The sequence below is a fragment of the Tenrec ecaudatus genome, unplaced genomic scaffold, assembly GCF_050624435.1.
Source record: "Tenrec ecaudatus isolate mTenEca1 unplaced genomic scaffold, mTenEca1.hap1 Scaffold_1484, whole genome shotgun sequence".
In the NCBI taxonomy this organism is placed as follows: Eukaryota; Metazoa; Chordata; class Mammalia; order Afrosoricida; family Tenrecidae; genus Tenrec; species Tenrec ecaudatus.
This window is the reverse complement of record NW_027457970.1, coordinates 5726-149904: the sequence shown is the minus strand read 5'-3', so window position 1 is coordinate 149904 and position 144179 is coordinate 5726. Positions and strand designations below refer to the sequence as shown.

The window sequence follows — 144179 nt, the reverse complement described above, 5'->3', positions numbered from 1 at the left end:
TTTACTTTACTGAGATATTTATTGTTGGCTTTATTAGGTAGGGTTTTGTTGAGATATTTTTACATTTATGTTCATAAGGGATATTGCTGTATTATTTTCTTTCCTGGCTATGTTTCTGTCTGATTTGGGTATAATGATTTTACAAGTTTCATAAAATGAATTTGGGGACTTTCCATTTTTATTATGTCCTACAATGGTTTGAATAAAATTGGTGTCAACTCTTCTTTGAATGTATTGGGAGTTTTTAATTGCATGACTCGTTTCTCTTTTCAATATGTATGTTTACTTTTCCTGCTTCAGTGTGTTCGTGTATGATAGATGGTGGTGTTGTTGCTGTTATTGGAAGGTGCTGTGGAGTTATTCCAACTCAGTGTTCCTATGGACAATAGAGCAAAACCCTGCCCCATACTGTGCAGTCCTCACTATTGTTCTTATCTTTGAGCCCAGTGATGCAGCTACTGTGTCAATCCATCTTGTTGAAGGTCTTCCTCGGTTCTAAAACCCGGTACTTTTATCATGCGTGGGACACGTCTCCAAGGTCTGTCTCCCTGGACAACATGTCCAAAGTACATTAAACCAAGTCTCGTCATTTTCTGCTACAGAGCCTTCTGGATGCACTTTTTCTAAGACAATTTTTGTTTTCAGTTCCTCTTTTTAAGTAACTTATTTTTTCTCAATTGCTGTCAGGATTCCTGTCATTTGTAACTTTCATCATGATATGTCATGATTATTTTATTTCAGTCAGCCCTGCTTTTGGTTTGTTTAGCTTCATGAGTACATTTTTTACCATGTCATGATATATTAAGGAAGTTTCCTTCTCTCTGCTCTTTTGATTGTTTTGTTTGTTTCTTCCTGTTTTTTTGTCCAATCACACATAATGTACTTGATGTTGTCCCACAGAATTCTGTGATTTTCTCTAGATTTTCTTGTCTATTTTAAAAATTATTCCTTTACCAAATTAGGTTGAGAGATTTTCTTTAATCTCACTGATGAACTCTCTCTGATTCAATTCTAGTCCATTTGCTCTTTTTTAAAATTAAAAGATCATACTACTGGGGACTCAGTTTATTGTGCCAACCTGGCCGATAAACACATGTGGGGTTAATTGAAGGGCAGAGGGATAAATGGCTCAGTGAGCCTCACCTTTCTAGTTCTCGGGTCTCTTGCTTTGTGGTCACACCAGGGTGCAACTGCTTTCGCAGTTCCCTGCTACAGCCAGCTTGCAAGACAGACTTCCTGCAAGACATCCCCAGGGAGAAGCCACATGAACGTACCCCGATGCAGCCCTGGGTGCTGGAGCACCCACGTGGAGACCCCTGCCAGCGCTGAGATGCTTACATATTCATTGACTCAGCTTTCCTCTGCAGTCGACATCATTGTGTCTGTTTTGTGAGATGGAGCAGGACTTTGTGGACTGTTATTGGACTAATGGGTTAATGTTGGACTTGTGGGCTTGGGCAGCACTGGGTTGGGATATTTTCTTGATGCGCACTTAACCTTTACATACAACTCTCTCTTATACACAAGTTGCTGTAGATTTACTTCTCCAAAGTACCTAGACTAATAAAGGGGCTCTTAGAGCTCTTATAACAATCAATACATCAATTGTATCAAGCATATTTGTACATATGTTGCCAAGATTATTTTCTAAACATTTACTTTCTATTTGAGCCCTTACTATTAGACCCCAGGGACTCTCAAGGGGCAGGATTGTACTAGGAGGCCAAGAGGTGCAGTCCTTATGCCCTTGTGATGATACTGGCCTTGCTGTGCCCCAGGGTCAGTTAGCCCCTAGGGCAAGGCAGGGCATGAAGTGAGACCAGTGTTAAGAGCTCCGCTGGTGTAGGCAGTCCCCAAAGGAGAGAGGGCCACCGTTGATCCCAACCCTAGCGAGGTGATCTCCTGGCTGTCTTTTCAGGCAAGTGGGGGAGATATGTCAGTTACGTGGGCGCTGACAGAAAATGAACCACCCATGTGATGGACATGGGGCTTAGAGGAGCCAGCAGAGAGCAGGCTGCCACGGTCAGGCCTTATCAGGGGTTTAGAGGCCAGGGTCAAAATATCAGTCCCTCTTTTTCCCCTCCCTCCCCACCCCACCTTGACCCCTTGATAAATTATAAATTATTATTATTTTCATATCTTAACCAACCACTCTCTCCCGTCACCCTTGGTTTCTGTTGATCGTCCCCCTGGGGTGGGGGTGTGGTTATGTGTCAATCATTGGAGTCACCTTTCTCCTGCCCTCCTGGTATCACTACTTCCATTGTTATTTCTTGATTCAGTGTGTGTCGAGCTCTTATCTGTATCTGTGTACATGTTCTGGTCTAGCCCGCAGTGAAAGGCAGGACTGGAGTCATGGTAGTGGGGGGTGAGGAACCTCAAGGAACCAGAGGAATATTGTATATTTCATTGGTGTTATACTGCATCCTAGTTGACTCATCCCTTGTGACCCTTTTGCAAGGAGATGTTCCATTATCTACAGATGGATTTGGGGGGGGGGTGTGTGGGGTGTGTGTGTGTGTGTGTTTTGGGTCTTCTGATGCCTGTTACCTGATCCCATGTCATGATCACACAGGCTGGTGTGCTTCTTCCATGTGGGTTTGTTTATCAGCTAGACAGCTGCTTGTTTAACCTCAAGCCTTTCAGATCCCAGATGCTATATCTTTTGATAGACGAGGTACCATCAGCTTTCTTTTTTTTTTTAATATTAGCATGGTGTGTTTTATTTTTGCAGTACTTTCACATATCCTGCTCCAATTAGTGATACTTATTTTCCCCAGAGATAAAGAAAACAAGGGAATGGGTTATTAAGCTAAACTGAAATAAGGTATGAATAGCAAACTAGTAAATGTACAAGTAATTTTCTCACATAACACTTGATCACTAGAGTATGAATAGCAGCTTCTCCAACTCTGACACCAAGCGATTACATTTAATGCGATGGAAAGTTAATGTCCAAGCCTGGGTGAGCAGCATCTGACACTTGTCAGAGCCAGTCTTAGTTTTCTGTTGTTGTTGTGGTCGGGTGCTGTCGAACCAGCTCCACCTCACAGTGACCCTCTAGACAAGAGAGCACACCCCATCCAGTCCTGAACCATCCCCAGTATCGCTCTATTTTTGCATCATTGTTGCAGGCAATCCATCAGCTTTCTTTACCACATTTGCTTGTGCACCCATTTTGTCTTCACCGATCATGCCAGGAGGGTGAGCATCACAACATGCCAGGTTCTTAGAACAAAGTATTCTTGTATTGAAGGCAGGCCCTGAGCAGAGACCTAAAGTCCATCTACTACATCAATGTCTTGCCATATATGATGTACATAGACCAATACCTCTATTTTTATGAATTAATGTATTTACATAGGTACACACTTATGCTTATACTTCTATCTATAGCTTTGCTTCCTAGATCTTTCCTGTTTCTTTTTACCTTTCTTCTACCTCACCATCACACTCACCCTTCTTCCACCTTAGTAGTTCTTCTCAGCTAAATTGCTGTTACCCCAACACCACCAGGATCTCTTTATGTCCTCCTCATTGTTGATTTTAATTCCTTAGTTATTCCCCTGTCTTTGGCGTTGTTTGCTTACCACTCCCTTCCCCTGCCTCCTTCTACTCACAAAGTCCTTTGCTCTTCTAATGTGTTATCTGTTTCTCTCATCTTAGTATTAATCTTCTGAATTTCTCTTTGCTGTGGTGTACGGTTTCTAGTTTCAATTGATGTGTTATTTTAGTGCTTTCCTGAATTACTCTAAAGTGTGTGTGTGTGTGTGTGTGTGTGTGTTCAGTTTTTCTTTAGCTTCGCAATCTTTCCTTTCTCCCGGTTCATTGATAGTATAAAAGTATAATTTTTAATAGTTTATCAGGTAATTTCAATGCCTTTTCTTCCTGAAAAAAGGTCTTCTAGCTCTATATTGGTCATGTGCTTCAGCTGTTCTGTCTTGTTTCTTCATATAAACTTAAATTGCCTTTGCCACTGAGATGTTGTAGTATTAGTGTTTTTGTGTTTAATTGATCTTAGTATCTTGAGACTGCAGACACTCCACCTATCTACTGGTTGTTGTAAAGGATAATTTGAGAATGTGTGTGGTACTGTTTGTTGTTATTATAGCACAGTTAGCAATGGTTTGTTTGGTGGTCTCACTTACGTAAAGATGATCAGGTGGTACAGGAGTATGTAGTGTCTGTCACTGTATAGGTATGACTACAGGCATAGAGGTGGCTCGGCCTGCGATTGCTGTCCACTGTCAGGTAGAACAGGAAGGGACAAAAAAAATTGCCAACGAAGAAATAATTTTTGAAAAAGAAACCAGCAAGAGACAGCGGACAAACAAGAGCAAGTGAAAGGAATTTAATAACTAGAAGTGTGTGTGTGTGTGTGTGTGTGTGTGTGTGTCAAAAACCAAGGTAGAGAAAAATAAAAGAGAAGCTAATCAAAACATAAAAAAGGAAAGGAAGGGAACTGGAAAAGTAAATTAAAATGGAAAGAATAGAAGTAGAAGCAGAAATAAAGAAGAAAGCAGAGTGCAGAAGTGATTAAAATAAATAAAAGGAAGTGAAGGAAAAGGAAAAACAAAGAGAAAACTTGGGGTGAGGACCTTTTTGTATAGGTCACAGCCTCTAGGGGGTTGAATATTGATTCCAGATGGAGCTTGGCAGGCCTATCTGTTTTCTGTGGTCCACGCACCTGATCCAGTAGGGTGTTTTTACAGCTTAGGTGATAGCTGAGGGGAATCTTTCTGGTAGAGAAGCAGCTGGGTCAGAATGGCTAATCATGGGGGAACTTTCCACGTGTCCAAGAGCAGCGAGGGATCCAGCATTGTATTTTTTGCTAGTGCTATGAGGAGAATCTCAAGCATTTCTGGGCATGGGGGTGATAATCCATCTCTAGGCATGGGGATGTTAAACCATGAGGGCATAGCTTTGTCTTCAAGCAGAAATGGACTTACAAGGATATCTCTGTCTGGTGTATGGGTGAAGGTAGGGGCTGGCAATTGTGATATCAGGAGGGTGTGGGAAACAAGTGAGGATCCTTTCTTAGTGCCAGCTACCAATGTGCCAGGCTTCTGTCTGGATGGAATGCGTCAGGCTAGCTGACAATTCACCTGTCTGTTCTTGCACCACTTTTGTTTCCCTTCATCTTCTAGTTAGTTTTCAGTCCACTTTTCTATAATTTTTTCTGAAGCTCAAGGTTCCAAGATTACCTAGTTTTACTAGATCTCTTGTGTCTTTGTTGTAAGTTGTGTGTATAGTTATTCATTATACCTGATGTCCTTAATACATAAGTTCTTCTTTTTAAAAAAAAAATATATACTAGTTACACTCCTGGAAAATTCAGGGTTTATTAAAGTTGGGCAAAAAACCACTTCCGTGTTTACAAGTTTCTTATTGAATTTAATTTAAACTATACAATTCATTTAAGTAATTCTGATTAAAATACCAATAGCTTTAACAAAATTTGAATAAAGCAATAAATATAGTAAAGTTAACTTAATTCCCTATTAACTACTTGTTACTGTTGAGTTGATTATGATCTATCACTGTTGGAATTTTAAAATAAGCTATTAGTTTGTTTTTTATTGATGTAAAATATAATCCAAGAGGTTATTTTCCAATAATTTCTTTTCTGTGTCCCTTTTTTCCCTCAGCATTTTTTACCTCGTTGGAAGTGTGAACAGTTAATCAGACAAGGAATTCTGGAACATGTGCTGTCATAGCTTCACATTTAGACAGAGTCCAGCTCTTGGAGACATCTGTACATCTTTCCATCTACCTGACACCACTGTTTAATTGTTAAAATTACAGGCATTCTTTATGTAAAACCAGAATTACTTGACTACATAGTTTTAGTGCTCATTTCTAAGAATTTATTAGAATCCTAAGAATTCTCATCCTTGCAGTAATCTCTATCCATATATATAACATTTTATATTAGTGGTTTGTTAATTACCTTTGAGTCTTTTTCCTCTTTTCCCCCCAAACACAGTTGCATTTGGCTGTACAAGAAGAAGGCAGACCCTCATGGGTCTTACATTCGGCAGGGATGCTGTAGCATTCCTGGTGAAGCCAAGAAGCCCAAGATTCTTGAATATTTATTAATGTTTCACACAAGCAAGTTACGATGATGTGTAAGACCTCTTGCTATATTTAATGTGTAACCACAATTGTTTATCATCTGATTTGCGAAGGCAGACAGTAATGGCTAGCCTGGCACATGACTATCAATAAACTTGTGCATCAGCAACAACTAAATGCCATAAGCAAGGTAGCTTAAAACAAAGGGAAGTTTATTCTCGGTTCTGGAGGCCAGAATTCTGAAGGCAAGTGTTGACAGCACCTTGTTCTCTCTCTGAAATAAGGGAGGTCCGTATATCGTTTTTCTCAGCTTTTGGGAACTGCCAGCAATTCTTAGAGTTGCTTAGCTTGTAGTCAATCATTCATTATCTATTTACTTGTGTTTTTGGATTCAAATGCCTTTTAAAGATACCAATCACCATTTTGAAATAACAGTGAAAGCAAATAATAATTTATAAGTGTATGTATATATATAGGTAGATATGAGTTGAACCGGTGGTCTGTGGGAGTATACCTGTGTGGCAGGGACTATTTTGATATACTTATTTGTACTGTAAATATGTCAATATGTCCACGTATGTGATAGAGCATACAGGGTACAAAGTTATGAAAACTTATTCATGTCCAAAAACACCTTCAAGTTCTGAGGCACTGGACTGGAAGGGTAAAGACCATAGTTTGGAGACTGTCTAGGTCAATTGGTGTAACAGTCTTTAAACCAAATGTTTTGCATTTTATTTGGATGAGTAGCAGTTACAGGGAGTCTTATAAGCTTGCGTGGTGACCAGTTAAGTTCCAACTGTTAGTCTCTTTCCATTTGGAAAACAGTTGAAATCAAAGACCCAAACAATTAGGTTAAAGAACTATTGGACCACATGAACTCCTACCTCCTGAGGGGTACCAACTCCCACAATCAAACGGGTCCAGTTGTGTAATTGAGGGGTAAAATTAAAGAGACAACAGACAAAATAAAGTATACAATTGCTCACCTTCAGGACGGCCATGATCTCAACAGCCAGGTCCACACACAGAGAGAAAATGTATCATATTTCTAATCATGCTGTATATACATTTTGAGGACATTCAAGCCCCCTAGTGACAGGTAACCATATGCGTAACAGGAAGGGGCTGTACAATAGGTTTATGCGTGACAGAAAGGGGACGAGCTAGGAATACACACACAATAGGAAGGGGGAAACACTGGGGATACACCTGTGACAAGATACCCGCTAAGCAGCTGACCTCCAAGTGTACAGTCATTTACCATGTGTCATAATAAGGTTGTGACAACCTGGGGAAAACCTTTCTGTATCCCACAACCTCTCTAACCTTAAGACGAGGAGAACTGGAAGGTTCCTGGCTACCACTCTAGTAAAAATCGAAGATCCTGAACAGAGTAGGAGAGAAAAGACCAGCTTCACTGGTCTGATAAAGACAGGTAGAGAATCCCCTCTCCACCTAAGACTATAACCCTTAAACATCCGTCAAACCTGAAAATGAACCTATTCCCAGAGATCATTTTTATGCCATACTGGACAGACCTGTAAAATAGTAACACTTGTGAGGACTCATGAGAACAAAGTATACTGACAATCATATGAGAAGAAATGTTGCTAAAAGCCAAGTTCAGAAGGCAGGAAGAGGGTGAAATGGGAACCCAAAAAGGATGTTTAAGGGATTACAACTAATGTCACAAAAGAAACAAATTAAGAATTGTTGAATGCGAAACTAATTCTGTAAACAGGTACAATGATGAAGTGTTCTTTAATTAAATAAAAACTTAGTATTAGATTGTTGTTGCTGTGCATGTTGGGTGCTGTTTAAGATTTTCAACTCAGCAACCCCATAAGTGTTTGTTGGGGCTGTAGTTTTGGTCATCTCTACTATATTTTAAATTATGAAATGATGAAATGTTAAGTAAGTGAGTAAAGCTTTTCCAAAAAGTCATGTGGAAATAGAACTAAAAGATAATCAAGAAGGACTTCTGCCAAGATTAAATAGACACCGAGAGATTGAGACAGAGTCACAGAACAGAGGCAGGGTTCAGACAAAAATGAGTGAAAGAGAAAGATTTTATTGAGGGAAAAGAACTCCCAGATGGATTCCGCAACCCAACAAGAATAGGTTAAGGAAGTCGCGCATGGTGCTAGGGTGGCAGGATATATACATATTATATGAGCTTAAAGGCATATGGGCCGGTAAGGGGAAGGGAGGTTCTTTGTACTGCGGCTGCAAGTTTCGGAGCAGGAGATGACCTGTCCATAAATCATCTTGTTCTCAGCAAACTTGCTTCCTGGCACGCTGGGGGGGAGTCTGTGTTCTGCCCGGGGGTAAGCTTTGTGACATGCTGGAGGCAGCTGCTTTGAAGTTCAGCAGGTCATTTGTCTTCTTGAGAGGCTGGTGCAAGGGGCTGCCTGGTCCGGACCTGGCCCAAACAGACACACTACCAAGATCCTGTACAAGAAATATGTGAAAGACCAAATAAAACACGAATGAAAATCCAGGGACCCTCAGTTTTAGAGGAGAGGATAGAGAGATTATTTGAATGCTGACTACAAGAAGCTGAATAAAATCTAAATATGAAGACACGAGACTAGTAAATTCTCAACTGACATTACAGCACATCCATTATGAAATTTGTGTTTAATGTGAAGTCATCACTATAATCAACATTGGAAGATTTTCTTCTTGTACCCATTGCTGTTGAACATTATGAAGTTTTGTGAACAGGGTTTGATCAGAACAATGAGCTGACAACTGCCCCATATCAATAGCTGGCAGCCCAGGTGCCCAGCCCTCCCCCTCCCCCCACCCATTTACCATAGGTGTTCTACCTACAGGTGGGGGCCACTTTTTGACTAATGATAGTGGCCAACATCTTCTAAATCTGTTCTCAACTGCACTCCGCAGTGAACAGAGAATTATAGTCATTCCCGTTCTGTGTCACACCCATAAGGAGACAGGTGCTTAGCACCTAACAACATATAATCACCAATTAAGTACAAATAGTACCATTACAGTACACTGAAAAATTCAATTTCATTTCACCCAAAGAAACAATTCACCAAAATAAAGATCTAGAAGCCCTTTCTAAGGAAGAAATGTCATGGGAACTTCCTAATAGTTAATAATTGGGCATTTTACATAGAGAATATTGCAAGGCAAACAAAACTTTGGGAAAATTCAGGGACGACTACAATAACAAAATTAATGAAACATTAGAAATTATACCAACACAGCAAATTAAAATCCAAAAGATTACAGAAGTAGGTAGCATTGAAGGTAAGTCAATGAAATGTAATCAAGAAGAAACATTCATCAAGAGAAGACAAAGCTCATTAAGCTGATCATTTTTAGGTGCTATTTAGTTGGTTCCTCATAGCAACCCAGTGTACAAAAGAGCAAAATACTACCATCCTGTGCCTCTTCACAATTAGGTTTGAACTTGTAACCATTTTATCAGTCCATTGTGAGAATCTTTTTTACTACCCTATTTTAACAAGTCTGATGTCCAACATCTTGAGACAATATGTTCAAAGTATGTGAAATGAAATCTTGTCATCTTTATCATTAAGGATCATTCTAGCTGTATTTGTTCTAGAATACTTGTTCTGCCTGTCCCTGGTCTTCTCACTGTTCTTCATCAATACCATGATTCAAATGTATCCATTCTTCTCTGGTCTTAATGCCCAAATGCCACACTCTCTTGGGTCAGACAGGTCTCAGTCTCAAAGTGACTCCCTTGCTCTTCAACACTAAAATGTCTTGTGCAGCAGATTTGCCCAGTGCAATACTGTTTGTTTTCTTGACTGCTCCTTCCATGGGCATTGCTTGTCAATCCAAGCAGAATGACATTTTAGATAATATTAGTCTTTACCATAATGTTGACTACTGATTATAAGGGTTTTGGTTTCCTTTGCATTGAGTTGTATTCCATACTGAAGATTGCAACCCTTGATCTTCATCAGCAAGTGTTTCAGGTCCTCACCTGTAGCAGTTGAGGTGTCATCTGTATATTGTAAGTTGTTAATAAACACTCTCTCCAATCCTGGGCCTGTCTTCATATGTTCTTAGATTATTATTTCACCATATATTTTGATTAAATATGGCGAAAGAAAGCAGCTCTGACATGAATATTAGTTGCTTTTAAACAGCCCCATATTGTTCTATTCCAATGAATGCCTCAAATACCACTTGGTTTGTACAGGGATGATCAAGGGTTGAGGAATTCCCATTTTTCCAAATGTGATCAATAGTTATGATCTATGTACCCTGTTACCTTTACAACGCAAGTAGCAACAGTTGTTATCTTTGTTCAGCCAAGATCCATCTCATATAATCAATGATAAATCCTTTGTTCCACATCCTCTCCTGAATCTGACTTGAATTTCTGGCAGCACTCTGTTGATTGTAACCATTGATGAATTTTTTTCAGCAAAAGTTTATTTAACAGATATTAATATAAGAAGTTTGATAACTTCTGCAGTCTGTTGTGTCACCTTTCTTTGATGTAGGCACAGATTTTCAGTTGGCCTTGTAACCTTGTGCCAAATTTCTTAGGCATAGACGAGCCTGTATATTACTTCGCTGAAGAAACATTTCCATTGACCAATTGCAGGAACTTTATTTTTTGCGAATGCCTTTGATAGGGCTTGGACTTCTTCCTTCAATACCATTGGTTTTTGATCAGAAGTTACCTCTTAAAATAGCTGAATGTACTTTTCAGTACAGTGAGTGTTCTTCCCATCATCTTTGGGTACTTCCTGCTTTGTTCAATATTTTGCCCATAGGAATCCTTAATGTTTAACTCAAGGCTTGGATTTTTTTTTTCAGTCCTTCAGCATGAGATATGTTGAGTGTGTTCTTCCTTTTTGGTTTTCTAACTTCAAGTCTGCATATTTGATACTTTGTCTCATTAATCTGCCCTTTGTGATTTTCTGTGAACTTCATTTCTTAAATTTATTACAGTTGATCTATGATCAACTGCAAGTTTTAGGGTCTCTTCTGATATCTGCTTTATTTTCTTTTTATTGGCATATTGCTTTCTTATTATATAACCTTGTCATTTATTTCATCCCACAGCATATCAGTTGTCATCAGTGTTGTTAATATTTAATGCTGTTCTTGATGTGTCTATAAAATTGAGGTGGGATATATGCAAGGTCATATTGGGGCTTTTGTGGGCATGTTTTAATTTTCAACATCAACCTGAACTTTTTTGTGAGGAATTGATGTTCTGTTTCACAGTCAGCCTTTTGGCTGCTATTACTGAGCTTCTCTGTCATCTCTTCCCATGGAGGTAGTCAGTATGAGACCTATCTATACATTCTGTATGCTGTCTATCCAAGTACACATTATGTTGTTGAAAAAGGTATTGCATTTAAGTCCATCTCAGCAAATTCTATCATGCAATCAGCATCTTTTGTTTCTCTGAAGCCATAGTTTCAAACTATTGTCCCTCTTTGTTCCAGCTCTCATTCCAATTATCAATAATGCATCTTGATTATATTTGTGATCAGTTCAGACTGAAGTTGGTAGAATTCAATTTCTTTATTCTTAAATTAGAATAATAGTCATACTAATTGGGCTTCCTTGTAGGTATATAGATATTTTCATATTACAGAAAGCATTGTACTTTAAGTTTTGAAATTCTCTTTAATCCACATTCACACAATTCAATAGTTCAGTCATATCAAGAAGAATTGTACAATCATTACCACAATTTCAGAATATTTTCTCTATACCCCCCCACTCCCATGGTTAAATCATCTTTAAATTGAGTTGTGTAATCACCTTGAGTCCTAGTACTCACTCCCCCTCCCACCTTCATTGTTTACTCCCGAAATAGCCTCACCCTCCCCAATCCCTGCTCACCCACCCCTATATCTCCTAGAAACCCTTTCATCAGTTAACTATATTTATCCACTCCTGTGCTTCAACTGGTAAATCCAACAGAAATAATAACAAAAAATAAAATGATATGGATAAGACAATAATATATAAAGACAAATAAAAAGCACCACCATCATTTTTTTTTCCTAACACACCACCATCAATATTTTAAAGGCCAGGGAAGAAGTTTTTATCATGGAGTAAGCAAGAGATCCTTACACCTAGAACAAATTCAGGATGGATCTAGAAGGTCAACTGATCAAATCCCAAGTTTGATCCAGCATAATCAGGATGACAATGATTTTTGTTTGGTAGTAAGTGTTTCAGACCTTTGCCTGTAACTAGAGATCTGCCAGTGGCTTAATTTGTCTTGATATTCTGCAGATGGATTTTGGGCTCCCACTGTCCTCCATAGCCTTCCACAAATTGGGTGTTCATAATTTTAGGTCTGATATTACTTCTTTCATCATATTTGAGTTTATTGTCATCTTTGACTCATACGAGCTGGTTTTCTTCCATGTTGGCTTAGTGGACTCCTTACTTAGATGGTTTTTATTTGAATACACACCTTAAAACCACAAACACGATTCCACTTGAGAGCCAGGCACCATCTGCTTTCTCACCACAATGCGTAAGACACTCTTCAGTGATCTTTTCATGTGAGTGAGTATTGAGCAGGGCCATGTTTTCAGAACTGACTATTCTTGGGCTGGAGCTAGAGTTCATTTGGGGCCCATAATCTAGCTGCTTCTCCCGGGGATATTCATGACTCAGGTTTACTGTGGTGGTTGTGTGTTAGTCCAGGTAGAGAGATCCAGGGAGACACTCGTGTATAAAAAAGAACTTTATATAAAAGAGCAACTATATATTGAGAAAACATCCCTGCCCAGTCCAGATCAAGTCCATAAGTCTGATATTAGTCCATATGTCCAATACCAGTCTATAAATTCCTCTTCAGACTCAAGCAACACATGCAATGATGTTGAATGAGGAAAATCACAGGCCAGTGGGTGAAAAATCCGGATCCAGTGGTGGTGGAAGCATCTGAGCGATGTCATGGGTCTCCATATGACTCCTCCATCTCCAGGGCCCTGGCTCCATCGGTGTAGCTCAAAGTGGCTTGTCAACAGGAATGTCTCACAGGGAGACAAACAGAGTGAATCAGATACAGAAAACCTTAAGAGTAGAAACAACATTGTCAGAGATGGTGCCAGAAGATGAGCCTTCAGTCCAGAAGACACTCAGTATGACTCCAGGAGAACTGCCTTCACAAAGTAGAGTCTATTGTGATGTGGGTGGAATACACCCTACATGAGTAAAGCCTTCAGGACCTTCATTTACTGATGGGACATGACTCAAAAGGAGAAGAGATAGCTGAAAACACCAATTACTATATATGCTTGAGTGTAAGCCACGTTTTTTGTTTTTTAATTTTAACAATTTATTAGGGGCTCATACAATTCTTATCACAGTTCATACGTATACATAAATCAATTGTATAAAGCACATCTGTACAGTCTTTGCCCTAATCATTTTTTCTCCTCTTTTCTTTTTTTACATTTTATTAGGGACTCATACAACTCTTATCACCATCCATACATATACATACATCAATTGTATAAAGCACATCCATACATTCCCTGCCCCAATCATTCTCAAGGCATTTGCTCTCCACTTAAGCCCCTTGCATCAGGTCCTCTTTTTTTCCCCCTCCCTCCCCTTTCTCCCGTCCCTCATGTGCCCTTGGTAATTTATACATCGTTATGTTGTCATATCTTGCCCTATCCGGAGTCTCCCTTCCCCCCTTCTCTGCTGTCCCTCTCCCAGGGAAGAGGTCACATGTGGATCCTTGTAATCAGTTCCCCCTTTCCAACCCACTCACCCTCCACTCTCCCAGCATCGTCCCTCACACCCTTGGTCCTGAAGGTATCATCCACCCTGGATTCCCTGTACCTCCAGCCCTCATATGTACCAGTGTACAGCCTCTGTCCTATCCAGGCCTGCAAGGTAGAATTCGGATCATGGTAGTTGGGGTGAGGAAGCATCTAGGATCTGGGGGAAAGCTGTGTTCTTCATCGGTACTACCTCACACCCTAATTAACCCATCTCCTCGCCTAAACGCCTCTATGAGGGGATCTCCATTGGCCGACACTTGGGCCTTGGGTCTCCACTCTGCACTTCCCCCTTCATTTAATATGGTATATATATACATATACATATACACATATATACACATACATACACACACTTATATCGTTGTTTGTTTTTTTTTTTGCATGATGACTTATACCTGGTCCCTTGGCACCTCGTGATCGCACTGGCCGGTGTGCTTCTTCCATGTGGGTAAGCCACGTTTTTCAGCACATTTTAATGTAATTTTTGTGGTAAAATTAGGTGCTTCGGCAGATATTCAGGTCATATACTTGAGTATATACAGTAATGGAACTTAGAATGTAGGGATTTAGGAAAATTGAGAGTTGTAAAAAATGAAATGGAAGACAGCAATAGATATTCGTGGTGTTAGTGAACCAAAATGGACTAGCATTGGCCATTCTGAATCTAAATGTAGCTTGCTGAGAATGATAGATTCAAGAGTAATAGTGTTTCTTGCATTGTCAAAAAGGACATTTCAAGATCTAGAGTATAATGCTGTCTGCGATGCAAAATCTATCCTCATATATGGAAATCCAAACAATTGTGATTATTCAAATTTACATACCAACCATTCAAGCTAGTGATACAGAAATTGAAAATTTCTACCTATGTACCTATGTCTCCATTCTGTAATTTATCAAACATGGGAATACTGCATAGTTTAAAATCATGAAAGGTGTTAGTCAGGTTTATACTGTCTTACCATACTTACTCAATCTGTATGATTAGCTCAATTATATAAAGAATGTGACACCAGAATTGGAGGAAGGCATATTAACAAACTGCAATATGCGGATGACACAACCTTGCTTGCTGAAAATGAAGAGAAATGGAAGCACTTGCTGATGAAGGTCAAGGATTGCAGCCTTCAGTATGGGTTACTACTCTATAAGGTAAACCAAAATACAACTGGACCAGTAGGTAACAGCATGATAAATGGAGAAAAGGTTGAAGTTGTCAAGGATTTTGTCTTGATTGGATCCACAATCAATGCTCATGGATGCAGCAGTCAAAGAAATCAGAAGACATGTATTTGGGTAACTGAATATTTTGAGTACCAAGTTGCGCCTGACCATGCCGTGGCATTTTTTTTCTTTTTTTACATTTTATTAGGGACTCATACAACTCTTATCACCATCCATACATATACATACATCAATTGTATAAAGCACATCCATACATTCCCTGCCCCAATCATTCTCAAGGCATTTGCTCTCCACTTAAGCCCCTTGCATCAGGTCCTCTTGTTTTTTCCCCACTCCCTCCCCTTTCTCCCCTCCCTCATGTGCCCTTGGTAATTTATACATCGTTATGTTGTCATATCTTGCCCTGTCAGGAGTCTCCCTTCCCCCCTTCTCTGCTGTCCCTCTCCCAGGGAAGAGGTCACATGTGGATCCTTGTAATCAGTTCCCCCTTTCCAACCCACTCACCCTCCACTCTCCCAGCATCGTCCCTCACACCCTTGGTTCTGAAGGTATCATCCACCCTGGATTCCCTGTGCCTCCAGCCCTCATATGTACCAGTGTACAGCCTCTGTCCTATCCAGGCCTGCAAGGTAGAATTCGGATCATGGTAGTTGGGGTGAGGAAGCATCTAGGATCTGGGGGAAAGCTGTGTTCTTCATCGGTACTACCTCACACCCTAATTAACCCATCTCCTCGCCTAAACGCCTCTATGAGGGGATCTCCATTGGCCGACACTTGGGCCTTGGGTCTCCACTCTGCACTTCCCCCTTCATTTAATATGGTATATATATACATATATACACATACATATACACATATATACACATACATACACACACTTACATCTTTTTTTTGCATGATGCCTTATACCTGGTCCCTTGGCACCTCGTGATCACACTGGCCGGTGTGCTTCTTCCATGTGGGCTTTTTTGCTTCTGAGCTAGATGGCCGCTTGTTCACCAAGCCTTTAAGACCTCAGACACTATCTCTTTTAATAGCTGGGCACCATCAGCTTTCTTCACCACATTTAGTTATGCACCCATTTGTCTTCAGCGATCCTATCATGGAGGTGTGCAATCAATGATATGATTTTTTGTTCTTTGATGCCTGGTAACTGACCCCTTTGGAACCCCTCGATCACACAGGCTGGTGTGTTCTTCCATGTGGACTTTGTTGCTTCTGAGCTAGATGGCCACTTGTTTATCTTCAAGCCTTTAAGACCCCAGTCACTACCTCTTTTGATAGCCGGGCACCATCAGCTTTCTTCACCACATTTACTAGTTCACCCACTTTGACTTCAGCCGTTGTGTCGGGAGAGTGAGCATCATAGAATTCCAATTTAATAAAAGAAGGTATTCATGCATTGAGGGAGTGTTTGAGTAGAGGCCCAAGGTCCTTCCGCCACCTTAATACTTGACTTATAAATATAGACACATAGATCTATTTCCCCATCCTCCTATATATATTTGCATGTACATGTATTTATCTAGACCTCCATGAATGCCCTTTGACTCCTAGCTCTTTCCTCCATCTCCCTTGACTTTCCTCCTGCCCTACTACCATGCTTCGTCGCCACCTGGGCTAGAGTATACCTCTTCTCTAAGCAACCTTACCCTTGATCATTTCCCACCAGGCCTGCCACTCCCCCTTCTCTACCATTTGGGGTCCCATGTTTTTCCCTTCTCCCTGGGTTTGTTAACACCACTTCCTTATACCCCTCCACCCCCCCACCCCAAGTCCCCCCGAAACTGTCGGTCCCGTTGTTTTTCCTCCAGATAGTTCATCCAGCCTGTCCTATTCAGACAGACCTGTGGAGACACTAACATGCACGAAAACAAGACAGAGGAAAACAAAGCAACAGTATACAACCAGGCAACAAAACAACAAAAACAAACCACTGACAAAGAACAGAACAAAACAGTTCACAAGAGAAAAACTTGTAGTTAGTTCAGGGATCGTTTGCTGGCCCTTAGGAGCGTCTTCCAGTCCAGTCTTTTGGGGGCCATGGCATTTTTAATCATCTCATTCACATGTAAAAATTGGACATTGATTAAGGAAGATCAATGTAGAATCGATGTATTTGAATTATGGTGCTTGTGAAAAATATTGGAAGTAATTGGACTGCCAAAAAACAACAACAAATCTGTCTTGGAAGAAGTACAGCCGGAATGCTCCTTAGATACAAGGATGGCAAGATGTTGGACATTGGACAGGTTTTCAGGAGAGACCAGTCCCTGAAAGAATGCTTGTTACAGAAAAGGCACAGCAAAAAAGATGGATTGACATGACTGAAATCATAGGCTCAAAGAGAAAACGTGTGTAAGGATGACACAAGAAACAAGCACTGTTTCCTTATGTTGTCGATAGGGTCACCGAGTCTGAACTGACTGGGTGGCACCTAACAAAACAAGATTGAATATATGCCATCAGTTATATCTATTTTTTATGTTCAAATAAATCTTTATTTTTTTAAATCATTTTATTGGGGGCTCATACAACTCTTATCACAATCCATAGCACATCAATTGTGTCAAGCACATTTGTACATTCGTTGCCCACATCATTCTCAAAACATTTGCTCTCCACTTAAGCCCTTGGCATCAGCTCCTCATTCCCCCCCCCCACCCGTCGCTGCCCTCTCTCTCATTAACCCTTGGCAATGTATTATTTTGTAATATCTTGCACTGTCCAACATCGCCCTCCACCAACTTTTCTGTTGTCCATTCCCCAGGGAGGAGGTTATATATACATCCTTGTAATCGGTTTCCCCTCCCCCCCCCTCCTTCCACCCTCCTGGTATCCCCACTCTCACCACTGGTCCTGAAGGGATCATCTGTCCTGGATTCCCTGTTTTTCCAGTTCCTATCTGTACCAGTGTACATCCTCTCATCTAGCCAGATTTGTAAATTAGAATTGGGATCATGATAGTGGTGGGGAAGGAAGCATTAAAAAACTAGAAGAAAGTTGTAAGTTTCATTGTTGCTACAATGCACCCTGATTGGCTGTCTCGCCCCACCCCCCAACCCTTCTGTAAGGGGATGTCCAGTTGTCTACAGATGAGTCTCTCTTGGTTCCCTAATCTGCACCCCCCTCGTTCACAATGATAATATTTTTTGTTCTTTGATGGCTCCTACCTCATCCCTTTGACACCTCATAATCCCACAGGCTGGTGTGCTTCTTCCATGTGGGCTTTGTTGCTCCTCAGCTAGATGGTCGCTTGTTTACCTTGAGTCTTTAAGACCTTAGACACTATATCTTTTGCCACCATCAGTTTTCTTCACCACATTTGCTTATGCACTCATTTGTCTTCATTGATTGTGTTGGGAAGGTGAGCATCATGGAATGCCAGTTTAATAGAACACAGTGTTGCATTGAGGCAGTACTTGAATGGAGGCCCAATGTCTATCTACTACCTTAATACTAAACTTTGAGGGCCCCCCAGTCCCTTCAAACCTTGTGGATCTGTGCCTACTTATCTTTATGATGCGCCTCCTGCGACCCAGCAGTGTTGAATTTCCCTCTTACTAGCTCTCCTGGGTTGATTTCTGTGGAGTCCCTCTGGTATGTGTTACTCAGTCACCATCTTCCCTCCAAGATAGTTTTTTTAAAAAACATTTTATTAGGGGCTCATACATCCAAGATAGTTTTTATTGATTGTGTTATTAAACTTTTTTTGGTCTTCATTGCCTTTTTTCTTGACATTTTTTTTCTTTGAGAGTGGTGTATTGAAGTCTTCTGTTCTTACTGTCGATGTGTCTTGGTCCTTTTTCAATTCTATGAGGATCTGATGTATTTCAAAGGTATTTCATTGAGTGCATAGATGACTATTAAAGTTATGGTTTTCTGAGCTATTTTTCCCTTTATCAGTATGTAGTATTCAATCTTTTCTCGTTATGTTGTTTACCTTGAAGTTTATCTTCTTGGAGATTAATATTGTTACCCCTGCTGAGTTTTGTTGCTGTTTGCTGGGTATGCTTTTGTTCCACCTCTGATTTTTAATTTCTTCAAGTCTCTGTTTGTGAGGTGTTTTTCTTGTAGGCAGCATATTGATGGGGCTTGCTTTCTTATCCATTCAGCTTCTCTCTGTCTCTGTACTGGTGTATTTAGTACATTAACATTCAGTGAAATTATTGACATGTATGTGTATTTGTTTCCACCATTTTGGTTTATATATGCGTGTGTTGTGTGTTTGGATGTGTATTGTGTTCAGTTTCTTTGTTCTTCCTGTGTCGTTCCCTTGCTCTGGGTGTTGTTCCGTGTGTGCTGGTTTTTGTGAGGAATTGTCTTGAATGTTGGTTTCAGGTTTGTGTGTTGTTGCTGTTGGTTTTTTTGGCCACAGTACTTCATTGAGTATTTTTTGTAATGGTGGTCTTGCTTTTGGCTTTTCTTGTCTTGAAATAATTGTATTATACCACCATATTTAGTTGCTGAACCTTTGTGTGTAATTGATCTTTTTCTCTAGGTGCTTTTAGATTGTTTGTTGTTTCCGTTCTGATGTTTGACATCTTGACTACAATATGCCGTGGAGTTTGCCTTTTAGAATCTCTCCTGGCTGGGGTTCTTTTGGCTTCCTAAATAATCGTCTTTTTCTCTTTTAGACATTGAGCAAAGTTCTTTGGCTGGCGCTCTTGGACTATTCTCTGTGTGGATGTAACTTTGTTTGTTTCTTCCTCTTCTGGAATTCCTACAAGATGCAGGTTGTTCCTCTTAATGGTGTCCCACATTATTATCAAGCTTTTCTCAGTCTCTTTTGCATTTTTTGGTTATTTGTCCTTCCTTTAGATTGGAATCTATAGATTTGTCTTTCAGTTCACTAATTTGGGTTTCTATCTCTTCAATTCTGTATCTCTATTTTTTTTACAGCCTCCCGCTTTTCCTTTATAGCAGGGGTGTCAATCTGGCCCTGTCGGCCGCATGTAGCCCCTGAGGAGCTTTTTTTGTGGCCTGCGATGCTCCGAAATAAAATGAAAATAGAAAAAAAATTGTTATGAAGAAAATAGCACCTAGGGGAGATCGAGGCAATACCGTACACACAATTCCCTCATTAACCCTTTATCTGAAGATGAGTATACATGTGGCCCAGTGCTTTTTGGGGAGCCTGTGGATGTGTATAAATGCACTGACCTAGTTCCAGTGATGATTGGAAGCGATCTGTCTGCCACTCTCAGTGTCACATAATGTAAAGAGATCCCAATAGTGAAAAGGTGAAAAATAGCACTCTGGGTTGTGCTGTTATGATCATACCTAGCAGCAGTGCTAGTGACCATTTTTAGAGGGAAGCCATTACAATTGTGCATCACGTTTGTCAGCTGCCCAAATCTTGGTGTTTTTTATTAGTTACCTTGTTATATTTTCCGGTCACAACATAAGACGTAGTGAAAACTAGTAGAAGGAAAGCACTGTCAAGTTAAGGGTAAAACAATAATTTTAGTTTTATAAATACATTAAATAAAATAAATATTTAAATAAAAGCTATTATAGTATTTTAATTATCCTATCCATATTCCTGAATCCTCACTTCAAAATAGAAATTGAACAAAATTTGTAAATGTGATGTGGCCCATGTGAATCTTGCCTGTTGCACCAAATGGCCCGCTTTTTAATTGAGTTTGACACCCCTGCTTTGTAATTCTGCTATTTATTGTAGTGTTTGATTTTTGTGTTTCTGTTTGTTTCTCTAATGAGGTTATAGCTTTTCTATTGTTTTATTTTTCCTTTCAGACTTCTTTCAGCTGTTGCATGAGCACAAACATCATTCTTTACATTCTTTTTCTGGGAAATCCATAACTTGTACAGTTTCAGGTATTACATTTAAGTCTGATTGCTATTTGGTTATTTGTTTATGTTTCTCTTGTTTTGTGTGTGTGTGTGTGTGTGTGTGACTAATATCTTCTGTTGTTTCCTTGTCATCTTGGAGTCTATTGGGAGTGTTATGTAGGCGATGTTATTTGGAACTGGTTAACTCTATTAGGTGGTGCAGTAGAGGGCTAATGGATAGTTTGTATTAAGTGTCTGAGGGAGGTTGCTAATTTATGTGTTAAGGGAGTCATATGAAATTTGGGGAGGAAATGTTATGAGTGTTGGGAGAGTGAAAGAAGCAGTAGGTTAAAAAAGAGGGTGGAGGATCAGGTAGTGTTATATAGTAGGTTAAAGGAAGGGGTATTTGGCCCTGAAATGCCTCATTTGCAACGATGGATCAATGGGTACTAGTATTTGAGAGCAAAAACAATTTTAAATATTGTGATAGTAGTATTAGTCTTTGGTTTTATGAGTCTGAAAATGTAAGAAAAATTTTGATGATCAGTACAGTGAAACTAAAAGACAGGTTAATGATGTTATGAAGTAAAACTTTGGATATTTAGACTAAAGAAAGGAAAATGAAAGAAAAGGGGTAAGAGATGACAGTTTTAATAATAGTAATAGGAAAAATCATACTAGCATAAGATGCAGGAGAGCTGTTAATATATGTTTGTCTGGGACACTAAGCTTCACACAGAGCTTAGTCTCTGTTGTGGGTGCGAACTAGTAGGTAGATGGGGTGTTAGGGGTCTAGGAAATAAACCAATGAGATCGGAAGGAAAAAACATAAAGTAATATATCATACAAATGATATATATAAACTCCCTTATATAAATTCCTTGCCTGGGCTTGTAAAACCTGTTCTGCCTGCCAAACCTGCTCCAGCTTCTTGTTTTGTGATGCAAATACTTAGTCAATGAGTCAGGTGTATGCAATCCAGGTATGTGTAACAAGTAATATGAAAATAAATCCTCAGAGTGGCCCAATTATTTAAGGTACCAGGCCTTTGGGGTGTCTTCCGATCAGGGGTTGTGCTGAGTGGTACCTCAGGAGGGGGCTGGAGCTCTTGGTGTTAATCACTTAACACCTGCTTTCAGCTGCCCTGTTCTCAGCCCTGTGAGGCTCAGTAAGCTGTGAAGTACCCACTACTAGGAGTGAGTCCTAGATGGGGGATCTCCACTGGCAGTCTTCTGGTCTTGGCAGGAAGCCAAAGAAATTTATATTTTTATTTTCCCTGGTCCCAGTCTGGTCACTTCGAATTATGATCCTTTTGCTCCATCACACCCCACTGGCACGTACCCCCCACCCCCTCAGCTAGCTTCCCAATTCAAAGACCCGGGAATCTCCCCTCAGGCGGCCGAGGAGATGCCCTAAGCGGTTCTAATTGGCTGGTGTTTCTGCTCTCTCGTTGTACTCTATTTGTGTCTACCTATCTTTATGGTGACAATCCTGTGGTCTGGAAGTGCTATCCCTTTCAGTAACTCTTTTGCGCTGTTCTCTGCAGTGTGTGCTGCTTGGTCATCCTCCTCCTCCCAGCTGCCCCTCAATCCCCTCTCAGGTGCTGCTTATCTCCTCTTGCTGCTCTCATTGTCTTTCTTATTTGAAAGTTCATATCCCCTAGGAGGAGTCATCAGGCTGTAACCTGTTTGATAGGTGGGACTAGTGCTACAGTTTCCCACAGGGTCACGTTGACATAACATCTAACTGCCACAACAGCTAAAGGCAAACTGCTTGTGCTGCTCCTTTAAAACTGGAATTGAGAAAAACACATTTGCCCAATTAGTAGCTGCTATCAGATACTAGAAGAGATATTAATCTACTCAAGCAATAAAACCATTTCTGGGACAGCAGCTGCAATTGGAGTCACCACCTGGATAAGTTTCCAGGCACCCCCTGCCATTCTCAAAGATCCATCTGTTTTTTGCACTGACCAAATTGACAGGGACAGAAGAGGCATTTTCTGCCTGCAATATGGGAATTAACAGAAGACCTTGTGAGAACAGGTTAGTAAGCAGGTCAACCTTGAAGCTAGGCCCTAATGAATGTCCTCACACAGCAGTGCTGCTGGAGATAAATCTGACAGCATACTGATCCAGAGACAAAAGCTGAGATTGCAATTTAAAGAGCCTCAAGGGTGGTCTAAATAACTAATTAGAAAGCTAATTGTACATCTGTGGAGTGGCAAACTCCTCCCCTTTAAAACTGTCTTTTAGAAACTAGGAGTCTTCCCCTAGACAATGAATGACCCTTCTTAATTTGTGAAAGGGGCCCCCACTACATTCCGGGAGCAAAGCATATTTTATCTATGCTTAAGGTATCCTTTTCACCATGCCAGAAGGACTCACATACTTTCTTTGGAAATGATTCTATCTATGCTTTAATAAAATTGTTGCCCAGCCTGTGTGATCACAAGGTGTAGATGGGATCAGAAAGTGTTAGGGAGCTAGAGGCAGAAACCTCTACCTCTACCTGCCAAGGCCTCCCTCCACCCTTACAGACTGTGGGAAGCTGCTCCAGGCTGGATGGCATGAATAAATTCAGGCAGTTGAGACGAAGCCAGTACTCTCGGGAGGACCTCAATCTAGGCCAGGTGAGCTTAATTGAGTCAATGGAGTCAACCAGTACTGTCAACCACGCCTCCCAGTGGAGGGCCCTGAAAAGTCAGAATTGCAAGGAGATGACAAGCAATTCTCCAGGTCTCCAGACCCCATATGCTAATTGCCATACATTCCTCACTACCCCTGTAAAAACCCTCGCCCCCAGCTGCTGAATGGGACTTCCCTGACCTGTCCGCCTAGGTCACGAAACCTCGGCAGGGAGCCGCAGGAGCCGCCCTACTGCCCCACCTAATAAAGCTATTTCTGTTTCTGCTTTCCTTGTCCTGTCAGTTATGTCTGTCTTCCTCCCTGTACCTCAGTTTCACCTTTACACTTCTATCCTTTATAAAAATTCACTTGGATCACAAACCAGGCTTCGGTGTGAATTCATTCTCATGGGAAGCCAATGACCCAGGTATTTCCACCTGAGGAATCTAACAGTATCAGACATCAGGAGACCCCAAACCATCATATGATGTGAATGAAGGGAGTCGGATGGAGACTCAAAGCCCATCTGTAGACAATTGGACATCCCTCACAGGAGGGACAAGTCAGCCAGAGTGCAGTACAGCACCAACGAGACACACATTTCTTTAGTTCTTTAGTGCTTCCCGCACCCCACCCCACCCACCTATCATGACCCCACTTCTACTTTACAAATCCCAGTTCTAGCTTACAAATCTAGCTAGACCAGATGGTACAGATAAGAGCTCTTGTCACACGGGATCCAGGACAGATAAACACATCAGGAACAGTAATGGGAGTAGCAATACTATCAGCGTAGGCCACTTAGGGGGAATGTAGGGGGAGAAGGGGGAGAAACAGAGAATTGATTACAATGATGATGTAGACATAACCCCCACACCCTGAGGGGGACAAACAACAGCAATGTGGGTGAAGGGAGACAGAAGATGGTGTAAGATAGGAAAACGATAATAATTTATCAAGGGTCTTGAGGGTGGGAGGGTGGGTGAGGGAGGGAAAAAAGGAGCTGATATCAAGGGCTCAAGTAGAAAGAAAATGTTTTGAAAATGATGATGGCAACATATGTACAAATATGCTTGACTCCACTGATGTATGGATTGTTATAAAAGAGATGTAAGAGCCCCTAATAAAGTGATTAAAAAACCCCACACTAAAAACTGGCTTAACCGCTGCTGGTGCTTGTGTGTGTGTAAGCACAGCTTATACCTGGACCCTTACAAACCACATAGGTCTAGAGTTTGCTAGTCCCCCCATAGACAACAGCTCAGTTCGGAAGTAATGGTCTCCAGCCCTATATTCTTCAATTCCTTGATGGTGCAATCTTTGCACCCTGATCTTTGCAATCCCTCCAGGAAAACATAATTGCGTTGGCTTTACCATTTTCCTAAGTAGAGGTAGCTTTACTAGCTTCCACTCCTGCCCCTGCCATAGTAGTCCATGTTCTAGAGTCAGGTAGCCATATGGGGTACTGGCAGTCAGTGAGTCTGTCTATTCCATTTATGTGTTCTAGAACAGGGAAATTACTATAGGATAGGTTTGGGCTCATACTGGATCCCCTGTGAGATCAACCTGAGCTAAGACTCCATTATAACTTGACCTTTATATGCTCCTAGTCTGATTGTGGGACCTTAAAATTTAGGGTCACTTAGATTAATGTCAGTTTGGAGCCAATGTCCAGTAACCATCCCCAACGTCTGATTATTTCCGTTCTCCAATGAGAAAGGCGCAGTTTCCACTGGGCAGGCCTGGGAGAAAGGCTAACTATGCATTTTTTTATTAGTGTAGTGGGTGCCTTCCTCAAAGGGACCTGGCTTCCCCGTAAATGAAGGGTTTGTGAACTGGCTCAATTTTTGGGAATTGATCGAGCATTTGCGACTCTATATCTGGCTATTTGAATTAGACTGCTATCCAACTGGCCTAGAATTTTTCAACTTGTACAGCTCAATGATAGATTTGGTAGGTTTCTCATTTATTTCACTCCTAGGGACACTCTGCTTAGGTATCCAATGCCATACAAATCAGGCTATTCTGTTACTACTTTGACTCTGCTAACCATTTGGCAACCACACCCACCTTGTCTCTGTTAAATGCTACTGCTTACCGCCTACTACCATGGGACCCAATCAGCCATGTTATGTGCAAACGTCTTAATTAGGGTATTTTCCACTGTCAAAACTGGCTCAAAATAAAATATCAATCACAGCAGTCTTTAGAGATACTTATGATCCCTTCAGAAATTTGTTTCCCACTGAGAGAAAAGGTGTGTCCTCAGTGCATTCCATTTGTGAGTCTATGGGTCTGCCCTGAAACACGCCCATTCCCTTAATGCTCTAAAGTATACCAAGCTAGGTCTGGTACTTCAACTTAACTTGCTCTAAGCCACTGCAGAAGCTTTGCTTCAGTAAACCAAACAGATAAACTATTAGATTCTGTCCTAACGTCTGGTGCTGAAACACTGACTGAAGGATCAGTGCTTAGTTGGTCCACGTCAACACATTCAGACTGATGCAACCGTTTGCTCCTTGCATCATCATCTCACTCCCGCACACATTCCTCGGGTCTCTGCCTGTACATACTAGAAAATGCTAGCAGTCCTTTAAGAGGATAGCACAGCTCTTTCTGGATCAATATTTGGAGGTCACCTTTGGGATTACTGAGACAAGTTTAGAGGCAGTGTCGAAGCAGGCATGAGTGTCGAAGGTGTTTCCCAGCAAGTGTCAGCATTATCTTGCAAGGCATCTGCTGCAGGGAATGCTCCAGATACAACTCGAGGTTCCCTATCAGCAGGGAAAGTTGGGCTAAGCTCAAGTGCAGGTGGAGGGGACAATGGCTTTACTAATGACGGATTAAACTCTTCAGATGTGAGTGGTAGTGTTGTTGGCTGAAGTAACTCAATGGCATGTCAAGGATCCATGTTCTGATATTTCTGAGAATAATCTTTCCATGTGTCCCTATGATGGTTCGATTTTATATCAGTTTGATGCATCTGTGTGAAAGTATGGGTAGAGTTCAATCTCAATAAGGCCCTCTCCTTGGAGGAGGTGCCCAATTTAGAGAGATGCCATGGACAACTTTCCTTCCCTCTCCCTCCATCCTGCTTACCTTGATTCTGCATCTCTAGGATTCATGGCCGAGCCGGCCTGCTGATCATAGGAGCTGCAGTGCCCTGCCCTCTTCCTGCTGACCTTACATCCAGATGCTCTTGCCCCTACTGGCCTGTGATTTTCCCGATTCCTGCTTTGCCTTTGCTTCATTGGCTGGAAGCTGGGTGAGTCTAAAGGGGACTTCATCTAGCATCTGACCCATGGACTTGAGTTGAACTGGGCTGGGCTTCCTGATGTAAATTTATTTTTGCTATAAAGTTATTTGAGTGTAGTTTGATTTATTTCTCTAGAAAACTCAGCGTAGCACAGTCCTCTCCACCGTAACTTCCAGGTTCCCATTTAGTCCCAATCCATGCTCTCCTGTTAACATCAGAAATCATTCTAAGTAGAGGGTTCAGTTAGTGTTGTAATTCAGCCACTCTTTTTTTTTTAGATTTAGCACTTTTTAAAAAAACATTTTATTAGGGGTTCATACAACTCTTATCACAACCCATACATATACATACATCAATTGTATAAAGCACATCTATACATTATTTGCCCTAATCATTTTCAAAGCATTTGCTCTCCACTTAAGCCCTCTGCATCAGGTCCTCTTTTTCCCCCCCTCCATCCCCGCTCCTCCCTCCCTCATGAGCCCTTGATAATTTATAGATTGTTATTTTGTCATATCTTGCCCTATCCAGAGTCTACCGCCCCCCCCCTTCTCTGCCGTCCATCTCCCAGGGAGGAGGTCACATGTGGATCCTTGTAATCAGTTCCCCCTTTCCAACCCACTCACCCTCCACTCTCCCAGCATTGGCCCTCACACCCCTGGTCCTGAAGGTATCATCCACCCTGGATTCCCTGTGCCTCCAGCTTCCATATGCACCAGTGTACAACCTCTGCCTTATCCAGTCCTGCAAGGTAGAATTCGGATCAGGGTAGGTGGCGGGAGGAAGCATCCAGGATCTGGGGGAAAGCTATGTTCTTCATCGGTACTACATCGCACCCTGACTGACCCATCTCCTCTCCTAAACCCCTCTATGAGGGGATCTCCAGTGGCCGACAAATTGGCTTTGGGTCTCCACTCTGCACTTCCCCCTTCATTCACTATGGTGTGTGTGTGTGTGTGTGTGTGTGTGTGTGTGTGTGTGTGTGTATATATATATATATATATATATATATATATATATATATATATATATATATATATATATATATATATATATATTGCATGATGCCTTATACCTGGTCCCTTTGGCACCTCGTGATTGCACAGGCTGGTGTGCTTCATCCATGTGGCCTTTATTGCTTCTGAGCTAGATGGCCGCTTGTTCACCTTCAAGCCTTTAAGACCCCAGACACTATCTCTTTCGATAGTCGGGCACCATCAGCTTTCTTCGCCACATTTGCTTATGCACCTGTTTGTCTTCGGTGATTGTATCATGGAGGTGTGCAGCCAATGATATGATTTTTTGTTCTTTGATATCTGTTCCCTTCGGGACCATGCAATCACACCGGCTGGTGTGTTCTTCCATGTGGGCTTTGTTGTTTCTGAGCTAGATGGCCGCTTGTATATCTTCAAGCCTTTAAGACCCCAGACACTATCTCTTTTGATAGCCGGACACCATCAGCTTTCTTCACATTTACTTGTTCACCCGCTTTGGCTTCAGCAGTTGTGTCGGGAGGGTGAGCATCACAGAGTGCCAATTTAATAAAAGAAAGTATTCATGCATTGAGTGAGTGCTACTATCTACTTTTTTGCGACACTTCGCTGTAGTACCTTTATCTTCAGTGATCATTTCATGAAGGTGAGTACTGAGCAGGCCCATGATAATTCTTTTTAAGTGTGAGCCCCCAAACCATTCCTGAATCTATGCTTTTTAAAAAATTTGCTAACTTAGGAGTTAATACAAATGTCACATTATTCCATAGTTCAATCACATCAAACAGAATTGTAAAATTGCTGCCACAATCAGTCTCCACACATACATTTCCCTCCTAGACTACTTGACATCATCTCCCTCTTACTTCCCCCGACCCTCTTTATCCTCGCCCCCCCACAAACTATTGTTATATTTTCTTTCTCAAAGTCTCTGGGTCTCATTTACTAAAAAGCAGAAACAAATAACAGCTTCAAGAAAGTGACACCCATGGTGCTGCACCCCTGAGACACACCTTAATATACCCAAGCACATGCAACACACAGTAGAGGGGCTGTCACAAGATTTCCAGAATAATAGATATCTTAACCTAGCATAAAGGGGGTTGATGTAACATGACCTTATTTTTCCACCAACCATCAGTACACCACTCTTGGTACAGCTGTTTTCTGCTTCCTCAGGCACCATGTATTTCCAGCTTAAGTCCTCATGTTACAAGTGTGTCTGAGGTAGAGTCTATTTCACCCAGTGGGATTCCCATATGGGGCTCACTGATGTAGCCTCTGGAGCATGCATGCACCCCAAAGATCCAGGATTTGGTGTCCCAGCATTTTATGGCACCTGGTCTGCTTTCCTGGGATACCCCCCCCCCAGATGCCCTACACCAGTTCTGCCCACCCATTGCATGCCACTGAAGACACCTCCCATTTATTGTTGCCAAGAGCATCCTCAGTCTTTTGTCCCCCACCTGGAGGTTAGCTCTCCCTCCCCTCCCTTCAACAGGCATGCACCTATGTACCCCCAAATTTGACCATTCCCTTTCATCTCCTGTGCGGCACCTCTCATCAGTAAACCCCATTCCTCCGAAGGGGCTACCTCCCTCTCTGGGAGACCTCACCACAGATCTAAATGGCTACTATTCAGCGAACAGCCACTATCCCCTCGCACCCTCCATTTGATCCCAGCTGTCGTGAGGTGACCTCCGGCCAAGTGACCTACACTATACTCACCAGGAGCAGATGAGTGGAGGTCATTGGCACTGGTCCAGCTCGTTAGCGGCCTGTCTGACCCCAGCCAGACGACTGCATGGCCTGCACGCTTGAGCTTGCGCCCCTTCTGCTGCTTGTTCCTGCTGCTCTGGACTCACACAGTGCTTGTCCTTTCGTGCTTCACTCGCTTCCCTCAGCATGTCTTCCAGAGCCCTCCACGACGTGAGGGGTCTCATTGCTGTTCTTCAGGCATGCGCAGTACTCATCATGTTTATGTACCAGAGGTTTTTTATCCATTGTTGGGAATGGAGGCCGCTTCTAGCAATTGTGAGCTGTGCTGTGATGAACATGGGGGAGCAAATGTCTGCTTATGATGTTTTTTATTTCTTTGGGGTATATGTTCAGTAATGGTATTGCTGGATCATATGGTAGTTCAGTTGCCATCTGTTCTAGGTATCGCCATACTGCCTTCCTGAGTGTCTGTACATATTTACAAGTCCACCAGCAGAGGATAAGAGTTCCTATCTCACCACACACTCTCCAACATTTGCTGTTCTCAGCTTTTTTACTTTAACTGGGCTACAGTTATGGGTGTTAGGTGGTATCTCATGGTTGCTTTGACTTGCATTTCCTGGATAGCTAATGACTGAGAGAACTTACTCATATGTTTATTAGTTATTCGCGTATCATCCTTTGTGAATCATCTGCTCCGGTCCTTTGCCCACTGTTTCATAGGGCTACTAGTTTGTTTTTCTTGCCACCTTGTAAATTCTGTAGATTTTAGTAATTAGTCCTTTGTTATGTCATTACTAAATATCTTTTCCCAGTCTATGGGTCTTTTTACTCTTTCAATGAAGTCTTTTAATGTATGCAAGTTTTTATTTTTTAATATGTCCCACTATTTTGTTTTCTATGGATTGTGTCAGCTTTGTTATTTCTGATAGCCCATCTACTGCACTAGGGTTCCTAGTTTTGTCCCAGTTTTCTGATCCTGAGAGCTTTGGGTTTTACATTTAGGAATTTGATCCATCTTGAGTTTGTTTATGTGCATGGGTGAGGCAGTGGTCTTTTTTTGTTCTTCTGCAAGTGGATAGCCAGTATTTCCAATAGCATTTATTGAAGAGGTGTCTGCTTCCCATTTAATGTTTTTTATGCCTTTGTCAACAATAAGTTCTCTGTCTGTGGAAGCTAGAGGGTAGACAGGTGTTATTTTTGTGAAGGGAAGACAATATAAAACAAGAGATTGGCAAAAAATATTGGAAATGAAAAGACAATGGTAGATTTAACGAGTTATTTAATGTAAAACTGATGTCTGCTCTATAAACCTTCAGCTAAGTAACAATAGAAAATATTTTTAAAAACTTAAAAAAATTCTCTGTCTCTGAATTCTATTCTTTAATGACTATTTTAACACAGACACACACACGTTCTATTTTGTTACCATTAGACTCACAGTTTAATGATAAAAATTACATTAAAACAGAACAGAAAAGTTGGTGAAGGGAGACGTCGGACAGTACAAAAAAAATAAAAGGAATTTTTTTTAATTTATTTTTTTAACAATTTATTGGGGCTGATACAATTCTCTTCACAGTTCATACATATACATACATCAATTGTATAAAACACATCTGTACAGTCTTTGCCCTAATCATTTTTTTCTCTTTTCTTCTTTTACATTTTATTAGGGACTCAAACAACTCTTACCACAATCCATACATATACATACATCAATTGTATAAAGCACATCCATACATTCCCTGCCCCAATCATTCTCAAGGCATTTGCTCTCCACTTAAGCCCCTTGCATCAGGTCCTCTTTTGAAATTTTTGTTTTTTAAAAAAGTGACTTAAATAAGAAAAACTGTGCATGAGCAGCCAGTAGTAACTATTGGTCTCTCTGCACTCGGAGGAAACAAGAGTGAAGTCAAAAGACATGTTGAATACAATTATTACAATAGAATGATGAACAACCCAAACATTAGTCTCTATAATCTTGAGCTTGGAAAACCTAAATGGTGCCTGACTCCCGCTACCTATTACTCTGAACACAATCACATTAGAAGGTCCTCAATGGAATGGGGGTAAAATGTGGAACAGAACTCATGATCATAAAACAGACTGGGTTTACTGGTTGAATGGAGTCTAGTAGCATACCCCAAGAATATAACCAATGTCCTCTAGGCGTGGAACTGAAATGACCTTTTTTAAAACCATCAACAGCTTAAAACCCAAAGGGCAGCATTTACCCAATGACAAAGTCCAGAGGGTTACTAAAGAAGGAGTGATGGTAAGAGAAAGCCCAGTGGGGAAGTAGGATGGCACATGGAAGGTATTGGAGTGGATGTGCAAAATCAATGTGGATGAATTTTTCGATGTAAAACTGATGAACTTCTCTGTAAACCTTCACTTAATTGGTAATAAGTATACTTCCCTTCCCCCACCCTAACAGTTTCAGAGTCTCAAATGTTTTCGTGTGTTGTATCTTCATTTTCATTTGACTCTAAATATTCACTGGTTGTTTGTATAATGGTTTAATTTCCATATAATTGTGTATTTCAGTTTCATTGTGTTACCAAATTCTGTTTACATTCAATTGTGATCAAGAAATATACTTTGTCGCAGTCTGCTCCAGCAAGGGGACAGCATGCCACCAGCTGTTGTCAGTTGTCCAGTTCCCTCTGTGTCCCATTAGCTTCCCCCAGGGACGTCATCCTCCGAGCCTGGCGTGCCAGCGTGGGGTCTAGTCCCGCTCTCTTTCTCTTCCTCTCTCCTGGCCTGCCTCTGTGTGGGTGTGGCATGCTGGCTCCTCTCCCTAGCCTGTAGCTCTCTCTCTTCATGCACCCTTCCATGTGACCATGCTGTCCTCATGGTTTGGTGCTTCATAGTAGGGTCTACATGCACTCCAGGCTGGGAGAGGCAGCTCCTGGACAGTCTTGAAGGCCAGCGAAGAGACCCAGGATTTTTGTATAGTTCTTTTCTCTTTTTAAAAAATTTTTCTTATTGATTTACTATTTTTATTTTAAAAAATCATTTTGGGCTGTCATAGTCGGTGTACCTACCTATATAGGATAGGTATGGGAGGCATGCTTGAGGTGAGAGCTTTGGGACCAACGGTTCCAGGGAGACCTGGGAGGTCAGAGTGGTGGAGGAAGGGGTGCTGAGCAGGCTGCGCCATGGACAGGGGAACAACTGGGGTATCAGAGCCAGTAATGAGGATATAGGGATCCAAGGTGGGGGTGGTGGTAATGTTGGAGCAACAGCAGACTAGCTAAGGGGGTTACCAAGAGGCAGAAATAAGGGGAAAGTGGCAGTGGGACATGAGGAAGGTAAAAGGCAACAGAGGAAGGACCAAGGAAGCAAAGCAATGGATAGAGGTATAAACATAGTGCTGTGCATATGTAAATACATTAATCTACAAAAATAGAGGTATTGGCCCATATACATATATTTATATGGCAATACCCTGAGGTAGGGGATGGACTTTGGGCATCCACTCATATCCTCCTTCCATTCAAGAACACTTTGTTCTATGGGGACCCAATGCCCATCTGTAGACAACTGGACATCCATTGCAGAGCGGTAGTGGGGAGATGAGTCACTCAGGCTTCAGTGTAGCAATAACGAAACTCACAACTTTCCTCTAGTTCTTAAACACTTCCTCCCCCCAACTATCATGATCCCACTTCTACCTTGCAACCCTGGTTAGACCAGAGGATGCACAGCGGTACAGTTGGGATTTGGAAACAGGGAATCTAGGACAGATGAACCCCCTCAGGACCAACAGTGAGAGTGGTGATACCGGGAGGGTAGGAGGGGTAGAAAGGGGAAACCAATCACGGGGATCTATATATAACCTCCTCTCTGGGGAATGGGCAACAGGAAAGTGGGTGAAGGGAGACGCCTGGCAGTGTAAGATAAGATAAAATAATAATTTATAAATTATCCAGGGTTCATGAGGGAGAGGGGAGCGGGGAGGGAGAGGGAGAGAAAAAAGGAAAATGAGGAGCTTATTCCAGGAACCAAAGCGGAATGCGAAGTTTGAGAATGATGAGGGCAATGATTGTATAAGTGTGCTTTACACAATTGATGTATGTGTGGATTGTGATAAGAATTGCATGAGCCCCAATACATACATTTTTTTAAAAAGAGAAAGTTTTGTTCTAACCAGTCAGCAGCATGAGATGTTTACCCTCCTGACACAATCGCTGAAGACAAAATAGGTGCATAAACAAATGTGGTGAAGAGGGCAAATGGTGCCCGGTTATTAAAAGATATAGTGTCTGGGGTCTAAAAGGCTTGATGTCACACAAGCTGCCATTCAGCAGTGAAGCAACAAGTCCACATGGAAGAAGCACATCACTGGTGCGATCATGAGGAGTCATAGGAACTGGGCATCAGCAGACACATAACAAATAAAAACGAGAGGGCTGGAGCAGACATCCAAAGCTCATCTGTAGATAGTGGAACAATCTCCCCACAGAGGGACCACAGGGAAGGATGAGTCAACTTTCCTCTAGTTCTTAAATATTTCCTCCCCACCACTATCATGATCCCAATTCTATCTTAAAATCTGGCTAGACCAGAGGATGTACACGGGTACAGAAAGAAACACAGGGGATCCAGGACAGATGAACCCCTCAGGACTAGTGGTGAGAGTGGCGATAATTCAAGGGTGGAGGAAAGGTGGGATAGAATGGAGGAACCGATTACAAGGATCTACAATATAAGCCCCTCCCTGAGGAACAGGCAACAGAAAAGTGGGTGAAAGGAGATGTTGGACAGTGTAAGACATAACAAAATAATAGTAATTTATAAATTGTCAAGGGTTCATGAGGGAAGGGGGTGGGGAGGGAGGGGAAAAATGAGGAGCTGATACCAAGGCCTCAAGTAGAAAGAAAGTATTTTGAGAATGATGATGGAAATAAATGTACACATGTGCTTGACACAATGGGTGTAGATATGGATTGTGGTAAAATGATTAGAAAAGAGAGAAAGGAATATAGTCATTGTACAAAAAATAAGAAAAGAATATAAGCCAGGTGACATTCCACCATTTCCAGATCTAGCTCTTTCTTTTTTATTAAATCAGTTTTTGGGGGGCTCGTACAACTTAAAAAATAGTTTTATTGGGGGCTTGTATAACTCTTATCACAATCCATAAATATATCAATTTTCAAGCACATTTGTACATTTGTTCTCATCATTTTCCCTTTTGTGTTCAACTTTGAGTGACTTTCTAGTATCATTCCTTCACATTTCTCACGTTGGAGGACTGGCTTTAAGTTTTCTTGTATGGGAGTCTAATAGCTATGAACGCTCAGCTTTTATCTTAGAATACTTAACTTTTTTTTGAAGGACAATTTTTACAGTCCTTAATTTTTGAAGGACCGCTTTACAACTTGTACAGTGTGAGCATTTTTCATAAAACAAGTATGGATAGATATAATCATATTTATCATATGAGCAAGGGGAACACTGCGGAGCATGTTTGGGAACATGGCAGGGCTGAAAGAGACAGGTTTTGTGCTACATTTTATTCATTCCTAAACAGTGTTATATGAAAAAAGAAACTTTTAATTAAAAATATCTTTTGAAAGAAGGGCTTGGCTCCCCTCCTTGACCCCAGTGAAAAAGCCTATCACTCATACCTGGCCTGCCCTCAAAAGATCAGGTGATATTTTTACATCATTTACCACAATTCATATGCATTCTGATTCAACCCAATAATTGCAGCAATACCGTCAATGTACCATTTGAGTTCAGTTCCCGATCTGCAGGGGAAGAGTGCAAATCTTGGAGGTCCTGCCTATCTCTGTTCGATCAGTAAACCTGGCATCCTTTAGGGCTATGTTCTTAACTTCTCCCCCACTCTAGACAGAACCTTCTGTTGTGATCCTTTTCATAACACTTGGTCATGGTAGCTGGGTGCCGAACAATGTTTTCAATTTCTAGGTTGTGAAGACTGACATTTTCCTGGTCCTTCAGTCTGGGCACTTAATTCGGAGACCTGGGTTTGCTGACCTGAGTTTGACCAGAGCCTGAGCTGAATGTCTTTGGGTTGAGGCTCATAGCAGAGTTGTATGCCACTTCGGGTGTTTATTAGCATACCTGAAACTCTGTAATGTGTCCTGTTAAACACCTACCCTGAGCATTTCTCTTGGCACTATAACTTATTGAGTTATTAAATTCTTTCATCACGCATTTTGTCTGTGAGTTTCTGTGTAGCCGTTGCAATGGATACATACAAAAGTAAAAGAGTGGACACTAATCAAGACTATATAATGCATATATAATAAATGTACAAAGAGACCAGGAGACTTACTTACCATCTTTGGGATAGTGCGTGCCTTTAGGACGAGTAAAAGGTTGCAATCAATAGAATACGACCTTCACCTATATCTAAAATATTTTATATCTTTTAAAAAGAAAAATTTCAAAATATTATATTAAATGTATCTAGTTGATGGGTATATGGGTTTTCTCCTAAAACTGTATTTTCTAATTATTTGAGATATTTTATAATTGAAGAACAAAGGACAAAATTGAAATATAGATATTTTTTAATTGAAAAACTGCAAATACAGTGACTCATTTCACATTACAGTAGTACATTCAGATAAACAAATGACCATCAATTTTGGTATAAAACCATATTTTTATCTTTTTTTAACATATAGTTCAATTCCCAGTGCAAAAACACTCCAATGAAAAAAAGATTAATGTACAATAAATACAAGCCTACAGGTTTAACCAAAGTACCAATATTTACATGTGGTAAAGTGGTTCCAAACGAACAAGAGTCCTCTCCTTTATTGTATAGAGGACACTCTGCTTACAGAGGGAAGCCCTTCTGGAAAGTCTGCACTCAGCAGCCATTGGGAAGTGTAACAGAGGACAGAGCTGAATAACCAGACAGTAAAGCTCTTAGGTTCAGGGTAATGGTTTCATGGGACATACCATTGGCTTATTAACATGTTTGGTGCTTCTGTTCTACCTCCTCCTTCAGTTGTCAGGCACAGTTGGTGTCGATTCATGTGGAACAACAGAATCGAATAGAGTAGGATTCTGGAATGCATGGCTAATTAGCTGCCTCCATAAACAATGCCCTCCTTTGTCACGAGTCCAAATGAACTGCATGGTGCCTGGCTACCACTGCTGAGCATTTTGATCAAAGAGTTCAGAGAAGGATCCTGAACAAAATGGGGCAAAAATACAGACAAGAATATAAAATTCTCACAATTCCCAACTTTCTGGAGCCATGGAGGGTGGCTGAACTCCTAAAACTATTGCCTTAAACCAGAAATGTACCATAATGTCTTCTTGAAACCAAGTAATAGTTTGGCTTAACTAGTAAAAAAAAAGTCTGCTTTGAGCTTGATGATCTTTTAACAACTATGTATGTGGAATAAAATGGAAAACAACTTGAAGTATTTGCCTGGGACTTTAAACAAAAAAACAAAGCCAACCACACTGCCATGAAATCAATTCTGATTCACAATGACCTTACAGGACCGAGTAGACCTGCCCCTGTGCGTTTCTGAGACCGCAACTCTTCATGGGAGCAGACAGCCATGTCTTTCTCCCAAGTCTGTTGGATTTAAAGTGCTGCTTTTGTGGCTAGCAGCCCAGCGCTGTCATCACCATGCCACCTGGACTCCCCTGGAACTCTAAGGGGAGTGAATTTATGCTAACAGATGAGCAACAACTCAAAAAAGCTGAAAATGGCTACAGACCGGAGGAATATAATCCGTATCAGCAAACTGTATACATTAAAAACTGCTGAAGTGATGTATGTTTTGTTGTGTGTCTGCTTAAGAAAACATAAATGAAATTTAAAAGGAAAAATATGATAAAGCTGTCTAGAGCCCTACTTTACATTTTAATCTTTGAAGCCAAAGTCACTACGAATTGTAATTGACTCGATGGCAATGAGAGCTTAAGTCGAAAATGCAGTATTGGAACTGCATTATCTTAACCCACTTTCTCTGTCAGGCCTGACTAAGTGTTTCCATCATGTTTTCCCAGTGGTAAAATTGGGAGTTTTATAAAAATGTGCTCTTGTCCAACACGTGTATGTTCCCAGGATCTGGCACAGAGCAGATGCTGCTGGAACGAGCCAGACACCACAGTCGCCCTGTTTCTGAGGACCATGGCCAATAAGCTGCAAGTGATTAAGGCATCACAGTGGCTCAGGTTTTAAGATTTCCTTTTCAGAATGAATTCCAAGAAAGCAAGCAGTCTTTACACACAGAGGGATGCCGGAGAAATCTTACTGATTAATTTGTTGAGAGCTCTGAGTTTTTCTTCCAAGATGAGGCTGTTTTTCTCAGCTCCTCTTTGTTTCTCTTCAGTAACCTGGAGGGCTTTAAGCAGGTGTGCGTTCTCCACATAAAGCTCCTTGAGCAGCAAATTGGACTTCACGCTGTTTTCAAACTAGAGAGGGAAGAGAGCCACCCATTACTATGAGTGCAGGGAAGGGGTACATGCTCCCGACCCTGTTCATTCCACGGTCGTTGAAATGATAACTTTAGGTTCTTAAGGATATAACAAAAATATTGCGTGTATGACACTTCTTGTTACCCTGAAGTGAGACCTCCAACTGAGGGTGTGATGAATTATGTACTGGAGAAAATTTACGGGAAATTGTGGGAATCAGTTTAACCGGAAGACCCAAGAGTCACAAATCAACAGTTCTCAGAAAGGCTATTGTACGATACAATAATGAATTGCAAAGAATGACAACAATTTTTGGTTCTTTACTGCCCCTTGCCCTAGGAATCACTGTGGCCCTGACCCCCACTGCTGTTTCCTGGGTCTGAGCTTTCTGCCAAACCCATACGGTTTCACAGATGTGAATGACAGGAAACACTAGCAATGACCTCATTCAAAATACAAGGGCACAAGAATCCCAGCATGGGGTTCAGTCAACACCAAATTTCACTTGTAGAACATAGTCAGTAAGCGCCCACATGCCAGGTCTTGCTCTAGCACTAGCGAAGCAGTGGTGAACGTAGTCTCTGGGCTGTGCGCCACATATGCTAATGAGAACCAAACTTAGTATGCCATATGGGGGAAGTGCTGAGAAAACCAAGCAAGGAGCAAGAGGGGGGCAGCTAGTTGGTTGAGGGAACTGTAACGACTAATGTAAACCTCAATTTGACTAGACTATGATTCTCATCAGTCTGACAGGTGCTTTTTCATAATGGAATCAACTTTCATTTTTGTGATCTGATATGAACAGCCAATCAGTTGAAAGGGAAATTGCCTCGGGAGTGTGGCCAGCTTCCTTTATCGAAGTGGAAGTTGTGGCAAAGTTTGCTCTCTTTCTTGACCTGCACTCTAGTTGCCTGATCTGCAGTTCCTGTGTTATAAACCTGAAGAAGTCTCCAGCCTAACCAGCAGGTCGTGGATTCACCAGTCCTACAACCCCACAAGTCATCAGAAATCCTTAGCTTCCACTGGACACATACGGTAGGTTTGGGACTTGCCAACCTCTACAACTGCATAAACCCCTACCATGCAGCAAATCTCTTTATATGTATGTATGTGTGCATCTCACTGATGCACCCCTCTCGAGAACTCAGACTTAGCTATTTGGCACCAAGAGTGATTCTAGAAGAACAAAACTCAAAGAATAAGTGGTAGTTACATCATTTCATGTCAACTTGAAGATATATGAAAGTGTAAGGGTAGAGTTTAGTCTGTCAATCAGGTCACACCCTGATGGTGACTCTCTGTGGGCGAGACTTTCTCATAAGCAGGGTCCTGGGCACCTCCCCCACTCTCTGTGCCTTCACTTTCCTGGCTGCTGCAAGCACTACGATACGGTCAGTTGGATCCACATAACTACACCCACTGGCCTGTGATTGTCCTGCATTCTGCATCATTGCATGTGACTTAATGAGTCTGAAGAGCGACTTATAGACTGAAGAGCTGGACTGGGATGGAATGTTTTATTGATCCATAATTACTTCTTGAGATAAAACTTTTTCTTATACATATATGAGTATCTCTGGATTTGTTTCTCTAGTCAACCCGGCCCAACACAGAATGCTTTCTTTCTTTTTTAGTTATATACTTTCCTTGGGAACTCTTACATCTCTTATCACAATCCACACAATCATCCATTGTGTCAAGCACATTTGTACATCTGTTGCCATCATCATTCTCAAACATTTGCTTTCTACTTGAGCCCTTGGCATCAGTTCCTTGTTTCCCCCCTCTCCCCAGTCCCCCTCTCTTATGAACCTTTGATAATTTATAAATTGTTATTTTGTCATGTCTTACACTGTCCGACATCTTCCTTCACCCACTTTTCTGTTGTCTGTCCCCCAGGGAGGGGGTTTTATGTAAATCCTTGTGACTGGTTCCCCCTTTCTATTCTACATTCCCTTGACACTCCCGGTATCACCACTCGTCCTGAGGAGTTCATCCATCCTGGATTCCCTGTGTTTCCATTTCCTATCTGTATCAGTCTACATCCTCTGGCCAGATTTGTAAGGTAGCATTGGGATCATGATGGCGGGGGAGGGAGAGGAAGCATTTAAGAACTAGAGGAAAGTTGTATGTTTCATCATTGCTACACTGCACCCTGACTGGCTTGTCTCCTCCCCATGATCCTTCTGTGAGGGGATCTCCCGTTGCCTAAAGATGGGCTTTGTGTCCCTACTCTGCACTTCCCCTCATTCACCATGATAGGATTTTTTGTTCTTTGATGCCTGATATCTGATCCCTTCGACACCTCATGATCACACAGGTTGTTGTGCTTTTTCTATGTGGGTTTTGTTGCTTCTGAGCTAGATGGCCAATTGTTTACCTTCAAGCCTTTAAGACCCCAGATGCTATATCTTTTGATAGCTGGGCACCATCAGCTTTCTTCACCACATTTGCTTATGTACCCATTTGTCTTCAGCGATCATGTCAGGAAGGTGAGCTTCATGGAATACCAGCTTAATAGAACAAAGTGTTCTGACATTGAGGGAGTACTTGAGTGGAGGCCCAATGTCCATCTGCTACCTTAATACTAAATCTATAACTATATGCACATAGATCTATTTCCCCATCATCATATATAAATATATTTACATATGTACACACCTGTACTTAGACCTCTATAAATGCCCTTTGCCTTGTAGTTCTTTCCTCTTTTTCCATTTACTTTTCTCTTGTCCCACTATCATGCTCAGCCTTCATTTGAGTTTCAGTAATTCCGCTCAGTTACATTGTCCTTGATCAAGCCCTACTAGGCCTCTTACACCATCCTCGTCACTGATTTTGGAGCACTTGTTGTTCTCTTGTCCCTGGGTTTGTTAACTCCACTACAGCATGCTTTCTGAACTTATTCTCAAGTCTGGCTGGATTTAAAAGTACTAATTGCTCGACTTCCAATAGTAAAGAGGCATAGTAATCCACGGCATGAGGTGGCAATAAAGACAAGCATAATATCCCCACCATTAGATCAAACATCTGTGAGAGACAATGCTGTGAGTGACTACTATTTCATTATTATCTTTCAACATTTTTGTTACACCCACAAGCATAGTGAAGCTGGCTGGTTCAGCTTTCAGATACACAACGCGGAAAGAGAAAATGATGAGTCCAGAGCTTCAAAGTCCTGGCTCAAGCAGTACATAAAGGACCTGAAAGTTGCTATTTGGGTCTTGAAATAAAGTCTTATTTCTTGTAGCAGTGTTGAGATTGCTGAAAACCCATCCAGAGTCTTATCCTCACTACCACTGAGTTGGCTGCAATGCACAGTGACTGCACAAGCCAAAATCAAATGTCCTCGAGGGCTCTGGGGGCTATAAATATTTATCGGAGCACAAACTTCATCTTTTACCTGGGGCGTGGCTGGTGCTTTTAAAATCGCTGACCTTTAGCTAACAGTCCAGTTTGTAACCCACACACCACCATCATTCCTGAGTCCTAGCTGAAGAATAGCTAATTACACCATCAACTGAATCCCTTATGTTGAAAGGTTTGACGGGGAAGATGTGAGATCCTGAAAATTGAGATGGGAAAATGTGGACAATAAAAGGATCAAGCTAGGGACATGGAGCCCTTATTGTTGAATTACCTTTTTTTATTTTCAGAAGGACCAGCCTCCTGCCCCCATCTGAAGGGATTAACCCACCTTCTTTGCCTGAATCACCTTCGAGAGTAAAATCAGCCCTCTTATCCTCATCTGACCATAGTCCCACAGCTGTGTCCCAGGAATCTTTGTATGAGGCAAATGCTTTGCAAGATGCACTTTTTGCTTTTAGAACAATAACTAGTGTGAAGTCCACTGTCCCGTGACACGACTTCTTTGAGGGATAAAGTGTGGCCCAGGAGGAGGTATGGCATACTCCAGACAGAGACTGCTTGCTTTTCCTACTGAACACAAGGAGAAACAAAGGCCTCGGGATTAGGTGTGGGAACTGTGTCAGTCTGAGTGTAGTGCTATGAGCCTGCCAAGTGGCAAGTCTTCATTCGATGTTTCAGCTCACGGCGTCAGAAAAGTACCTAGTAGTTACATTGTTGCGGGACGACAATGAGGACTATGAAGTGGCCTATACTGAATGAAGTTGAATTGCTTTTATATACTGGAAAAGGGATCTAAAAGCTGAAGTAAATTGGAATGTTAGAGTAGATTTATCAAGATGGACATACCCACACATGCAGGGGATGCTTAGAGGGCTCTATCAATTCCAAGATGAGCAAGTGTATAGGCCCACAACTCCTATGAATCCTCTGAGGTAGAAATCCACTACACTGTCAGAATATAGATAGTTAATATTTCTCAAAGGATCCCTATGGCACTAAACTGACACTCATTCTAGGAGGCCCAAATGTCAGCTCATGCCTATCCAACAGTGGGTACAGTGGTCTCTGAAATAATCCTGTAATAATCTCTCCAGGTCCAGAATATGCAATTGACAGAATTTTGGATCCCTGACACATGGAGAAAGGGTTATTACAGTAAGAAAGGCCAAGTGGAAGCCATTAGAACTTTCCTCAAAGAAATATTAGACCAAAAGCAGTATTACATTGCTGGAGAACCTGCAGAGATTAATGTCACCATAAAGACTTGAAGAATGGAGGGGGATGATTTCCACCACAATCTCATTCAACTTACCTATCTGTCTTGTGCAAAAAAAAAAAAAAGGATCTTAAGAGAGTGACAGTGAATTGATATAAACTTAACCAGTGGTGACTCTGATTGTAACTGCTAATCCAGATGTGGTTTCACTGCTTGAGCACATTAGTACATTTCCTGGAAGACAGCACATAGCTATTGCTTTAATCAATGTCTTTTTCTTGATACCTGTCAGAAGCAGTGTACCTTTAGCTATCAAGGTCAAGAATACAAGGGGGCTTCAAAAAGTTCTTGAATGAGATCAGGTCCCTTAAGGGTAGCATTGGTGAAGAAATTAGATGGTGCCCCACTAATCAGACAGAACAGCATCTGGGATCTTAAAGGCTTGTTTCCAAACAAGCAGCCATCTAAGTGAGATGTCAACTAATCCACATGGAAGAAGCACACCAACATCTGTTATCCATGGATTGTAAATTATATAATCCATATCGGAAGAAGGGAATAGTATCAAAGCTTAGCAGGCGAGATTCTGGTTTTCTGAAGGGAATGGATGAGAGCGGAAGGCCAAAATACATTTGCAGGAGCTACTCAGCGAATAAGTCTCCAGTGATTTTCCGATGAAACTGAGGAATGGGAAGAACCTGGTTACCAGATGAGAGTACTGAAGATGACTATAGGAAATTAAAATGATAACTCTGACTTGAATAGCTAAAATCTCGAACAGTTAAAACTATGGGGGTTTATTTCTGTTGTATTTTGTCATCGTGGTTAGCCGTCTCGATTCTTTGTTATGTTTTTGCTTAACGCCTGGCCTGCAGTTCTAGTTCATAAACCTGCAGACATCTGTTCCTCTGCTACCCCATGAACCAGCAGAGGTCTCCAAGTTGCCACTGGACCCATGGATATGGGACGTGCTAACCCCCCCATGTGTGTGAGTCACGAAGTACAATTTTCTCAATATATTTACATACATGTTTTACTGGTTTTGCTTGTCTACAGAAACCCCGAGGCTGTTCCTGTAAGATGACATGTGAACGGAGTTCTGAGTAAAATGAGAGTCCAGAGACTATCCCAGTTTTTCCCAAAGGGGGCAGTACTGCCCGTTGGGTAGCAGTGAAACAGTCCCGTGACGATGTCTGGGCCTCAAAGCATCCAGGGGCGCTACACAAGCAGACACCCAAACCGTATCCTGAATTAGGGGCAATAGTACAAAAGATTTTAATGGTCAGGTGGACAATGAGTGATTTTTTTTTCCTGTAAAAAGGGGTGGTAGGCCAAGTAAGTTTAGGAATCTAGGTGCTATGTGAACACCAGGTAGCAAGAAGAGAGATTACAAAGACCTTGCAGCTGGTCAGGGCCTCGGGTGACTAGGTAGCAGCAGGCAGCCACCATAGCTGAAGGTGTGTGCTCCTGAGGAAACATAGACAGGAAGTCAGGGCAGGAGTGGACACTAAATCTAAGAGAGCCTTAAAGGACACCGTGACAAGGTTGACTTTTACTTTGAAGAAGATGGGAAGGTGTGAGGCGCGGCGAGCTGAGATCTCAGAGGTATTGCAGCGCCTGTGCTAAGAAGAAATCAAGGCCGGTATGCAAGGCAGAACCAGGAAGGCCAGAGAGAGGGCATAAAGTGAGGGGGTGTGGACCAGAGTGAGATCAGTGGGGTACGAGTGCTTGGAGTCTATATCCATTCTGAAAGCTGAGCTGCGAATTAGGTGTAGACCCAGGCAGGGGGGACGAACAGTGGCTGAGCCATGAGAGGAGCATGGAAGGGAGAGAAGCAGGGTTGTGAGCACAGAGTCTTTGAAGGGCATTTAAAGAGCAGAGAGGAGGGCTGAGGGCTAGGCCAGAGGGCCAGGCTTCTTTACAATGGGCTTACATACTTATGGCAAGGAGGGCTCCCAGTGAGTGGGGGAATAAAAAAGAGCAAGGCAGGATGGAAAGAAGAGGAGAAAGGGGACTTAAGAGGAGTAGGGGAGGGACAGGAGGAAGTAAAGGAACAGTAGAACAGTGACAGGCATGGTGCCTGGCACTCGGTAGAGCAAAACCTTTTACAGGGCCGAGACTATTTTCCCACAACCACGAACAGGGAAGTGTAAGTGTGTGGGTGCCTATTTATGGCTGTCTGGTGATCAGGAAATGTTACCGGTATTTAGCACCTGTCAGGAAGGATTCTCAAGTACAACACATGTGATATTCCACCAGTGAGCAACATGCTTCCCCCAATGCTAATCTGTTTTCTACTTGAGGTATACGATGGGGTACCCCGAAAACCTGGAATTTTGTTTCAAAGCTTTGTATTTAAATTTTTTTACAAAACAACCTTATCACCTTCAAAGTACTCTCCATTACACCTAATACATTTGTCAATTCTGCGCTTCCATTCTTGGAAACATTGGTTTTTTTTCAAATTCAGCTGTTTGGACGGCTGATAGCACCTCTCTCATTTTTTTGCTTCATCTCTTCTATATCATCAACTAGCTGTCCTTTCATGTTCCTCTGCATTGGTGGAAACACAAAGAAGTTGCATGGAGTGAAGTCAGGTAAGGTGCATGGGATAAGAGAGGCATGCTGTTTCTTGTCAAAAATTGGCACACTGAGATGGCATGTGAGCAGTTGCATTGTCATGATGGTAAAACCAGTCCCCCATCTGCCACAAATCAGGTCTTTTTTGTTGCACATTGTTACACAATACTTTCAAAACCTCTAAATAGAAAGTTTGATTAACAGTCTGACCTAGTGGAAGGAACTCTAAATGCACTATATTATGGACATCAAAAAAATCAAATGAGCATAATCTTGATCTTTAATTTCACTTGACGAGTTTTTCTTGGGCAAGGTGATGACGGTGTCTTCCCCTGGCTTGACTGAAGTTTGCTTGTCACCAGTAATGACCTTGAGAAAAGTCTGGATCACTTCAGAGTTGTTCTTTCCAAGAATGACTTGTTTCCAGTTGACACTCCTTCTTGGTGGCCTGTCACAAATCTTCTGTTAAACTTCACTGAACTAAGCTCCAAGATAGTCCAGATAACTTCCCCATCTTTTTAATGGTCCATCATTGGTCTTCAAGCAAAAGTGGATGAATTTTTTGGACATTTTTGTCTGTTTGGAAAGTTGATGGACATCCAGAATAAGGTTTGTTATCGATCGACATTTTACCTTTTTGGAAATAAGAAAACTACTGGTACACTTGAGTTTTTTTCAGAGTGCTATCCTTGTAAGTTGTATTCAACATCACAACAGTTTCTGTGACATTTTTCTGGAGCAGAAAGCAAACTTTCACAGCCACACGCAGTTCTCTTAAATGAGCCATCACAAAAAAACAAGGTGTGAGCAAAACTGCTTTTATGAAAAAATTCACTGTGACCAGAGAACCTTCCCAGGTGACGCCGCTGGGTGCACTAACTCAGAACAAGTTGCTCGATGCTCAGCTAGTAGGAACAATGCATCCTATGAAAGCTCCACAGAGTGGAGTTTTCCTGTTTTTCTTTTTTACCCACTCATATATGTTAGGTCATGATTAAGGGGCTGCTCAGATACCTTATCTGTGCAGTATAGTCTCCCCTAACACCCTGACTCTACAGTCCAGGAAAATGTGTTTTCTTCAAAGCCCTTGGCCAACTACAATCTTATTATTAGCTCTCATCAGCTCTAGAATTTAAGTTCCATGAGGGCTTATTTATCTCAGGTCTACCTAGAAAAATGCTTTCCTACACAGTAGGTGCTCAGTAGGCAATGTGCTGAATGAAGGATGCATGAATAAATCCATAACCTTCCTGAGGTTATGTGGCCATCTCAAAAAAGAAACCTTAAAATGATACCCAAAAGAAAATAAGTACAATAAACAAGCTAGTTTTATATATATAATAGAATCTTTTATTGACTGCTATTAATTATGAATCCTGTGGAAAATTACTTCATGTTCAAGTATAAGGTGTTGACTGAGGCTCAGTCTGAGGGGTAACTAATGAACATGGCCTCTCGGAGTCTGTGACCAGACAGTCTCTTACTACACCAGCTGTGTGAATACCCAGGAGGTAGAAGTGTGCAGATATAAGATGTTTGTGAGGAAATGACAAGAACTTATCACTCACCTGGTCCTTCTGCTCATCTACTTTTTCTTGTAGAAGCATTTCCATATTCTTTAAGATCATTTCCACTTTATCCACTTGCTTTTCTGTGGTATTAAGTTGTTTTTCATGTATTTCCTGACAAAAGGAGGTTACCAATCAAAAAATTATGTTTTAAAAGAACTAACTTCAAGACATTTAAAATGGTATTTGGGCGAAATGTACACATCTACAAGTTACTAGCTACGAGCCTCTGTCTGAACATGGGATGCTAACAAGCTCTGTCAGGAGTATAGGTGTGGCGCAGGGCGTAGTGTTTTGCATAGGAATCCGACAGTGGCAGTTTCTTACATAGGCTTACAAAAAAACAAAAACAATGCCATCAAGCCAATTTGACTCACAGCGTCCCTCTATAGAGTTTCTGACAGGATTTCTTTATGGGAATAGATAGGCTTATCTTTTTCCCTCAGATCATCTGGTGGATTTGAACTGTCAATCTCGCTGTCAGCAGTCCAATACTTATCTGGTAATGTAACCACTATTCCAAAGGCCTGTCATATGTTTTAGCAGTTGTGTTCCTAGGTATTTACTCAAATGAGTTGAAAATCTGTATCCACATAAAAGCCTGCATACAAATATTTATCGTAATTTTATTCATTATTGCCCCAAACTGGAAGTAATCAAGAGGTCCTTCAACAGGTCAATGGCTAAACAAACGAGCATATCTGTATCATGGAAATATTATCTAGCAAAAAAAATAAATGAGCCATCAAGCCATGAAAAAAATATGGAGGAAACTTAAGTACTTATTAAGTACAAGAAACCAGTCTGAAAAAGCTACATAATGCATGATTCCAATTATAAAGCAAAATTAAAGAGACAGAAACAAGGTCAGCGACTAGCAGGAGTTCAAGGAACAATAGAGGAACAAACAGGTGGAGCAGAGAATTTTAAGGGCAGTGAAATTATTCTGCATGAAACTTTAATCTTGGGTACAGGGCATGCCTACGGGCAACCCTAAGCGTCATCCTGAATGGGAACAAGAGACAGCAGTTAATAACGAAAACTGATGCTGTGGAGTTAGTTCTAACTCAGGGCAACACATGTATTTGTCAGAGTCGAAGTGCTCCATGGGGCTTTCTTGGTCATGATCTGACTCTGTAATTCTAACATCCCAGAAAACCTGATCTGATCTGTAACCACATGGAGTTTCTTTCTATCTCGTTATTTATTTTTCAATATGAAAACCGTTTGCAGTAGTGGTCTCATACAATATCTGTCTCTTGTGATTGACTAATTTCACTCAGCATCATGTTCTCCCGAATAATCCATATTATTGTTTTGCATCACATCTTTTAAAACAGTTGTATTAGCATTTCACCCACGTCATACAATTCAATCAGATCAAGAAAAGTTGTCCAATTGTTACAATATTTAATTCAAAACCTTTTTCTTCTTCCTTGTACTCATTGTAATTCATGTACTTATTTTTTTCTAACTGTGGCACAAATATACAGAAATATTTTCCAATTGCACAACTTCTAGTTGTATAATTCAGAGCGAGAAGAGGCTCAATAATATTCTTCATGTTGTACAACTATCATTGTTATCCTTTTTCAAACTATCGACCACAGTGACAGAAACTCAATGCTCCCAAAGCAACAGATCTTTCCCCTTCACCCATGGTAGCTGTTGGTCAAGTTTGGTTTCTTTTTTTAGAGTATTTTAAAAAATCATTTTATTAGGGGCTCATACAACTTTAAAAAAATTTATTATTATTTTTTAAACAATTTATTAGGGGCTCATACAACTCTTATCACAATCCATACATATACATACATCAATTGTATAAAGCACATCCATACATTCTTTGCCCTAATCACTCTCAAAGCATTTGCTCTCCACTTAACCCCTCTGCATCAGGTCCTCCCAAGAGCAACCTCACTGGACACCCCTCCCCCCACAATGTCAGCCCTCCCTCTTCTCCCCTCAACAGGCATGCACCTATGTTCCCCCAAATTTGACCATTGCCTTTCTTCTTTCCTGTGCTGCCCCTCGCATCAGTAAGCCCCATTCCTCTGACAGGGCTGATTCCCTCTCTGGGAGACCTCACCCCAAATCCACATGGCTACCTCTCAGGGACCAGCATCAACCCCACCCCATCCATCTGATTCCAGCTCTCATGAGGTGACCTTCGGCCAAGTGACCTACATGATACTTACTTTGAGCAGATGATGTGTGGCCTGCCTGGTCTTTAGCGGCCTGCCTGGTCCCCAGCCAGACGACTGGATGGCCTGCACACTTGAACTTGTGCCCGTTCTGCTGCATGTTCCTATTATCGTGGACTCACACAGTGTTTATCCTTCTGTGCTTGACTAGCTTCACTCAGCATAATATCTTCCAGATGCCTCTACAACTTGAGGTGTTTCATTGCTGTTTTTAGGGATGTATTCCATTGTATGTATGTACCATAGTTTTTATCCACTCTTGTACTGATGGTAATGTAGGCTGTTTCCAGCTTCTTCCTGCCCACCCACCAGCTTTTTGCTACTATGAACTCTGCTGTGATGACCATAGGGGAGGGAAACATCTGTCCGTGATCTGCTTCTTATTTCTTTGGGGTACAAACCAGCAATGGTATTGCTGGATCATATGGTAGTTCAGTTGCCATCTGTTTTAGGTATCGCCATACTGCCTTCCAGAGTGCCTGTACATATTTACCAGTCCACCAGCAGGGGATAAGAGTTCCTATCTCACCACACACTCTCCAACATTTGTTGTTCTGTTTCTTTTGAAAAATCATTTTATTGGGGACTTGTACAACTTATTGTAATCCTTCCATTGTGTCAAGCACATTTGTTCATTTGTTGCCATCATCATTTTCAAAATATTTTCTTTCTACTTGAGCCCTTGGCATCAGCTCCTCATTTCTCCCCCTACCTCCGCCCTATCCTCCCTTTCACATTCTGGTTTTTTTTAATTGGGCTAGTTATGGGCATTAGGTGGGATCTTATGGTCATTTTGACTCGCATTTCCTGGGTGGCTAGTGACAGGGAGCATGTATCAGTATACCAGTATCAGACTGTTTTGACAACTGTGGCTGTATAAGTAGGTTTTGGGGTCAAGTAATGTGAGATCACCTGCTTTGTTCTTTTTCTTGGGGAGTTCTTTGCTTATCCTGGGTTTCTTCCCTTTTTATATGGAGTTAATAATCAGTGTTTCCATTTCTTTGAAGAATGATGTTAGAATTTGGATCGGCAATGCATTTTATTTGTAGATTGTTTTAGATAGTATCAACATTCTCACAATACTGAGTCTTCTGATCCACAAACACGGAATATGCTTCCATTTGTGTAGATCCCGGTTGGCTTCTTATAGTAATGTTCTATAGTTTTCTTCGTACAAGTCTTGGTTTTTGGTTAAGTTTATTCCCAGGTATTTCAGCTTTTGCAAAGGATACTGATTCCTTGGTATCTTTTTCTGTACCCCCATCCCTGGTATAGAAGAAGTCAATTGTTACTCTTGTATACTGCTACTCTACTAAACTCCTCTATGACTTCCAGCTAGTCTCTTGTGGACCCTTTAGGATTCTCAATATATAAAATCATATTATTTGCAAACAGTGAAGTTTCACTTCTTATAATGAGATTCTTGAGGCTCTTGCTATCTATATTTTCAACTTGTCTTTTCAGAAAGGTTGTAGGAATTTACTCTCTTTTTAAGATTTAATTCCTTTATGCTACTCTTCTAAATAAAGCAGATTTATAAAAAACTATGATATTCCATGTTCTTTTCCCCTAGGCTTCCTGGCTATGTGTGGGGCAGTGTATGTCTCCATATCTTTAAGTTGTTGCTCTCATATTCCCACTCTGCACTGCCCACTCACCTGCTCTTTCACCTGGTGACCAGCCCGATCCATCTTCAGTGTCAGCAACTGAACGGGTACTTGATTTTTCTCATTTTGAGCCTTGTGGACAAAGGCCTCCTCACCCAGGTGAAGGATCCTATGGTTGAGCTGAGATAACTGATCCTTGTATTTCTGACTCTAGAGCAAAAAAGGGTAAAACAATGATTGAAAACAAAAACGAAGCCCCAGCAGATCCTTTCAGTGGTTAATGAGGGGTAATTTTGTCTCACTGTGGGACGTGGCAACATCTGGAGGCATTTTTCATGGTCATAATTGGGGTAGGTAGGGGTGGCTACTGACATGTAGTAATGCTACTAAATATCCTACAGTGTATAGGACAGCCCCTATACAGACTTATCCAGTCTCACACAGCAATGATGCTGAAGTTGAGAACTCTGCTTTATTCCTGAGAAGAAGTGAGAATACATCTAGACCATTAAGAACATTCAAACCACTGTTCTGAAGGCCTCCCACTTTTATCTAAGTTATTTAAAACATTGTGTTAAGAGGGGGGGGGAGGAAGAAACTTAAAGCATATGAATCTCTTCAAAAGGACCTCTGACCTGTCCCTGATATCCAAATCTATCTGGCAGTAAGTTGTTGATATTCTCAGTACCACTGGGCCAGGAAATTAGAGTGTCTGACAGATGTCCTCTTGGTGTATACACAAATGGCCGTGTGTTCCAACAGTTGCTAGAAAATTTCTCAGTTTTTCACCATAGAGATTTCAGTTACTGTCAACCACTGGTCAGGAGCATCTTTCAATAAATTACAATTTAAAAGAATCAAATTACATTTTTGTTGGATTGCCTTTCTTTTTTTCTCACAACAATTAGTTTTCAGGGGAGAGATCAACCACAGTTCCAAGGTATTCCCACGTTGGTGTGAATACCTATGGTTCAGCAATGAGCAGAATCATATCATTTTTATCTTGTAGGTTTAATACGCACACACAAGGGTAAGTATAAAAGCATTTTATAATAGAAACTTGTTAAAAATGATTATGGAAACATATGTATGAATGTGCTTGACACAATGAATGTATGTATGGAATGTGATAAGTTGTATGAGCCCCCAATAAAATGATTAAAAAAAGAAACCTTAATTAAACAAAACTATCAAAATATGAAGCTACTGTTTCATGTCATATCTTTATCTATGCCTATATGCTTCTGAAGTGTTTTCATCTTTCTATTCATTTCCCAAAGAATTCTCACTCTTCAATTTATGTCATGTCAAATGGGAGTTTTGTCATGTTCAAGGGATGCAAATCATGTTCGTTTTAAATGTCCTCTGAGCTTGGGAACACAGAGCAGTGTGGAAGGCAGATAAGGCTGCGTCAGGTGGATGGGTCGTTCCCAATGAGGAGCTCGTCAGACAGTCCTTGCTACCCTCCAGGAGGAGCAGGTATGGCGCCGTAACAAAACACACGCCGTGGTACATTTTCCTGTCCTTCTTCCTCCTCCCCAGCGCAGCTTTCCATTCTCTTCAGATGTCTTCCTGAGAAGTCTCTGTGATCATCCTTGAGAAAATATAAAGAGGATTCCTTTGAAACCCAGAAAGAGAGTCTCCAAAGCCTTCTGAGGTGACTTGCCTTGAATTCATCTTTGAGGTCTTCCCGACCTTCATTAAAACGCTAAAAAGTATTGTGTTATGTGGAGCAGCAGCATTCCTGTAAACTTGTGGGAAAACTTAATTAATTTGGGAATATTCACTTGAGTTTTGTTAAAAATGTGATAGCCCTGATGTAAATGAAAATTGATTTTTTAAAATTTATGTTTTTCCCAGATCATTTTATTAGGGCATAATCCAGACATCATACCAATAGCTCTATCAGATCAAGCAGCGTTGTGCAATTACTGCATATAATCAATTTCTTCCTTTTCATACTACGTGATATCAGCTCCCCATTACCTCTTTCCTCCCCATCAATACACCCCAAGAACTCTTACTCCAGTTATTACCTCTACAGATTCACCCAATCTGGGTTTGATAAACCCCCAAACACAGAAAGATACATAACAGAGAATCAAGAAAGGTACCAAAATAACAAAATACAGCAGAGATAAGACCTAATCTAGAAAACAACAGCAAAACCCAGAAAATATTAAAAACTAGATAAAAGTCAAAGTGTATCTAAAGGGAGCTCAAATAACAAGATTTTAACCATTCAAGCCCTATTTATCATTTTAATTTACTATAATCGTCTTTCCAATACCAGCTGCCTGATAACCAGGTTATTCCTATCCCTCAGTGATAGTCAGAGGGGGGCCACTGGAGGCTTATTCCCTGTGGAGAACCTGAACATGTATTTTGGGCTCCCACTGTCAGCCATAGCTTTGTGAACACCAGAATTTCACAAATTTCAGCTCTGACAGCACGCCCTTCTTCAGATCTGGTTTATATAATTGATAATCCTTGGATCATCGATGATCGTGTGCTTCTTCCAGGTGAGTTTACTGACATCTCACTTAGATGGGTGCTTATTTGAAACAAGCTCCAATTATTTCCAACAGGGTTTTGTGGAGACCTTGGGTTTTTCTCTCTCTATAAAATCATACCATCTGCAAATAACTAGAGCTTAATTTCTCTTTGCCCAATTGCACTCCCTTAATCTCTTGTTGCCTTTTGATTCTGGCTAGGATCTAGCACAATGCTGAATAAAAGTGGGGATAATGGGCATCTTTGTCTGGTTCCCATTTTCAATTGCAATGATTTCAGCTTTTCTCCATCCAGTATGATACTGGCTGTTGGATATTAAGACATGGACTTTAGTATATTGAAGAATTTCCTTATATTTAATTATTGTTTTTATTAGGAATGGGTGTTGGATATTGTCAAATGCTTTTACTACATCCATCAATATGATCATCTGGTTCTTCTATATTTTGTTTATATGGTGGTATGAATCCCATTTGGGCATGAAGTATTATTATTATTTTGATATGTTGTTGAAGTCTACTGGCCAGGATTTTGTTGAGAATCTATGTTCATGAGAGATATTGGCTTGTAGTTTTCTATTTGTGTGAGGTCTTCCTTTCATTGTCATTGGTTTAGTAATTTTTTCTCCATCTTTTGACTCTCAGTCTGTTTTTGTCTGTGAGTTTGAGGTGTGTTTCTTGAAGGCAGCAGATTGATGGATCTTGTTTCCTAATCCAGTCTCCTACTCTGTCTTTTGACTGGGGTATTTAGCCCATTGATTTTCATTGGTATTAATTCCAAATGCAGGTGAGTTACTATCATATTGTATTATCTGTGTTTGGGAGGGAGGAATCTATTCATGTCCTTGTTTCCCGTCTAGATCTACTGTTTTGGGTGTTGTTTTAGTGTGTTGACTTCTGGAAAGAAGCACGGACTGTGGCGATCTCATAATGTTTTTGTGCTGTTGATTTTCTGACCATAAAGATATGGTTAGTGTTTTCGGCAATGCTGGTTTTGTTTTTATGAATTCTCTATTTCCTTGTTTGGGAATACCTTTATTTCTTCTTTATATGTGATATATCGCTTTGCTGGATACAGGATTTTGGTTGGCAGGTTTTTACTTTGAAAGTTTGATCTATGTTGCTCCATTTTCTTATTTCCTGCATATTTTCTGCTGAGAGCTCTGAGCTTATTCCAATCTGATTACCTCTGAAGGTGACTTTTTCCCTCTCTAGCTGCTCTCAAGATTCTCTCCTTTTCCTTGAAGTTGAATATTTTGACTATCATATGTCCTGATGCCCTCCTATACATGTCCCCTACCCCCACCCCCCGGGTCTAACCTCCTTGGAGTTCTCTCTGTCTCCTGAATGGTTATTATCTCCTCCTTTATAGTACTGGGGAAAATTTCCTCCACAAATTCTCTTACTAATTTATATGTAGATTTGTTTGTTTCTTCCTGTTCCAGTATTCCAAACAAGACATTCATTACTTCTGTTCATGGTTTCTCACATCATCCTCAGGTTTACTTCAGATTATTTTACTCTTTTGTTTGTTTCTCTCATTTGCTGAAGTCTGCATGGTTGTCTTCAAGTTCATAGATTCAATTTTCATTTTCTTCCATTCTATTGTTCAGTTCTTTTTTGGGGGTAATTATTTTATTGGGGGCTCATACTACTTTTATCACAATCCATTCATACATCCATTGTGTCAGCACATTTGTACATTTGTTGCCCTCATCATTCTCAAAACATTGCTTTCTACTTGAGTCCTTGGTATGAGCTCATTTTTTACCCTCCCTCCCTGCCCCCCTTTCTCATGAACACTTAATAATTTATAAATTATTATTAGTCATGTCTTACACCGTTCAACGTCTCTCTTCACCCACTTTTCAGTTGTACATCCCCCAGGGAGGGGGTTATATGTAGATCATTGTAATTGGTTCTCTCTTTCTACCCCCACCTTCCCTCCACCTTCCCAGTATTGCCACTCCCACCACTGGTCCTGAAGGGTTCATCTATCCTGGATTCCCTGTGTTTTCAGTTCCTATCTGTACCAGTGTACATCCTCCGGTCTAGCCAGATTTGTAAGATAGAATTGGGATCATGATAGTGGTGGGGAAGAAACATTTAAGAAATAGAGGAAAGTTGTATGTTCATCATTGCTACACTGCACCCTGACTGGCCCATCTCCTCCCCGTGACCCTTCTGTAAGGGGGTGTCCAGTTGCCTACAGATGGGCTTTGGGTCCCCAATCTGCACTCGCCTCATTCACAATGATATTATTTTTTGTTCTTTGATGCCTGATACCTGATCCCTTTGACACTTCATGATCACACAGGCTGGTGTGCTTCTTCCATGTGGGCTTTGGTTGGCCTAGAAGGCCACTTGTTTACCTTCAAACCTTTAAGACTCTAGATGCTATATCTTTTGATAGCCGACACCATTGACTTTCTTCACCACATTTGCCTTCAGTGATTGTGTCTGGAAGGTGAGCATCATGGAATGCCAGTTTAATAGAACAAGTGTTCTTACATTGAGAGAGTACTTGAGTAGGGGCCAAATGTCCATCTGCTACTTTAATACTAAACCTATAAATATATGCATAGTTCTATTTCTCCATCATCATATATAAATATATTTACATATGTACATGCCTATATTTAGAGCTCTATAAATGCTATGTGCCTTGCAGTTCTTTCCTCTATTTCCTTTTACTTTGCTCTTGTTCATGTTCAGCCTTCATTAGGGTTTCAGTAATTCCTCTCGGTCACATTACCCATGATCAAGCCCTACCAGGCCTCTTACACGCTCCTCACCACTGATTTTGGATCACTTGTTGTTCTCTTGTCCCTTGGTTTGTTAACCACTTCTTTTCCCCAACCTTCCCCTCTCTCATGTCCCCCTGGAACTGTCAGTCCCATTGTTTTCTCCTCCAGATTGTTTATCCCACCTATTTTATCTAGATAGACCTGCAGAGATAATAATATACACAAAAACAAGACAGAACAAAACAAAGCAATAAAAGAAAACAAAACACCACCACCAAAAAACAAATGACAAAAAAAAAAGAAAAGCCTGTCAATAGTTCAAGGTCTGTTTGTTGACATTTGCGAGTGTTTGCTGATTGAGCCTGATGGGGTGCCATGCTCTGAACCCAAAGTCTATTTTTGATAATGCCTCGGGACTTCCTTGCTCTGCTCCCCTTGCTGTTCTGTTGCATGCCCTTCATGTTTTGCCTCAGTGTGGTGGGGTCAGATCGGTCTAATTCCCACACTGTGTCTCCAGTGTTGTCCCCTATAGGGCTATGGGTCAGTGGGGGATGTCCTGTCTCATAGTGGGACCAGCCATATGGTCCTCTCTGTGCATTGGCTGTTCTTAGTGGGGATATTGTCCTTAAGGCTTGGTGGGCCAGGATGTGCTCCAGTCTCTCTTCCTCCCCCTTCATTTGCTTCGATTTGCTCTGATCAGACATGTCCCTCTCTCGGAGCTGTAGCTTCAATGCTATCCTCTGAAGTACTTTCTTCTGGGGGCAAGGGCTGCTGTCCATGTAGTTGGGATTGGGGCCAACCCCTCAGACCTCTCTACTGGTTCCTTGCTTCATGCCAGTATGTTGCATTCACATCTTGGAGCATGGGGTAGAAGTCTGGTCCTTCTTTCCCGGCGACGATATGAACAAGACACTCCCTTTGGATGGGTTAGTTCCCTGTTCCCCAGCTACCCATTTATTTCATTTTCTTCCCCCCCCCCACACCTTTTTAATTGTCTAACATATGTATCCCTGGATTTGGTCTGGCCCCTGCCATACTACCTGGACCTCACCCCAGGAATGTTTGTATACAGTAGCTTTTTCCTTATGTCCCTTTTGCATTTTTTTTAAGTTTACCTCAGCGGACTCATGTTGTATTTGTGTTTTGTGCTTGGCTTACTTTGTTTAGCATCATTTTCTCCAGTTTTTCCCATGTGGCAAGGTGCTTCATGCATTCATCACTGCTTTTCAGTGATGTGTAGTACTCCAGTGTATGTATGTACCATAGTTTTTATTTAAATCATTTTATTAGAGGCTCATACAACTCTTAGCACAATCCATACATACATCAATTATGTAAAGCACATCTGTACCATAGGTTTTTAATCCATTCATCTGTTGATGGAAATTTGGGTTGTTTCCAACTCCTTGCAATTGTAAACTGTGCTGCGATGAACACCGGTATTGCTCAGTTCTCATACAATGTTTTTTAATTCTGTTATCTCATTGTTTTGTTTCTCGGTTTCTTTGGGGTGTGAGGTTCTTAGTATCACACTTTCTTCCTTTTTTCAGAATTGATCCCCAAATCTCTTGTATGGTCACAAACATCATTCACCTGTATTCTCTTTCTGGTAATTTAAGGTCTTCACTTTCTGTGTATTCCAATGAAGTTGCGTAATCTTCAGTTGTTGACTTTTGTTTATCTTGATTTTTTGTGGTTACTACTGCTGACTGTTGTTTGCATGGCATAGTGATCCAAATGTAGATGGTATGTAAGGTTCTGGATTGTGTGTGAGTAGGTGGAGGAGGGAGGGACAGGACTTGCTCTTTGGGTTAGTGGAGAAAGTTCAGATAGGGGCTGGAAATTGTATTCTGTTGAGATGAGGGAGAAATGATAGAGCTGACTGGGTAGAAGGAATAGGAGATAGGAATACATGAGTAGGATTTAGGTGACAGAAATAATCATGTGGTGTTCTGGTTATAGTGGTTTTCTGATAAATTAAAAAAGGGGATTTTAAGGGGTCTGCTAGTACTTGTTAGTTTATGTGAAAGTGTGTCTCACTGTTAAGATTCTGGCTGAGACTGGCTGAATTCCCAAGGAGGTTCTAACTGATGGCAGTTTCTAACATTTTATATTTTCTTTTGGCTGAGGTTTTTCTCTGTTTTGCTTTGTCATTGTTTGTGCTTTGTGTGATTTTCTGTGTATGAAATCCAGGCTATGTAAATCTCTAGAGACAGTAACTGGAGTGATAGTTGGCTAGGGGCATGGCAGGGAGGATGCGGGAAGTGGGAAGCTAACAATGAGTGGAAGAAGGAAGAGTTCTGACATTGATGGTGCTGATGACTGCACAACTCTTACTCTTGTACTTCTGCCAAAGAAGCCTCATCTCAATCTAATTATTATCAATGACTAGACAAACCCAAACTTCAAGACACGGAACAAAACAATTGCATGTAATATTCAAAAGTGCCATGGTCTCCAAAATAAAGAATAGACCGAGAGAAAGAGACAAGAAGACATGATATAAATGCCATATGTGATTCTAAGAATTATCAGGATGGCTGGCAGCACCAAAATGGGGTGTCCCTGACGGCAGTAATGTATCCACACGAACTTTCTGATTTTTGACAAGGGAGGTAGTTACTGCATTCTGAAATCGTTGAGGAACAAAGTCCTCTATAATATTCGAAAATAGTTTTTAAAGAAAGAAAGAAAGAAAGAGAGAAAGAAAAGTTCATTAGCTTCACATCAGGTGGTAATACTAAACCTGACTGTTGATCATTTCCATTTCAAGGCAGGCCTGATATTTCTCTTTCTTTAAAATATCAATTTCTTTCCTGTTGAAAAAGCAAAATTAACAATATCATTGCCAACTAATGTGTTTTCTTCTTCTAGTAACAGTCCACCATGGCTTGGACAAAAAGGCCCACCCCTACCTCCCCTCATATTCTACGGCCCAGATCCCTCTACACTACTGCTACTGCTATGATTGATAATAGTGGTGATGGTTCAATCTTGATCCCAAGCTCCTAAAGCCAGAAGAATTTAGGAAAGTTTACCCTTAGGACTTCAAACCGATTCATTCCAGTTCCAACCCCTGTTGATAATTTGAATTTTTGACCTAAATATACTGAATCACAATCAATATTTTAGCAAAGTTCTCAGGCGATTCTTTAATTTTTAAAAAAGTTCTATTGATACATAATTCACATATATACAATTCAATAGTTCAATCATATCAAGATTGTATAATCATCACCACAATCAGTTTTGGAACATTTTCTTCATTCTTGTACTCGTCGTTATTAGCTTCCCATTTCCTTCTAACCAACTGTGTGAAACTCCCAAAGAACCATTAATCCAGTTAGGGTCTGTATAGATGCACCTATTCTGGACTTCATCTATAGGAAAACATACTTTAAAAACAACAGAAACAACTAACAATAACAAAGTAAAACAGACAAGAACATTTAGAAAAGAAAGCAGAAAGTATTAAAAACTGGAACAAATTAAAAATGGAACTTAAGAGAGATCAAAAGACAAGGTGCCAAATTTCAAACTAACTGCATCTCCAATAATCCCCTTTCCAATGCATTTTACATGAGAACAAAGCTGGTCCCATCCTTGGTCTAGGGTCAGATGGGATTCGTCAGGTGACTCTTTTTGAGGCGGAAATGAAAATTTTCAGCAGGGAGGGTGAAACCAAAGCCAGGTGTCACCTTGGTTTGTGCTGGTAACTGCCAAGGTCAATGGTATAGCCTCCCACACCCCTTAACGATTCAGTCTTAGAAACCCTCTACAGACTCAATGAGAGTGGGTTTAGTTTTCGCTTGCAAGATTTTGCCAGATTGTACAAAAGGAGCATTCTCCGTGGCAATCCTTAGTCAAGCAAATCACTACGGATTTAGCAAAGTATGGAACTAGCCACCCAGCAACACAAACACAAACCATCTTACCCTCACTGCGATCTGCTGGGAATGGAGTCTGGTAGTAAACTTAGGAGAAAATGGTTTCAAGGGAAGACCTCCTGGATTTCAGAACTGTAATGATGCAAATCCCCGCTGGTCCCTTCCCCTGCCATCCATATTCTGACCGTCATGGCTACTCCATCAACTATGCTCCATGCTCGCAGCAGGTCAGAGTTGACTTTATCTTGAACTTCTTATTTGGAAGAAAAATCAAAAGGCAGACTGCCCTTGGATATGGCTACAGCAGTGAAAACTCACTGACCAGTGTTAGCACTCCACTCCCTGTCCCTTGTTCCTGCCTCAGTGTCCTAGGGCCCAGACCTACCCCTAATGCCGATATCTACATACAAATATAAACCGTGGTGAAAAGTCCACCTGAAATTATTACTGAGTCATGAACATAGATATTGTATTTGTCTAGGAAGGCCCTAGGATCATTTCACTGTACTAAACTATGTCCACCTGTCCTCACCATCAGGTGTGATGCGGAGTACTTTCATACAGGGAATAAGGTGGTATGCCACGATGGCAGAGGTAAGAAGGATGGGTGTAGCAGCTGCTCACTGTGGGGTGGTCAATGCTGCCACATACATACGTGTTCTACCTTTTACGTCTGAGACCAGGCATTCAGGTATGAGAGGGGCTGCCTGCATGTGGAGGTAGGCCAGGGCCCTTTACATATGTGTCATGTCATGGTCAGAGACCAATTAGGTTCATCCACTCTTGGCTTTCTGGAAAGTGAGGTTGATTTGAGAATACGCCCCACTTTCTATCTCAGTAACTTCTACACTCACTTTACTGAGAGGAAACCACTCATTCTGCTATGTGAAAACTGGGTCACAAGCTCAAAGGTCCTAAGTTGAACCTGGACAAGCCTTTACCTCTGTACATCATTTGTTCTTTCTGCAACTTTAAGTTCTTGCTGAATCCTTCCCAATTCATTTGTCAATGATGTGTTTTCTTCAGAAAGCCTCTGTAGCTCGGCTCTGCAAGCACAATTGACAATCAGAAGTAAGTTGGGAACCATGTGCCCATGGTTGGTATCAATGCGTAATACTGAATGTGAGACCTTGGGGCATTCCAAAAGCTATTCCCTGCTAGTGAATCCCGGCAGGGATCTAAGAAACAAGAATGACCAGAGCTTAAAATATATGCACACATTTTCCTCTTTAGTGAGACTGTCACCTGCTATACTCCAAGGTCATCACTGGAAGGAAAAACTGAGGAAGAAACACATATTGATTTATGGAGCGGCCTGATGCACAGTGAATACCTCAGCAGAGAAAGACAGGTGTCACTATCTACTCCATGACCAAGGCTACCCTGGGCCACATTATTTCCTGACAAACAATTCTTAAAGAATCTCTGCCAAGACAACACAAGTGATTTATGACAGGCAAGTATTTTTACCAACAAAAAAATCCCTAATGAGCTTTGAACCCATACTTTCTGTCCTGAACACATGTCGATATTTATCCCCCCAACTACGTCTTTGTCTGGCATCTTGTTAGATTCTAATTTTCCCAATCTAAGTAATCAAGGTACTATATAACCTTGCCATGCTTATCTTATGCATTATGTTCTAGTATCAAGCACAAATATGTCTCATCTGACTTCATTTGATCTCATGGGGCACTAAGGGAAAAATAGAGAAAAAGAAGTCATGGGAACTTTAAAAGCAGCAAAGGGTTTAGAGTAGGGCTGTCAAATAAATGGGACATGAAATTTGAAATGGTCACTCTGGCTCTAGTATGGGAAACAGACTGATTCTAGGTGTGTACACTGTGTTAGGTGGAGGTTGAATTCTACTTTTGGCTGCTTGGAGCGCAGATACACTGAAGATTGCTCATCCTATCTGCTGAACAATTAAGAGACTATGTGAAGCCAAGTATGTAACTGCCCTCACAGAAGTAATGGAGAACACACTCAGAGCAGAAGACAATGGATGACTAGGGGCTCCGAAAACGTAGACAATTGTGTGTGTCAATAGATTCCACCAAGAGTCAAAAGAGAAGCCAAAGGCTGTGGAATTTCATATTGGACAATGACATACTGGACAAGAGACTCATCTCTAAAATTTACAGAAAATTGAGTATCTCAACAGAAAGAGATAGACAATCTAATTTAAAAAATGGTCAAAGGATGTGAACAGATCCTTCACCAAAGAAGACATTCAGGGGGGCAAAAATATATGAAGAAATGCTCTTAATCATTAGCCATTAGAGAAATACACATCAAAATGAGATACGACCTCACCCCCCAAATTAACTGGAAGGTTAAAAAAAACAACAACAGATAACAACAAATGATGGTGAGGGTGTGGAAAGACTGGCACTTTCATACACTGCCGGAGGAACTGGGAAATGGTGCAGCCACTGTGCCAGGCAGTATGGTGCACCCTGAGAAAGTTGGGAAGAGAAATACCATGACACATCAATCCCTCTACTTGGAATGTGTCTTCGAGAAATAAAAACTATCACACAAATAAATAGATACAGACCCATGTTCATCATAGCATTATTCACAATAGCAAAAAACAGGAACAATCTAAATGCCCTGCAGTGGAAGAATGGATGAACAAACTTGGGTGCAATAAACACACAATGAAATGCTATGCAACGTCGAAGAATAACGATGCACCTGCAAAGCCCTCACAGAGGGATGGACACGGAGGACAGTACGCCGAGTGGAATTAGTCAAAAACAAAAAGGACAGATATCGTATGAGACCACCACTATAAAAAATCAACAGTAAGTTTTCTTATGGAAATAAAAACATTCCTTGATGGTTGCAGAGGATGGAAAGGAGGGGGGGGGGAAGGTGCGGCTAGAACACAGGCAAGTGATAGCCTGGGCGGAGGGGAATGCAACACACAGGAGAAACGATGGAGGCAGGCAGGCGAGTACACCGGTAGTTTGCAAGAGTGAGAAACTACAGACGCAAACACTGTTAGATTCAAATTCCTACAACAGTGGGGGATTGGGGAATCTACAAGTGAGTACTTGGACATACACACAGGCTGAACAGATAGGAGACTTTTACAAACATATATATATGTGTGTGTGTGTGTGTGTGTGTGTGTGTGTGTGTGTGTGTGTGTTTAAAAGAGAGTATTTGTATATTTACTTTTACTGCAAATATATCCATGAATGTGGTGGGGCGAACAGAGGACAAAATTATGACAACTTCTTAAATATAAGCAGATACTCTGAAGGAATAAGGTACTGGGCTTTGGGGGAGTGGTATCACAATAGTTGCAGGGGACAAAATGATCCATTAGCATATCATAGTTCACAAAGACAGTGCTCTACATTCTAATCTGGTAAGTAGCAGCGGTCTTAAAGGTCTCTGAGCAGCCGTCTAGGGTGCAAGGACTGATCTCTCCCTGTCCAGAGCAGAGCAGCGGGGTGGCAGTTAAACAAACACAGGGAAAACACTTAGTCGAAGGGACAGTGAGAACACCGGTCTCCACAATCCTGGGCCCAGAAGAACGGGGTGATACCTGGCGCCACCAACACCAGCTCTGCATAAAATCACACTAGAGAGTCCTGGAAAGAGAAGAAGAACCTGTCAATCAAAATCCTAAAAGAAACCAGGCTTACTGGTCAGACAGCGTCTGGTAGCGCCCCTAAGACCGTGCTCCCTTGGGTCTGGACTTCAACTCACTACTGTGTTAGAAAAGTCAACCGTTAAAATGAGATGGGGAGCATTCACCCAAAGACAGAAGGCTAGGAAAGGAGGAGAAAAGGACATAGAAAACAGGGAAGTCGTGGACTAAGGGAGGGTATATTAAGGGGACTGGAATGAATGAATGGCATCAAAATATGTATGAATTGCAGAGTGTTAAAGTATGATCTGCTCTGTAAACCTTAATTCATAATAAAAACTTCATTAAAAAAAAGAGTTGTAGTTGAGTTTTGCACAAGACACATTGTTTCTTATGTCAATAAAAAGGTAAACATTATTATATCTTAAAATCTAAAAAATTCCATTCCATACAAACATATTGCATTGACCCAGAACTTTCATAGCAGTAGAAAAATGCAGGCAAGAGAATGAAAAATAAAGTGCAAATGAAATAACTATAGCTCTAAGCAACAATATGGAAGAATCTCACAAGCAACATATGGTAATAAAGGACGGATGGTATGCTTCTTTTATATAAAGTGCAAAAACAGGCAAAATTAAGGAGTTAGAAGTCAGGATACTGGCTATGTGTGGGGAATCCAGGAGGGTTCTATTTCTTGTTTTGGGTGCTGGTAAAACGATCTGATCAATTTCTTATAAAATCATAGCAGTACACTTTTTTATTGCATATAACATTAGAATATTTTAAAAAATACACACCTAAATACACCAAAGATATGTGATCATGAATGTAACAGAGATAAAAAACATCCAGATCACTACTGTGGTTGGCAGATTAATGACCTCCTAAAGACTGTTCTGGGAAGCCATGGTGGTGCAGTTGGTATTGTATTCATCTGCATTTCACTCTAGGTTGCTAACTGGAAAGCCAGCAGCTAAAAGACCCACCCACTCACTGCTCTAAAGGAGAACGATGGGGCTTTCTGCTTCTATCAAGATTTATAGCCTCACAAACCCTAGGGATCAGTTTTACTCTGCCCTTTGGGGTGGATATGAGTCAGAATTAACTCGATGGCAGTTGGTAAAACATTATTCATGTTCTAATTCCCGATTGTGAATATTATGTTACATGGCTAAGGGGAATTACAGTTGAAGATGAAATTAAGTCTGCTGATCAGCTGACTGTGAGATAATGAGATTATTCTGGACTATTCTAGTGGGCCTATTGTACAGACTAGGGTCCTTTTAAATGAAAGAGGCAGAAGAGGCACAGCCTTAGATTCAGCCAGCCATTGGACGCTTTGAAAAGTGGAAGAGGCCACGAGTCAAGAAATGTGAGTGGCTTCTAGAAGGTGGAAAAAGTAAGTACATGGGTTCTCCTTAGAACCCCTTGGAAGGGGCACAACCCTGATGACACCTCGATTAGAGTACAATTTAGCTCTCAGTTCTAGCTAACATGCAACTAAGCTGTCAAGAAATTAGCTAAATTTTAACCTATTTCTGACCTGTAGCGTCTAGAACTGTAAGATATTAAATCTGTGTTGTTTTAAGCCACTCAGGGACATGGGTCCATCTATGGAAAATATTGGGAAAGGCCTTCCTATATCCCAGGCTTTTGAGATAGAGCATTTGCCAGCCAAAGTCCTCAAGCGAGAAGGCCAGTTCCACCTGTGGCCTTTCAAGCAGCCTGCCCAGCTGGTGGAATTAAGAACTCCCTCTCAGCTCAGCTTTCTCTAGAAGGCATTGGCTTCTGCGGCCAACATCCGAGTGTCCCAGTCAGTTCTTGGGGCTCTCACAGAATTCACGAAGCAGTAGATCTGCGCCAAGGACACTTTCAATAAATACACACAGTGGGACTAAAGGAAGGTGCTTGGAGCTGGCAGGCAGAGACCTTCAGAGACCCCAAAGGAATGAAATGGGGTTCAGGGCAGTCTTTCGTGGGCCCCGTGAGACAAGCACAGATTTCCTGCCGACAGAGATAGTGAAAACCTGAGTCTAAGCCACAGCAGTCCTCTTGGTGAAGTTCTGGGGGTTTCTGTATGGAAAATTTCTCTTTTCGCATTCACACAGCACCTAGCAACACCACGGCCCGAGTACAGGCCAGACTGGGCTTGTAAGCTTGGGCACACCTGGGCTACGTGGTATTCTCCTGGTGCCGAGTCTACCAGCCTGCTAGGAGGAAAGGGGGTTATGCAATCAAGTCATCAGGGACTGAGATGACTCAGTTCCACTTGTTTAAGAATGGATAGAGGGCAAACCTGTTATTCTCTCTCGAGTCTGCTTCTTTCTCCCTAGCCAGAAGCTTATCTTCCAGCTGTAGGAGCCAGGTTTTCATGTCATTCTTTTCTCTCTCCAGCACAGTTTCTACCTTCTGTTATCGGTACAGCATCTTCTAATTTCTGCTGTCCTGTCCTAGTGGTCCCTACCCCATGCTCACCTTCCAAGACACAGAGGCTCCTAGAGGGGCAGCTTGTGTCCAGCCATGTCCAGTAAGGGCTGCTCTGTGGCTTTGGACTCCTGCTGCTCAGATGATCTTTGCTTCTGACCAGCAAGGCTGCTAGCCAAAGGTACGGGTTTCTCCAGGAACATGGGCCTTGCCCCTCTAGGGGATAGCATAGATCACCCATGTCTCTAAAGGAGCAGGAGCCACCTCTATATCATTCACCAAGATGGGATGGCCCTGATAGTGAGCTATGCAGAGGGTCCTCTGGGCTGTGGGGCTGCTCTCGGGACCGGGCTCTGGACAGGATCTGCAGTGAGATGCCTCCCTGGCATACGCAGGAACTCAGCCTCTCCACGTTCTGACCCTGCTGGTCCCGTCTCCTTTCTGACTTCTGTGGACCTCAGCAGGCCTGGAGGCAGTTGCCTTTCCCTCCTTCAAGAAGGCTTTCAGCCCCTCTGCCTCCAGGGAAAGCCCTTTTAATTGCTTCCTATATGTGGTTTCTAACTTTTCAAGTGCAAACACTTTGCAAATTTTAGCTTGCTCTTTACTCATCAGCCCTCCCTGCCACCCTCCACCCCCCACCCAACTTGCGTTGCTGCTTCTTGCACTGGGCTAGCATCTCCTTCTGCCTCTCTTCTCTATCCCTTGTCCAAGTCCAGCTGGGCTCCCATGTCTGTCACTAGCTGCAGTTGCCTCTGAAGCATCTTTTTCTTTTTACAGTCCCATTGCTGTAACAAGTGCGCTGCTTCCATCCACAGGAGTTTCTGGCTCAGTTCAGCCTTTGCCCCCTTTCTACAGAAACTTTCACATGGACCTGGCTCAGAAACACGAATGTCACATGTATCACAGGGTTAGAAAGGCCTGCCCAAGCGCACGTTCTAAGTGCACAACTCCTCGCTACTCGTGCCAGCTGCGCTCAGAGAGTGCATGCACAGGATCTAGTTGATAATGCAGCAGACACGACTTGAAAATGGGACTAAATTTACATTTAGACGGATTAAAATGGAATAAAATCAAAGCTCAGATTCTTGGTCACATCAGTCACTTTCAGTGACCCCATGTGGCCAGTGGCTCCTGTAATGGGCAGGCAAACACAAGATATGTCTATCACTACAGAAAGCTGTATTGGGCAGTACTGGCCTAAAGTTTAGTGAAAAAAAAAGTACCTTTAGTCGAAATTACTCTAAAAAGTATTTTAAACATCTAGGAAAGAGGCCTTTAGAAGCCCCAGGAAAATAACACTGAGGTGGAGTGAGAGCAGCCAGCTGAGAGCAGTCAGCCTGGGAGAACAAGAGTAACTCAGCTCATCAGAGTCATGCAATATGGCTCGACTCACAATCATGACATGGGGTGGGAATGGGGGTGGGAGCAGCCTTCCAGCCAGTTAAGGAAACTCCTGGGACCAGACATGTCCCTTTGCTGCTTCTTAGAGCCTGAGAGGGCTTGGGAATAGTGGCAATGGTCTATAAGGTGTTCTGGACAGTAGCCCGCCCTTTACCAGACAGTTCACAGGTTCAGATACTATGAAGCAAAATTCTCAGGAGGAAGCTCTGGATCATCCTAGTGGGCAGTATGTGTTATTGCAACGCCCAGGTCTGAGGCCACTGTGTGGTCATCTTTTGGGGAACAGAAAGGCAGGGTACAGAAGAGGGTACAATTCAGTAGTCCAGGATTTTCTTTACTGCCCATACTCAAGCTGCCTCAATTCCCTTGCACCATGACAGAAAGGCAGACTGGCTCTGGGATCATCAACCTCCCCAGGTCACAGGACACGGGAGATGGCTTGGTCCACTGTGGTCATCGTAGTGCCGCTTCTAACCCGAGCCATGTTCCCAGCTAAGAATGCTTCCCAAGGAGGCTTTGCAGGTCTGGTCAGCAGGGCTCTAGCCCGCTTGGTGTCCAAGTTGGCGAGGGCCAAGATTCTCTGTGGGAGAGTGAGGTCATGATAAATAGGCATGGGCTGGCAGCAACCAGTTATCATTCCACTAAGTGAAACCTACTTGATACGCTCAGTTTTCCAAAGAAATCTTTCATTGCTTTTCTTTGTGATGACACAGCAACTCGCTGCCATGAAACCGATTCTAACTCCTATGCTCTGCAGGATGGAGCAAACTGCTGCCGAGGCTCTCAGATGGTCCCTCTTCTTGGAGGAGCAAGTCTGTTTTTCTCTCACAAAGCAGTTGGGAGGTTGGAATCACCAATCTTGTAGTTAGCAGCCTGATGCTAACCCAAAGCCCCAGCAGGGCTCCTTTCGCTTAGGACAGCTTTGAAAAGCTACCTTCGCAGATAACTTGCCTCCCTATTGCAAAGGAGCTTTTAGCCTTTTTCTCCATTTGCCCACATGCTACCACGTGCACTGGAAAATTAGAACATGACATTAAATAAGGAAGATGCTTTGCTACTTTGTTCCTTTGCTACAGAGAAGTCTGAGGCAGAAAATAAATATGAATGTGTTAAAAGTAGTCTACAAACTAAATTACTTCATAACTTAAGTTTTAATATATATATTTCTAATTTAAGTTAAAACAACTCATACAAAGCCCTATTTTTTCCTACCTTCCTCTCTGTGGCCAGAGAAAAACTACCCACTTAGCATGCACTGCAGTTGAGTCATTTCCTGAATTAAATATCTAATGTGGGTTTTTGGGAAGAACTTCAGACTGAAGGAGGACCCAGAAGAAAACAGGGCAGCAGACCTGATTTGTGGTAGTCCGTGCTGGTGTCTCAGGCGTAGCTTCTCGTCTGGCCACTGAGCTAAGGTGGCCAACTCCTTGGGGCAATGTGGGCCCCCACTCCTTATCTCCCACAGCTGCCCCTGCAGGCTGCAAAGGGCATCCTGAGACTGTGCATGGAGCGCCTCTCTAGCATGCTGACTTCACTTTTGAACATAAGCTCCATTTCCCTTTTCTCCTTGTCAAAGTTTTTCTTCATTAGTTCAATTTCCTGCTTGTAGTTTACCGGGAAAGAGAAACATTAGCCCCTGACAATATGACATGGAAACAGCAAGGTTGTCGGGCATGCCAAGGAGCTGAGGCCTGCAGAAGTCAGGGATGAAAAGGCAGCGGTGACATCCCCAAGACTCAGTGCTCAAGATGTAGGCACAGCCTTGTCTGGACCAGTTGGATAACCTCCCGTGGGAGAAGATATTGTCTGGCCGTTGGCTGGCAAGCTCCGTTTAGGTAAGTAACTTGCAACCAGGAGCTCAGAGGTCCCGGTGGAAACAGGGTGGCTGGCTCTCTGAGTCCTGAAAGTAGAAAGAACGCGGCACATGGCAACTGTGTGCGGACATTCTCTTAGTCACCATCTAAGGAGAGGCAGGAGCTAACTTCATCTGAGAAGACCTTGTCAGCCAGGGTAATCCTGGCTGAGAAACTATGCAACATCCCACGAGAGGCAAAGCCAAGGATAAGTTATGCTAAGAATGAGGTAGGTGTTGTGAATTCCCGCACAGCAGTTGGCAGGGCTGCACTCAGCATGCCAGCCCCCAGCGACTTTGGGCCAGGCACTGACAGTCATTTCTGCTTGTATTTCCCTCAAACTGTCTTCTTAGTGCCCCCGCTCACCAACCAGAGAAATCCAAGGCAGCTGCCTGGAGAAGGGTCAGCACTAAGCACGGCTCTCTGTGCACAAAAGGAAGCCCCAGGCTCCCCCTCGGGCACCCCTCACACCTACCTTCGTCTCCAGCTGGCTCTTGACGTCTTGGTAACGTTCTTTCACCTGCTCCATCATGAGTTCCGTTTCGAGGCTCACTGGAGTAGGAGCTGTAACGCATGTGAAAAAGCCTGCGAAGAAGAGGAAATCTCAGCTTAGCTCAGTGAGGACATTACAGGTTTCTTACAGCTTTCCTATTCCCAAGGGACAACAAAGCACAGATTCTACATGTGCTTTTTCAAGGGAAAGGCAGTGATGGTGGAGTCCTGCCACACTGGCGTACAACAGCACGCATCACTGGTGATCTGCTATGTTGTATCCATGTAGAATAAAGGATCTCAAACTTATTTGGTCAGCTGTCCAATTTTCAGAAAAATAGTTACCCAGCAACCCTCTGGCAATTAACTTTTATACAATAGCCCATCCCTAATCCAGGATAGGGTGTAGGTTATTTGCTTTGGCAGCTCCCACGGATTATTCCAGTGCCCCCCAGGGGGCAGCATTGCCCACGTTAGGAAACACTCATTTAGAACCATTTCACACTTTCACCAGAACAGATTGCTCAGGAGGCTCCTGCAGCCCATCACACCCTTCAAGTTCCTACAAAGTGGCAGTGATATCGTGTGATGGGACTTCAAAGAACCTCCAGAACACGGAAGAAAAAGATAATGGAATTGTCCATGAATGTAAGGCCCCCTTGTACTTCACTTCAAGTTTATTCCCTGGTGATGCCAGGATCATAGAGGAGGTGGGGAGATGGAAGAAGTGGGGTGACCTGGTGACACATGCCTCTGGGCAGTGTGATGCCTGGGAATGAGCCTCACTGTGTGTGAAGGTGGCCAGACACACCTCATGGCCTGTTTATTAGCTAAAGACTTCAAATTGGCCTCCTCCTCCTCCACATTATTATATCACACAAATAATGCTGGGTTTCAGGATATGTAGGAGCTCTGGTGGCATGGTGTTTATGCATTGGACTGTGATCTGAAATGTCAGCAGTTTGAAACCACCATCAAGAGTTACAGTCTCAGAAACCCACAGGGGCAGGTCTCCCATGTCCTATAGGGTCATTATGAGTTGGCATCAACTTGATGGCAGTAAGTCTGTGTGTTGCTCGATAAACTGGTCAGATGATTGCTGAAGCCAAAATGGGTGCATAAGCAAATGTGGTTGAAAAAAGCTGATGGTGCCTGGTTATTAATAGCATATGGGGTCTTAGATGCTTTGCAGTTAAATAAGTGCCCAACTAGCAGGTAAGAAACAGCCCACAAGGAAGCACACCAGCCTGTGTGATCATGAGGTGTTGAGGAGAAATGGTATCAGAAGTTCAAAAGATAAGCAACCAAATTGATGTGAAGGGGCATGGATGTAGTAGAGACCCAGAAATCACAGCCCCTCTGGTAATTGGACAGTCACGCTCAGAAGGGACACAGGAAGGGATGATAAATCCAGGGTGTGGTATAGCACTGATGAACTACATAATTATCCTCTAGTTCCTTAATATTCCCTCCCCTTATGATTATGGTTTTTATTTGTTTTGCCTCTTTAATCATATCAGATTTGATGTAGGTTCATCGTATATTTAATATCATTTGATACATGAAAGCTAAGATAGATAACCCTTCAGAAACAATAAATGGAGTAACGGTTCCCTGAGGGTACGGGAAGGGGGGAGGAGATAACAGGGAGCTGAGAGCACTGATGACTGAATAACCCCACTCAATGGGATCGAACAACAGAATTGTATGTGAGTGGATATATTGGATGTGCAAGATATGGAAAAAAAGAAAGTAAGGTTTCCTGGGGCGGGGTATGGTGGGCAAAGGAGGGAATAAATGGGGAGCAGATATCAAGGAGTTCAAGAAAAAGAAAATGTTTTGAAACGGATTGTGGTAGCAACTGTACAACACTGTTTGATGTGATTTAACTATGGAATGTTATACTTGTAAGATGTCCCAACAAAATGATTTTAAAATACAATAATAATAATAATAATAATAAATAAAGCAGTCAGGCACATTCCATACGTGTGGAATGAGGAATGGTGCTTGAGAGCACTGCAAGGACTCGCTTTCCGACCTGAATCACCACTCCGCACACCAGGCACACAAGGCACATCTTTGAACTACGTGTGTTGCTAGGGCTTGGAAGAGAGCTGGTCTGAGACTCAGAATTGCATTTATGCCATGACTCAGTCTTCATTTTGCAGTGTCAAGGATGGGACGTGGCAAAGTCATCCTCTACTCTCATTGTCACCCTGAAAATGGTGACAAACTTTGACATAAGGGACAAGACAAAAACCTGAATGAGAACCTCTGGAAAGAATTACTTTGCCTTGGAAACTGAGAACTGTCAACTTGCGCAGTCACCTGGGCTGACAGGAGGTCCGTGAGGCTGGACAGTCCACATCACTAGGCTTACTGCAACCCAGCTTCTTACTATTCTCTCAGCAGCAGACAAACATCGGAAGGGTCAACTGAGCCTTGGTGCTGCTTCTAAAATGGTTTCCATCAGAGGGATGGGAGGACAGTACATAAAAAGGCCACATTGTGAAACTGCTAGGTTTCATTAGCGATGGCATGAAGCCTAGGTCTGTGATCTGGTGCCGCAGTCCCCAGTCTCGAGCAGACCCAAGACTTCAGGGCCTTGTCTCCCAGGTTTTGGGTCAGTGGTTCGTGCTGAGGGCCATAAATTCTGTGTAGTTGAGGGGACACAGTGTCCATTTCCCTGGGGATGGCTGACCTGTCTGTTGTGTGGAAGAATACGTAGGATGCCTTAAATGGATGTCACAGCACCCTTGGCATCTCTGGATGTGGTGCAGCTGGCTGTGTCAGGCTCCATCCCACATTTCCCAAATGAGTCTAATGGCCTTTGGCTGTTGACTCACAGGATTTCAAGACACCAATCTGCCATTTGCAGGTGAGCAGGTTATGTTGGGGTCCAAAGACGCTGTACCCACATTCAGAGAAAACTTAAGGTTCCCAGGTTGGCTCTTTTAGCTATAATTCATTTACATTTTATTAAATAAATAGCTTTAGAGCACTACAAAACTGGGAGGGAGGAGGATGCAAAATGCTCGACTGCCAAAGATCCACAGGTCAGTGTCCACAGATCTCCCTGGGGTGAGGGAGTGGCCTGTCAGTGTCCACAGATCTCCCTGGGGTGAGGGAGTGGCCTGTCAGTGTCCACAGATCTCCCTGGGGTGAGGGAGTGGCCAAAACTTAGCACACAAAACCACTGTGTATCAGAGCTTTGGCAGCAGGGCTGAGAGACTTGCCACGGTGTCTGCTGATGCACAGTTGGGGGCACTGATCCAAGAACCAACCCCTGGCTATACAGGACTATGACAAAATTCTAGGGCAGCTGTGTTACCTCCTTGTTCTTGTCTTTTGAAGGAGCTGAGATTAATCAAACACAGTCTACACTGTAGGTGGAATTTGTCATAAACCTCAGCACTAAGAGGATCCTGAAGCCAGAGATATCTACTTTTAAGCAGATATGCATGCCTATGCACACAGGTCCCAACTGCTTCCATTGCTTGACCTGTGTCCTGCGCAGGCGCCGCTGTCACAGGTCTATTCTGACGAATTCTGACACTCAAGGGGACAAATCTCAAGCTCTCTCTGAACATCAGGGAGTCATTAATATGTTTTAGATATAATTTATCTCTTTTATTAAAAGAGTTTTCACATCAACCAGCTTACAGCTCAGAGGACAATCTGTATAGAGACTGGTCTGTGACCTGGGCAAAGGAAATATAGCTCCTTTATTTACTGTCACATACCCTCACTCTCTCTGTCTCTAGCCTATGCTGAAACCTCACCACCAAGTCCCTTCATCTTAATCACAACTCTGGAGGTGGCTTTGGAACATCTACGAGTGATGGACATGCCTCTGATGAGGTCATTGTGAGATCACATAACTGCTGCCATTTCATTACAGTTGATAAAGCCCCCATCCCCTTCCATAAATTCCCAGCTACAAGGAACTCAGCCGGGTGGTGCCAGTGTGTCTGGGGCAGGTGCTTGTGCCTCAATATACCCTATGATGCTTGGAAGTGGCCCATGACACAAACTACGGGTAGGTCTGAGAGATAGCCCAGTTTGCTGGAACAAGGACTCCACCCTTTCCCCAAGAAGATCCTCTACCTTCGGAGCAATCTGCTGGGGGCAGGCATCCATCTGGCTGGAAACTAGATGGGCTACTCTGTGTCTTGTGCATCCATGTCTTGTAGGCCTTCCAGCGCAGCCTGCAACTCATCATTGCGGTCCTGCAGGTCCTATAAGCAGAGTAGAGATGGCCCTGCAATCCCCATGCTACACAGCAAGGCCCAAGGAACAATGCAGCACCGCAGGGTCTGCAGGATGCCCAGTGGAAAGGAAATTCAATTCCTGACAGCAAACATGTAACATTCAAACTATAAGTTTCCAACTATGCAGTGAGTTAAACATGACAGGGATAATTCAGCTTTCTTAAATCCTACATCGCCTTCTATCACTAGAATCATAGCAGGGGCTAAATTTTTTTTTAAAGTGAAGTGAATGTGGAGGAGAAATGCAGATCACCAACACCTGACTCAACAGGAATGTGTGCAAGTCCACCACAGTGATGGGGTGTGGGCAAGAAAAGCAACTCACTGGTGTCCTTTCTCCAGAGGGTTCTGCAGCTTTGACTGTCAAGGCGTTGCCATCATCTTAAAACAAAATGCCACCCAGCAGAGCAGAAGGGCCACATGGATGGCTGAGGCCCAATGAGGCACATAGAGTGGGGGCTGCAGGACAGACAGGCAATGCTGGGAGGCTGCCCTGAATCTGCACCTGGCTGCAGTGGTCTGTCTGCACAGGAGTTGAGGAAATGCACTGTAAAAAGCACACTTGGTTGCCAGGGTTTAGAGGCGAATCTCCCAAGACACAGCTCTCACTTGTAGATTTAAGGGTAAGAAGGCAAGAAGTGCCTGTCTGTGGGACTATCGTGGTGTGAAGTCTCTTGGCATGGCTCTTCTGTCTAGGTCTTTGTGATTCCCATTGATGATTAGGTGGGACTTTGCAAATAGGGCATGTCTAACACAAAACAGAGTGGACTGGTTCATTTTCGTTGCCACTTCCCTGGCCATAGGGATGTGTTATCTTAGAACAGGAACAGAGAGGAATCCCATGAACTTAAGGGATAAAGAACTACCAGTGGAGAACAAATGAGATCTCTGTCTAAAGACAAGAGGAACCAGAGGCTGTGAAACAGAAATTACTGGACAGACTGAAAGAACAAGGCAAAGTCAGAGGCTGAGGCAAGGAGACACGAGACAGAATTGAAGAGCAACACAGAGACTAAGGACTAGAGAAAGACTTGATTGAGGCGAGATGATACTGTGGACCAATGACTGTATCCTTAGTGTTTTCTGATCTTGGCTTGTAGTAACCCATTAAGTTCTCTAAAAAGCTCCCTTAATTGTGAGTATTGCCTGTGAGCTCTGTGCGACCAGTGCAATGGATTATAGAACACAGCACAAAAGTAGAATGCTGTGGAAGAAACAGTTACTATCAGAAAAGGGTAAAGAATGATGGAGGGTGGAGGCATGCCTGATCTCTATTTCGTGGCAATCAGCCTTGATTGATGGAGCTACGTAGGATTCTTCTCCTTGATGTAGCCAGAGGTCAGCTATGCACTCCATGCGGTTTACTCAGGGACCCTAGATCCCTTCGTGAAGGAATGTGAGGTGTGTGGTCACTTTCCCTTTTGTGCACCTAGGGATGGGGGACTTGGGACTCTTCAGACCTAATGAATACGGCAGCAGTGCTCCCAGGGACTATAGGAGTATGATTCTACCTGGTTTCTCCTTTAGGAAACGTACTCTGGAGGGACACTAGACATTGAACTGTGAAGAAGCCCAAACTGGCCCATCAGGCAGCCACATGGTAAGCGAGCTTTCAGACATTTCTGGTCTAGCCAGTAAGGTGTGTAGCTGAGGCCCTGGCATCATAGGGCAGAGAAGAAACATGTTTGTTATGCTATGTCTGAGTTCTTTCCCACAAAATATAAAATCTATGAGCATATTTAATTGCTATTTTAAGCCATTAAGTGTTGGCGATAATTTCTTATGGAGCCATAGTAACTGGAATAACATGTATGAGTGAGCCACAAATAACTCATGGAAATAGGATTAAAAGGTAAAGGAATTTTCCATGAATTTTTGAAGCCATTTTTCTGTAATTTACAAAGGTAAATTACAGTCTCTTGAGGGGAAAAATATATTAATTTTAAGTGGGAGAGAAAAAAAAGTTCTCACAAAAATCTGTTAAGAAATGGATGGTAGAGACTTCCAGGAAGATGGCGACTGAGTAACACATAGCAGAGGAACTCCACAGAAATCTGTGCAGGAGAGTCACTAAGAGGGAAATTCCACACCGCCAGGTCGCAGAAGGAGCATCAGAAAGATAAGTAGGCAGAGATCCAATAGGTTTTAAGGAGCTGGGTCTTTTGGCTTACCACAATGGAGGCCAGCTAGGGTTTGACCTTAGCCTAAGGTGGCCAGACGTACCGCTTTTTAAACATTTTTTCTCGTGTCTATGGTGTTTTTAAAAAGTCCCAATTTTTGGAAAGAATGGACAACAAGTGAGGGTATGTACGGTTTTCGGCTGCCATGTGGCAATTTCACCAGGATATGAGTTTTATCAATGGTGTCCCGCTATACCAATGTTAAAATCTGGTCACCTTACCTTGGCCCGGCCACTGTCTTGGCTGGAGCCAGGATCATTTGTAGCCAACACAGGGGCTTTATCTCAACACAGCGACAGTTTGACACCATCTCAGGGCAGGGATTAAACCCCTCCAGCCCCATGGTCAAGGATCAGGTTCATTTATATTGATGCTTCAGTTTCCCTCTCTTCTCTCTATTCCCCCCTATCCCCCTGTCTCAGTGGGCTGTTTTTTTCCTTCTCTTTTTCTCTTCCCCTTTCTCTCACACAGCACTGCCAACATCCTGACCACTACCCTTAGCCTAGGGCATTAATGCCTGCACTCAACCCTGCTGGGCGAGCTCCTCCCTCTGCAGCATAACCGGAAGCTGGGAAAGCCCACCCACACTCCAACAGGGGATATCCTGCCCAACTTCTTCCCTGGAAAAGCCCACCTGCCGGTCCTCTGTAGTGCTTAAGACATGGCTGGAGAAATTCGGCACCCCTTCTTTGGGGGAAATCCTGCCTGTGTGCCTTGGGGAGCTCCTATCCATCCTCTGTGGTCCCACGTTACTGAGGGAGCTTCCTCCCGCCTGCTGTAGTGCCTCACAGACTAAGAAAGCTTATCAAACACTCACCAGCTTTCCACGGAGCAGTGGGAACCTCTGCCTAACCTATGCAGTGATCTACCTGATCAGGGAAATTCCGCCCACCATTCACGGTGCTCTATACCAAAGCAGGCAACCAACCAGATTTCTGTGACACTCTTGTTGCAGCGGGCACCTTTGCATGCCACCTGTGGCAACCCAAGCCGTCATGGGCCACACCATCATGGATTCTTGTGAGATCACCCAGTAAAGCACCATCCTCGTGGATCCACAACAACCCAACCAGCATCTCCGGAGAGGCCCATCCAACTTGTTGACTAGGGAAAGAGTGAAGTCACAGGAGGATAAAGTGGTTGGCTAATTCCATAGTGAAATTAGCTGTAGCAGTTCGAAGAAGCTTTCCTACGAGTCTCCCAGAGAGAGCCAGTGCTCTTTGACTCCCTGAAAAATGGCACCTGGCTCCTCTAAAACAAACAGCAATCAGGCCCAATGACCTCAACAAAAAAACATGAGAAACAAACTTCAATGGCAGAGATGCCCTGAACCGAACGACATGCATAGAAGAAGCAGATATTTATCTGCCACATAAAGAATTTTTCAGAATACTTCTTGCAGTAATACAGGATATGAGAAAAGCAATACAGAAAAAAGATGAAATGAAAGAGGAGATTAAGTCCATACACCAAAGGGAAATACAAGAGATCAGGGAAGAGATAACAAAAACTAGTAGCAGACACGCAGACCTCGAGAATCGACTGGAGGAGGCAGATAATTGCACCAGTGACCTAGAGGACAGCCAAGGAGACTTTAAATGCGAACAAAAATCTAATAAGATCATTAGTGAAGCTGAAGAGAACCTAAAAGCTAGGTCTGATGCTATGAAGTGGAACAACATTAGAATTATTGGATTACCAGAGGAAGACACCACAAAGAAGTCAACTGCAACAGAGAGGAAATTCTTGGAGGAAAACTTCCCGAGCTTAATGAATGCAAACCTGGCAACCATTCAGGAAGCTGAAAGAACACCAGTCAGATTGAAACCCAAGAAGAAATCAAGGCACATCATACTTACTATCCAACTTTGAGGAAAAGGAGAAAATCATGAGAAGAGCTAGGGAAAAACAAGCAATCACATAGTTTCCCAAATAAGAATATGCTCAGACCTATCATGTTTCCCCAAAAGTCAGACATCCCCCCAAAATAAGACCTACTTACAGTTTTGCCTCGGGCTGAAATATAAGGCATCTCCCAAAAATAAGACCTCCCCAAAAATCAGCACCCCCGAAGCTACCGTAACTCTGGACTCTGGATCATAGTGGTGGGCACCACCACGCAGCTCACTATTGGCTGCAGCGCAGTCAGAGCAGACAGGTAGTACGAGGTCTCTTTTAATAAAACAATAAACGTGTACCACATTCTTCTCCATGGAAAATAAGATATCCCCTGAAAATAAGACCTAGTGCATCTTTGGGAGCAAAAATTAATATAAGACACTGTCTTATTTTCGGGGAAACAGGGTATCAGAGAACACTATGAAGAAGAGGAGAGAGTTGTTGAGCAACATTGCAAAAATTGAAGGAAAATAATGCAAACCCAAGAATACTCTACACAGCCAAATTACTGATCAAGATAGATGAAGAAGTAATTGTCTTGTTAGAGAAGGAAAAACTCAAAGAATACATTAGAAGAAACCCAGCCTGGATCCTTGTCGATCCAGTATAGGCAGAAGAACAGCACTCACCAAGCATAAGTAAGAGACTGCCACAGAGAACAACCTCACCCAGAGGGAAACAAAGAGAAAACAGCCCCCAAGATAGCATTGGATTAAGGGTGAAAAGAAGTCAAGAATGAAACACACACACACACACACACACACACACACACTACATTAAAAAGAAAGGGAGGTGGGAAAACACCCAACACAAAAGGTGTAAGATGACATCACAGAGTCCACGGATGGAAATAATACCCCTGAATATCTATGAACTAAACTCAGGCATTAAAAGACTGAGGCTAGCAGACTAGTTTAGACTAGTTTAGAAATACAACTAATCAATCTGCTGCCAACAGGAGACACATGTCAAGACTACAAACAAAACTAGGCTGAGAATCAAATGCTGGAGAAAAACATACCAAAGAAACAGCAATTAAAAAAAAACCAAGGGTTGCAATCATAATCTTGGATAAAACTGACCTCAAAGTGCAAACCATAAAAAGAGATGAGGAACGCTATATAATGCTCGAGGGAACAGTAGGCAAAGAACCACTAAGCATTGTAAACATATTCCCCAAATGACAGACCTGCTGAATACGTCAAACAAATGCTTCAAAATATGAAAAAGGAAGTCACAGCCTCAACAATTATAGTAGGTGACTTCAATACACCACTCTCTGAGAAAGAAATATCACAGGGAAAGAAACTCAAGGAGGCCAGAGATCTAAACACTACAATTAGTCAATTTGACCTGATATATATTTACAGAGCTTTTCATGAAAATACAAAATATTTCACATTCTTTTCAAGCCCACATAGCACATATTCGAAGATAGACCACATGCTGGGGCATAAGTCAAATCTGCATAAATTTAAGCACATTGATATCATATAGACTTCTCTCACTGACCACTGTGCCATAAGGCTGGAAATTAGCAAAAGGAAGATGAATAAAACAAGGCAAACAATTGGAGGATGAATAACTCTCTACTGAAAAAGGAGTGTGTACTGGCTCAGATCATAGATGAAATTAGGAAATTTCTAGAAACCAATGAGAATGAGAATAAGACGTACCAAAACTTATGGGACACAGCAAAGGCAGTTATCAGAGGAAGTTTCATAGCAATACATGCACACCTGAGAAAGGAAGAAAGCCATATGATTGATATGCTGGCACAAAATTTACAGCAACTAGGGCTGAGTCAACAGCACAATCGTGCTAATAGCAAAAGAAAAGAAATAATAAAAATCAGGGCTGAGATTTAGGAGAGGGAAAATAAGAAAACTATAGAAAAAATTAATGCTGCTAAAAGTTGGTTCTTTGAAAAGATAAACAGAATCAACATATCGTGGGTAAACCTAACCAAAGAAAGACGGGAACAAATTTCAATAGCAAGAATGAGGGATGAAAGAGGGGACATTACAACAGACTCTAATGAATTCAAAATGATAATTAAAGAGTATTACGAAGGACTGTATTCCAATGAATTCAACAACTTGGAAGACATGGTCAAATTTTGAAAAACAATCCCTCCCTCGAATTTCCCAGAGGAACATCAAGAATGTCAATAGACCCATAGCAATAGAAGAAATAGACAAGGATATCAAGGGATTACCAACCCCAAATTCCCTGGGCCAGATGGCTTCACAGGACAATTCTACCAAGCATTTAGGGAAGAAATGACACCAATCCTACACAAAATCTTCCAGAACATAGAAAAGACGGCAACCTCTTGAAGCAAGTATAAATATGATACCCAAACAGGGCAGGAATCCTACAAGAATTGAGAACTACAGACCAATATTCTTAATGAACACAGATGCAAAAATTGTTAACAAAATACTTGCCAATAGAATACAAATGTATATAAAACGAATACCATATATACTTGAATATAAGCCGACCTGAGTATAAGCCTAGGTACCTAGTTATTACCTGGGAAACTAGAAAAACTGATGACTTGAGTATAAGCCTAGGGTGGGAAATGCAGGATGTGAACTAACACAGAGACCAGAGGGGAGAGACGGAGCGCAGCCACGGACACATCCTGACCAGTTCAGCTGCCAGCGTAAGTGAATCACTATGGGTGCTTCTGCAAATTGGAGCCTTCCACGTCATAGGATGGCTCTGATTGGTTAGATGTGAGTAACAAACATTCAAAGCCCTGCAGTATCAGTGGGGCTTTGAATGAACAGCGGAGGAACGACAATCACCTGTGAGATATTACACCTCGTATAAGTTAAACCCCAGTTTTTCAGCACATTTTTTGTGCTGAAAAATTCAGCTTATACACGAGTATATATGGTAATTCACCATGACCAAGCAAGATTCATACCAGGGATAGTTCAACATACGAAAGACCATTAGTATCATGTGCCACATTGACATGAAAAACTCTAAGAACCACATGATAATATTGATAGATGTGGAAAAAGCATTCGACAACATCCAACACCAATTCCTTTTTAAGACACGTCAGGAGATAGGAATGGAAGGACAATTCCTCAAGACAATACAAGCTATATATGAAGAACCAACAGCCAACATGGTAGTCAATGCAGAAAAGAGGAACACAATTCCACAGAAAAAGGGTCCAGACAAGGATGCCCCTTGTCCCCACTCTTATTTAACATCGTACTGGAGGTTTTAGCTCGCAGCATAAGGCAAAGGAGAGACATCAAAGGTATTCGTCTGGGGAAGGAAGAGGTAAAACTATCGTTATATGTAGATGACATGATTTTATAAATGGAAAATCCCAAAAGATCCAAAAGGGGCAGAGTGGCAGGATACAAGATCAACAAACAGAAGTCCACTGGACTGCTATACATATCAGCTAAAATAACAGAAGAGGAGGTCAAAAAGGTGGTACCCATCACAATAGCCAAGCACAAATTAAAATATCTAGGGAAATAGCAGACTAAAAGAACAAAAGATTTATATGAGGAAAACTATGGAACACTATTACAAGAAACCAAGAGTGATTCAACAAATGGGAGAATATCCCATTTTTGTCGATCAGAAGACTCAATATAGTAAAGATGTCAGTTCTCTCCTAGGCACTATATAACTTTAATGCAATCCTGAGAGAATTACCCTCATCTTTCTTGAAAGAAATGGAAAAACTGATTACCAAATTCATATGGAGAGGGAAGAAGCCCAGAATTAGCAGAGACTCCCTAAGAAGGACACAGTGGGAGGGCTTGCTTTACCTGACTTTAGCATATATTATAATGCCATCATGGTCAAAACTGGGAGGTATTGGTATAATGACAGATACTTAGACTACTGGAAAAGAACTGAAAACCCAGAAATAAAATCATCAGCATACAGACAACTCACTTTTGATAAAGCCCCCAAAATATCAAAAGCAGGTACCCTCTTTAACAAGCGGTGTTGGAAAAAATGGATATCTACCTGCAGAAAAATGAAGCATGACCCTTATCTGACTCCATGCACAAGAATAAACTCAAGGTAAATCACAGATCTTGAGGTAAAACTGCAAACTATTAGGTCCATCAATAAGGGAACTGGGACCAATCTGAGAATTTTGGCACTGGGAATACATGGGATAGCAGAAACAGGGAAGGACACAAATGCACATGAGTCACAAATTGACATGTGGGATACACTGAAGATAAAACATCTGTGTACATCAAAATAATTCACCAAGAGAGTAATAAGAGAGCCCACGGACTGGGAAAACATCTTTAGCCTGACACATCAGACAAAGGCCTTATTACTAAAATCTACAATACTCTGCTAGTTTCCAAAGAGAAAAAAACTAATTGCCCACCGAGGAGGTGGGCAAAGGACCTGAACAGCAGTTCCACAAGGGTACAAATCCGAATGCAAGGAGTTGGAAACAACCCAAATTTCCACCAACAAATGATTGGATTAAAAAACAGTGGTATATACATACAATGGAGTACTACACATCACTAAAAAGCAGTGATGACAAATACTAAGAGGACGCCTGGCCCTCCCACCAGAAGAACTTATTTCAAAAGACGGCATTGAATCTGCAGCTCCAGGAGAGGGACATATCTGATGGGAGCACATGGGTGATGATGAAGGGGGAGGAGGAGAAAGTGGAGCACATCCTGGCCCACCAGGTCTTGAGGACGATTATCCCGATTAGAGCAGCCAGTCCACAGAGAGGACCACATGGCCAGCCCCACTATGAGACATGACGTCCCTCACTGACCCATAGCTCTACCGGGGACAACACTGGAGACACAGTGTGGGAACTACGCCTGATCTGATCCTGCCACACCGAGGCAAAACACTAAGGGGGTGCAACAGAATAGCAAGGGAATGGAATGGCGAGGTCCTCAGGGAATGATGAAGGTGGACTTTGGGGCTAGGGTGTGGTACCCCAATTGATTGAACTGGAAAACACTCCTAAAGGCCAACACACAATCCTTGAACTAACTACAAACTTTTCTTTCTTGTGCTTTTTTTTGTCATTGATTTATTGTTGTTGGTTGGTTGTATATTGTTCCTTGGTATTTTTATGTCTTGTTTTTGTGCATGTTATTATCTCCGCTGGTCTTTCTAAATAAGATAGGCTGGATGAACAATCTGGAGGATAAAACAACAGGACCGACAGTTCAGGAGGGACATAGGAGAGGTGGGGGAAAAGGTAGTGGTGTTAACAAACCCAGGGACAAGGGAACAAGTGATCTAAATCAGTGGTGAGGAGGGGCTGGGAGGCCTGGTAGGGCATGATCAAGGGTAATGTAACAAAGAGGATTTGCTGAAACCCTGGTCGGGACTGAGCATGATAGTGGGACAGAAGGAAAGTCAAGGGAAATAGAGGAAAGAGCTAGGAGACAAAGGGCATTTATAGAGGTTTAGATAAAGACATGTATATATGCAAATATATTTATATATGAGGATGGGTAAATAGATCTATGTGCATATATTTATACGTTTACTATTAAGGTAGCAGAAGGACATTGGGCCTCCACTCAAGTACTCCCTTAATGCAAGAATACTTTCTTCTATTAAATTGACATTCTGTGATGCTGACCTTTTCAACGCAACTGCTGAAGACAAAGCGGGTGCATAAGCAAATGTGGTGAATAAAGCTGATGGTGCCTGGCTATCAAAAGATATAACGTCTGGGGTCTTAAAGGATTGAAGATAAACAAGTGGTCATCTAGCTCTGAAGCAACAAAGCCCACATGGAAGACGCACACCAGCTTGTGTGATCACAAGGTGCCAAAGGGATCAGTTATCAGGCATCAAAGAACAAAAAATCATAACATTTTGTGCTTGCCTCCATGATATGATCGCTGAAGACAAATGGGTGCATAAGCAAATGTGGCAAAGAAAGCTGATGGTGCCCGGATATCAAAAGGTATAGCGTCTGGTGTCTTAAAGGCAAACAAGCAGCCACTTAGCTCAGAAGCAACAAAGCCCACATGGAAGAACCACACCATCCTGTGCGATCACAAGGTGTTGAAGGGATCAGGTATCAGGCATCATCAGAACAAAAAATCTTACCATAGTGAATGAGGTGGGGGGGCGGGGTGCAGATTGGAGATCCAAAACCCATTTGTCAGTCACCGGAATCCCCTTGCAGAGGGGTGTAGGGGAGGAGGCGAGCCAGTCAAGGTGTGATGTAGCAACAATGAAAAATACAACTTTCCTCTAGTTCCTAAATGCTTCATCCTCCTGCACTATCATGATCTGATTTCTACCTTGCAAGTCTGGCTAGACCAGAGGATGTACACTGGTGCAGATAGGAACCAGAAACATAGGGAATCCAGGGTGGATGATCTCTTCAGGTCCAGTGGTGAGAGTGGCACTACTAGAAGCGTAGAGGGAGAGTAGGTTGGAAGGGAGGAATCGATTTCAATGATCTGCATTTGACCTTGTTACTAGGGGGTGGACAACAGAAAAGTGGGTGAAGGGAGATGTCGGACAAGGCAAGATATGACAAAATAATAATTTATAAATTATCCAGGGTTCATGAGGGAGGGGGAAGCGGGGATGGAGGGGACAAAATGAGGACCTGATGCCAAGGGCTTAAGTGGAGAGGAAATGTTTTGAGAATGATGAGGGCAATGAATGTACAAATGTGCTCTACACAACTGATGTATGTATGAATTGTGATAAGAGTTGTGTGAACTCCTAATAAAACAATTAGGCCTCCACTTACTCAATGCAAGAACACTTTGTTCTATTAAATTGGCATTCCAGGATGCATACATTCCCGACATGATTGCTGAAGAAAAATGTGTGCATAAGCAAATGTGGTGAAGAAGGCTGATGGTACGTGGCTATCAAAGCGTCTGGGATCTTAAAGCGTTGAAGATAAACAAGCGGCCATCTAGCTGAGAAGCATCAAAGCCAACATGGAAGAAGCACACAGCCTGTCTGACCACAAGGTGCAGAAGGGACTGGTTATCAGACATGAAAGAACTAAAAATCATATCAATGGGTGCCCACCTCCCTGATACGATCAATGAAGACAAACGTGTGTGTAAGCAAATGTAGTGAAGAAAAGTGATGGTGCCCAGCTATCAAAAGATATAGCGTCTGTGTTCTTAAAGGTTCTAAGATAAACAAGTGGCCATCTAGCTCAAAAGCAATAAAGCCCACATGGAAGAAACACACCAGCCTGTGTGACCACGAGCTGTCGAAGGGATCAGGTTTCAAGCATCAAGGAACAAAAGATCATATCATTGAAAATGTGGGTGAGTGCAGAGTGGAGACTCAAAGCCCATTGGTAGCCAATCGGACACCCCTTAGTGAAGGGTTGTGGGGAAGAGATGAACCAGTCAGAGTGCAGGGTAGCAGCGATGAAACATATAACTTTCCTCTAGTTCTTAAATACTTCCTCTCCTCCACTATCATGATCCCAATTCTACCTTACAAATCTGGCTAGACCAGAGGATGTACATTGGTACAGATAGCAACTGGAAACACAGGGAATCCAGGACAGATGACTCATTCAGGACCAGTGGTGAGAGTGGCGATGCCTGGAGGATGGAGAGAATGTGGGGTGGATAGGGGGAACTGATTACAAGAATCTACATATAGTCTCCTCCCTGGGGGAGGGACAGTTGAGAAGAAGGCGGTGGGAGACATCGGACAGTGTAGTATATGACAAAATAATCATAATTTATTAATGATGAAGGGTTCATGAGGTAGGGGACAGTGGGGAGGGAGGGGGAAAATAAGCAGCAGATATTAAGGGCTCAAATAGAAGGCAAATGTTTTGAGGATGATGATGGCAACAAATGTACATATGTTCTTGACACAATGGATCAAGAACATATTGTGATAAGAATTCTATGAGCCCCCAATAAAATGATTTAAAAAATAAGAAAAAAAGTAATGATGAATGCATGAAGCACATTGGAAAGAATTGGAGGAAATTATACTAAGCGAAGTAAGCCAAGCAGAAAATGAGAAGTACTATATGAGTCTGATGAGGAAAGCTTAAAAAAAAAAAGTGCAAAACGGGCTTAGGGAAAAAACTATTGTATATAAACATTCCTGGGTTCAGGTTCAGGGAGTATGGCAGGGACCAGACCAAATCCAGGAATACATATGGTAGACAACTAAAAAGGAAGGGGAAAGAGAGAAAAAACAAAAACAAATGAGTAGTTGGGGAACAGGGCACTAACTCCCCCAAGGGGAGTGTATTATTCATATCTTCTCAGGGAAAGAGGGACCAGACTACAAAGCGGTGCTCTAAGATGTGAATGCAACATACTGGCATGAAGCAGGGAACCAGTAGAGGGGTCTGAGAGACAGGCCCCAATCCCAACTATGTGGACAACCACCCCTGCCCCCTGAAGAATTTACCTTAGGGGCAGCACTGAAGCTACAGCTCAGGGAGAGGGACATGTCTGATCAGAGCACACAGGAGCAAATGAGGGGGGAGGAAGAGAGAGTGGAGCACATCCTGGCCCACCAAGACTTGAAGATGATATCCCTGCTCAGAGCAGCCAATAGCTAGAGAGGGCCATATGGTCAACCCCACTATGAGACATGACATCCCTCACTGGCCCATAGCCCTATAGGGGACAACACTGGATACACAGTGAGGGAATTATGCCTGATCAGACCCCACCACACCGAGGCAAAACACTAAAGGCGTGCAACAGAACAGCAAGGGGAGCAGAGCAAGGACGTCTCGAGGGAATACCAAAAATAGACTTTGGGGCCATGGTGTGGCACTCCATCAGACTCCACCAGAAAACACTCCTAAATGTCAATAGACCTTGAACTATTTTCTTTTTTGTTGCTTTGTTTTGCTCTGTCTTGGTTTGTGCATAGTATTATCTCTGCAGGTCTGTCTAGATAAAAGAGTCTGGATAAACAATCTGGAGGAGAAAACAACAGGACCGAAGGTTCCAGGGGACATAGTAGAGGGAGAGGTGGGGGAAAGGAAGTGGTGTTAATAAATCCCAGGGACAATGGAATAACAAGTGATCCAAAATCAGTGATGAGGAGGGTGTAAAAGGCCTGGTAGGGCTTGTTCAAGGGTAATGTAACTGAGAGGAATTACTGAAACCCAAATGAAGGCTGAGCATGATAGTGGGACAAGATAAAAGTAAAAGGAAATAGAGGAAAGAACTAGAAGGCAAAGGACATTTATAGAGGTCTAAATACAGGCATGTACATATGCAAACATATTTATATATGACAATGGGGAAATAATCGATCTATGTGCATATATTTATAGTATTAACGTAGCAGATGGACATTGGGCCTCTACTCAAGTACTCCCTCAATGCAAGAACACTTGTTCTATTAAACTGGCATTCCATAAGGCTCACCTTCCCAACACGATCGCTGAAGACAACACAGGTGCGTAAGCAAATGTGGTGAAGAAAGCTGGTAGTGCCTGGCTATCAAAAGATATAGCACCTAGGGTCTTAATGGCTTAAAAATAAAGAGGCCATTTAGCTGAGAAGCAATAAATCCCACATGGAAGAAGCACACTACCCTGTGTGATCATGAGATGTTGATGGGTTCAGGTATCAGGCATCAAAGAACAAAAATATTATTATCACTGTGAATGAGGGGCAGTGCAGAGTGGGGATCCAAAGCCCATCTGTAGGCAAGTGGAGATCCCCTCACAGAAGGGTCGCAGGGAGGAGATGAGCAAGTCAAGGTGCTGTGTAGCAATGATGAAACATACAACTTTACTCTAGTTTCAATGCTTCCTCCTCCCCACTATCATCATCCCAATTCTACCTTACAAATCCAGCTAGACCAAAGGATGTATACTGGTACACACAGGAACTGGAAACAGAGGCAATCCAGGACAGATGACCCTCTCAGGACAAGTGGTGAGAGCGGCGAAACAGGGAGGGTGGAGGGACGGAGGGGTAGAAAGCAGGAACTGATCACAAGGATCTACATATAACCACCCCCTGGGGGACAGACAACAGAAATGTGGGTGAAGGAAGATGCTGGACAGTGTAAGACATGGCAAAATAATAATAATTTATAAATTTATCAAGGATTCATGAGGGAGAAGGGTTAGGAGGGAGGGGAAAAAGGAGGAGCTGATACCAAGGGCTCAAGCAGAAAGAAATATTTTGAGAATGATGATGGCAAGAAATGTACAAATGTGCTTGACACAATGGATGTACGTATGGATTGTGATAAATGTTGTACGAGCCCTCAGTAAAATGATTAAAAAAATAAAAAGCAATGGATGGTAATTAAAATAGGAAAAATCCCACAAAGAATGGTGTCTTGCTAGGCACCCGGTTGAGTAATACTACCAATCCCATGGGTGTCAGGGTAGAACTGTGCTTCACAGGGTTTTCAATGGTGATTTTTCAGAAGTAGATCACCAGGTCTTTCTTTCAATATCCCTTTCAATGTGGGTGGACTCAAACTGCCAGCCTCGCAGTCGGCAGTGGGATGCGTCAACTGTGTGCACTTGCAGCTCATTTCCCTTTCCACTGGGCAGCACGGATCTTGGAAGCAGCATCCACAGTCATATTTATCTGGTGGCCTGCTTCTTGTGTGGTTCTTCTTATATTCCAAATAGGTATTCTGAAAATGTCCACTGCTGATAACAAGTTGATTCTGACTCACAACGACCATATAGGGCAGAGAACTACTTCTTTCGGTTTTTGAGGTGGAAAATCTTTACAGGAACAGACGGCTTCATCTCGCTCCCACAGACTGGCTGATGGGTTTGAACGACTGACCTAGATTTTAACAGCACCCAAACATAGCCACTAAGTACCACTAGGACTCCTTTAGACACATCCCTACCACTCAGCAGTGTGAGAAAGCTGATGCCTGATATACAACGAGTCGAAGTCTCTCTGTCTTGAGATTTAGTAACACAAAACCTAGGAGCATAGTCCATTACAACTGGTAGAGATGTGTGGAGCCTGAGCTGGAGCAGCAGGGCCTTAGCACGTCTACTTGGTGGCTCTCTGGAAGGATGGAAGTCAGACTACTGTTTTTAAGTTATCACTTGCTTAAGTGGGTGGCTGTGGATGTTGAAGGTGATAAGGAATCTGGGGAAAGTCTTGTGAAGTAGCAAGTCCACTAAGGTCTATCACAGCATTAAGAACAAAGGACTCTGGGTTTCTTACAGAGGCCACAGAAAGCCATTATGGTGTCCAGCAAAATACACAGCAGAAAAAAGTATCAAACCAAAGATAGCGGGTTACCATCTTATATTTCCTTTTATCAAAGGCAGCCTCACCAGGAAAATCAAGATGGACAGTTGGGAAAAAAAAGAAAAAGCTGAAATGATGCTTAAAGAGAAAGAACATTTGATAAATCCATTGTAGTGTCCACAATAGCAGTAAAAACTGCCACTGAAAGCGATCTGACTAAAATCTTATATTTGCCAAGGGCAGCCTCATCGAGAAAACAAAGATTACCAGCTGAGAGAAAGAGAAAGTTAAAATGATAGCTAAATTGGAGGAAAATTCAGCGACAAAGGGAAGAAGCATGGTTGTTGTGCTTTGCAATATGCATTGTAAATTACAGTGAAACTTTACGCTAAAATTTGGAAAAGAATGGGCGCTACGCAGGGGGAAAGGTCATGCTATTTCTCCTTCTGTAGAATGAGTGTAAGACACTGAGTTCAGCCAACAAGCAAGGATATCCCTGTAGCAATGAGCCCATCTGGTAACCTAATCGACCTCAAGAATCATTCTCTTGTCAAATGAACCGGCAGTCATTGGAGAAATGGCAGATTCTGGGGTAAATGGCAGCAATGTACAAGGTAAATCTGGAGTATCTCAGGAACCACGTAATAAAACAACCAAAACAATGATGGTGCAGTGCAAAAACTTAGCAGATAGGTTGACCTGTCTGGCACAATTTGAACACCAGAAATCTAAGCACAGTAATGAATTATAAACCTTTGGTAATAAATCGGAAATTCTTTAATTCCATAACAACAGGTAAAAACCCACTGCCTTCAAGTTGATTCTGACTGTTCGTGTCCCTATGGGAAGAGTAAAACTGCTCCCCATGGTTTCTTGGTTTCTTTTTTTACCCTAGAGTTCTGAGAGCATACATGTTTATGGGAGCAATAGCTTGATCTTTCCCCTACAGAGAAAGATGGATGTGAATTGCTGACTTGTGGTTAGCAGTATCACACCAATCTGCACCACCAGGGCTCCTTATACCAATATGTGACACACGCCAACCGATAGATGGCATCGCCCTACTTTAATTAAAAAGGAAACAACAGAAAAGCACTAAGTCAAGGCATTTCTTTGAAACAGGGAAGAAGAGTCCCAAATAACCAGAAGCCTTGGGAATTTGGCAATACCAGACCAGCCCTACATGTACTTAAGGAAGTTTTCTAAATGGAAAGGAAAGAACATTAATCAAACACTCAAATGTACACAAAGGGGGAGGAAGGAGTCAGACAGAGATCTCAGAAAATAAGTACATATTACGACTACTGGATGTAGGGTGTACATTACTGTCACTGGAGGTTCACCAACAGAAAAAGGAGAGGGAACAGTAAACCAGGAATACTTAATATTTCACATTCATTGTTGATTGCATGCTAAATGTTACTGTAATTGCATGTTGTATAGTATAATATTTGTAGTAACCACTAAGAGAATATGTAAAGAGGAATTAAAGCTCATAACAAAAGATGCTAAATACAAAAATTAACAGGAAAATTGATAAAAAGAGAAACCAGATAAAAGAAACTCAAAACCCAATTAGCTAAAAGAATGAAGAAAATGTAAATAGCCAAAATATTTACACAAAAGGCAGAGTGATAGACTGGATAAAAAACATGATTCATCTTTTGTTACCTACACAAAACACACATTCACATTAGGACACAAACTGACTGAAAATAAAGGATGGAAAAAATGTTCCGTGCAACCAGCACCCAAAAAAAGGAGTGTGGTCATACTGATAAAGGCTATTACATAATAAAAGGGCTAATACTTCAAGAAGATACAACAATTATTAGCATATATTCACCTAACCTGTCCAAAAACATGACACAAACACTAATATCAAAGAAAAAAAATTACAGTGCCGCTATTAATATTTGTAGATTTGAAACCTTCAATTTCAGTTCTCGACAGAACATTTAAAAAGTGAATCAATAAGGACATTAAGAACATAAAGAAAATCATAAGCCAATTTAACTTAGAACACTCCATCCATCATCAGCAGACATTTTCACAGGATAATTTTTCCAGAACCAACTACAGATTAGGCCACAAATCTCAAGTTTTAAAACATTAAAATCATACAAAGCATACTTTCTGACCATAATGGTATGAAGTAAGAAATCAATCACAGGAAGAATAAAAATGAATAATTATTATTATACCAAAATTAAATATTGTACGACTAGAAAACAATTTCTCTATGTAAAAAATTAAAAGTGAAATAAAAATATACTTGGTATCAAATATAAAGGAAAGCACAACATACCAAATCCTTTGGGACACAGCACAAACCATTCTCAGAGGGAAATTCATAGCAATACATGCCCATATTTAAAAAGATGGATGAAAATCAATTGTTTAAATGAAAACTTGAACAAAAAGGAAAGGAAGAGCAAGAGGCCAAAGATACTAGCTGAAATGAATAATAAATACCAGTGAGAAAGAAATGCAATAGAATACAGTTAAACAACAGAAAAAAATCAATCAAACCAGAAGTTGGTTCTTTGAAAAGGATCACTGAAACAAACTACTGGATATACTGGGGGGGGGGGGGGGTGGAGGGCAAATAATCAAAAGAAATGAATCTGGAGACAACACAACATATTCATTGAATAAAGAATCATAACACTATGAAAAAGAACTGCAACAGATTTGAAAGTGCAGATGAATGGGACAAATTCCTGAAAATATACGACATACCTAAACTAATATGAATAGAAATAGGTTTAAGCAGAGTAATTATGAAATAAGCAATTCAGAATGTGATTAACCCCCTGCTCCACCCCTTCAAAAAAGGCCAAAAATATATATAAAAAGAAAATCAATGGCAAGATGGCTTCACTGGGATATTTCATAAAAAATTCAGAAGTGCTGACACCAGTTCTATAGAAACTTTTAAAAACATTAAAGAAAGGGGACTAGAACATGTCCAACTGAACACATACACACAGGTAGATCCTTATGTAACAACCAGGATAGACTAGGCCCTAAGAAAAGACAGGTGGCCTGTGATCTCAGACAATGGCTTGAAAGTGAAGTAAAAGGAGGCTTCCATATATCAGAGACTGTGGGAGCAAGCAGAGAAGGGAAGGAAAGAGCAGGTCCACTGAAGAGGCGCCCAGTGGTCTCCTGCTACCCATCTGTAGCTCCATTCTGCACTGCTGGCTACAGCAACCCAGCTCCACTCCTCAAAGACTATCATTGTGAGCAGGGTCCAAAGCTTCACGTGTAATAAGCACGCAGGTCCCATGTGGCTTCCAGCTCTCCAAGCAAGCTGGCCTGCACAGTTCCCGGAGCATAGGTCCCAAAGGACCAGCCTAGGCTATCCCAAGGACAAACTTGGCACCATGATGGTTTTCCTGAAGATTGCCTGTGCTTTGACGGACTATGTTAAGAAGCTCTTGGCCTTAGGGAAGAATACACTCAAGTACAGTGTTCCTCCCCCTCCCAACTTTTCTTAGTACAGCCTTTTACTGCCCAAAGCCTTTTTTCCCTCCCCCGTCCCTCTTCTATTATTCATTTCTGGCACTACTCAACAAAGTCATCGACTCCCACAAAATCTAGCAGCCCTCCCAACCGTAATACCCGGCCACGATGCTGCAGTGGCAGCAGTCACTCCTGATTCATCAGAAGAAGGATTAACAAATGAACAACACTCAGATCTCAAGGAATTTTCTTAAAAAGAACAGGCTCTGAAACTATCATAAATTGAATTCAGAAAAATGTTGTCATGTACTTTCAACAAAGAGTTTGCGAGAACAATGGTCAGAATAGAAAAGCTAGATATCTTCAACAAAAACCTCTAAAAAGAAATGCAGAAAATATTAAGATAAGAGAATTAGGCAACAATTTAGAAGAACAGAGTAAGAGAATTGAAGAAATGGAAAGCTGAATTGGTGAGTTTGAAGGCATATCTCTTAACTCCAATTTATGAGTGATACAATCAGCTAAAAGAACAAAAGAATCTGAAGAAAACATAAGAATGAAGTGGGATTCTATCCATATAAGAATTTCCGGAATAATACTTCCTTAACAGAACAGAGGAGGAGAAAATAATTCTCCAGGAAGCAGAGAGAACCCAAAACACCACAGATCCCAAAAGAAAACACTGGAACATATTGTCGTTGAAATTTCCAAGACAGAAACAATTAGCAGGCTGAGAACAGCTTGGAAAAATTGTTTTAATTCATTTACAAAAACACTTTTATTGGCATATGACTCACATGTCATACAATAGCTCAATTATATTAAGATAAATTGTAATAATCATTATCACCACAATCAATTTTAGAACATTTTTTCTTTATTGTATTCATGTTATTTCCCCCAACCTCCCCTGCCATAGCCCCCAAAACCATTGTCTATATAGATTTAGTTATCCTGGATTTCATATACAGAAAAATTTATTTTTAAAAGCCTAACAACAATAACAAAGAAAACAGATTAAAAAAGCTCTAGAAAAGAAAGCAGAGGTTAAAAGAACTGGAATATATTTAAAATGAGTCAAAAGGGAGATGTATAAATTTTAACTTAAATACATCTGTAATAACCAATTTTACAATGTTATCTGTCTGATAACAGGGCTGTTCACATCCCATGGCTCTGGTCAGAGAGGATTCCCCAGAGCTTGCAAATGTTATCCACAACCTTAAAACCAGGTGTTCATAATTGAAGCTGATATCATTCCCTCCTTCAGATTTGAATTTCATGAGTTAAAATCCTAGGATGTTACAGGCTGGTGTGCTTCTTCCACATGGACTTAGTTCATCCCTCACTTAGATGGCTGTTTAAGACCAGCTTTTAAGACCCCAGAGGCTATTTTTTTCTGATAGGTGGGCACCATCTAGTTTCTTCATTACACTTTCCTATAGCATTCATGTCTTGAGTGATTTCTTCATGAGGACGAGCATCAAATAAGGCCATTTCATAAGAACTAATTGTACTTAGATTGAGGCTAGAATTAAGTGCAAGCTCAAAATCCATTCACATATTTATGGTTCATCTGGCTCTGGTTCACCTCAGAGATATAATTGTTATTTTCTGTTAGAGAACATTATCAATCATCCCCTTGGGCATAAGGCAATTTTATTGATAGTGTAGTTAATTTAGCCAATGGTATAGAATTTAAAACAAAAATATGTCTTGTAAATTTAAATTTTATGTTTTCTTCCCATTGTCTCTCTTTTGTTGCCTTTAATAGATATTTTTATTAATTTATTTCTATTACCATCCTTTTTGTCTTTTTTCTCATATTTTTCTGTGTTACCAATGTTCTTAGGAACCAAGACACCGCTCCTCTATCTGTCTCTAGGTGGGTCCGCCCACATGCAGATACACCCACATGTGAGTACCGTGAGTGAACATTGTTACCCATGCTGCACCATGCTTTAAGACAAAATTTCATTTATTTGTCAACAGAAATAAATATTTCAAACAAAACAAAACTGTAAACCAATATCCCTTATGAATATAGGGGCAAAATCTCAAAATCCTGGCCAACAGAATCCAACAATCTATCAAAAAGCTAAGCAAAAGAACCACAGCAGGTGAGATTGGTTCCAGGGATGCAAAGATGGTTTGAAATGAGAAAAATAATGAATGTGATCTACCATATAAAAAAGAAAAACAACCACATGAGCATTTCAATTGATTCAGAAAAGGTATTTGATAATATCTAACAGCCATTCTAGATACAAATACTAAAAAATAGGATTCGAAGGGAAATTCTCAATGAAATCAGGGACATATATGAAAAACCAACTGCCAGCATCTTACTCAATAGGGAGAAACTGAAAGCACTCATTCCTCTTTCAGATGGAAATACACAACAATGCTCCTTATTAACACTCTTATTCAACATTGTACTGGAAGTTAGCCAGAGCTATCAGGACACAAAAAGAAGTTTCAAAAATCCAAATGGGCAAAGAAGTAAAACTGTCACTATTTGCAGATGATCTGATTCTATACATAGAAGGCACCAGAGGCTCAACAAAAATATTGCTAGAAAATATAAAAAGATTTGGCAACATGGCAGGAAACAAAATTGACATATAATAATCAACAGGATTCTTGCATACTAACAAAGATAACTCCGGAAAAGAAAACAAGGAATCAATACCATTTACAATAACCACATAAAGATGAGTCTCTTTAACAAATGGTGCAGGAAAAATTGGATTTCGACTTGCAGAATAATTAAATAAGACTAATGCCCCACACCCCCACAAAAACATATAATATGGATCAAATATCTAAAAATAAATACCAGAAAATCAATGAGAAAACATGGACAAACTTAAGAGTCCTATTGCAGGGGATACACAAAATGTCAAATATTAATGAAGGATACACACGTAACAGAAGACAAAATTGAAGTCTGGGACTTAAGAAAAGTAAAACAAAAACTTCATCAAAAAAGTAAAAATGTTATCTACAGATTAGGAAAAAGATTTTGGCAATGATATACGTAATTGAAACACTTCAATAAGAAAAAGATGAATAGGTCTGTGTGGCAAGATGGTGATGGAGTAGCATTCCAGAGGGACTCTGCAGAAATCAGTGGAGGAGAGTCACTGAGAGGGAAATATCACTCTTCTGGGTCACAGGCAGAGCATCTTAAAGATGAGCAGACACTAGGTCTTGAAGAGCTGTGGGGTTTGGGCTACTACTGTAGAGGTTGGCTATGGCTTAGCCTTTCCCCTGCCACAGTCTCGGCTGGATCTGAGCTCTCTTGGCCAGCACAAAGGCTTAACTTCAACACAACCACAGCTTACTGCTGCCTTTCAGCAGGGTTTAAACCCCTCCAGCCCCACAGTCAGGTGACTGGGGCTGTTATTTCTCTCTCCCTTCTTCCACAGTCTAATTGGCCTCGGTACCCACCACCTGGTCTTTTTTCTTTCTTGTCTTTCCTTTCACATGTCACTGCTGGGCTCCAGGTCACTGCTCTTTGCCTAGAGCAACTGCATCCATCCTCCACTCAGCTGGGGCAGCTCCTGCCCACTTGCCCTCTGTAGCCTTACAAGCAGCTGGGGAAATCTTGCCTGTCTTCTGCCACACCTCAAATGGGGGAATCTCCCCTTAAAACATCTAGGAGAACTCCCATCAACCCTCCAAAGCCCTGTAAGCAGATGATGGAAATCCCAACCACCCTCCACGGTGCACCATGTGGCTGGGAGGGTCCCTGGGCCCCTCCCCGTCCTCTGTGGTCCCACATGGCTGAGGGAACTTCCTCCTACTTGCTGCCGTGCTTTACACAACTTAAGACAGCTCTGTGTGAGCCCTCTCCAGTGTGCCATACTGCTGTGGGAGCATCTGTGTGACCTATATGGGAGATCTTGCTACTAGAACAATTCCGTCTGTTATCTGCAGTGCTCTACACTAAAGTGGGCACACCCATCAACACTATGTGGCAATCCCGCTGCAGGAAGCACCCCCGCACTTCCCCTGAGGTGTTCCAAGCCGCTGTGGGCCACACCACCATGGCTTCCTGTAAGATCATCCAGTGCAGTGTCATCCTCCCCAGTCCACAATCACCCAACCAGAGTCCCATGAGAGGACCATCCAACGTAACCTCTAAATAACAGGATACGGGTTGGCTAGGTAAGGAGTAAAACCACAGGAGGAAAAAGTGGTAGCCTGACCTAGTACATTTAGCTGCAGGCAGTTCAATGACGCACTCCAATGAGTTTTCCAAAGTAGGAGACCAGTGCTTGTTGACTTTCTGAAAAATGGCACCAGGCTCTTCTAAAACAACACAACACAAACAGCAACCAGCCACAAAAACCTCAATGAAAAAACAGGAGAAACAAAAGGCAATGCCAGAAGTCCTGAACATAATGACATGTATAGTAGAAGCAGACATTGATCTGCAAACAGAAAGCAATCTTCAGGATTTCTGCTTGGAGTTATACAGAATATGAGGGAAGCAATATAAAAAAAGGATGAAATGATAGAGGAGATAAAGGCCACGCACCAAAGGGAAATAAAAGACCTCAGGGACAAGATAACCAAATCCAGTAGTGAATTCACAGACTTCTCCAAAAGACTTGATGAGGCAGAGAATTGCACCAGTGGCCTAGAGGATAAACAGGCAGACTTCAGCAAATGGGAAAGGCAGTTAGCCAAGATAATCAAAGAAACTGAAGAAAAGCTGAGAGCCATGTTTGATGCTATGAAGAACAACATCTGAATAATTGAACTACCTGAACAAGGCACAACAAAAGAGTCAATGGCATAATAAATAGTGTAGAAATTCTTAGGGGAAAACTTCTCCAGATTAATAAATGAAAACTAGGCAACTATTCAGGAGGCCAAAATAACACCAGCTGGACTGAATTCCCAAGAAGAAATCACCAAGGCATATAACAGCTATTCTATCCAACTTAGAGGAAAAGGACAGCCTCATAAGAGCAGCAAGGGAAAATAGAAACAGTTACCTATAAAGGAACTCAAACAAGAGTCTGTTGAGACCAATCAGCGGACACTGTGAAGAGGAGAAATTGAAGAAAATAACACAAACCCAAGAATACTCTATCCAGCCAAATTATCAAGATAGATGGAGAAGTTAGAGTCTTCCCAGACAGGAAAAACTCAAAGACTACGATAAAAGAAACTAGCCCTACAAAAGATCCTTATCTAACCGGTATGGGCAGAAAAACATCACTCACCAAACAAAAACAAGAGACTGCCACATAAAACAACTCCACCCAGATGTAAACAAAGAGTAAACAGCCCCCAAGATAACAGTGGCAAAGAAAGGCAGAATGAACCACACACAAATGCACAACACACTGATAAGAAAGGGAGGTAGGAAAACATTCAACACAAAAGGTACAAGATGACATCACAGAGTCCACAGCTGGATATAATAACCCTGAATAACAATGGACAGAACTCAGCCAATAAAAGGCAGAGGTTAGCAGCCTGACTTAGAAAACACAACCCCTTGGGCTGCTACCTATAGGATACACATCTTATGATTACAGACAAAAATAGGCTGAGAATCAAAGGCTGGAGAAAAATATACCAAGAAAACGGCCATTCAAAAAAAAGCAAAGGTTGCAATCCTAACCTCAGATTGTAAAAATAGTTCCCAAGGTACAAGCCATAACAAGACATAAGGGGTAGGGGCACTATATAATGTTCAAGGGAACAGTAGATGAAGAACCAGTGAACATAATAAATATATTCATGTTCAACGCGATGTCCACAAAATTTATCAAACACTCCAAAAGATGATAAAAGAAATCACAGGCTAACAATTATAGTAGGTGACCTTAATACACCATTCTCTGAGAAAGATCACAAGGAAAGAAGCTTAACAAGGAGGCAACAGATCTAAACATTATGATTAAATGACTTGACCTGATAGATATTTTCAGAACGCTCCACCAAAATGCAAAAACACCCTCATATTCTTTTTAAGCCCCCCATGGCACATACTCAAAGATAGACCACATGCTGGGACATAAGTTGAATCTGTGTAAATTCAAACATAAAGAGACCATACCGACTTCTCTCTCCGACCACTATAACATAAGGCTGAAAATCGACAGAAGGATGATGAAGAAAACAAGGGAAAAAATTGTAAGAAAAATAACTCTCTTTTGCAAAAGGAGTGGTTACTGGCTCAGAAAGATATGAAATTAGAAAATTTCTAGAAACCAATGAGACTACAGTTACCAAAACCTTTGAGACAGCAAAGGCCGCTATCAGAGAAAGTCTGATAGTAATATGTAAGCACATGAAAAAGAAAGAGACGTATGATTGATGTGCTGACACAAAACTTACACCAATTAGAGCAGTCAGCAGAATAATCCTACAAATTGCAAAAGAAAAATAAAAAGGGCTGAGATTCATGAAAGGGAAAACAAGAAAATTATGGAAAAAAGAAATGCAGCTAAAAGCTGGTTCTTTGAAAGGATTAACAGAATCAAAAGACCATGGAAAACCTAACCAAAGAAAGGAAGGAACAAATTTCAATAGCAAGGATGAGGAATGAAACAAGGGACATTACAATGAACCCTAATAAAATCAAAAGGGTAATTGCACAGTACTATGAAGGACTGTATTCCAATGAGTTCAACAGCTTCTCACTCCCCGCTATCACGACCTCAGTGCCGCTTCCCAATCTAGACTAGACGGGAGCATGCGCATAGGCATAGGCAAGAGATAAAACTCACGACACATGGAACCAGGAACAGGAATGGGAATAGAGACAACAAAAGGGTAGGGGGAAGGGGGCGAAGTGGGGAGAGAGGAGACACCAATAGCAATGAATAGCATATAATCCCGTACCCCCAGTCAGGGGGGAGAACAACAGAAACTAGAAGGGAAGGGAGATGGCGGTCGGAGTAAGATTTGAAAATAATTAACAATCTACAATGTATCAAGGGGCCACGAGGGTTGGGGTTGGGGGAGGAGAAGGGAGAGAAAAAAAGAGGAGCTGATCCCAAGGGCTCCATGGAAAGTAAATGTCTATAAAAGAAAGACAGAATATATGTACGGATATGTCAGATACAATTGATGTATAGATTGTAACAAGAGTTGTAAGAGCCCCCAATAAAATGATTAAAAAACACCCACACAACAACTTTGTTTTTAAAGAAAGATATACAGTAGAAGAATAGCAGCCGTCAAGTCTGGAGTACTGGGCCTGGTTTCTTGGGACATTCTTGTGGCTATAACATGAGGCCACTTTTAGATATCAAGTTGACCTTCCACACGCAGCAAGTAGACGTCATCAAATTAGAGGCTTTTCAGCAGAATCAAGGCTAAACGTAGAAGCCCGGTCTCTTCAAGAAGATACTCTCAGTGGTCTCCTCTTTCAACCTCCAAAAGGAGGGCCTGAACATGGCCTGCTCAAACCTCAGCCACTCTCATAGCCATCAGCTAGGTTGAGCTACACAGACACTGGTCACCTACAGTTCTGTCCATTCTAATGGTTGAACACCACCCTCTTAGCAGGTACAATGAGACAAGAAGTAGAGTTCTTTGGACTTTTTTGCACAAGAGGTCTAGAGACCTGCTGATGCAGCCAGAGGGTCATGCTTTTAGAGAAAACCCTAAGTTCCCCATAAGCTTTGACCCTGCCCCAGTGTAGAAATGGTTGGGGAAGAGGATGGGAATGAGCAAAGGTGAAGGTTTGGGTACCAACAACCAAAATGCTGGCATGTAAGACCCAATACAAGATTAATATGTGACTGCTCACAGCAGTCAAAAGAGTGAGTGCAGTAGAGCTGAGGATGGTGAGGGAACCCCCCCGGCCCAGCCCCCCAAACTTCCCTGGCACATACCCTGCACTTGAATTCATACTCCTTCAGGATCGCCATGAACTGTTCTTGAGAGAAGAGTGCAGTGCCATCTGGTTCCAGCTGATGTCAGACCCAGAAAGAAAGCAACAATACAGAGAATGGTAAGGCAGGTCCTCTTGGGCCAGGTTCCTGGGGCCACCTCCTCACTTTCCTTCTGGGAATCTAACTTCTACTTTCCAGTAGCTCTAGAAAAAAGCATCCAGTCTACCTACTTTCAAACTTGTTTAAAAGGTCTTGCCACCAACAGCGTTTTCTTAGGACCCGGAGCCTGTGGTGGCTGGGATGCACTTCTGCCTTGTCTCTGGTGCAACTTCTCCCTTCCCAGCAACGTCCTTAGGGTAGATGACATATGATGGCACCACGCTCTAAGTGCTCCTTTGGCCTCTCTGGCTAATCCCAAGTACTATTAGTGGGTCCTGGCTTTATCAGTACAGAGGCCATACTACGCGGGGTAGCACTAGGTCACAGTGACTTGTCATGAAAAGGGGAAAGAAAAAGATATTATATAGATTTCTCTCCATTACAGGATTTTTGTAAGGAAAAAAAACAAAGTTCTATCACCCAAGTATCATTTTCAAGACATGGCCCACACTACTGACCATGATTCTAGTTGAAAGACTCAGAATAAGCAGAAGCACTTGCCTTGTCCTTCAGCACAAACTCAAGGTCATTCTGCAGTTTCAGCACCAGCTTCTCTGAATCTGACTACTTTTCCACAACTTCAAAGATCTCCTTCTGCAATCGACTGTTTTCCTAAAAGATTCAGGCCAGTGGTTTAATAGCTATATAACGCAAGCAATGACGCAATGGTAAGTTTCTCACCTTTCCATAAGGGAGAGGTGTTACAGGGAGGCAAGCTGCTTTTCCTTGAAAGAGTTCCTGTAGTGGTGGAGGGTGTGCGGGCAGCTGTGTTGAAGTGAAATTACTTGGAATGGCTTTTCTATTCATGTCTTTGTAACTCCCACCAAATTTTGGGGCCATATCAAGCAAATAGGGTATGTGAAATGCTAACTGAGGGAATTTGTTGGTTTTCCCATTGCACTGTGTATATAAGAGTGAATGATAACAGTTGCAGACAGAAACATTCCATGTTAATCAAGATGGAAACACCAGGAGTGAGCACATGTAAGATCCTTGCCTGAAGTAGTGGAGGCACCAGAAGTATCAGAGGCCAAGGCACTGAGAACAGAAGACAAAGCAAAGGAGCAGTGCTAAGCTCATGAGGTAGAGGGCAGAGGTGCAACACTAAGAAAGAGATGCCTACCATCGTGGGTGAGAAGAGGCAATGCAGACCAAAAAACCTGTTTCCTTAACGTTCTGTAACTGGTTAGCTTCCTTAAGCAATTCTATAACCATGAACATTGCCTGTAAGTTTTTTTGAAGACGTTGCAATACATTATTGAACCCAACAGAGAGGTAGCGTGCCAACTGAGGGATGTTGGTATCAGATAAGGGTAAAAAAAGGATAGAGGGTCAAGGCATTCTGCCTTGTGGCAATTAGCTTGGGCTGGTGTGGCATTGGAATCTCCCCCTTCGTGTAGCTAGGAGGTCAGACGTACGGCATTTCATCAGTTGGTGTCAAGAGTGGAATTAACTGCAATGGCTCCAGGCTCATGAAAGCATGGGGTTTTACAAAAGAAAGGTCAGGGTAAGGGAAGTGAAAATTTTGATTCTTAGATTATTCCTTTGGTTATTCTTACTATGGACTGCTGAAAGGACAAAATGATCTGTCTTGGAAGAAATACAGCTATAGTGCACCTTAAGAGTCTAAGATGGGCACACTTTGGACATGTCAGGAAAGACCAGCCCCTGGGGAAGACATTATGTCTGATAAAGCAAAGGGACAGTGAAAAAGAGGAAGGCTCTCGATGCGATCGATTGGTACCATGGCTGCAACAGGAGGCTCAACGGGAAAAACTGTGAGGATATTGCAGAACCTGGCATAGATGCATAAGGTCAAAACCTACATGATGGTACCTACCTAAAACAATGGCAGTGCTTGAAAGAAATGTAAGAGATGTCAAGGGCGTGAAAGTGCTCTGGAGTGGCCTGAAGGAAATACCAGGCTGGTTAAACAAAACAGTTAATAAGAAGGCCAGGGTTTCCTGGATGTACCCTAACAGAGGCCCAAGTCCGTAGACATACGAATGGGATAATCTGGGTGGAGAAAAGAACATTGAACTGAGTGTTTTTAAAAGGATGATATATTTGGGTTTATGTGTTTAGCTGACTGTTGGATAGAGGTTTCTCCTGACTAGTGTTATAAATAGGTATCATGTGCGATAGAAACAAATACTCAGTTTTATGATTACAGAGAGCTTGTATGTTCACATTCAGCCTATTCTTATTGGATTTGTTAAAAGGGGAGTTAGGAATTTTCCCTGAAGAAATGGGTTTTTGTTTTAAGTCCAAGTAGAGTATTGGAGGCCTGTTGGTGTAGTAGTTACGCACTGGGCTTCTAACTGCAAGTTCAGCAGTTCAAACCACAAGACACTTCATGGGAGAAAGATGTGGCTTTCTATTCCTGTAAAGAGTTACAATCTTAGAAACCCACAAGGGCAGCTCTACCCCCTGCCCTATAGGCTGAATGGGAGTCAGAATTGACTTAACTGCAGTGAGTTTGGTTTGGTTTGGTTTGGAGAGAGCAGTGAAAGCTCTCACCAGTGTGGATGGAAGCCTCACCCAGAACCTTTGCTACCAGTACTTTTGCACTTATTTGCAAAGACATGCAGATCCACCCAGAACAACTGAAAGAATGAGTAGGAGAAAAATCGGTTTGGCCTTTTGAATTTTGAGCTGCCTGCCTTTAGAGTCATCTTAGCAGGGAGAAGTGTGTTCCTCTCAGAGAATGGCTCCTGACAGACTGAAGTTAAGGGAGCTGGCGGCAGCCTAGTATGCTCACTGTGCTGACACTTGGGTCCACTTGGGTGGGAGTGGTGGAACTGCCGCACTGATGACACAGCCTGCATTTTGGCATGTTCTATTGGCACCTGCTGATCTGGCCCCAGAAGCTAGAGATGAGAGAGAGGGGCTGGCTGGTCTGAAGTTTGAAAATGTGAGTGAAGAGGGGAAGACATTGGGAGATTTCATGAGTTGTGAATTATAAAGCTGATGATCAGGACCTAGGCCATGGGGAGTTAGGGTTGATGAGAATATATGAATTGGCCAGTTAATCTAAAGTACAGGGAGGTGTGTGTGAACTCCCAAGCTTGATACTGGTACCTATTTGATCTACCTTGGATTCTAGGGCTGAGTTGACCAGAACCCAAATGAATGACAAGATAAATGTTGACACTATGATCTGGCATACATTGCTCTAATTTGATGGCTTTCCCTGGATTGGATTATATTTTTGGAAACAGATGCTCAAAGTTTAAATCATAAATAAAGATTCTTCTGATCAAAAATTTGCTTGTCTCCTCAGAGGACTGGTTGTTAGGGATTGACAATTTAGCAATGGGATATCTAAAATAGGGAGTGGTAATGAAGTAGCTGGTTTACCAGTTTTTATGGGTGTATTAGTATCAATATGAAAAAGAAAAGAAAAAGAACAAGTCAAGGGAAAGTCCCCATTGAAGAGTGTCCTCTTTTCACCATGGGCTCAGGTAAAAGGAGGCGAGGAGAAGATGCTGGTTTGATGATATGACTGAAGTACGAGTGACTGTTAACAGGGTCACCACGACTGTGAAAACAAATCCTAGATGTCAGTGGGCAGGAGGCAATTCTTCATGTATTAAAGGAGCAATGTCTAGAAGAGCCAAAAGGTAGCCCGGGGTGAAGTGAAATGATCCAAAGGGCTCTTCTATCCATATCTTTGTAACACTCATCAAATAATTGGGTGGGACTAGGCAAATCGGGTATGTGAAACACTCATAGATGGGTCGGACAGTGATGCCCTTGCACGGCATCTCAGTAGCAGAGAGAGAGAATCCTGTGTCCATCAAGAAATAAGAGCCATCAGTGGGGCACATGTGAGATCCATGCCGTAAGTCGTGGAGGCAGCAGAAGCCCTGGCACTGAGCACATGAGACAGAGCAAGGAGCAACACTGAGACCACGAGGCAGAGTGGTAGGCTTCCTGGCCCATGGAACAAAGCAGAAGCCAAGGGACTATGCAACTGAGAGGCCTGGGACCAGAGAAAGAGGTGGTTATCAGCATGGTATTGTAGACAAAAGACCTGTATCATTAACATTTCCCTGATTAACTCGATAATTGTGAATATTGTCTGTGAATTGTATGTGGTCACTGAAATAAATGACCGAATCTAGCTAAGAAGAGTGTTATGGGAAGGTTAGGGATGGTTGGCGTTAGAATAGCATAAAGATGAATTGAGGTTTTTTGGTGTTTATTTTGTTTTGTAGGATTTTCTGTATATGAAATCCGGGATAGGTGATCTATAGAAACAGCAATTAGATTAATAGCTCCTTCCGGTTGTGGCAGGGGAGACTGGGGGCTATGGGGAGTTAATAATAACGGGTACCAGAATGAAGAAAATATTCTAAAACTCATTGTGGTGACGCCTACACAATTCTTTTAAAATATGTCTAAACCACTGAATTGTATGATACATGATTTATATGCCAACAAAACTGTTGGAAAAGTTATCTTTCTATAAAATACTATCAACTTTTGTCCCTGTGAATCTATTTAGCAGAACAACATGAATAACCCGTTGAGTGAAAGCAGAGCTCTGTTGTAATGGAACACGGTGCCAACTGCCACGTTGTGCTCAGTGAAAAGGTCTAAGCAGCAATTTTTTTTTGTGCGCTTTCAGTCAATTGGCTTAAGCCTGGGGGCCCCGTGGGCTGGTCTGGAGAACATTTGCACCTCCATAATAGCAAGAAAAATGTCAGTCACATAAGTTTTAAGTTGGATTCAGCTGCTTGGGATATTATTAAGGGGATTAGGTTAGGATTTTGAGATCTGGCTTTCTAAGCCTCTCACCAAGTATGCAAGACCTGTGACAAGAATAACCGTAGGCGGCCCCTTGCTCATTAGGCCCTATTAGGAAGAGGCAAAGCGTCTCTCCCTACACCAGAGACCCTTTTCCTTGTCCCATCACAAGTTGCCTATAGAGGGTGGTGGGGGCAGGCAAGGCAGCAGCCCAGACCCTTGCCAGTCCCGGACCCCTGAGAACAAACCACACCCCTAGCCTTGAAACAACCTCTCCTAGCCTCTTACTGGAGGTAGCTCAGCTCCTGGTGGTAGGAGGCCAGGGCCGCTTGCTGAATGACACCAGTGACCATCAGGAGCTTGTTGTCGATAGCCCAGGCCAGATCCAGAAGGTTCACCTTCTCATCCACACTGAATTCGAGGCTCTAGAAATAAATCCCAAGGGACATTCAAGATGAGTTTAAGTCTCTCAACAATTTGACTCCAGACTCCATTTTCCTTGGCTCTCCCATTTGCCTGAGACTTTTCCTCTTGGGGCCGCCCCCACTCCAACTCCTAGGCTGTCAATAGGAGATCCCACTGTGCCTGAGCCAGGGACACATGAGGAAGAATATGACTCCATGCATAGTACTTCATGGGGATTAATAGCAAGAGAGGGGCCCTTCCCCCCACCTAAACCCAATAATTATAAAGGCTGTATGGAGCTATAGAGAGGAGACTTTGCCCAAGGCTAAGGGCACTGGAAGGAGCTCTGGTGGTGTGGTGGGTAATGCAATAAGATGTTAACTTCAAGGTCAACAGTTTGAACCACCCCATTTCCCTGAGGAATAAAGTAGAGGCTATCTATTCCCATAAAGATTTAAATTCTTGGAAACCCAAAGGGGTAAGTCCATTCTGCCCCCTAGCATCATGATGAGTTGAAATTAATTTGATAGCAAAGGAAAATTTGGAAGCAGTTAGAGATGAAAGGGTACTGATACAGGCACTTACAGAGAGCAGTGGCTAAATTAACTCTGCCAACTGCCCACCACTGTAAGCCACTAACATTCTTTCTTAAAAAAAATCATTTTATTTGGCTCATACAACTCTTATCACAATCCATACATACATCAATTGAGTAAAGCACCCTTATACATTCGTTGCCCTCGTCATTCTCAAAATTCGCCTTCCGCTTGGGTTCCTGGAATCAGCTCATTTTCCTTTTTTCCCTCCCCTTCCCTCCCCATTGCCCCCTTCCTCATGAACCCTTAATAATTTATAAATTATGATTTTATTTTACATTCTCCTTTTTTCTTATGCCACTTGGAGTTGAGTTTTTACCATTTCAAGCTAAAAGAATTCTGGGAGAGACTCCTAACGTAATATATGTAAAGAATCCTGACACATATTTCATATCTCCATAATATCTATCTATCTATCTATTTATCTATCTACACACACACACACACTGATGATTTGTATTGGTAGAAAAATTATGTATCAGAGGACATGAGCCATGGTCAAAAGTATTACAGAAAATGAAATCTTCCTTCTCTCTCAGAATTTTGAAAAATAAACTTAAAAAGAGATGTTATGTGCATCTTACCACCCACATATACAGAATGAAACAATGAATGTTTAAAAATGAATCTTTGCTATATTTATTTTAAATTGACTACTGCACAGTGTGACACTAAGTCCAAGAGCAAGAGCTACACCAGGCTAGTCTCCTGGGCCAGTTGCAGAAGAAATGGAGGAGCATGGGCAGGAAACCCCCATGGCTTCCAGGAATGCGAGGCTGGCCTGTGGAGCCAAGTGGCACAGTTCCCACCTAGGTCTTTTTTGATCAAAGGACTTGGCAGAATGCATGCCCTTATGTAGTGGTCAGTGCTGACTATACACATGCACCTTCTCTGACTCTGATGCCACCACAAAAGTGTGCTTGTTCCAACGCCCATCGGAGTGCTGCCTTGTCCAAGCAACAAGCCTGAAAGGTTAGCATGGCAAAGGGGGAAGTATCTAATACATGAAAACCTACCTTCAGAGTGTTTTTATCACTGTTGTTTTCTCTGTATTTTATTTATGCTCTTTCAAAATTAAAATTTTTATATATTAATAGCCAAAAAGAAAAGTTTCCCGAGAATTTCCCTGTCTGGGATTCTCTGTTGCAGCAGGAGTAAGGAAGCCAGAGAGCAGAGGCCAAGCACAGTAACCCTCTCGGGCTCCCACCCCACCCTCAGCCCATTCTCAGTGGAGCAGCTGTGGCCATCCATTTCCAAACCTGCAAAATCTCCTTGCCATTTTGAATGCCCTCCTGGGCCCACAGAGCCACCACCTGCTCAGGGCATGCAAACCCAGTGCCGTCATCGATGCCGGAGAAGAGGTGCCGGTCTGAGCAGATGGACACGAGGGACGAAGTGGTCGTGTGGCAGCTGCTCTCCTCTGTGGCCTGTACACCAGGGACCAAGAAAGTGCTGTGAGCACGCACGTCTGTTCAGCCCAATCTCTTGTTTCTCGTGTCCCCCACTGCACAAACCTGCACGCTGCCTAGCAAGAACAACCTCACCAGTTATCGCTCTCTTCACTTTCTAGCAAAGGTGAGAGGGCTGGGCACAGCGACGTGATTCATCAAAGCAGCCATGACTGCTCTGGAGCCAGAAGGCAGCAGACAGGGCTTTCTACTCCCACAGAGAGCTACAGGCTTGCAAACTGCCAGGGCAGGCCTACTGTGTCCTGTATGGTCGCTATGAGTCCACACTGAGTCAATGGCAGTGAGGATGAGTGTGAGTTGGGTGTGTAAGTGCAGCCCGTGAACTATCCGCATCTCTCTGGCATGACGAACAAGGTACACAGGGCCTCACAAAGGAAGAGCCTAAAGAGGGGCTTGCCATCATGGAGAAATTCCTAAGAGGCTCCAAAAGCAGAGTGGGCTTCCCTGTGTGTGAAACTGCACATTACTGGGAATACAGAAGCAAGCAGCTTTCAGCTAAGCAAGCTAGGGGAGTCTTACGATGATGGTAAAGTCTCTCAAGCGGAAAGCTGACCTGCTACGTTCAGATATTCTATGAATCCACAAGGGCAAGAAATATTTCCCTTAAATTTTTTCTACCTCAGAGCCCTTTCCAGTAAATATGTGTTGTCAGGAATCCCTGGGAGTAAGAATGAGTGTTCTCCACGCCTTCAGGTCATCACATTTCTGCTCCAGGCATCCAGCGCTCCTGCCTCCCTCAGAGTAAAAACCACCTTGCTCCAACCGGCTCATGGCTCTTCAGCTACCCTCTCCTCACTGCCTTGCTGGCTGGGATCTGGATCTGGGACCCTCAATACCTTGCTCAATCACCCTTAACTCCTCTTTTCTGACACACCGGCTCGCTGGCCTCCAGATAGAAGGATACCTAGCTATTTTTTAGCCCTTTCAAGTCCAGCCCCACAGCTTAAATCATGCTCCTCTTGCTCTTTCTGGCTCATCCTGGACTCTTTCCGGTCCCTTCTCTGATGACCACCAGGCTTGTCCTGGCTATACTCTCCACCCTTCATCCTTCATCTTCTCCCAGCAGTACACTTCCTGAGTCAGGCTCAAGGGAGCAGAAACCTCCTCTGCCTGTACTCACTGAGTCACCAATTCTCTAATGAAGGAGCTTGTTTACCGAGCTTACTAAGCTACGCTGGGTGCTCTGCGTGCCAACTGGACAACATTCTAGAGCAGGTATTTTACTCTGTTTGCAGGTGGAAGAGGGCACCATGGCTATCAATGGAGAGTCCCAGATACTCAAATGCATCTGGAACTGCTATGAACCCTCTAGCCACTTACTCTAGAAAATATGAGGCTCAGAATGGGTTTCCCCTATACCATGTCCACCTGATTCTCCTGCTGTCATATATATATATATGACATCAGTACAGAGCTAGTATACCTGTTAGTAAGTAGGTTATCTATCTATCTATCTATCTATCTATCTATCTATCTATCTATCTATCTATCTATCTAACAGGTATACCACATGACATGGTCAAACATCACACTCTATAGCCAAACTGTGGAGACACACACAAGATATGGCACACTCTACTTTGAAATAATGCAGAAGACTCTACCACCCTGGCCTCCTTCCAGTTTCTGCCCTAAAATGACAGTGCAAATGGGCAATTCTCAGGTGAGAGGTATCAAGAGAGGGGTAGGACTTTGTGCTCCACAAACGAAAGACTGAATCCGCCCACTCCTCAGTTTGACATTCTATGCCCCAAAGGTATTATATACTGTGTATACACTCATATCTCTGCAGTGAATTTAGTATGGGTGTGTAGAGAGTGCATGTATATGAATATACTGTGCATGAATGCATACAGAATGTATAGTGAAGGGATGTGTAGGCACTGTGTTTATGATGTTTACGTACACTAGCAGTGTGTGTGGTGGGCATGAGTTTGTGTGCCTTACAATTTGTGTGCATATAGTAGGTGGTATCCCCCCAAAAAAACCCTGGAATTTTTTTCAAAGCTATGTATTTAATTTTTTTCCATGTACCAGTGACCGGGCTATGGAGGCTGCTGAAAAGGAACAGCCCCATGCATGCATCCCAGGATCGCTCTGGCCCATTGCCATCGCTGGAAAGCTGTACCTGCCCAACAGTGTCCAGCAACCATGGGGCATGCATTTAAATTCTTTTACAAAACAAACTTGTCACCTACAAAGTACTCTCAATTACACTTGATACATTTGTAAAATCTGCAATTTAATTCTTGGAAACATTTTTCAAACTCATCTGTTTGGATGGCTGACAGCACCTCCCTAGTGTTTTTCTTCACTCTTCTATGTCCTCAAATAGTTATCCTTCCATGTCCCTCTTCTTCGAGGAAACAAAAAAAAGTCACACAATGCAAGGTCAGGTGAGTAAGGTGCATGGGGAAAGAGAGACATTCTGCTTTTTGCCAGAACCTGGCACACTGAGATGGCTGTGTGAGCAGGTGCATTATCATGGTGGCAAAACCAGTCCCCTGTCTGCCATAAATCAGGCCTGTTTTTGCCGCACACTGTTATGAAATCTTTTCAGATCCTCTAATAGAAAGCTTGACTAACAGTCTAACCTGGTGGAACGAATTCCAAATGCACTACAAATCGACATTTTTATCTGTTCGATAAGATGATGGACGTCCAGAATGAGGTTTGCCATCAATCAACATTTCACCTCTTTTGAAATGAGAAAACTACTCATACACTTAGAGTTTTTCCCATAGCACTGTCTTTCTAAACTGTATTCAACATCACAACAGTTGCTTTGGCATTTTTCCTGAGGAGGAAACAAAGTTTCATAGCTGCATGCTGTTCTCTTAAATTCGCCATCATGAAAAACAAGGTTCCAGTGAAACCGCTTTTACAAAAAATTCACTGTGACCAGAGAGAACCTTCTCAGGTGGCGCTGCAACTCGGAGCTCTCAAAGAGGGAGAAAAAGTCATATTATGAAAGGTCTACTCTGCCCAGCACAATTCCAGTTCTGGGAGGGTACCACCTTGTATCATGTGCATATATAGTGTGTGTGTATAGTTAAGTGTGTGTGTGTGTGTGTGTGTGTGTGTGTGTATGACAGACGCATCTATAGTTTGGGTGTATACATGTAGCATTGACTACATGTATCAGGTGTGTATATATAGTGGGTGTACATGTATACAGTGGATGGGTCCAAACTGTGTGGATATGTGTACAAGTGTGTGCTGTATGTAGAAATACACGTGACAGGAAGAGTAGATGGCTATGACAGCAGGATAATGGGTCAAGTTGCTGTGCTGAAAGACCTGTTAGTCTGGGTAGATTAGAAAAACAAATTCATAGACACTCATAGGTGTTAAGAGAAAGCTTTATACACAAGAGCAATTGAATATTGAGAAAAAATTTCACCCCAAGTCCAGATTAAGTCCATAAATCCAATATTAGCACATATGTCCAATCCCAATCTATAAAATCCTCCTCAGACTCACGAAACACATGCAATATGCCAAATGCAGGAAGATCACAGGCCAGTGGATGGAAAGTCTTGTGGATCCAGTGGCATTATAAACATCTCAGGGCTGGCATGAGTCTCCATGTGGCTCCATGGCTCTATCTGCCATCAGTCTAGCTTCATGTGGCTTGTCCGGAGGAGGATGAAGCACCTATCTGTATCTATCTGGCCTCTGTATCTATCTGGCCTCCAGTAAGCTATTTATCTCAGTGGCACGCCTAAATGAGGTTATCAAGCTGTGACCTGATTGACATGCTAGACAACACCCCTCAACAAGTTGACACCAGAATATGTAACTACCACAGACCAACCTTTGTCAAGTTGACACTTTTACACAACTTTTTACCCATACATAACTCTTAACAAAAAAATAATAAAATCATATCTGTAACTAACAAGATAAAACTAATAAGTGTACCATTCAGTATGTGCCATCCTCATTTAAACATATTATATAAGTGACAAAACAATATTCTATGCCTAAGCATCGCAGTTAAGGAACACACACTTAAACCTATAATCCTATGTACATATTCCAGCACCTATGAAAGTTTGTAGCCAACCACTTCATGCCTTTATCATCTCCATTTTAGGTATAAAATTTCTATACTGCCCACTTACATCAGCTGTGTTCTGAGGAACCTTCATCCCAGTTAGAACCTTGTGAACTCCCCATCCATAGTAAAGTCAAATCAGAACAGGCTATCCATGAAGTCTGCAGCAATATCTCTACTTCACAGGCTCAAACATCTCTTCATCTGGTCGGATTCTGGTCAACTCAATGTGGGCTGCTTCACTCAGCGTCCACATGGTGCCCATTGGTCACCTCGCTTCTAGACCATGGGCACTGTCACAAATTTTCAACAAGCCTAGCCCCCTTGCGCTAGATCATGAATTTCAGACCAGTCAACCCACCCTCGTTTTCTCTTCACGTTCCTGAAACAAGGTCCATGAGTGTCAGTGGCCAGACTCAATCAGTCTCTTTATTGCTGCATTTCGCCCACTTCCACTCAACAAGTGGATCTGGGTGGTCGCCTAGCAAGCAGTTCAGCCTGCCCACAGGCTCCCTGTAATATTCAGCCCCAGAGAGTAGTTTTCTTCATGGTTCCAGATTTTTTCCCAGCTTCTGACAAAACCACGAGTTCAAAATTTAAATATCCAAAGAGTTCCCTTTTTTCCCCCTGTCAATCTGTCAACAGCCCTTGGCAAGTCTCTTCACCCTTAAATGTCCTCAACACTGAAGACACTTTTCTTTTCAGAGCTTATTTTTTCAAAGCCTTCTTTGCGGGTGTGTCCTAAACCCATCTAACAATCCAGTTTTAATGACGAGAAACAAGTGGGCTTACAAGCTCTCTATTTTCAAATTTCCCAATAATCATTTCTATCAATCATATATCAATAATAATAAACAGAAAAAAAATCAGTATAAACAGAGTAGCATCAGATCCTAAGCTCTATTCGTAAAACAGTCAAATTCGATGCTTATTTAGTTATCTTACTCATTATCTAAACGCTTCTATTGATAGAAAATACGGCATTAGGCCTCTGACAGCATCAAGCCAGAGCCAGGGTTCATTATTTATTTTTATTTTTTAAAATAATTTCATTGGGGCTCATACAACTCTTATCACAATCCATTCATACATCCATTGTGTCGGGCACATTTGTACATTTGTTGCCATCATCATCATTCTCAAGATATTTTCTTTCTACTTGAACCCTTGGTATCAGCTAAGCATTTTCTCCCTTCCTCCCCCACACTCCTGCCTTCACGATAATTTATAAAGTATTATTTATAAATTATTATTATTTTCTCATATCTTACACTGTTCAATGTCTCCCATCCCCCACATGTCTATTGTACGTCCCCCAGGTAGGGGGTTATATGCAGATCATTGTGATCATTTCTGCCTTCCCTCTTGTCCCACTATCATGTTCAGTCTTCATTTGGGTTTCAGTAATTCCTCTTGGTTACATTGCCCTTGATCAAGCCCTACCAGGCCTCCTACATATTCGTTGCTATCATTTTTGGATCACTTGTTGTTCACTTGTCCCTGGGCTTTTAACACACATGTCCTTTCCCCCACCTGTCCCTCACCCATGTCCCTGCAATACTGTCAGTCCCGTTTTGTCTTCCAGATGGTTTATCCTGCCTATCTTATCTAGATAGACCTACAGAGATAATAATATGCACCAAAAACATGACGGACCAAAACAAAGCAACAAAAGAAAACAACAACAAAAAAACAAATGACAAATTAGAAAAGAAAAACCTGTCAATTATTTATCTGTTCAAAGAAACAACTTTTAGCAGCACTAATTTTACCATAGTTTTCTTATTTTCCCTCTTCTGAATCTCAGCCATGATTTTTATTATTTATTTTCTTAATCTATTAATAGGTTTGTCCTGTTGACTCAGCTTTAGTTGCTGTAAATTTTGTGCCAGCATATCAATCATAAGTCTCTCTTCCTCTTTCATGTGTTCATGTATTGCTATGAGACTTCCTCTGATAACTGCCTTTGCTGTGTCCCATAAGTTTTGGTACATCATGTGCTCATTCTTGTTGATTTCCAGAAATTCCCTAATTTCATCTCTGATCTGGGCCAGCACACACTCCTTTTGCAAGAGAGTTATCATCTTCCAATTGTTTGTCCTTGTTTTCTTCATCTTCCTTTTGTTGGTTTTCCAGTCTTATGGCACAGTGGTCAGAGAGAGAGGTACATATATCAATGTGCTTAAACTTATGCAGATTCATCTAATGCCCCAGCACCTCTATCTTTGAATATGTGTCATGTGGGCTTGAAAAGAATGTAAATTCTTTTGTATTTGGGTGAATAGCTTTGTGCACATCTATCAGGTCAAATTGTCTAATTGTAATATTAAGATCTCTAGCCTCTTTGTTGAGTGAAAGCCCTAGGATAAGAGGAGATGCCTGGAGGTTGGCAGTGGTGTGTGAGATTAAAAGGAAGAGAAAGAGAGAGGGAAAAAAAGAAGAGCCTGTTGAAACTGTAGTGGGAAAGAAGGAAGAGTGAGAAACAAAAGTAACAATATAGCTTAACCCCATCCCTGACCCTGGGGCTGGAGGGGTTTAAACCCTTCCACAATTCGGAGTTGAAGTGTGGCTGTGTTAAGATAAAGCCTTTGTGCCAGCTCCAGATGATCCCGTCTCTGGCTGAGACAGTGGTGGGGCTAAGGTTAGACCTTAGCCAGCCTTCACTGTGGTAAGACAAAGCCCCCAGCTCCTCAAAACCGAGTGGATATTTGCCTGTTTATCTTTATGACGCTCCTCCTGCAACCAGGCAGTGCACAACATCCCCCTTAGTGACTCTCCTGCGCTAATTTCTGCAGAGTCCCTCTGCTATGTGTTACTCAGTTGCCGTCTTGCCTGAAGTGCTCCCTGCCCCTCCAGCCAGCTTTCTCTCAGCCATTTTGACCTTCTGTCAGCCATTTTCACTAAGCAACTCTGAGAAATTCAAGGGGTGATTTTGTCCCCTGAGCTCAAAATATACATTAATCACATTTTCACCATTTCACACAAGAATAACCAAAGACTACAACCAATGAAAAGAATCCAAACTTTAACTTCCCATGTTCTTTCCAGAAAACTATCCAGTAAACTGCATGGCCATATCTGACTTCTGGCTAGCCAAAGAAGCACTATCATGAAGCAGAGATCAAACAAACATCCACTCTCCATCTTTATGATTCTTTTATCTAGTACTCCACTCCCAAGGGACCATAATGTGTTAGTCTGAGTAGACTAGAGAAACAAATTCATAGACACCCATCTGTGTGTAGAAAGAGCTCTATATACAAGAGCAGTTGAATATCACAAAAACATCCCACCCTAGTTCAAATCAAGTCCGTAAGTCTGATATTAGCACATATGTCTGACATCAATCTATAAAGTCCTCTTCAAACTCACAAAACATATGCAATGATACTGAATGCAGGAAGATCAGAGAGTAAAATATCTTGTGGATCCAGTGGCAGTCTAAGCATCTCAGTGCTGGTGTGGGTCTCCACGTGGCTCCTCCAGCTCTAAGGCTCTGGCTTTCATCAGCCTAGCTCCATGTGACTTGTCCGAAGGAAGACGATGCAGAGACTGTGTCTATCTGGCCTCCAGTGAGCTATTTATCTTCGTGGTGGGTCCAAATGAGGTCATCAAGCTATGACCTGATTGATAGGCTAGACTCTACCCCTCCACAAGTTGACACCAGATTGTGTAACTACCATAGGACCCATACTTCAGTGGTATTCGAGGTTACAGAACTCTTAGGGATCCTGCCCTTGCAGGCTCAGGGGTGCCACTTTGAGATCCTTATCCTACACTAGCTTCCAGCAACACCTAGGTCTCCACATTTGGACATGAGTTACCCTTGTTTCTGTATCTTCCCTAGTTCTTAGCCTCAGTGCAACTTACCCTGGAGAAAATCCTTGACAAAGAAGAGAAACCCATTTCCATGTTCAAATCTTAATCCACAAACAGGGATCACACTTCACTTGATGTGGGTGTCTCCTGGAAGACATACCTGCCTGCCTAGGTCATTTCCCCAAGATTCCTCCTTACAAACTCACACCTCTGGCCAGAGAGCATCTGTTCAGGAAGGTGTGCATGGCACAAGAAGCGGTACGGCTCTATAGCCACTATCTTGATTCTTTAATGCCAACTATGCGCACATCCATCCCTAGTTCAGTGTCCACATTAGTCTATACTTCAGATGAATACAAAGGGAACATGGGGCTGCTTCTGCTTCAAGGAAGTCATATCTGCCAATTAACCCAATCAGTGACATATAAGGGCCATACTCTGATTTTTTTTTTACCTTATATGGCCTGAAATCTCTCCTTAATGCTCTTGAATATCTTCTTCCTGCATTCTTGTTGATTTTAGAATGAAAAACTTATGCTCTCAGAAGTACCTACTCAGTGGTGAAGAATATCACACTGGTTTTACTCTGCCTCCCACACAACATGGGAGTCAGCCACATCCTTGTGCAGAAAGCAAGAATTCCTTAGAGCAGTCTGCTCTGTGGTGGGAGAAGGAATTTCTTCTGTTCGGAAAGTGCTAACCCAGCAGTCACTGAGCAATGCTATGATTTAAGGAAACTGCCTAAATCTGTTCTGTTTAAAGCTGCACGGAGATCTGGTACTTCTGCAAGACATAAAACCCAGGGATAGGAGGGAGGAATCCAGACTCAGGACCTAAATCAAAAGGGCTGCCCGAGGGAGATGTTGCAGAATGCTCTTTGACATTGCTCTCCTGCTGCATCATGGTATGAGGGAAAAGGGATTTCCCTACTGAAATGTTCTCTATCCCACAATTAAGAATGGCTGAAGCTGTCATGTCAGACACTACTTGGTCTTATAGAACAACACCTGGGAGGCAGGCATCACAATTGCCCCATTTTATAGATGAGGAGCATGAGGCTCAGAGATGAGCATGCCATCCAGGGACATACAGTTATGGAGGTCTGTGTGACCCCAGAATCTCAAACACATATCTCTGTTTCTTATCCCTCTTGAACCCCTGGACAACAGTCAGGTGACTCAGAGAGGACAGGTTTGTGAAAGATGCTGACGGTTATGGTTGCAGTCATCAGAAAGATAATACTTAATGTGGTTCATAATTTATTTGTCCTATTTTACCTGGTAATGAGTCCAAGGATCACTCAGTTCGATGGGAGTAGAAGATTTCGGAAGTGAATTGGGTCTATGACTGAACAGGCTAAGCTGGAATTCCTCAAGACTTACTCTGCCATCTCCATCTTGATCCAATTTGTTAAACAAATCTTCCATTTCCTAAACAAAAGTCATACACCTGGATCAGAACACATGTTTTGCTTGATGCAGAGGTTCCACAAACAGGCAGCTCAACCCAGATGTCACCATTGGGCCTCCTGCTTCTCCAAACTTTTGGATCAAGCATTCAACAAGGGCAGCTTGCTCATCTTCATCCACATTCAAAATTGTCTAGGTCCCAACTGGCTGTATTTCCAAAATATTTTTCCTTATCAGTCTCAAGGGAAATCTATACTACCATGTCTGTTTTAGTTCCATAATCAGTAGCTGAGTCATTCAAACTGCCTGAACTCCATAAATAACTTATTTCCTATCTGCTGTGGCTGGGAACTTGCAGTATGTTGGTGGAAGATGTACCCACAAAAACCAGCCTGGCTCCAGTGGGTCACAGGATAACAGCAGCTAGGCCAAGAGCGCTTTAATGAAGAGTGAGGACTGCAATATAACACTCCACCTCTATTCCCATCTGATGAGACTACAGACAGGTTCTAAAGAGGCCTTACTTGGCCGTAGTACAATCAGCCTGGCAGGCAGGGAACGGTGATCTTGAGTGACTGTGTCTGAGAGTGCCTGGCACAACTGCCCTACAGTGGTGAGAGTTTATCACAATGGGGGGGGGGGTCTGAGATATATTCTTTGACAGGAGTTTTGAAGCCAGTCAAGAGTTTTAATGAGAAATTGATATGTCTGAATCATAGTCTAAAAGAGGGTGAGAGTTTTCAGACCAAACATTTCAAAGAAAAGTGGTTGAGACAGGTCAGTCTCAGGCTTTCTCTCACCTCTTTCTCAAGGTCTTGTAGCCCAATGGTTTGACAGACCAGAGTCAGCTCTTGCATACTGAGGAAACCACTGCTGCCAACGCCAAGCTCTTCCCAGATTATCTGGGCTTGGATCTCAGGGGTATGAAAGGAGGGGCTGCTGAGCTCCAGAGGGCTCCAGACTTGAAGTTGGCCTGAAATAAAGGGAAGATAGTTAAACGTGGTACCACTTGAAGAATTTAGGAGAAGTGTACCAACACCAGTAAGGTTTTCTAAATTAAGGAGGAACAACTGGATAGAGGGATGGATAGATACACGACAGGACATGATGGACATATATATATTAGGTAGAAAGACTCTAAACTTATTTTAGTTGTTTTTCAGTGCTACTGAGTCATTTCCAACTCATAGTGACCCTAAGTACAACACAACGAAACACTGCCTGGCCCTGTGCCATGCTCACAATTGTTCATATGTTCAAGGCCCTTGTTGCAGCCACTGTGTCAATTCATCTTTCCGAGGGCTTCCTCTTTTCATAGTTACTGGTCTCTCGTGATAACATGCACAGGGAAAGAAGATGAAGTCTTGGCATCCTTGCCTCTAATGAGCTTCCCTGCTCTACTTCTTCCAAGACAGATTTGTTTTTTGTAGTTTGTGGTACTTTCAATATCCTTTGCTAGCACCATAGCTCAAATGCATAAATTATTCTTCAGTCTTCCTTATTCAATATCCAATTTCCATGTGTACGCAAGGGAAGTGAAAAGGTTCATGAGGGAACTGAAATGATACAGTCAAAATGGTATCATGGCTTGGGTCAGGCACACATTAGTCCTCAAAGTAACATCCTTACTTTTTAACAGTTTAAAGAGATCTTGTGCATATTTATCTAATGTATCGCATCATTTAATCTCCTGACTGCTGCTTTCATGAGCACTGATTGCAGATCCAAGCAAGGCGAAATCCTTGATAACTTCAATCTCTACTCGATTTATCAAGTTACCTATTGGTCCAGTTGTGGGGATTTTGATCTATTTTATATTGGGATGTAATCTATACTAAAGGCTTTAATCCTCGATCTTCATCAGAAATTACTTCAAGTCCTCCTGATTTTCATCAAGTAAGATCATGTCATCTGCACATCACAAATTGTTATTATGTTTTTCTAATCATTGCCATTCTTCTTCATGAAATGCAGCTTTTCTGATGATGTGCTCAGCACACAGAGTGAAGAAGTGTGGTGAGAGGACACAGCCCTGATGCACACCTTTCCTGATTTTAAACTGAGTAGGATATCCTTGTTTGTACCCACAACTGTCTCATGGTCCATGCACAAGTTTTACATGAGCACAATGAAGTGGTCTGGAATTCCCATTCTTCTCATGGCTATCCAAACTGTTATGATTCACACATGAGATAGTTTAGCCTAGTGAATAAAACACAAGCAACCTCTGGTGTACTCTGCTTTCAGCCAAGATCCACTGACATCAGCAATGGTATCCCTTGTTCCACATCCTCATTTAAATCTGGCTTCAATGTCTATCAGGGTCACATATGGGTGATCTCTTTAAAAAGACACAGTACTTATGGGTGGTATTTATTAGTTTGGGGGCTAGTGTGTTATTTAGCTATAAAGAGACTTCAGGGTGAGTTTTGGTTCAAGGTTTAAAGATTATTTCATATCAATAATGTTAAGTCTTCCAGATCAGATCTATCTTTTATTGTTTTTATATAATAGGAATTTATGGTTTTATTATCAGGAGCCATCTACAATGGAACTAATTAGGTAATGGTAGCCATCTAGTTCTGGTCTCAGGTAAATGTGGATGTGATTTTTGGATTGGATTCTTCTTCGGGTCTTTAGTTTCCATCTTACTCTTTGGTTCACTTTAAGTAGAACTTTAAGTTGTACCTTAGGTGACCAGTCATAAGCTTTTGAAACTCCAGAAAAAATTCAACAAACTAAAAAGTAGAACATAACTTCATAAACTAAATTATACTGAATGAATGAGATGTCCCAAAAGACTATGGCTTTAATCCTTCAAATCTAAAATTTATTTATCATTCTATTGGGGGCTTTTACAACTCTTGCAACAATCCATACAACCATTAGTTCAAGCACATTTTAGCACATATGTTGTCTTCATCCTTTTGAAAACAGTTTCTTTCTACTTGAGCCCTCGGTATCAGATCCTCCTTTTTTTCCCCCCTCCCTCTTCCACCCTCCTATCCTCATAAACCCTTGACAAATGATAAATTATTGCTATTTTCATATCTTACACTGTCTGCTGTCTCCCTTCACTAATTTCTGTTGTTCCTCACCCTAGGGTGTGTGTGTGTGTGTGTGTGTGTGTGTGTGTGTGTGTGTGTGTTTACATTGATCATTTGGATCAGTTCCCCCTTTCTCCCTCTACTGTCCCCAACCCTCCTGGTATCACTACTCTCATTATTGTTCTAGCCAGATTTGTAGGTAGAACTGGGGTCATGATAGTGGGGCTGGGGGAGGGAAGCATTAAAGAACTACAGGAATGTTGCATGTTTTATCAGTGCTATACTGCACCCTTGCTGGCTTGTTCCTTCCTTGTGAATCTATGGTGAGGGAATGTCCAATTGTCTACAGATGGGCTTTGGGTCTCCCATCCCTACCCCAGTGTTTGAATCAATATGATTGTTTGTTTGGGCCTTTCTGATGCTGGATACCTGATACTGTCTACATCTCATGATCACACAGGCTGGTGTGCTTCTTCCATGTGGACTTTTTTCGCTTCCCAGCTAGATGGCCGCTTTTTTATCTTCAAGTCTTTAAGACTCTAGGCACTAATATATTTTAATAGCTGGGCACCATCAGCTTTCTTCACCACATTAGCATATGCACCCATTTTGTCTTCAGCGATTGTTGTCGGGATGCTGAGCATCACAGAATGCCAGGTTATTAGAACAAAGTGTTCTTGCATTGAGGGAGGACTTGAGCCATGTTGAGTAATGTCCGTCTGCTACCTTATTATTTAACATATAAATATATGCACATAGATCTATGTCCCTATTGTTATATATAAATATATTTACACATGTACATGCCTGTATTTATGCATCTAAAATATCTTTTGCCTCAGTTATTTCCTCTATTTCCTTTTACTTTCCTCTTGTCCCACTATCATGTTTGACCTTCATTTGGCTTTCAGTAATTCTTCTTGACTACATTGCACTTGATCAACCCACCAGGCATTCTACAGCCTCCTTACCATCGATTTTAGATCATGTGTTATTCCCTTGTCCCTGAAAACCCCAAATCTTAATAATGAGTTATTGGGTTATATATAAGAAATATCCATACTTGTGTCTATGTGTTTTATTACACACATACAATCAAATACTTGCATTTATTTTAATTTTTAAAAATAATTTTACTGGGGGTTCGTACAACTCTTATCACAATCCATTGTGTCATGCATCCATTGTGTCATGCACATTTATACATTTGTTGCCATCATTATTCTCAAAGCATTTGCTTTCTACTTGAGCCCTTGGTGTCAGCTTATTTTGTCCCCTCCCTCCCCACCCATCCTCCCTCAAGAACTCTTCATAATTTATAAATTATTATTATTTTGTCATGTGTTACACTGTCCAATGTCTCTTCCACCCACTTTTCTGTTGTTCACTCCCCAGGGAAGGGGTTATATGTACCTTGAGATCAGTTCCCCCTTTCTACCCTACCTTCCACTTACCCTCCTGGTATCACTACTCTCATTATTGGTCCTGTGGAGTTCATCTGTCCTAGATTCCCAGTGTTTCCAGTTTCTATCTGTACCAGTGTACATCCTCTGGTCTAGCTGGATTTGTACAAGGGATCATGATGGGGGTGGGGGAGGGAAGCCTAAAGAACTAGAGGAAAGTTGCATGTTTCATCATTGCTATACTGCACCCTGACTGACTCATCTCCTCCCTGTGGCCATTCTGTAAGGGGATGTTCAGTTGCCTACATATGGGCTTTGGGTCCTCCTCACTCCTCCTCCTCATTCACAATATGATATTTTGTTCTTTGATGCCTGATACCTGATCCTATTGACACCTCATGATCACATACATGCATTTATATAAACACCTAGCTCAGTAGGTAGACCAACATTGACTTAATACTTTAATGCCTTACTTGCTGTATTAAGATATGTTTTATTCTGGCAGACCTGAATGGCATTATCAGTGAATATTATTGCAAGTTTTGCCTGATAACCAACTCTACTTCTTTAAGTAAATAGCATCCAGTCAGGTAAGGATTTATTCTATAAAAATGAATAATCTAGATATTGAGATATAGTTAGCCTACCCTTATTTAATCTCCCTCTCTCACTAGTGTTCAAAAAATTAGTACCATAGCTTAATTAATGACACTATAAACAAAAGGTCCTATGATCCATGGAGAAGATTGATATCATTTGCTACCATAAACTAACAAGGATATCTCTAAGGTGAGCCAGAGGCAAATTAAAAACATAGATCTGGGAATGGATTTGGGGCTCGCACTTAATTTTAGCTCCAGGCTAAGAACAATTATTTCTGATGACATGGCCCTACTCATTACTCACCTTCACAAATGAAACACAGAAGATACGGTTGCATAGCGAAGTGCAGGGAAGAAATTAGATAGTGCCAGGCTATCATCATCTGGTTCTTAAAGGGTTGTTTTCAAATAAGCAGCAATTTAAGTGATATGTCAACTAAGCCCACATGGAAGAAGCACACCAACATCTATGACCTAAGGATTATAAATTATATAATCCAGATATTAAGGATGGAATACTATCAGAGCTTATATTGTGAGATTCTGGTGTGTAGAAGGCAATGGATGACATCAGAAGGCCAAAATATATTTGCAGGATCTACATAGGAAATAAGCCTTTGGTGATTTCCTTCTGACCATAATTGAGAGATGAGAATAAGCTGGTTATCAGACAGAGAATATTGGAGAGATGACTGTTGTAGATTAAAATGATAAACCTGACCTGATTGGTTAAAACTTTGCCACTTGATACATTTGACCTTGATTTGGTTTTTAATATTTTCTGTGGTTTTTTTTAATATTGGGTTTTATATCTGTTGTATTTTGTCATTGTGGGTAGCCTTCTTGGCGCTTTTTATGTGTTTTTCAATGTTTTTTGGTATATGAAACACAGGATAAATGAAGCTAGAGAAACAACAATTAGAATAAGGGTTCCTGGGGGTGCAGTGGGGGAAGTGGTGGGTGGGGTGCATTAGTAGGGGGAACTGATATCAAGGAGGAAGAAAAGACTCTGAAGTGGATTTTGGTCACAATACCACAATGCTGTTTAATGAGATTGAACTATGAAATGGTATGATGTCTGTATTAGCTCCTAAGAGAAGATTGGGGAGGGGGGGAGATTAAAAAAAAAAAGCAACAACAGAGATTTCCGGCAAGATGACGATGGAGTAATACATACCAGAGGAACTCTGCAGATTTCAGCCCAGGAGAGTTGCTTAGAGGGAATTTCAACACTGCTGGAATGCAGGAGGAGCATCATAATGATAAGTAGGCTCAGACCCACATGGTTTTGAGGGGCTGGGGGCTTTTGGCTTACCTCAGTGGAGGACGGCTGGATTTGACCTTGGCCCTGCCACTGTCTCTGCTGGAGCCTGGGACCATTTGGAGCCTGTACAGCGGCTTGGTCTCAACACAGCCACAGTTTGCCACCACCCACCTCGGGGCAAGGACTGGACCCTTGCAGCTCCTCTCTGTGCCCCCTCAGTCTTGGAGGGCTGCACAGGGGCCTTTTCTCAACACAGCCACAGCTTGCTGCTGCCGCCTCAGAGCAGGGACTAAACCCTTGCAGCTCCACTGGCGGGGGATCGGGACTCAGCTACATTTGTTACTTTGTTTCCATGTCTTCACTATATCCTCCCCTCCCCTGCCCCCCACAGGCTCAGCGGGCTTGATTTTTTTCCCTCCTCTTTCTCTTTCTTGGTCTCTCCAGACCACTCCCCATAGCCTAGGGCATGTATGCCTGGGCCACACCCAGCTAGGTGAACTCCACCCTGTGTAGCTAGGGAGGCTGGGAAAGGGCCTGCCAACCTCCACCAGGGGATACTCTGCTAAAACATCTAACAGGGGAATTCCTACATGTGTGCCTGGAGTCCTAAGGTAGCTCAGCCAACACTCCTCAACCTTTCAAGCTGTTGTAGGAACCTCTGCCCAACCTCAGCAACACCGAAGCAGGCAACCCACCAGCCTTCTGGGTCACTTCCCTGAGAGGGAAGCTATAGGAGGATAAAGTGGTAGGTTAATTCCATAGTGAAATAAGCTATAGGCAGTTCGAAGAAGTTCTCCTGCAAGTCTCCCAGAGAGAGCCAGTGCTATACAACTCACAGGAAAATGGCACCTGGCTCATCTAAACCAACACAAGGCAAACAGCCATCAGCCCAAACGACCTCAACGAAACAACGGGAAAAACAAAAGGCAATGCCTGAAGATGGCCTGAACATAATGACATGCATAGAGGAAGGAGACATTGAACAGTCACAGAAAGGAATTTTCAGAATGCTACTTGGATTCATAGAGGATATGGGGCAACAATACAGAAAAAGGATGAAATGATAGAAGAGGTAAAAGCCATAAATAAAAGAGAAATACAGGAACTTAGGGAGGAGATAACAAAAACCAGTAGCAGACTCACGTAACTCAAGAATCGACTGGAGGAATCAGAGAACTGCATCAGTGACTTGGAGGGCAGCCAGGCAGACTTTAACAAATGCAAACAAAAATCTAATAAGATCATCAGAGAAGTTGAAGAAAACTTAAGAGTGATGTCTGATGTTATGAAGCGGAACAACATGAGAACTATTGGCTTACCGGAGGAAGACAACAAAGAAGTCATATGCAACAATAGTGAGAGAATTCTTGGAGGAAAGCTTCCCCAGCTTAGTGAATGAGAACTAGGCAACCATTTAGGAGGCTGAAAGAACCCCAGCAAGACTGTATCACAAGAAGAAGTCACCAAGGCACAAAAGAATTAAATTATGCAATTTAGAGGAAAAGGAGAAAATCATGAGTGCGGCTAGGGAAAAACAAGCAAGCAATCACATACAAAGGTTCCCAAATAAGAATATGCTCAGACCTATCAGCAGAATCTATGAAGAAGAGGAGAGAGTGGAATAACATATTCCCAAAATTGAAGGAAAACAATGCAAACTCAAGAATACCTTACCCAGTCAAATTATCTATCAATATAGATGGAGAAGTAAGAGTCTTCCCAGACAAGGAAAAACTCAAAGAATACGTTAGAAGAAATCCAGCCTACAAAAGATCCTTGCAAACCCAGTATGGGCAGAAGAACAACACCCACCAAGCATAAATAAGAGCCCACCACATAGAACAACCTCACCCAGAGGGCAAAAAGAAAACAGACCTCAGATAGCACTGACTTAAATATGGAAAGACTTCAAAGGCTGCTGAGGTAATCTTTAAAAAAAAAGGCAAAAGAGGCATAGGGAAAAAGCTACGGTATACAAACATTCCTGGGGCAAGGACCACATAATATGGCAGGGACCAGACCAAACACAGGGGTACACATGGTACACAACTAAAACGGAGGTGGGGTAAGAAAAAAAATAATAATAAAGAAAAGGGTAGCGGGGGCACAGGACACTAACCCACCCAATGGGAGGGTACTATTTTTGTCTCCATAGGGAAAGAGGGACCAGATTTCAACCCGGTGCTCTAAGATGTGAATGCAACATGCCGGTGCGGAGTAGTGAATCAGTGGAGAGGTCTGGGGGGCTGGCCCCAACACCAACCAAATGGACACCTGCCCCTCCCCTCAGAAGAATTTATTTCAACGGACAGCACTGAATCTACAGCTCTGGAAAAGGGACATATCTGATCAGAGCATATGGGAGCATATGAAGGGGGAGGAGGAGAGAGTAGAGCACATCATGGACCACCAGGCCATGAGGTTGATATTCCCAATTAGAGCAGTCAGTCGACAGAGAGGATCACATGGCCAGCCCCACTATGAGACATGACGTCCCTCACTGACCCATATCTCTACAGAGGACAACACCAGAGACACAGTGTGGGTATTGCACCCAATCGGATCCCACCACATCGAGGCAAAATAATTAAGGGGTGTAACAGAACAGCAAGGGAATAGAGCGGCGAGGTCCCCAGTGAATGCTGAAGGTAGACTTTGGGGCCAGGGCATGATGCCCCAACAGACTGGACTGGAAAACACTTTTAAAGACCAACAAACAATCCTTGAACTAATTACAAGTTTTCTTTCTTGTTGTGTTTTGTTTTTTCTCATTAGTATGTTGTTATTTTGTTGTATATTGTTGCTTGGTTTTGCTCTGTCTTGTTTTTGTGCATGTTATTATCTCCACAGGTCTGTCTAAATAAGATAGGCTGGATGAACAATAGGAGAAAACAACGGGACCAATAGTTCCGTGGGACATGGGAGAGGGGGAGGTAAGGAAGTGGTGTTAACAAACCCAGGGACAAGGGAACAACAAGGGATCCAAATTGCTGGTGAGGAGGGTCTAGGAGGCCTGGTTGGGCATGATCACGGGTAATGTGACTAAGAGGAATTGCCGAAACACTGGTGGGGACTGAGCATGAGAGTGGGACAGGAGGGAAGTCAAAGGAAATAGAGGAAAGAGCTGGGAGGCAAAGGGTTTTCATAGAGGTCTAGATAAAGACATGTACATATGCAAATATATTTGTACATGAGATCTATGTGCATGTATTTATAGGTTTAGTATTAAGGTAGTAGAAGGACATTGGGACTCCACTCAAGTACTCCCTCAATGTAAGAATACTTTCTTCTTTTAAATTGGCATTTTATGATGCTCACCTTCCCGACACAACCGTTGAAGACAAAAAGGGTGAACAACCAAATGTGGTGAAGAAAGCTGATGGTGCCTGGCTATCAAAAAATATAGCATCTGGGGTCTAAAAGGTTTGAAGGTAAACAAGCGGCCATCTGGTTCAGAAGCAATAAAGCCCACATGGAAGAAGCACACCAGCCTGTGCGATTACAAAGTTTCAAGGGATCAGGTTTAAGGCATTATCAGAACAAAAATCTTACCATAGTGAATGAGCAGGGGAGTGCGGAGTGGAGACCCAAAGCCCATTTGTAGGTCACTGGACATACCCTTAAAGAAGGGTCTTGGGGAGGAGACGAAACAGTCAGGGTGCGATGTAGCAACGTGAAAAAATACAACTTTCCTCTAGTTCCTAAATGCTTCCTCCCCCCACCCCACTGTCAAGATCTGAATCCTACCTTGCAAGCCTGACTAGACCAGAGGAGGTACACTGGTACAGATGGGAACTGGAAACACAGGGAATCCAGGGCAGATGATCCCCTCAGGACCAGTGGTGTGAGTGGCGCTGCTGGGAGCATAGAGAGAGAGTGGGTTAGAAAGGGGGAACTGATTTCAAGGATCTACATGTGACCTCCTCCCTGGGGGACATACAACAGAAAAGTGGGGGTAGGGAGATGTGGGACAGACCAAGATATGAGAAAATAATAACTTATAAATTATCAAAGGTTCATGAGGGAGGGGGGAGGGGGGAGAGAGGGTTAAAAATGAGGACCTGATGCCAGGGGCTTGGGTGGAGAGCAAATGTTTTGAGAATGATGAGGGCATTGAATGTACAAATGTGCTTTACACAATTGATGTATGTATGGATTGTGATTGGAGTTGTATGAGCCCCTAATAAAATGATCTTTTAAAACAAATAAGTAAATAAATAAACAATCACTGACATTAAAAAAGAAAATAAATAAAAAACACATATAGATTACATTGCTAAATGTCATCAAGTCAGTTTTGACTCATAGTGACACTTTGTACAACATAAGGAAACACTGCCTGGTCCTGCACCACCCTAAAACTCATTTTACAGCCACTGTGTCAATTAATCTCAATGCGAGTCATCTTTTCTGTTTACCCTATACTTCAACAAGCACAAAAACCCTACTCTGGTGTAACTATAGGAAAAGAGCTCACAGGAAACTGGTGTTCCAGAGGAGAGAATCCAGATCTGGGTTCAGTATAGCAGTACACACACACACACACACACACACACAAACACACACCACAATTTTTGCTTCTCTGGAGAACCCGGTGTAAAACATTTGGTTCCAAGAGTGATTCTAGAGAAACAAAGTTGTACAGATCAATTTTCTCAATTGGTTCCCAAGTCTGATCAGGTTTGAAGGTACTAATAACTGCCCCCATGCGTATAAAGGGCACTGTGAAATCGTGGTGTGCGGTGTGCTGTAGTGGTTACGCATTGGGCTCACCTCAGTGTCAGCAGTTCAAAACCACCAGGAAGAGAAAGATGAAGCTTTCTACTCCCATAACTAGTCTCAGAAATCCACAGAGGGCAGTTCTACCCTGTCTGACAGTCACTACTCGATGCACGCAGTGTATCACCACCCGCACATCAGGAATTGATGGAAATTGATGCTCTAAGTGATAGCATGTTTGATATTCTTCTGCAATTGTTTCGGGGTAAGCAGTATGGAGAAGCTGATTATTTATCCTACTTACAAAAGATAAATTGGTAGAAGGAAAGACACGAACTCAGGACTTCAGAGTCAAAGATCAAAAAATGCATAAAAGACTTCAAAGTTTACATTTATTCTTTAAAAAAAAGGTTTTCTTTTTGTGGTAACAGAGGTGATATTACTGAAAAAATAAACTCAAGAGTAATATCCTAAGAATGATGAATTATAGTACCAACTCAATTCTCAACCTCAAATGCTGTTAAATTGAGAATATTGATTGGGAACAAAACGGACTCTTACGCCTTGGGATGGGGAGATACAGGCAGATAATTAAGAAGATGGGTGGATTGAGCCCCCAATTTCCATAATGTTACTTTAGCTAAGAGCAGATTGTTTCCATCTGAAGAGATTGCTCCATCTTAATTCATGATCAGTAAAAAAAACTATTATCCCTTCCCACCACATGAAAAGATTAACTCAATAGTGCATGCTGATATGAATCCTGGGCATTTACTGGAGCCTTGCTTGAGGAGATGCTTTAAAAGATACTGATAAATGTTTCCAGTTAATGAATTCACCACCCATTATTGCTTCTAGACCTAAGACTAGACTTATGTTCCAGCAAGCTCTAAAAGATGACATATACATGGTGACCCAGGCAGAGGTACACTATACTCCAAAAGAATTTCCAGAAACGTAGAGAATATAGATATAAGAATGGCTAATAATGGTGTGTAGAACATAAAGTTGGATCAGTCTTAGTTTACTGATATGGGCCCACTAAGTGCAGAATATAAATTTAATGTTTCAATCTAAGACACTTTTTGGTTGATTCAGTGAAGCTGATTCGTGGGTTGTATGATGGCATAAATAAATCATGCTCAATGACAAGTCCAGTCAAAGTATATTGTAGCAGAAGGTATCCACAAGATTAAGGAGTTGGGCATGCTATAATGGATTAATCAGGATGGGTCTACAGACGCACATGGAGTAGAACTCACACCTTTACTGCAAGAGGAGGGAGCCCAATTGCAAATGTAGTCCCAGCATCTCTGAAGATTGCTATTTTATGTAAGTCACATTTCACTGTGGAAATGGACTTATTGGAATAGTGACACCTAACTACACTTGGGCTGATTGGGTTGCAGGGAAGTAGGGGCCAAATGGCAGCACTTAATTGACAGAGACAGGTGGATGTGGCTACTGTAATGGACAGCTGAGTCAAAGTGGGAATCAGAACAGCTTGACTGTCATGGACTCATGGTATTGTCTACTCAGGCAGGAAGTCCTTGGGAGTGAAAAACATAGGAAACCTAATGAATATTTACTTGATCTGTCTAAGCAGAAAAAAAAATCTGGGTCAAGTGAACAGCAGTGAAACTCAAATGATTAGAAGAGTCATAATTGTTCAATCATTCCCTGAGGTGAGATAGTTTACAGACCCATAACCCATTAAAAAGAGCAGGGGCTATGTTTCCCTGTGGAAGGACCCCCACTATAATGACAAAATTTTCTGTTATTTTTTTGTCAGCCTTCCTCAAATGGATCATCAGCATTTTACAAGAGTGAGTGTTCACTGTGGGAAAAGAAATAATTAGATTTTTTTAGGGATTATTGGACACTGGCTCTAACTGAGACCAATTCTAGAAGGCCTAAAACATCACTGTGACCCACCATTTGGTGTGGGGGCACATGGAGGTCAATATTGTAACGGAGTCTCTTACTTCAAGTTCATCTTCAGGTGGGCTGGTGGCTCTCCAAACCCACCCTGTAGCAAATGAACCAGTTCCAGAATCCATTTTGTGTAAGTCAGATTTACATAACTGGAATACTCAGCAGCTAGCAGAACATCCACATTGGGTCCCTGAGGTGGGGAATAAGGCTAAAATGGTAGGAAAAACCAAATGCCAAGAAGACGCCATTTAAACTGTCTAGGAAAATGGTAAGCTAAAAACAATATTGTATCTTCCCCCACACTTTCACCACTTACTCATCTCTCTCCCCTTTCCTTCATTTCACCATATTTTCCACCTTCTATTAGACCTCTCCCACATCACTAGACAAAGCCAACTAAGTGTTCATATCACTGGCACTACTACTAGGATTCTGAGGAAACAGCAATCAACCACAGAAAACCCAAAACATCAAGAAAAACAAATGTAAACAAATGGAAATTGCCCAGATCCAATAGAGAATTCTGAAAAAGAGGCCCTGAAACTATAAGAAACAGGATTCCGAAGAATGATTTAGACATGTAGGGAATACTCAGGAAAACAATAGAAGAAATCTTAAATCAAAGGGAATCTAAGAATATAAACAATGAGATAACAGAATTAGGCAACACAGTAAATGACTTGAGGAATAGATTTTCCTTCTGAAAAGGAAAATCAAATCAGTGAGCTCAAAGACGATCACTCTGACTATAACTGACAAGAAAAACCACCACCAAAAAACAACAAAAGAATCAAGAGAAATAATCTATGTCTCATTAAAAACCCTGAAAAGGAAGTAACAAAAATACATACAAAGAAAATAGTTTTGACAAACTATAAAAGAAAATTTGACCAACAACACAGGAGTACATAATTATTCAAAAAGTTAAGAAAACCAAAATGAGATAGAAGCTAAAAGAAAACCACCATGAAATATCAGAGCCAAATTCTCCAATTTGAAAAAAAAGGATAGAATCCTGAGGGCAGTTACAGAAAAAAGATGGGAGGTGGGGTCAGGGGAATGTATGTCTTGAAGAAGGCGACTACATTTCTATCAATGGTTAAACTGGCTGGAGAAAAACAATGAACAATACTCGTAAAGAATCCAATGGGAGAAAATGCCCGGTATTATGTTCCTACTTGGTTTCTATTCATCTAGTTTCCATCCAGACCTTGGTGAACCAGGCTATGCGCTGTAGACTACTGGGACCTTGAACTGTGTTTTCAAGGCACACATCTGTCCTACTGCTCGAACTGTTCACACTCACCTGTAGCCGTTTTAAGGAACAGACAGACTTTCTTGGACTTAATATTTATATGACTTAGTGTGAGAAGAAGCAGATGACTGCTATCCCAAGGTTATGGAATTGGTGGTCTTTGGACTGTGGTTCAGCTCTCTTGCTCTCAGGGTGCTCTATTAATGATGCCCATTCAACGTGGCCCGGGATTACCATATATTTACTACTTAATGCCCTTCTTTTTTCTTATGAAATGTATTCATCTGATAGGGATGATTCTGCTTCTGTGAATTACTGCAAATTTTGTCTTATCACTGATCCCACTGCTTGTTTATAAATAGTGTCTTGTTATGTACATGTCATTAATTCATATTTTACAGTCTGAAGCCTATCTATACTTAAATAATTTTTCTTCAGCATTTTAAAATGCTATATAATTGGCTAAATAAAAGACATTACCTTATGCCCTAGGGGGATGATTTATAAAGTTCTCTATCATAAAATCATAATAATCTCTGAAGTTAACCAGAGACATATAAACTATAGATATATGAATGGATTTGGGGTTCGCACTTAATTGTAGCCCAATGCATCCTAGCCTGGCCCCGCTCAATGCTTGCCCTCATGAAGAGGTCACTGCTAATATGAGGGCTGTAACAGCATGTGATAAAAAAACCAGTTGGTGCCCGACTATCAGACAGAATAGTGGCTGAGGTTTTAAAAGCTCGTCTTCAAACAGGTAGCTATGTGAGTGAAGCATCAACTAAGCCCACATGAGGAAACACACCTGCCTTTATAATCCAAGGATTGTAAATAACATCCAAATCTCAGGAGAAAATAGTATCAGAGCTTGAATTCTGGACATGTGGTTTACAGAAGGCTATGGAAGACAGTGAAAGCCAAAAATCCAATTGCAGGGTCGCTTGGATGGATTAAGCCTCTGGGGAATCTTCTTGGACCAAAGTCCTGGGATATTAAGAGCCTTGTTAGAGACAGAACACTGCAAAGTTGATTAAGTCCGTTGTACTTAGGTTACATTTTAATATCTTGCTATTTGATCTCCCTTTTGACTCATTTTAAAGTTGTTTCAGTTTTTAATATTTTGCTTTTTTTCCTATGAAGTTTTTCTCTGTGTTCTAATCATTGTTTTCCAGTTTGTCTTTTCAATGATTTTCTGTATGTAAAGTCCAGGCTATGTAGATTCACAGAGGTAGTAACCGGCTTGATAATTGTGTAGAGCATGGTAGGAGTGATTGGTGGCAAATTAGGAACTAACAACGAGTTCATGAGAAAATGCGCTGAAATTCATTGTGGTGATAACTGCAGAAACGTTCTTAATAGGATAGAACAATTGAATTGTATGATAGGTGAAATATGAGGGAGTACCCCCCCACCACCAACCCCAGACCAGAATTGCGCTGGGCAGAGTGGAGCTTTCATAGTACCCATGTTTCCTGCTAAGTATGCATCGAGCAACTTGCTCTGAGTTAGTGCACCCCGTGGCACTGGGAAGGTTTTCTCTGGTCACGGTGAATTTTTTCATAAAAGCAGTTTTGCTTGAAACCTTGCTTTTTGAGATGGCCAATTTAAGAAAACAGTGTGCAGTGGTGAAATTTTGTTTCCTACTCAAGGAAAAACACTGCAGAAACTGTTGTGATGTTGAAAACAGCTTACAAGGGCAGTGCTATGGGAAAAAACTCAAGTGTTTTTCTCATTTCAAAAAAGGTAAAATATTGATTGATGACAAACCTCATTCTGGATGTTTGTCAACTTCCTGAATGAACGAAAACGTCAACTCATCATGCATTTGGAGTTTGCTCCACCAGGCAAGACTGTTAATCAAGCTTTCTATTTAGAGGATCCGAAAAGATTGCATAATAGTGTGTGATGAAAATGGTCTGATTTGTGGCAGACAGGGGACTGGTTCTGCCACCACGACAATGCCCCTGCTCACACAGCCATCTCAGTGTGCCAGTTTTTGGTAAAAACCAGCATGCCTCTTTTGCCCCACACACCTTATTCACCTGACCTCACTTTATGTGACTTCTTTTTGTTTCTTTGAATGAAGAGGGAAATGAAAGAACAGAGATTTGAAGACAAAAGCAGAGATGAAGAAAAAAATTGGAGAGGTACTGTCAGCCTTCCAAACAGATGAGTTTGAAAAATGTTTCCAAGAATGGAATCACAGGTGTGACAAATGTATGAAGTGTAATGGAGAGTACTTTGACGGTGACATGGTTGTTTTGTAAAAAAATTTAAATACATAACTTTGAAAAAAATCCATTTTTGGTAACTCCTTGTATCTTCCAATAAAACTATTTTAAAATAATAAATATGTAAATGGGGTTAGCCCAGATTCAGTTGTACACAGGTTAAGACTTGAGTCAGTGGTCTCCTGTATTGCTTGCTGTCCTTGGGAGTTATCAGTAGCTTGTCACCTGACTTACCAAGCTTGGACTTATTCGTCTCTTTAGCCACAGGCTTGATCTGCCAACCTTGAATTCATTTCCCTCTGTAGCCATAGACCTTTGTCTTTCAGCTCCTTTTGGGCCCATCAACTCCCAAAGCTATGACAGTCATGATAACCCTGCACCCTAACATCAGCATCATGGGCCTAGAACTTGCTCAACTTGGAATTTGCCTTCTTCTACATCTGTGTGAGCTATTTTCTTGATGAAACGCTCTCTATATAAGTATATCCGGAGAACAGGCTGTCCAGGGAGATTACCCACACTGCACTCTCCAGGAAACTATTCTTGTCACAGCAACACTGCTGACAATCCAGGTCCTGGATCTTTCAAAGTACCAAGCATGAGGTCATGGTTTTACCTTGTGCCTCAAATAACTCATTCTGAGGCTCTTTGGCACCATCAGGTTCTTCATCTGACTTGAAACTCTGTGGAAAAATGGAAAGGATACATAAATCCCTTGGAGAATATCAAAAGCAGTTGCAGAACACCAAACAAACATGTAGCACTGGAAAGCTCTTTTGTGTAACTGAAGTGGACATGCTATCTGTACACCAGCAGCACGTGGATCATAAATTCCTTATTGAAAGTGAGAATGCCAGAAGTGGCAATAGGGAGCATGTCGTACTTTGTGAAATCATACTTGGTGTTCCTACCCCCTAAGTCATCAGCACTTTAAGTGGGCACATGCAGTCAACTGTCTTGGTTACCTTACACCAAGAGAAAAGACGAGGACACCCAGAAGCATCTGATTCTGTCAAAATCTTATGGTGTATGTAGTGACCAAATGAATACCCACATATGGAATCGGTGGAGTCCTGGTGACATAGTGCTTGAGCACAAGGCTACTAACTGGAAGTCAGTTGGTTTGAACGCACCAGCCTTGGAGACCCTTTGAAGCTGTTCTACTAAGGACGATGGGGTTGCTAAGAACCCAAGTAGGTTAAATGGTAGTGGGTTTGGGTTTGGGTTGGACCAAGACTCAGCATTCTAAGCAGGAGCAATCTTGAGGACTGAAAGCTGAGAGCAGACAACAGGAAGAGTCTACGGAAGCGATGAAAGAAAGAAGCATCGTGCTACCGATGGAGTCCAGCATGCGACAAAGGGACAAGGTAGCGCCTTCAGCTCACACCCTGTCCACTGTCTCTCTGGGGTAACTGAGGTCTACAGTGCTTAGGTGTCTTGTCTACCAGAGGTCTAGGGCCGACCCTCCAATGCTCTCACACCCTTGAATTTAAATGACAAGTCAGAGCAACACCAGTAAATTCAGTCCCACTTCCCTAATGCCTTCCACTCACTGAAAAACTAAAAATACCCTTTCCATACCCAGTTTTGAGTACCAAAAAGACCTCAAAAATCAGAAGAGCCCCGATGAAGACAGAGTCTCATTAGCCCAGGAAATGATAATTCAACCCACACCATACTTCAGATCCAAATGTAAAGAGAACAGAAAGCAAATGTCCTGGGTTTATGGTGTAGCCCAACATAGCACATGCATCCATGAAAGAAAATTTAGGATTTAAACGTGTGCTTATTTGTTTCCCCCTGCCTTACAAATGTTTAAGATTAAAATCAATTCAGGACTCCAAGTTACCTTACTAAAGATAGGTTCTTGATATGGTCTCATCTTTCAATCTGACAGCACATAAAGGAGGAACCAGTAACATTCTGGAATCCTTGAATACAGATCTAACAAGTATGTGATTTACTTAGGACATGTGATGCATCATCATGAATATGCTTCTTGACATGGAGTACAGTGAGGACCTGGCCCTTAGCAGGTGTCTGGGATTCACTCCAGGTACTTGAAGTGAGTAACTTAATGAACTGGGAGAAGGGAGCTGAAGCTAGCCCCCAAAGCGGCAGGGGAGTAGTAAGTATTTCCTGTCTTACAGTTTCGAAGCACTACAGTACTAGCGTCAGAAAGGAGTGAGAAACAAATGAAAACATTTCTGCTGGTGCAATGTCTGAAGGAGAGCACTCTTTGTCCAGGGTCACATGGAGACAACTAGACCCAGATCTTATTTAAAATGAGATCTTATTCCCCAATGGTAACCCTAGCACCTGTCTACTTAAAATTCCAGGGAATGAGACTCTCTCTGCTTACATTCTCTCACAACCATGTGAACTAAGATATTTACCTGATATTAGGCACTCAAGTTGGAGAAGGAAATTCTGACCCACCTCCACACTTTGCAGAGATGTTGCTCGGTGGAGCTGGCTGCTCAGGCTGCTCTGTCCTTGCTTATCTGCTGCATGCCTGACTTCAGTCTCCAGTGAGCACAACTCAGGCTGGGTCCGACGACCATACCACTTAGGACCACTCACATGCTTCGGTAGGACAGCTTGTGAGAGAGAGAGAAAGGAAGAGGGAAATTTGGTGAGGAGCCCTTTAAATGAGCTCTCTGAGATTTGAATGTGTCTACGTTATCATGGATGAACATTTTTACCCAACAGAAAGCATTAAAAAGAACACAAGAAGCTGCTTCTCTGTTAGGTGTGAATTGGGTCTGAAGGCTAGTAATAGTGGCTCAACTTTATGCACTGCTTGAAGTTTTCAGAGTCTGTTTTTGCTTTTGTTTATGCAATAAAAGGCTGAGGGGGGAAAAAAACACCCCCAAACCCTCTAAACCTGAAGCCCTAACTTTTTATGCAAACAGTAGGTTCTCCAGTAGTCTAACAATCTAGGGCTCTGGAAGCTGAAGATCATCTTCCAAACCTAAATGTCCTCGGAGTACATCTTAGCCACCAACAGAGGAAGAGAGAGTGGTGCGTGGGATCTGTGGATGTGGGGCCAGGATACAGGCAGGCAGGTACCTCTGAAATTCAGAGCATGTCTGGTGAGTCTGGGACAGAAAGAGGCTTTTAACAGCTCTCTGCTTCCTTTTGAAATCCTTTCTTCTTTATATCTACAAAGAGTAGCTGGGACCTCTCAGCCAGAGAAGAAATTGATGCTGAATTCTCATGAAAATTGAAAGTGGAAGCTAGGAAAAAGAAATGGGGACTGGGGTGGCATGGAAGCCTGATCGAACAGGCCATGGCTTCAGAGCAGAGCCAGTTGAAGAGAAGGCAAAGAGACTTTCATGAGGTAGGGACGGGGCAACAAAACCAGATGCATATTTCGGTGCACATGTGTCTTTTGTCTCCCTACACAGAAGTCTTGCTTCATAGGGTCATGCGCCACCTCACTTGTTTTCTGCGGACATTGACCTTGGGGTTATGCAGAGCAGGAATCTGGTTAAATCTGACTGCTGGTAGAATAGTGATACCACAGCAGATAGGAGTAAGGTGTTACGTTCGAGTTCTCATGTGTGAACGTATTAGGCATGGCACTATGCTGGTGTGGTGAGTTATGAATTGGACTGCAAACAGCAGTAAGAAACACTTGCACAACTACACAGGACAAAGATGGGGCTTTCGACTCCATTCTCGGAAACCCACAGGGGCCGTTCTCCTCTGTCTTATGGGGCCGCTATGAGTTGAAATCCACTCGATGGCAGTGAGTGCGTGTGACATCCAGGGCTTCCGACAGTGTGTGTGGTGGTGATATAACCTATCATACCACAAGAGACTTTTGAAGTAAAAAGATATTGTTAATAAGCATGATTGGATGACAGGTATCAATAAGGAATGGCTTGGGAAATTCTAAGGAAATGTGACTACAGCTTATAGGAAATACCAAGCAAGAGAGAAAAGTTTCCAAGTCAGTAGCTCCCTTCAAGGAGAAGTAGACAGGAGAACCATACCTTCCGAGAGAGAGACCACGATTAAAGCGCTGCCCAAAGGGTGCGTGATAGAACACGTCTGACTCCCTACGAAGGGCTCTAAAGTGGGTTTGTGTGAGTGGGGAAGCATCGATTTTTTCTAGTATCCAGACAGGGATCCCTTGGTGGTACAAATCATTTATGTGCGTGGCTATTTACCAAAAGGCTGGAGATTTGAGTCCACCCAGAGGAGTTTCAGAAGAAAAGTTTAGTGACTATGCAAACAGAAACCCCTGCCACCGGAGATCCTGTGGACCGCAGTCCAGTCTGACACCCGTGGGCCACCGTGACTCCCAATCCAATAGACAGCAACTGGCTCCCCCCCACAATAGTTTTATTGAGATATAATTCACTTAGCACACACTTTCATAGTTCAGTCATAGTTTAAAAGAAGAGTTGTATACACATCAGCGCAATCAGTTCTGGTGCAATCTCCCCACTCCCATATTCATGATTTGCTTCCCAATTCCCCTTGACACACCTGTATCCCCTTTAACGATTACATCATTTGTTGTCTCTATACATCTGCCCCTTCTGGGCTTCATAACTGGGACACATACTAAAAAAAAACACCCCAAGAATAAAACAGTGCACATTAAAAAGGGAAGAAAGAAAAGTCTACCGGCAATATTAAAATAAGCTAGAGCAAAAAGACTGTCATGAAACAAACAGGACTTCTTTAATTCAAGGACCCCTTCAGGGTGTGTAAGAAGAAGGGCATTGTCAGGGAGGGAAAAAGAAAGCTGGTGACAGAAAATACATTTCTCCCTGGACTCATCAAACCCACCACCGGAACAGACCATCTGCCAACATCCTGCTCCGAGAGCCCAGCCCACTGCTGCACCGCCTGCCTGTGAGAATTTCCATTTGCTCCTTCAGTGCTGGCTCCACAACATCATTCCTTCCTTTATAGTTGCTGCCAGCCAGCATTTTCCTTAGAATAGTAAGCTGTCCAGAAAAACATGCTTTTTTCACAAGCCTTTCTAATGTTCTCAGAAGAACATCCTAGGATGGAATCCATATAATCCGAACTTGACGGTGGGATAAGCATCAGAGCCTAAATTGCGAGAATCCTGTGTGTAGCAGGCAATGGGAGATAGTGGAAATCCAAGATCCACTGGTGGAACTCCGTAGGAAGTAAGCCTCCAGAGACCTCCCCTATCTAAAATTGAGGGAAGAGAGGAGAGTGGTCACTAAACAAGGTGCTTGAAGAGAGGAGAAAGAAAACCAAAGGCATAAATCTGACCTCAACAGTTAAAACTTCGTTAGTAGGTTCTCCGCCCCGCCCCCAACACCCACCCCTTTTGATGCAGGCTGGACCTGATCTGATTCCCAAAATTTTCAGTTTATATTGTTTTCTTCAGTTTTTGTTTGCTCATATTAGAGTATATCTCAGAGGAGTTATTCAATGGAGGTCACCTTCTTGAAGCTGTGTTATATGCGTTTCTGTTTTTCAGTACTTGAAACCTAGGATCAATGAACCTAGAGGGAGAGCATGTAGGATAAGGAGTTTGGGGGGAGGGAGTACAGTGGTAGATATGGGGTAAAAAAGAGATGATGTCAAGGAGTCCATAGAAAAAGAATGCTTGGAAACTGATTGTGGTAACAATTGTACAATTCTACTTAATGTGATTGAAATTTGGAATGATATATGTATTAAATGCCAACTAAAAAGAAAATGAACATCCTAGGAACTTACCACCTCCAAGAAGAAGAAATACAAAAATAATATCCACACAGGCCAGGAAGAAACAAGAGTAGCAAACGAGTGATCAAAATACAAATAAATGTGTCAGCTTCCCAGTATGTGATATTATGAGACTCAAACTCTCAGGTTTGGAAGGACCATAAGCTATTGCACCAAGTACTTTTTTTTTTTTTGAGTCTGAGCAGTGGCTTTCCTTTTGCTACACACACGAGAATACCAAGAGTTCAGGTAATGGTGCTTTGACATTGAGACACTGGTTTGCTTTCTTTTTGTTGTTGTTGTTCAGAACACAACTGGACTTTTATTTGACACAGAACATAATACAGTTGCATGAGCACAACAAACTGAAAAGCCAAAGGAACAAAGACGTGGTTCTAGCAAGTCTTTTAATGAATAATAAAACATTTAAGCTTGATAGAAGAATTCATTTTTTCTAATGCCCATATGTGGCAGTTACATAACTTCCTGTCAACTTGCGAAGAGATGGAGTCTATACTGTCAACCAGGTCACAGCCTGATGACCTCATTCAGAGGCCCGAAGGAAATAAATAGTGCACTGGAGGCCAGACACATTCTTTCTGCTTCATCTTACTGCTGACAAGCCACATGGAGCTACACTGAAGGAGACAGAGCCCCAGAGCTGGAGGAGGCACGTGGAGCCCATGCCAGCGCTTAATGCTTCCACCACTATTGGATCCACAAGACTTACCGCCACTGGCCTGTGATCTCCCATTATTTAGCATCATTGCATGGCTGTGTGAATCTAAAGAGGAATTTATGGGCTAGTATTGACGTATGGGGTAACATTGGACTTATGAACTTTATCTGGACTGGGCTGGGATGTTTTCTTAATGTACAATTGCTCTTTGATATAAAGTTCTCTCTTACACACATATGAGTCTCCTTGGATGTGTTTCTCTAGTCTACCCAGACTAACACATCATACTTTTGGAATTCCCACTCTGTTGTTCAATGGACACACCTGCCATGTTTTGAGTCAGAGAGAGAGGCAGTGGAAATAAAAAGCATGCTTAGACTCCCAGATAACAGTACACTCTTCTGACGTGGCAAATGCCTGGTTATCTTGTCATTCTCTAAAGAGATCCATCATGTGGTTCCTACAGATGGCACAGTTATCAATCACAATATCCCAGACCCAGAGGGCTACTGCATTCCACTTTTTTACTTCGAAGCGGTTCTTGCTCGCACCACCGGTGGTGCTGCTCAGGTATCCACATCCATCACTGCTGCCATTTTGGAAACGCACTGTCTACTGGCTTGGTTTGACAGGAAAAGATTTACCAAGGGTAATGATAAAAATATATTGACATTATGTATTTAATAATGGTCTTTAATGGAAAGAGAAAAAGGCAGGGGATCAGGGTTGTTCTTAAAAATTCAGGACATCTGGGCACTTAATGAAAGTAATTAACTCCAAGAGAGAAGTAAAATAATGTTGACCCGACAGGACTCATTCAGCTAGAGCTCCTGCTGCCAGACCAGAAAATTGGGAGGTAAGGTGAAGGAAATGGGCAGGTGGAATCCTGAAACTAAAACCAGGGCACTAGGGTCTCTCCTAAACCCCCTTTTTTGCATGTGATTTCCACTCACAAAGCAAACCAAGGATGCTTTAAAGTGCTCTAGCTTTGGCGAGCCCACGGGTACCAGCTGCGCCCTTGCTGGGAGCAGTGATTTCTCCAGGGCTGAGTCCTAAAGGGGACAGAATCCCAAACACGAGAACCCCATGCAGGAGCGGCAATGGCAGGTAGCCAGAATTTAAAGTAGAAGAAAAAACAGGTATTTACCCCAGGTATATAGATTGTGGTGTGGAAGAAAATAGGCAGATAGTCGGAGTCCAGGGAGCAAATTTAGTTCCAATTGGCAGAGAAGGAAACATCCCCCCTGATAAGCTGGATCTCCCCGTCTGGGGGTCAGCCTGACAGCCCCCAAATCGGAGTACATCACAAGCATAATAATAACAAAAGAGTCAAATATATATTTTTGGTTTAAAACTCAAACCCAAGTCTGGTTGCTCAGCTCCAAGGAGCACATGGGCAGTGGGGGATTGGGGGGCTTAACATAAATCAGCATAAGAAGAAACCTAGCTAAGGAATGCCAGAACTCAGCTAAGAGCTGGGTGGCTTTTTGCATATCAAAGACATGCTGTAGCAAGTGTCAGCTTCAAACAGCACATAAGTACAGCCCAGAGACTTTGGGAGACAATTCAATTTGATTTTATTCTAGCTGGCCAGGGTAATAAAATAAAATAACAGAAAAAATAAAATCCATTGATCTAGTAGGCACCAGTAGACTAGATAGGACAATAAGCCCAACTTCCCTCTTAGTGATTCTACACATAGCTGGGGAGGCCCTGCCTGTCCTGGAGCCCTTGACAGGGCGGTGGAACACTCCAGCCCCTCAGCTACACACAGCACAAGGCAGGTACACCAGTGAACTCCAGCACTCAACTGACGCCTGGCCACGGGTGCGATCTTGTCTTTGAAGTAAACCCACACAGCATCTGTGGAACCCTACATCAAACAAGTACACCACCCCGCTACCTTGAGGAAGAGTTGGAACTCCTCCAGCCTCAAGGACAGGTGATCAAGTCCCAGTTACCTCCTTACCTACTACTCTATTTCTTCTCTCTCTATTCACTATCCCATATTTGCCACTGCAGTCAGTCTCAAAGAGCTCAGGTTTGTGTTGGGTTTTTCCTTTCTTCCTTTTCCCTCTTTCTCCTCTTCTCTCCCACTCTCTCCTATCATATATCCCTACTGGCTTCCAGGTCACTATCCTCTACTTAGGGAAAATCAACCCAAATAGCAGGAGGAACTCCAGCCTGCCCACCGTGGGAGTGCTGTACATCACACAGGGCACCTGGGACAAACATCTACAACACGCTGCTGAGGAAAACTCAGTTGGGGCTCTAAGGTGATCTTGTCAACTAGAGCAATTCTGCTCAGCACCACTGGGTCCCGGCATTGAAAGTAACACCAACCTGCCATTGTGGCGCAGGGTCTAAGCCCCTCTGGGCACACATTCAAGCAATTAGGGATCAGCTATCTATTTATTCTCGGTCTCCTCCTTCTCTCTCCTCCCTCTTTACCATCACTGCCAATATTAGTGAACACAATTGGGGTTTTCCCCCCTTCTCTCTATATTCTCTTTTTCCTCTTTCTTTCTTTGTTCTCTTCACTTCTCTCTCTGCTTGTATGATTCTCACTTCGCCCTCTCACTCCTTTCACTGCTGGTTCACAGACCCCTACCTAGGGGAACCCTGTCCTCCCAGTGGGCTTTCTTTACAGATATTTCTATGAGCGTTGGTTGTGGATGGGTCCAAGTAAGATGAAATGCTTCATCATTTAAATCTTTTCTCTGTTTATCATGTTGCTTATTGGTTCAGTGGTGAGGATTCTTGTTCTTTTAACCTCGAGTTGTAATCCATACTGAAGACTATCATCTTTGAACTTCATCAGTAAGTGCTTCAACTCCTCTTCCCTTGCAGCAAGCAAGGCTGGTCGCCTGCATATTTCAGGCTGTTCTCAAATCTTCCTGCAATCCTGAAGTCTCCAATTCAGCCATCCAAAACTCAAAACAGCTCAATGCCATGGAAGTCAAGTCAATTCTGACTCGAGCAAACCTGTAGGCCAGGAAAGAACCTCCCGGAAGGTTTCCAAGGCTGTAATCTTTGTGGCAGCACATGGTCACATCTTTCTCACTCGGGATAGCTGGTGAATTCCAACTGTTGCTCTTTCGGTTAACAGTGAAGTGCTTAAACATTGCCCTACCTGGATTCCAAGTGTGAGCTAGCAGCCACAATTTTCTTCTGAGACCAAAGGGGTTGTTAGGTGTGAATTCTCGACCAAGGGTGGTCCAGCAGACCTGCTCAGTATTCGCCCAGTTGCAAAATCCATCAAGAGGATGCATTGTCATTATTTTTAATCACATAACACACCCAGGTGTAGCAGCAACCCAGCTTTGTAATATCACCCTGGTTTTGATAAATATGTACCATTCCTTGATAACGCTTCCAAATCCTTTAATATCCTGCAGCTCAGTCCCTGATGTCTGGCTTTAACAAAAGGTGTGAAGGGAGACCATATGTCAATAAACTCTCCCCGTCTGCCACAACTCAGCGCATAATCAGCTCCATGGTAAAATGCATGGTAAGTCAGTTATGCGCTGGCGGGGAGGGCAAGGGGCCCCTTTCAGGTTTGTCTTCTGATGAAGTTGACCAAAATGACTTCTTATTTCAACCTATTAGGAGAGTGAGAGTTGCCCCCCCTCCCTCGCCATTTTTCTTTTCTTTTCCCTTTTTGTCCCTTTCCCCTTGGAGGGACAGCCTGCTCTGCTATTCTGAAAGGGTTTTCTGTTTTATGCTGCGCTCTCCACTCCATTAAATCACCTTTCCTCACATTAAATACAGGTCTTCAGGGTGGTCAGAGAGCTTTGCTGTGAGGGATAATGATATAATGAGGATGACATGCATGAAAAATCATTTTTCAGCTCAATCCCAGGCAGACCACGGGGAAGCATGAAATGGGAAGGAGGAGAGGTGTACCTCACTGTAGACAAGAGCCAGGCTTCAGAGGGGGCCAGTCTCGACCTGGAAGGCTGCTGAAGGCTTCTTTACCTCACTCACTCATTCACTCATTCATTCAACCAGCTTGCTACTTACTTATTAAATGCCAGACCTTGGGGCTCTCTCACTGAACAAAAGAGACAAAAATCCCCCTTCTGTCAAGAAGCTTCCATAAACAGAGGCATTCAAACACTTCCTAGAGAATGTGTTTAAAGTCCAATTTACACAAAAGCAGAAGAAGAGACTGATGCGAGGGGTTTCACACACACACATGTTCATATATGACTCCCATTGCAGCAACAAAGTGTAGGACTCTTCCAGGAGACACTATTCATTGGAGTTAAATTGCTCCCCCCAACCCCCTGAGCTCTCGCTCTCTCTTTTTTTTCTTTCTTTCTGAGAGCAATTGCCCTTGGAAGGGATTAGCTGTTATCACTCTCTAGCACCTTAGTGTGAACTTATTTATTGGCTCCTTTTCCTGCCTAGATAGGAGGGG

General features: G+C 42.2%; 1 protein-coding gene, 1 long non-coding RNA gene and 1 other non-coding gene across 3 annotated transcripts; all 3 read right to left on the bottom strand.

The window, feature by feature from the left end:
- Positions 1–73526: 73526 nt before the first annotated feature.
- On the bottom strand, positions 73527–100963 carry LOC142436081 (uncharacterized). The gene is made up of 3 exons (XR_012781762.1): positions 100901–100963; positions 100241–100318; positions 73527–73576 (listed from the first exon to the last, which is right to left on the bottom strand). It is a non-coding gene; the product is annotated as an uncharacterized LOC142436081 (long non-coding RNA).
- A 4472-nt stretch (positions 100964–105435) lies between these two features.
- On the bottom strand, positions 105436–135971 carry LOC142436082 (ninein-like protein; the record flags this gene model as incomplete). Its single annotated transcript, XM_075540001.1, has 6 exons — positions 105436–105576; positions 107412–107579; positions 116778–116930; positions 117710–117882; positions 133988–134054; positions 135811–135971. Coding segments are annotated over 6 exons (863 nt in total), but the record flags the coding sequence as incomplete, so codon positions are not given.
- Positions 109648–109779, bottom strand: LOC142436083 (small nucleolar RNA SNORA84). Its single transcript, XR_012781763.1, has one exon. It is a non-coding gene; the product is annotated as a small nucleolar RNA SNORA84 (small nucleolar RNA).
- Positions 135972–144179: the final 8208 nt, after the last annotated feature.